The sequence below is a fragment of the Marmota flaviventris genome, chromosome 19, assembly GCF_047511675.1.
Source record: "Marmota flaviventris isolate mMarFla1 chromosome 19, mMarFla1.hap1, whole genome shotgun sequence".
NCBI classification, from domain to species: domain Eukaryota; kingdom Metazoa; phylum Chordata; class Mammalia; order Rodentia; family Sciuridae; genus Marmota; species Marmota flaviventris.
Window position 1 is genome coordinate 5,736,525 of NC_092516.1, and position 113,902 is coordinate 5,850,426.

At 43.8% G+C, this 113,902-nt stretch overlaps 1 protein-coding gene across 2 annotated transcripts; it reads left to right on the forward strand.

Annotated features, from left to right (window-relative positions):
- Nucleotides 1–1,833: 1,833 nt before the first annotated feature.
- On the forward strand, nt 1,834–110,907 carry Adcy9 (adenylate cyclase 9). Of its 2 annotated transcripts, XM_071605642.1 has the most exons (12): nt 1,844–2,532; nt 2,732–3,123; nt 3,594–3,682; nt 72,418–72,608; nt 82,907–83,011; nt 84,085–84,302; nt 88,687–88,789; nt 92,241–92,449; nt 96,145–96,304; nt 97,448–97,596; nt 100,677–100,718; nt 106,614–110,907. In XM_071605642.1, the coding sequence occupies exons 2-12, from the start codon at nt 2,774–2,776 to the stop codon at nt 107,803–107,805; spliced, it is 2,808 nt and encodes a 935-aa protein (XP_071461743.1). In that variant the 5' UTR covers nt 1,844–2,532; nt 2,732–2,773; the 3' UTR covers nt 107,806–110,907. The 2 variants fall into 2 exon arrangements, with proteins under 2 accessions (XP_027796329.1, XP_071461743.1); XM_027940528.2 differs by having other exon boundaries at nt 1,834–2,532; nt 2,732–4,466.
- The last annotated feature ends 2,995 nt before the right edge of the window (nt 110,908–113,902 follow it).

Consider the following 113,902-nt stretch of genomic DNA (forward strand, 5'->3'; position numbering starts at 1 on the left):
CCCCGGTTTCACATCTCCTAATGAGGGACAATAATATCTATTTTGGAGGGTTGTGGTAAGGACCAAATCTGTCACAGGTGAAAGCATCCAGTAATTTCTGGCACTTGGGACATGTTTGGTCAACATTAGTTTACCATTATTATTTCATTTAACAGCTTCTCCTGAGCCTCAGATACAGGAGAGTGCCTGGCATATAGTTGTTGCTCAGTAAGAGTTTGTTTTTATTTTTAACTTTTTATTTTGAACTATTTTTAGACTTAAAGAAAAGTTGCAAAAATACTGGGGAGTTTCCCTTACCCTGCATCTAGTTTCTGCTATTGTTAACATGGTCTTACATAACTGTAGGACAAAGATCCAAACCAGAAAGTTGGCAGCTGCAGGGTGCCCAAACTGCAGACCTGTAGGGGCTCCACCCTCTCCCCTTACTACTCTCTTCTGTTCCCATGTTCCACTTAGTTGTTGTATCTCCTTAGTAACAGTTCCTCAGTTTCTGTGTCTCATGACCTTGACAATTTTGATGAGTACGGGTTAATTCCTTGTAGAATATTTCTTAATTTGGGACTGTCTGATGTTTTCTCATGATTAGATTGAAAAGTAGACACTTTTAGCAGGACTACCACAACAATGATGAGTTACTTGTAGTGCCCCCCCCCCCATATTGTGGTAAAATACACATAAGATTTACCATTTAAATCATTTTAAAGTGTATAATTCAAGGTATTAAATATATTCATAATGTTGTCCAACATTCAAGTACTTCACAATGTTGTGTTACTTCTACTTCCACATTTTTCATCACCCCAAAGAGAATAGCAGTCCCATTAGTAGTCACTCCCCAATTCCTCCTCCAACCCTGGCATCTACCAATCTGTGTTCTATCTCTATGGATTTACTTGTTCTGGTCATTTCTATGAATAAAATCAACATGCGGCCTTTTGTTTCTGGCTTCTTTCACTTAGCATGCTTTCAAAGTTCATCCTCCTTGTAGCATGGGTCACAGCTTCATTCCTTTTTATGGCCAAATAATATTCCATTGTATGGATAGTTCACATTTTACTTTTATATCCTCTAATTTTTAGTGAGACTTGGCGTGGGCCCTTGGGATGGCCTGGGGGTTGGGGGAGGGCAAGAAGAGATCCCTGTGACTGGCAGGAAGTGCTGTATTATATGTGGAAGAAAGGGTCAGGATAGTTCTGGGGAGTACAGGATTGTATTCACACGTGGCAGACAGTGTTTACCTTTGAAAATTTCATTTGTGTAAAGGGAAAAACAGTTCTTCAGGAGGAGCGAGAAAGGCGCCCAACGATGGGAGGCAAGCTCTCTTTGGGACAGTTCTCAGTGGCGGTCACGCGGTGAGCACCAGGTTCAGGGAGGACCTATTGCCACCCGGGGCACGCATTCGTCTCTTGTAGAAGGGGAGCCTCCCTTTAGGCAAATTTAGTGAAAACTTCGGTGTATCAGAAGGTGACTTCCCATACGTGGCACCCCAGCAGCTCTCGTCCTCTCCCGGGCAGGTGGTCTCCAGGCATTCTGGGCAGCCGGAGAAGGGTGGCCGGGCCGCAACGCCCGCAGCTGGCGGCCTGGGGGCGGTGAGGCCCCGGGCGGGGGGCGGAGCCGAGCGTGCCCCGCCCCGCAGCCCCGAGCCCCGCGCGCGCTCCAAGGCGGGGCGGCGCGCGGCCCGTGCGCGTGCCCGGAGCGGAGGCGTGCGTGGGTCGCGCGTGCGCGCTGCGGCGGGGCGAGGGGCGGCGCGGGCGCGCGTCTGTCAGTGACAGCGGGAGGGGGAGGGGGCCGGAGATGGTGGCGGCGGCGGCAGCGGCCGCTCTTCCGACATGAGGCAGCGGCCGCGGGAGGGCTGGAGGCGGGTGCGGCCGCGGCGGCATCTCTAGCTCGGGCAGGGGCCCCCGGGGCGTAGGCGCGGCGGACGGGCGGGCGGGCGTCCTGGCCGGCGTCGCGGGAGCTGGGCTCTGCGGCAGCCGCACCGCTGCCCGCTGAGGGGCCCGTGCGGCGCCCTGTGCTCAGCCGGGCGGCTTCGCCCGGGTCGTTGTCGGCCCCCAGGTGGGGGCCAGGCGCTCTCGGCTGCGGGCAGCAGGCCCCGCTAGACCGGCCGCTCCGACGGGGGCAGCCTGCCCGCCTCCGGCTCCGCAAATTCGCGGGCCGGGACTCGTCCCCTGCCGCGGGCAGAGCCCGGAGGAGCGCGGGGGTGGCCACCAGGGGCACGAGACGGGGTCGCCCGCTCGGGCTCGGCCGCTCCGGGAGGGGACGCGGTCGGCGCCGCAGGTCCGGCCCGCGCGCCTTTGACGCACCGGGCGCCGCTGCTGCAGGATGAAGCGCTGTTCGCCCCCGGCGGAGTTGTTTTTGCGAAAGCCGGTCGCCGTGCCGAGAGCGCTCAAGGTCTGAACTTCCCTCCGGAGCCGCAGTTGGAGGCGTGCGGCGCGGAGGCCACCAGCGGGCGAGGGCGCCCGAGGGGAGCGCACTGTGTCCGGGACCCGGGACCCAGGGCGGCCGCGGTGCCGGGACCCTCGGGAGCACCAGGTCCGTCCCGGGCAGTTCTTGCTTCCCGAAGGTGGGGCGGGGGGCATTGACTGTCCGATAAATCGGCAGTTTTTTGTGAGCATATGGTGGCTTCCCCGAGTCGCTTGTTGGAGGCCGCACCCAGGACACGCACAGGTCGCGTGGCCCTCCGGACGTTTGTGTAGTAGGGTCACTCTAACTCTCGTCGTTTTGCCCGCAGGTACCCCTGACCCGGCCGGGGAGGTTCTGAGAGCTCGGCAACATGGCTTCCCCGCCCCACCAGCAGCTGCTGCATCACCACAGCACCGAGGTGAGCTGCGACTCGAGCGGAGACAGCAATAGCGTGAGGGTCAAGATCAATCCCAAGCAGCTGTCCTCCAACAGCCACCCCAAGCACTGCAAGTACAGCATTTCATCCAGCTGCAGCAGCTCCGGGGACTCCGGGGGCCTTCCCCGGCGAGTGGGTGGCGGGGGCCGCCTGCGCAGGCAGAAGAAGCTGCCCCAGCTGTTCGAGAGGGCCTCCAGCCGGTGGTGGAACCCCAAGTTCGACTCGGTGAACCTGGAGGAGGCCTGCCTGGAGCGCTGCTTCCCACAGACCCAGCGCCGCTTCCGGTACGCGCTCTTCTATGTTGGCTTCGCCTGCCTTCTCTGGAGCATCTATTTCGCTGTCCACATGAGATCCAAACTGTTCGTCATGGTGGCCCCCACTCTGTGCTTCTTGGTGGTGTGCGTGGGCTTTTTTCTGTTTACCTTCACCAAACTGTACACCCAACATTATGCGTGGACCTCGCTGGCTCTCACCCTGCTGGTATTTGCCCTGACCCTGGCTGCCCAGTTTCAGGTTTTGACACCCCTCTCAGGACGCGTAGACAGCTACAATCATACTCCTGCAACCAAGCCCACAGACACCTGCCTATCCCAAGTGGGGAGCTTTTCAATGTGCGTGGAAGTGCTCCTTTTACTCTACACCGTCATGCACTTACCTTTGTACTTGAGCTTGTTTTTGGGGGTGGCCTATTCAGTCCTTTTTGAGACATTTGGCTATCACTTCCGAGATGAAGACTGCTTCCCCTCCCCCGCAGCCCAGGCCCTGCACTGGGAGCTACTGAGCCGAGCTCTGCTCCACGTCTGCATCCATGCCATTGGGATCCACCTGTTTGTCATGTCTCAGGTGAGGTCTAGGAGCACCTTCCTCAAGGTAGGACAATCCATCATGCACGGAAAAGATCTGGAAGTAGAAAAGGCCCTCAAAGAGAGGATGATTCATTCTGTGATGCCAAGAATCATAGCCGATGACTTAATGAAACAGGGGGATGAGGAAAGTGAGAATTCCATCAAGAGGCATGCTACCTCTAGCCCCAAGAACAGGAAGAAAAAGTTCTCCATACAGAAAGCTCCTATAGCATTCCGCCCTTTTAAAATGCAGCAGATTGAAGAAGTTAGTATTTTATTTGCAGATATTGTAGGCTTCACTAAGATGAGTGCCAACAAGTCGGCTCATGCCTTGGTGGGGCTCCTCAATGACCTGTTTGGTCGCTTTGACCGACTGTGTGAGGAGACCAAGTGTGAGAAGATCAGTACTCTGGGAGACTGTTACTATTGTGTGGCAGGGTGTCCAGAGCCTCGGGCAGACCATGCCTACTGTTGTATTGAAATGGGCCTAGGCATGATAAAAGCTATTGAGCAGTTCTGCCAGGAGAAGAAGGAAATGGTGAACATGCGCGTTGGGGTTCACACAGGGACTGTCTTGTGTGGTATCTTGGGCATGAGAAGGTTCAAGTTTGATGTGTGGTCCAATGATGTGAACTTGGCCAATCTCATGGAGCAGCTGGGAGTGGCTGGCAAAGTTCACATTTCTGAGGCCACTGCAAAATACTTAGATGACCGGTACGAAATGGAAGATGGGAAAGTTATTGAACGCCTTGGCCAGAGTGTGGTTGCTGACCAGTTGAAAGGTATGTGCATTTCTTTACTCTGTCATCTTCTTCCCCATCCTGTTTGTATTAAATAATTTTAAAAAATCTCTTTGCAGCATCAGTGTCTGGAGGCAGCTCAACTGTCTCAGGATACCAACCATGGGGGAATCTCAGGATCAGTGTGACTTTTTCTCCAGTGAGTCAAATATCACAGACCTAGTCATGCTGTGGACATGGACACTGAGATAGTGCTGACCTAGATGAGACCTTTAGAAGGAGGGAGGACCTTGAAAGTGCCTTTACTGCCAGTCAGCTGTTGACATTTCTAAAATTCCAGGGGCCTGTCCCAAGAATATAAGGATTTGGGAGCCCTTTAGCAGTCAGAACTTTTTAGCACTTCTAGAGATTGCCTTTGCAATCTCTAGTCACCTTAATGTCCCATGTCCATCTATACGTTCCTCTATCCCTTTTGACAAAACTATGAAGACTAAAACCTCTCTCCCCTTGAGGCCTTACTTTGCTTATTGTCAAAATAGAGATGGGAAGTCAGCTGTGCCCTGCAGGGCCTTCAAGAATTAGGTGGAATCGCACACCTCTCAGTGCACACTGCTTTTGCCCGCATCTCTTAAAACATGTTTTCATTTTCAGCTTTCAACTTTTGTTTGTTGAACAATGCTTTGTTATTATGGTCCTTGTCTTATCACATAGACCCCAGCATTTTAGACTATTGAACTTTACCAGCCATCAGATGATTTGAAAGTGAAAAAGGTAACAAGAAGCTCCAGTGCCCCCTCCCTCAGCCCTCAGATTTGTATCTGGCCCCTGTCCCTGGTCCCTGGTCTTATGTTCCTAACTGCTGTTCTTATTGTTTTTACTGGGCTGCTTATTTTATTATTTTTTAAAATTTTCTCTGAGGTCTGGGAAGTGGCATATAAATAAGTGGGACCAAAAACAAGAATTCTAAGTCATCTGCTGTGTTTCTCACCCTTTCTTGCTCTTTGAAATAGTTCTTATGTTTTACTAAAAGTCTTCTGGATTGAAGGGAACTTCTGTTTTACAAGTATGTAGAGAAAATAACATTGATTTCTAAAAGCCTACGTCTGTGAAGCTGTATTGTACTTTGTGGTGCCCACATGCTGCATAATTACACAGCTAAAAGCCCCGGGAGAGGGAATCCTCAGAAGGAGAAGGAATATTTCTCAACCATGGGAGAAGCGAGAGTTTAAACCAGAGGCTGCGAAGTGGCTGGGTTGGTCTTGTATAGGTTGTGGGCCTTGCAACACTGCCGTATGCTGGATGAGCATTTTCCTTCTCTGGTTTGTGATCTGAGCGCCACATTTATTTGTTATCTGGAAAGGTGCTTTATCTTTCTCCTGAATTTTTTTATTGCATTTGTTTTGTTGTTGAAGAATTTATGGGTATAGTAGCAAAATATTTTCAACTGAGAATTGCCTTTGACCTGAAGAGCTTTAATTGTTGGGTTGCTGAGGTCAGAAATGACACTTTCAGTTCACTTGAATGCTTCTGCCATGACAAGTGTCTTTCTGATTATGAGGGTGGCATCTGCTCTTGAGCCCAAAAGTGTCAGTGGAGTTGGGTGTGGATGTAATCCCTCCTTGACATTTTGGCATCTGTAGGACCTGAGAGTTATAGGCTCTGTCGTCAGGGATTATGAGACAGATTCTGCAGGGGTGCTGGACTGTACTACATTGTGGTAATAATCAGATATGTTGGGCCAAAGGACAACAATATCGGTTTTGTAAGTTGTACTTTGTATGGTCTATTTCTGGAATTTCAGAAATAAAAAACAGGTGCAATTATCAAGTGTCAAGCTTGGAAAATTGCCAAGTCCTCAAACCTTTGGTAATATCTACTTTTCTTAATTTATTGGTAATTTTTATTTTCAATATGTAGGCCAAAGACACTGACCAAAAAGTAAAAAAAATTAAAAAGTCTGGAAGGGTTTGCTGATTTAAAAAAAATATCTCAATTAGGGTAAATTAGCTTTTTCTTTAAATTTGTGTACATTGTATATTTATAAAGGAAAAGTTTTAGTACTGTATGGAGGTAGGAAAACATAGAAGGCTTAGCTAACCCACTGATTTTTTAAATTTAGTATTCCTCCTTTAACTGTTTCCTTGAGACTGTGATTTTTGCGTTCTTCAGCTCATTTTGAAACCTTTGTGGACAGGCCTCCAGTAATAGAATATGTCTACACAACTTCCTGACCCTGATGACTGTCCCGATGTACAAATCTGCTTTAACCTGTAGAAGCCCTTTCATGTACATGGCTAAGCTTAGTGTGTAAGATTTTTCTCAGCATTCCATCTTTGAACTTGTGGCAGGTTTCTTTGTGTAATGTTGGGTGTTACTTTTTATCTCTTATCCCTTTCCCGATAAAAGTCCCGGTAGAGAACTCTAGAAATGAGCACCAGTGGGCTGTGCAGGGATTCTAGAATTGGTCTGGCAGCATGAAGGGAAGCTGCTCCATGCCCTTGATGTGAGAAGGCTGTGTGGAAGGTTATTGCATTACTTCTGTGTGCTCTCTCTCTCTCTCTAAAATCCATGCAGTGCTTCTGCCATATGTGCCTGGCACTGAGGATGTGGAGATGGACCTATGACAGCTCTTGACCTTGGGGAGCTCCTGATTACCAGTCTTATTGTAGACTAGGTCCTTGAGTCAGGGACACTTTAGAGAGTGTCCTGAGATCAAGGTGTGGCTCTCCAGGAGGACAAAGAAGAACCTTAAGTGTGGAATGGACAGTCCCGGGCAATGGCTTGGATGGTGGTGTTTCTTGATGGCACAGGGCATTTGTCCATATTCATCAGAACAAAGAAGTGTATAGCTTGAGGGGGTTTGGATTTGATTCTGTAGTTGAGGGAAGTCACTGGTCATCACTGAAGCACAAAACAGGTTTAGAAAGCTTGCTCTTTCATTTCTAAGGACTGTAGCATGGAAAGGTATGAGATTGAGGATTAATGAGCTGTTTGAGCAAATCCCAGATGGGGTGATGGTCTGAATGAAGGTAACTGAGGTGGCATTGGAGATGATGGGGCAGGTGTGAGCAGTGTGAAGATCAACTGGATGGGACTCTATGCCAGACTTAAACTGGCTGGCGGGAGGAGGGGAGGGGCCTGATGGTCTCAATGGGAGACAGTCTTTTCAGTTTCTGGAGTTGACCTGGAGGTGGTCTGGAGTCAGGAAGGATTGAGATGCCTTTGGCCATGCCCATGGTGTGAATGGAGCCTGCAGGATAGATTTGCAGAAGGTGAAACAGGCTTGGAACCTCTGTCTTGTTCATTTATTCATTCAACAAATTATTCCATGCTAGGTACAGTGCTAAGTTCTAGGGTACAGCGGTGAACAAAACTGATAAAAATTCCAATAGCAATAAGGAACAGGAATTTTGAATTAATTGGTCTTCTATAGAGAATTTCTAATAGTGGAGTTGTTAGGGGAGTTCAACAATGAATAACAAAAATATAGCATTTGTCTTATGATCATTTCTAAGGAGAAAACATAAAGCAGGAAGGGAGCTGTGGAATGCGTGTGTGAAATCCAAGGCAGGGAGGCCAGTCACCGAGAGAGAAAGCTGAAGGAATTTTTTGACACAGAGATAGGGTTTTGGAAATGACCTACAAAGCGAGGAGATAAGGAGGAGCAGGCTGATCTGAGTGATGGAATAAGGGCCCTTTTGCAGCATTTGGGATGAACCCTGAGGCCTGTGGGGGACCTGGCCATTCTTTTCTGCTGTGGGCAGAGACAAGAAAGATGAGTAGTATTATCCAGAGCTGTTGGCTTTTCCTGTTGATGTAGAGTCACAGGGACAGAAAGTGAAACTTAGGAAGCTTCTCTAGCCTTCTTCTCCCTGCATGGATATGAGGGAGCTGGAGCCAGGTTGCTCAGTTCCTCCGAGTCCACACCACTGATTACATCCTTGTAGAAAGGAGTGTCTGGCAAATTGCATTGTTAGATGTAGAGATTAGAAAAGACAAGACTACCCAGGCCAAATTCTGGGCTATTGGATCCCTTAGGGGAGAGATTTGTACGTATCGTCACCTTTTGCCACCTCAGTGACTAAGGCCTTCGCCTTTTCTGAAGGGGGTACTTAGAAGACTTCCTGCTTAGTTGCTGCCTGGGTGGATTGAAGCACTCTGCTTCATCTCTGCTGGTACCTGTCCCATACTGGGAGTCTGGGCTCCTTGTTGTTTCTTTTTCTTTTTATTTTTTAGTTGTTGGTGGACCTTTATTTAATTTACTTATTTATATGTGGTGCTGAGAATTGAACCCAGTGCCTCTCACATGAGAGGCAAATGCTCTACCACTGAGCTACAACCCCAGCCCATCCTTGTTTCTGACAGCTAAGAGCCCTACCAAGGTCCCAGTTTTGGGTGCCCTTGCATGCGCAGGGCTTTCCTTCCTCCCTCCGATGTGGGTGTCTTGTCTCCTCCTAAGCATATAAGCCTTGTAGCTGTGGTGCGGGCTCCTTAGCTGATGGCTCCACCTCCCCTCTTGGAAATTCTGTGCTTACCCACATTCTTGATCTGGGTCTCCTGTGCATGTTGAAACACAGTCTCTTAGGCAGCAAGTGGCAGAGATAAGATGAAGCAGAAAATGTAACTCAGTGACTGGGGAGGGGGAGATGACAACCACCTGTAGAGTCTATGCTCAAGCAGTACCCATGACAGCTTTTTCCGGGTCTTTGGGACCAAGTTATATGGCTTCCAGTAAGTTGCACACAGCTTTTGATTCTGAAGGCAAGATTTTAAATAGACTGAACGTTTGACAAAGTTAAGGATAAGATTTGCCAAACCGCTGGTGTAATGCAAAAGGAAGGAAGGTCATTTTTTCAAGTAGAGTTATTAAGAAAGGGAAAAGTGTAAAAGGAGAAAATAGAGTAAGTAAAGAAGTTTCAGGGTTCTCATCTACTAGTTAGCCTGTTTCAAATAGTAATTGTTTCTACATACTGGACAGTGTCACCTCTCTACTTCGTTGAGGGGAATAATAATCTTGGAAAAAAATCCCATCATATTGAATTTTCCCTGTATGAGTGTGATTAAGCTGTACCTGAATTCTCTTTCTGTGAGTTAATGGTCTCAGTATTGATGTTTCTTTGGGATTTGATGTAGTAATATGATTAAAATTCTGCAGATCCTCTCTCTTGGTGGTGGTAGGAATCTGCTGACCACTGGAAGACCTGGACTAAGTGACATTTCACTCATGTGGCTCTGGCTGCTATTTGTGCTTGGTACATGAGACTCCTAAAGACCCATTCCAACAGGCTCTAGCATCATGGAGGGACCTTTATAAGGGGATGTACATTTTTTGAACAGGAAGGGATCTGACATGTGACTTCTAGACTCAGGTGTTGCTCAGAATGGAGGGAAGGAACTGAGTGGCATCAGAGGGAGCATTCACTTCAGCAGTGGTCAGGCCTACACAGATAGGGAGACAGGCTTTAGGAAGACGGGTGAAGTCAATGACATTACAGCCAGTTTGCTGATGAATCCAAAGAACTGAGCCATGTGCTAGCCATGCCAACCCAGTGCATGGCTAAGCAGGTCGTTTTTTTAAAAAATGTTTATTTAGTTGTAGATGAACACACAGTATCTTTATTTATTTTTTATGTGGTGCTGAGGATGGAACCCAGGGCCGCACACGTGAGGCAAGCACTCTACCGCTGAGCCACAACCCCAGCCCATAAGCGGGTCATTTTTTTGGTGAATAAAGCCATACTTTCTAAAACTTGCTTGCTTTTGGAGATCAGTTTTTTGTTTTTGTTTTTTTAGTTTCTCTAGCATTCTCCAGCCTCCTCTCCACAGTTGAGCTCAGTCCCTTAGAACTGGTGGGAACATCAGTTCTGACCCTGAGCCTGGAGCTGGCAGTAAGGCAGAAGCAGTCCAGGTAGCAGTAGTGATGGCAGCAGCTATGGCCTAGAGGGGGGGTGCTGGAGAGTGGGAAGGGATTTGAAGATCGGGGTCCTAGGCTTATAAGCCTCTCTGTAAGCCAGTGGTTCTCAAACTTTTTGATCTCAGTACTCTTTCGTACTCCTAAAAATTACTAGGGACATGAAAGAAATTTTGTTTGTATAACTTTTCTCTTGATATTTATTATATTAGAAACTGAAACAATCTGAGAAGTTTAAATAAATATTTCTTTAATTCTTTTCAAAATAATAATAAGTGTGTTATATCCATTGCATGTTAATATAAATAACATTTTGATAAAAATGAATATATATTTCAAAAAGTAACTTATTTCCAAAAACAAATTGGCAAGAAGGGGAAACCACTTTATATTTTTGCATATTGGTTTAATGTCTGTTTGGGTTAATAAAAAACTGAATTTAAAAAAATGTAAAATATACATAACAAAAATATCATTTAAACCATTTTTCAGTGGGTAAGCTGGATTTCTTAGCTGCTTTGACATTCAGTCTGTACCTAGATGTTGAAGGATGTGAGGAAAATCTGGCTTCATATAGGTGTGTAGCTGGAAAGTGGAGGTGCATTTTCATAGCATTTTAGATAATTGTGGGTATATATAATTTTGATACTGCCCCGATACTCAACAAGAGGTAGTTTCCTAAAAGATGAGCTGCAACCTGGAACCTGAGCACCCGACCATGAGTTTTGGGTCAGCTGAGTTTTGAACAACTCTTCTTCCCAGGTGTGATTTTGTACCATTACGCACTGGTCATTTGGAAATGCTGGTTTCTTGAGTTATGCAGATGTTCCAAGTGCTGATATTCAGGAAAGGCTTTAGAATACTGGGTGGGTGCCAACTTTAAAGTAGCTGGTATGTTTTCCAAATTCTAGTTTTCATCGACGGTTTGAATTTTATCACTAGCAACAAATACTGTCAGTACTTTACTTGAAGCGATAGACTTGTTTCATTCATTTCTCAGGCACAGTCTGCCAGGACTTCAGTCTGAAAGACCACCTAGGTCAAGTATAGATGATGTCCCATGACAGTGATGCTAGTTCAGCTTGTAGCCCCAGCTGGTTTTCCTGACAGCCATGAGGCTTTGCTGTGCAACACAAGTGCTATGGCCTGTTTGCTGTGCAACACAAGTGCTATGGACTGTTAGAAAGGCACATGCTCAAGGATGAGATATAGCATAGTCATGAATTTATACTGCTTCACTGGGGACATACTTTCTTCCTGCAAGCCTACAGTGGTCAAGAACACAGGGCTGGTACAGTTTGGTGCCTCTTTTTTGACTGGCATTCAGGCATTAGCAGTCTCTTCCCGTCCCCTTACACACACACACACACACACACACACGTAGCTTTCCTGCCATCATTATGAAAGTCAACCCTGAAAAAAGGAAAATAAGGCCTTAATGTTATTGTGAAAATAGTTTAGACCTCACAGATGCCCTGCAAAGGTGTTAGGGACCCCTAAGGGTCCAGGGATGCCCCTTTGAGAACTGCCTCCCTAAGCTGTGAGATAGGAAGATGGAACACACTGTATGTGCCCCATAGATATGCTGCCTTGGATATGAATCAGATGAAATTGGGAGTTATGACAGGCATTTTCCATTTATTGTGAAAGTAACAAGTGACTCTAGTTAAAAAATTTACTTTTTCTTACCTGGTTCCTAAAACTCCTTTGTGAGCCTGCCATACTTTTGTTGCTGGTGTTCAGGGTTTGTGATAAAAAATGTTGAACCTCAACTTTGTTTTGTAAAGTTTTTTGGACGGCTCACCCCTTGGCAGTATAACTTGGTGATTAGATACATGGGGCTTTTTTTCTGACACATTTGGACTAAAATCTCAGTTCTTCAGTTTCTGAGCTGTGGACCTTAGGCTGCCTGGTGGAGGCTCCATGGTTTTACGAGTGACAGAACCTCTGGCAGAGGATTGTGGGGAGAATAAAATGAGGTGATTCAAGCAGGGCTCTTGCAGCCACTGCAGTTAGTAAGAACTGACCCAGCCCAGGCAAGCTGCAGTCTGTGCTGCAGGGTGCTTCTTTTCTCCTACCCTCTGTGTGGTGCACCTGTTGTACAATGTAGTGTGAAACCCAGAGCACACCAGGGACTGTGATTATGTCAGTTTCTCAGATTAAGAAGGGCAAGTGTCCAAAATCTGAAACACTGATAGGTTGCCCTGGTTAAACTCTCGCTACTGAGTTTGGCAGCTTCTTTATTGAAACCCTGGGGAGCCCAGGCAGTATTGTTCTTGGGTTGCTTCAGGTCCCCAGAGCTTTGAGGTACTTATGATGATGAGGCCTTTAATAGTTGAGGGATTATGGGAAAATCCCCAGCTTTGTGACCCTGGAGGTATTGGCTGCGGTTTGAACTAGAGCAGTTATTACAATACATACTCACTTATTTATTCATTAAATACTGAAAGAGTTCCTATACTTGGGAGGCCTGGACAAGGTGCTAGAGACACAGCCATGGCCCTTCCCCTTGGAATGTATTGCCTGGGAATACAAAATCAAACAATCTTCTAAATGAATATGCACCCACTTTGCTGTATTATGGATACAGCTGGCAGGGAGGCACTCTTATCACCTCCAGTTTATAGGTGAGGAAACTCAGGCACAAAGAGAATCGGTAACTTATGATGGTCTCACAGCCAGAAAAAGCTATTAAAGGTGGAACCAGTATTTAAACCCAAAGGACTATATTAGAAAACACTGGTACCCACCTCAAGGAATTTTTGTAGGGATTAAATATTAAGTACATGTTAAGTACTTGGCACATAGAAACTCTCAACAGAGAATAGATTTACTAGCTAGTGTTATTGAAAATGGGGTGATTTTCTTTGCAGCAGTAGCAGCCAAAAACAACCACACCTTTTTCCAATTCACATGGCACACTCCTGCGCACATCATCATCTCAGCCACTGGGAGATCTTAGGATAGGGACATGTGTGTGCTCAGAGGTTTATATTTCATTGGCTTCTTTGCTTTATAAAAGATCAGTTTTCAGACTGGGTTGGTTTCTTAATACCCTCAAACTGACCAGAGCCTTTCTTCAACAGTTAATGTAGACTCTTTGAATCTTAGCTTTTTAAGTGCCTTTCCTCCCATGACAGATATTTTACTTTTGATACCAAAATTGCCCTATTTTGGGCCCCTGCAGGCCCCTGCAGGTTGCCCCCTGAGTTCATTTCATATGACCCCAGTGGTCTTCAATAGCTTTTGTACTCAGTAGCATTTTTAAGGAGCAGATAAATTATAGGTATTAAAATCTCATTAATTCTGTTTTTCTGATATGTTTATTCAGAGACCAAGCTAAAGTTTACCCTCTCCTGTTTTGAAAAGAAAATTAATAGGATATGCATGTTTATGTGAAAAAAATAAGACATAGAAGCGAGGCTGTGTGCATCTTCAAGCTCTCTAGAGGCTTTAATTTTGCATTCTTACAGCTTGCAATTATAGAGCAATGTGGTGTTTTTTTCTGTGGTATCTTCCCACTAATCCTGTTGAGTAACAGGTGCCTGTGACTAGGTAAATAGTGATAAAGAATAATAAAGAGAAAGAAACCCTAAACCAAAATATAGACGACCTGTGTGCAGACTGAGGAGTGCCCCCAGCCCAGCAAGCTCCATCTCCAGGACAGCTGTGGAAGGTATCAGAGGCCCAACTCCAGGATTCTCTTCTGGTAGTCTTGCTTTGGAAAGATCCTTCTGGAAGGAAGGGCTGGCCACTCTCCCCTCAGGTACTATGTGTGTTTGACTGACTGGTTTTTTTCATGTTTTTTCTCCACTCCATTGCAGTGTGTTTTGGGTAGTAATTTCCATGTTTTATGTATGGCTGTATTCCTAGTGCCAGGAATATAAGCTGGCATGTAGTAGATGCTCAGTAATACAATTAGCCCTCCATCTGTGATCTCCACATCTGCAGAATTCAGCCAAATGTAGAGGGAGACATTCAGGAAAAAAAAAAATTGTCTCTGTATAGTCTTACCCTTATTCCTTAAATAATATAGTTGAACAACTATTTATATAGCACTTTCATCGTATGCAATATTCAGGGTAACCTATGGATGATTTGAGATATACAGAAGGGTATGCTCAGGTCATATATAAACATGATGGCATTTTACACAAGGAATTGGAGTGTCCCTGGATGTTGGTGTCCATTGGGGCTCCTAAAGTCAGTCCCCGCTAAATACTGAGGGAGGTTGGAGTTGGTATGGAATGAATGAATGAGTGAATCTTCCTTCTCACACTCCATGTTGGGCACTCTGGGATGGGAAACCACACCCCAGACACTGGCACAGAGTAAACTGAAGGTAGAAGATGATGAAGCTTTGCCAGGAATGGTTGAGTGGTTGACTGAGTGGAGCCTGCGGGTCCTGAAAGGAGCTAGGGAAGGCTGTGGAGGAGAGCATTTGGGGACCTGAGGTGGGGCCTGAGCACAGCGAGTTTGCGCTGCAGGGCAAGAAAGCGCAGGCTGAAAACCCCAGCTCATTGAGGGCCCAGAGAGTGTGGGTTGAATGGCTTAGTTTAGGCAATTATTTTTAAGCTTTTTAAAATGGAGATTTAGAGAAGTGTATTTATCTTTAATAATACTGTAGCTCCTGGTAATTCTTATTTGATTATCATTTATGCACATTAAAAACCAGCATACCCTTTATGGGCAAAGCTCCAGGATGGTCTTTGTGCATAATTTCCAGGATTTTTATGTAATGCCATTAAATCCTGTTCAGTTTTTTTCCCTTCCAGAGAAAAATGTAGTACAGAAAGCACCTTTTGAATCATTTATTTTTGTGTTTGAATTGTTTGGAAAATTTTAATTTCATTTTTTAACAATATGGTGTGGAGAGAGGAAGAAAATCTACAGGCCTGTGATTCATTTTCTTGTGTGTGGATGTTAAAATACAGCATTCCAATCTGCAGTTTTAAATAAAAGGGGCTTTTGCATATTGATTCAGTTAGTTTTGCCCCAGTAAGTGTTGCTATTTAAAGTGTGGATCGCCTTTGTTTTGTAACTTCCAAACTGAATTCTTTTCCCCATGAGAAAATGCTGCTGCTGCTTATGGCCATTAATGTTAATTTTTGTCTTGTAAATGAGCTGTCTAAAAATTGAGGGGAGGGGAGGTTTCTAAAATTTCTGTTGTTCTCATAGACTAGCATTCTCTCCTAAGATGTTTTCTTCACTGACAAGTTTAGCACACTTGGGCAAAAATCTCTCTGGTTCTGCTAGATCTTGCTGGTTCCCAGTTTCCTCATATTTGTAGAATGTGAACTTTGAATTGAATGTGCCTTAAGACCCTACCATTCTCTAAGAAGAGCTGAGATTCTGTCACTACTGAGAAGTAGTACTTTCCTTAAGATGAAGAAGTGGTTTCTCCTGTGTCCATTTGTTTAAACTACAAACCCTCATTTAGACAAATTTAGCATAGAGAAACTTGGATTTACAGAACCACTAAATTGCAGGGTATGTGTGAGATTCTTTATAAAGGGTTCTTTACTTCCTTTGAATATAAATAAGATTGAATTCTAGAAGTATAATTCTAGAAGTGTGGTTTTTCAGGATCACTGTGTTGTACAAAGTATGGTATTGCTAGAGGAACCCCACTTGGTTTTGAAAGTTTGAGAAACACTATTGTAATGGAGAAAATGTGAAGCAAGTTAATTTGTTTAACAAGTGTACTTCAGTTCCTACCTGAACATTACATTGCAGAGAGCAGATAAGGTTAGTTTTCAATACGGTGGGTTTTACTAGTGGGCCTGAACAGGTACTGGACTACTGACATTCTTCCCAATTACTCTATCAATGGAGGACCTACTCGCTCTGGTGGCTGGGGAGCTTTGGGGTCTGCTCACTGTCTGTAGAGCTGGGAGAGGGAACTCAGTGCCCTCTGGTGTCATAAAGGCTTGGTATGGCTTTCTTTGTTTTTCTTTATTAAGATCTCTGATGCAGAACATTTGATTCCCTGTCATTTTCTTCTTCATTGTCGTCGTCTTCTTTTTTTTTTTTTTTTTTTTGGTACTAGATTGCACCTAGGAGTGCAATGGCTATGCCCCTGCCCGTTTTTGTTTTTCATTTTGAGTCAGTGTCTCACTAAGTTGCGCAGGCTGGCCTTGAACTTGGGATCCTCCTGCCTCAGCTTGCCAAGTTTGCTAGGATTACAAGCATGTGCCACCATGCCCAGGTAGCTTTTTTTTTTTTTAGTAGCACTGGGGACAGACTCCAAGGCCTGCATGCTGCCCTCATTTCCATTTCCTTTGAGTTTCTCTGTGAGTTCTGTCCATTCTGCTCAAATGATGAACACACAAAAGTGTTTCTTCCTTGAGCCGTTTGTGGCCTGGGCGAGAAGGTATCTGGGCATTGTCTGGCTATTGGATTAGATATCTGTCTCCCCATTTTATTTTCTGGCTTGGGTACATATTCCTTCTTCCTTCTCCTCCTTCCTCCTCCTCCTCCTCCTTCTTCTTCTTTTTTTTTTTTAAATATGGAGTCTTGCTCAATGGTAGGCTGGCCTCAAACTCATGTAATTCTTCTTTGTGAGCCTCCCAAGCAGCTGGGATCACAGACATATATCACTGAGCTGAATTTTCCTCTTTATGATAATTTGAGCATGATCTTTTTTCCTCAGTGGATTCCTTATCTTTTTCTAAAGGAACAATAAAGAGGCTCATGGCAAGTGATGGAACATTTGCTGTGGTCTGCAGGGCTGGCAAAATGAAATAGAAAGGGGAGAAGCTCTACTTGGTCCTGAAAGATGGTGTTGTCATTGGGTATCTGTGTCAACTGACCTGTGTAACTTTCACCTCCACAAAGGCCTAGATCACGAAATGGTAGCTCCCTGGAGAGAATCTGTTACCCAGAGTCTGCTTGCCTGAGCCATGTTTTCCAAGACTAAAGTGACTGACTTGGGGCACACTTAATTGTGGAAGGTTAAAAGCTTTTAGGATGACCATGCAAACAACAACAACAATAGAAAACATTTCAAGGGGCTGGGGTTGTGGCTAAGTGGTAGAGTGCTCGCCTAGCATGTGTGAGGCACTGGGTTCCATTCTCAGCACTGCATATAAATAAATGAATAAAATTGAGGTCCATCAACATTTAAAAGTATATTTTTTAAAATTTCAAGACTTTCCTTGTCTCTCCTACACATACCACAGGGAATTTCTTAGCCTGAATGACTTAACATGGTGTTCTCTCTGGTTCCTGAAAGAAAACTGATCATGAGCACTCAAAGAGCTGATGGTTCTAGGATGTCAATTTTGTCCCTCTGCCACTGGAACTTCAAGTGGAAATGTTGGCTTTACCAGCTCTGGTCATGCTGCTACTTTATTTAGTAGCTATTAAATTTCCAGTTTGTATACCCCCCTTGGAGGTGCTCCAGCTTGCACTGGGGTTTCTGTTTCTTCCAACAGCTCTGTCTGTGGTGTGCAGCGCTTTCTTGAGCAAGAAATAAATATCAGCAAGGTTCTTAGCCTAGGTGATATTTTTAAGCTATTTTTTGGTTTATTTTATTTCTAGAGCAATGCACTCACTTAAGGTATACAGTTCAGTGGCTTGAAATAGAATGATAGACCTGTGTAAGCATCCTGATGTCAGTTTAGAGCATTTTAATCGCCCTTGAAGAGACCCTGTACCCATCAGCAGTCTCCATTTCCTCCAAAACATCTAGCTCCTGGCAGCCACTGACGGCCCTGTTTCTGTGGTTGCCTGTTCTGGGTAATCCACACTGTGGACCTGTGCACTAGGCCTGGCTTCTTTCACTTGCACTGTGTTGCTGTGGTTCCTCCGTGTTGTAGCGTGCGATAGCGCTTCATTCCTCTCTGTGGCCATCTGTTGTGTGGATGGACCACGTTTTATGAATCCATTCATTGGTTAATGGAAAAGGAACTCTCTTATTGAAACCAAGAATCAAGCAGATTGAAAAGAAGTTGTAATGATATAAAATCCAATTATTTAATAATGTACATTATTTAATAATGTACAATATTGTAACAATTTAATAATATACATTAACTAAAATTTAGCCTAGTGTTTATGAGTTTTCCTGAAAGAACTAATGAAATGAGATTTAGTACTGAATTATAATTTGATGTAAAATGTTTCAAGAAACCAGTATAGTTTTCTTTCTTTTTTTTTTTAAATAAAGTATGATTTTTTAAAATATTTATTTTCCACCCATGCTAGGGGAGCGCTCTACCGCTGAGCCATAATCCCAGCCCCTCTTTTCTTTCTTTTTTAAAGAGCTAGGCTCTTTTCTAGGCTTGTTCCAGGTTGATTAAATATTAAATTACCTGATTTTTCCACTTTTCCTAGCCAGTTCCATACTAGAGGGCTTTAGGGGAAGCACATTATTGAATAGGAAACTATGCTCAATAATATGCTGTTAGCTATGAACACCAATTCAGTCCTTCTGGATGGCCTAGGGTTCGAAGACCTGGGTCCGCTCTAGTAATTAAAGCTGTCCTGTCGTAACTAGTTTCACATATTTGGGTTCACATTTCTGCAATTTATGAAATACTTTTGTACTTTCGTAAAAATGAAATACAACAGATAAAATGTAATTTTCTTGATGACTCAGTTACTTTCACTACTGTTATTTGGCTTTTACTAATATAGTAATATCCCTGTAAAAATAGATTTTTTTTACTTTGCTTTAAGTAAACCTTGATTGCTCTGTTTTTCCAGTTCTTTTTTAAAATTTTTTTTCAAATTTTTATTCTAATTTGTTATATATGACAGCAGAATGCATCACAATTCATATTACATACATAGAGCACAATTTTTCATATCTCTGCTTATATACAAAGTATATTCACACAATTCATGTCTTCTTCATACATGTACTTAGGGTAGTGATGTCCATGTCATTCCACCATCTTTTTTTTTTTTTTAACCCCCTTGCCCCCTCCCTCCCACTCCCTCTTCTTTGCCCTATCTAGAGTTTGTCTAATCTTCCCATGCTCCCCCTTCCAACCCCACTAAGAGAAAACATTCAGCGTTTGTTTTTTTGGGATTGGCTAACTTCACTTAGCATTATATTCTCCAACTCCATCTACTTACCTGCAAAACTATGATTTTATTCTCTTTTTAAAAAAATATTTATTTTTTAGTTGTATACAATACCTTTATTTTGTTTATTTATTTTTATGCGGTGCTAAGAATCGAACCCAAGGCCTCGCACATGCTAGGCAAGCACTCTACCGCTGAGCCACAACCCCAGCCCATTTTATTCTCTTTTATTGCTGAGTAATAATCCTTTGTGTATATATACCACATTTTCTTTATCCATTCATCTACTGAAGGGTATCTATGTTGGTTCCACAGTTTAGCTATTGTGAATTGTGCTGCAATAAGCATTGATGTGGCTGTGACCCTGTAGTATTCTGTCCTTTGGGTATAGACCAAAGAGTGGGATAGCTGGGTCAAAAGGTGGTTCCATTCCCAGTTTTCCAAGGAATCTCCACACTGCTTTCCATATTGGCTACACCATTTTGCAGTCCTACCAGCAATGTATGAGTGTTTTTCCAGTTCTTACATTGAAAAAATTAAATATTCTGCTTGTCGTCTTGCTATTAGCTTATGTAGCTACAAATAGCTACATAAGCTAATCCTAGAATGGATTTGCCTTTGGTTTTTACTTTGTTCCATAAAAACACAACAAAAACAAATAATCAAGAGCATTAACCCTGCAGATACAGTTTGATTGAAAGGACTAAGAATTCAGTCTTTATGAAATATTTTTTGGTTGTTAGCTATGTTCTGAATAAATGAGGTAAATGCTAGGTACATGAGTTCAGGATGAGTAAGATGTTATTACAGTTATTTTTTTAACATGTTTGTAAAGGAGAGAAGGATAAAGAAAAATTTGAATCAAATTTGTGTCTTAGCAAATAGAGTATGTTTTCCACAAGACCAAAATGTTGATTTCTTTTGTGTATATAGAAATAGAAAATGGGACTTGTAGGTTGGATTCCATAATTGGTAATTAATTAGAATTAATCAATTTCACAATTAGTTATAAAGCTAAGATGTGAATGTTAAATTAGAGAAGTATTGATTTTTATTAAAGTATACCAGAATTTTGGGAAAGTACTTTGTGGAGTTTTTCAAGAATCATCTGGAGAACTCTAAAACTCTTCCAGGTCTAGAAATTCTGTGTATTTTTCAATACACTGCAAAGGAAGGACTTGTTATCTTTTTTTCCTCTTTGGTTTAAACTGAAAAGATGAATGTGGATTTTCATCTCAGAAATGTGGTAATCTTTTTTTATTTAAAAAAATTTTTTGTAGTTGTATATGGACAGAATCCCTTTATTTTATTTATTTTATGTGGTGCTGAGGAGCAAACCCAGTTCCTCACACATGCTAGGCAAGCGCGTGGTTACTGAGCTGCATCCCCAGCCCAGAAATTTGGTAATCTGACCTTCAGTAGTGCTAAAACAGTGCTAGTGTGTTGTCAGTGTTTTAGGAAGGCTTGTTCTGCCTTGTGCGGTTGTCAGTGTCTTGATTTTCAAAGTAATCAATATGCAGTTACTTGAAAATGCCATGTAATTTATTTTAAAAATGGCAACTGGAGTCTTTTCTCTTTGGAGAAGTGTCACCCAGTCTGCAGGGTGTGGGTGGGGCGAAACGAGATGTACACACAAGGGTACCAGGTAGGTGGGCAGTGGTGTTGGTATTGCTCTGTGGCCCTCCCTCAAGCCTCTTTTCATCAGCACTGAAACCCACATATTTGAGGTCACCCATGAGCAGCACTCCATGGAGATGGGGCTTAGACATGTGCTGGCAAAAGGCAGTGTGGAGGCCCCCAGTCTGGCGCTCCGGGGAATGGGAGGGAGGCAGCCCCAACTCGAGTGGAGCTGGCCTCTGTGTCTTTGGTACTCACCTTGCCCTTTGCAGGTGCTTCCTCCAGCCGTGGTCTCAGTGTGTTGGTGTCCAGGACCTCCCTCAGGCTGTGACCCCCAGGCACAGGGCTGTTTGCTCTGACTAGCTCAGAGCAAGCACTAAACAGGCGCCACTGGGTTCAGCCTTTTGTTTACAGAATGCACACCAGGTCACATTCTCAGTCCTGGGACAGATGGTGACAAAAGCCCCTGCTCTAGGGAACTTGCCCTGCAGTAAGGGAGGCAGATAAAAAACAGATACACGAGAAGCTGGACACAGTGTCCCTTGGTGATGCCAGCTGTGTAGAAAAATAAAGCAGGATGAGGACTTGGATCCTGCAGTTAATGACTTTGTATCTGGTGGGCAAAAGCTGAGCTAGTCTCTCTCCATAGATGCTGGCTAATGTTATGCAGCACCAGCCCTTGCTTCTCTGCTTTGACACACAGAGATGCCTCCTCAGGTGCCAAGTGATCAGCGCCTTCTTTTCCATGGAGAATCCCTGCTGTTGGGTCAGTCCCCATCCAAGAGGTGGACGCTTCTCAAGCCAGTCTCTGTAGTGCTGTTGGGAAGGCCTGGGCCAGAGCTCCCAGGGCGTCTCGCGCCTTGCCAGCCTGCAGGTGTTCCTTTTGGCTTCCTTAATCTTCCTCTGTTGCTGGACGTCTGAAGTCAGGATTTCTGGTGCTATATATAGGTAGAAACTTTTTCAGGGATCATATTCTGCTGCTCCCCCCCCCCCCCCCCCCCCGCCTATTGATATCCTACAGATTCCTGGTACTTTGTTGCCTTTTTAAAACAAAGAAGGGAAACTCAAATAACATAAATCTAGCTGTATAGAAGCAAACACTTCAGTGACATTAAGTACGTTCACAGTATTGTGCAACCATCACTTCTCTCTGGTTCCAAAACATTTTCATCATCCCCAAAGAAAAACCCCATCCCATTCCTCATTCTCCAGAGCTCTGTACCTGGCAACCCTAATCTGCTTTCTGTCTCTAGGATTCCCCTGTTCTGGACATCACACAATAGATGTCCTCTAGTGCCTGGCTACTTTAACTTAGCACAATGTTTGAAGATTTTTCTCTGTTGTAGCATCTATCAGTGCTTCCTTCCTTTTTTTAAAAAAAACTTATTTTTTAGTTTTAGGTCAACACAATATCTTTATTTATTTATTTTTTTATGTGGTCCGGAAGATCGAACCAGTGCCTCATGCATGCTAGACGAGCACTCTACCACTGAGCCACACCTCAGCCTGCTTCCTTCCTTTTTATGGGTGTATAATACTCCATAATTGCTTTGTTCACTTATGTTGGAATGATGTTGTGATTAGGTTAAAATTTTAACGTAGATCTAACAGCTTAGAGACTTTTTGGGTCAACATGGGTTCTGATTGTGTCCTTCAACTTGGCATTGGATTTGACCACTTTGGAATTGTGTATTAGATAAACAGTTTGTATCTAGGACAAACTTTTTAAAAAATACTATTAAAATATTGACAGAAAACATCCCAAGCAACTCTAGGAACTTTCTCAGACTGTCTAAATAAGTGTGGTAACACTGGGCTTCCCTTCTGGGGAGGCAGGTCAAGCAGCCCATGAGCCTCTAATGCCCAGCTGGGCGGTCCTCCACTTGCCAGCTGTCTTGGGAGCTGGGATGTGGGATGCTTTCCATGCGGCAGTGTTCCCACACCCTTCCTTAATATAGAATGTTTTCAAAAGAAACATTGGCTAGTGAGACAGCTTCACTCCCAAACATGGTCATTGGTTCATAGTTCATTTTTATTTTGTTTTCATGTAGCTAAAACAAGGAATAATATGTAAACTTGTCAGTGTAACCAAGTGTCAGTATGGTTTAGGGTAGAAGAGGAGAAAATGGATGTTCTGATCAGCAGAGGGCTGCAGAGCAAGAGGTGTGCCAGACTCCCCTCCTAGCCAGGGGCTTGGCTGCCCACTGGTGTGTCTTGGTCCACCTGCAGATGCGCTCTGGTGGGGCTCTTCAGAGTGGCCAGTAGGGCAACTTGGAGCACGGCTGAAGCTGAAGCCCTTAGGTGGCCCTAGGCCTGTAGTGGCCCAGCGAAGGCTGGTTAGGATAGTCGAGCCTGAAGGCAGATAAAGGTGTTCTCGGTAAATGGGAGGAACATGTCCAGGAGAGAGAGGAGTGCGTGATGGACATCAGGCAGAGAATTGTTCTGGAAGGTGACCTGTGACTTTGTGGTTAGGCCTCATTTTGCTGCTTCTTTTAAAGCCACTTTCTCACGCATCCATCAACTGAGCAGAGTTTCTGAGTACATATTAAAGATGAGAACATGAGGATGGACAAACCACAGAACTTGTGTCAAAACCTCCCAGACTCCCCAGCACTGCTGATGGGTGCGAGATGGCACAGCTGCTGTGGAAGAGGAGGTCAAGCACAGTTACCTTTGACTCAGCAGTTTCCCTCCCAGGTGCTTATCCAAGAACACTGAAGACACGTTTACACAGTGACAGAAACGTGGAAACCTCCTAAAGGTCCATCGACGGATGAATGGATAAAAATTATGGTGTATCCACGTAATAGGACGTGATCCAGCCACAGAAGGGAGGGGAGCACTGACCTGTGCTGGGACACGATGGACTTCCAGAACCTTGTGCTGAGTAAAGCAGGCAGACACAGGCTGACAGAGAGCAGATTATGGTGGGTGGGTGTGGGGTTTGGGGAGAATGGATATGACTGCTTACTGGGGACGGGGTTTTCTTTTGGGGTGGTGAAAAAGTTCTGAAATTAGTTTTGGTGATGGTTGCACAATTCTGAATATACAAAAACCCCACTGAATATATACTTTAAATGAGTGATTGCATGGTTTATGAATTATATTTCAATGGAGTCATAAAAAAACAAACCTACCATTCTAATGGTAACCATTGATTAGAATTTATTGTAGGACAAGGCAATTATAAAGTTTTTTTTTTTTAATTTTTTTTTTGTAGCAGTGAACTCATGGGCATTTGACCACTGAGCCACATCCTCAGAAATTATAAAATTTAAAATAAGACTAGAAATAGAGATTCTGAAGATTGTGGTGTGGAGAGGGTTGAAGTGCATGGTGCAATTGCAGCTTCCTGGGAGACAGACATCCTTCAGGGATCAGGCTCACAATTTTGGAGATTCAGACTCTTCATTTCTGTCAGAGTTCAGAGTTGTACAGTTTAGGAGGACTGATTCATGCCAACCAGAAGACTAGGTACCAGTGTATTAGGTTACCTTAAGGAATAGGATGTACTTTTCCAGTGGCAAAAAATATTCCTATCTGCTGCAGGGCAGTTTCTCCATGATGTCAAGGCATCTGGGAGGCCTAATTAATATCAGCATGATTGTTAAGAAGTGTCTTAGGGTCTTAATATATTCAGACATGGGGATGTCACAGTGAGCATGTCTCATCAGGGACTGAGAACTGATGCCCACCATGTTGAGTGTCCTCCTGAACTATGCAGAGAAGCCCTGCCCAGCTCTTACCTGTTTTTCTCCTTAAAGAAGAGATGTTACAGAACAAACAAATCCACATAAAAAACAAAACGTCACCATAAAAGACAAAACTCCCTCCTTCGTATGGCACATAAATATATGTGGAAATTTTCACAAATAAAGCCAAGGTGGTTTCAAACCAACAGTGTGCAAGTGAAGGTGGTCCCATAATGGAATGTAAGGCAGACAGACCAGACTAGAATGGGGCTGAGCCATCCAGTTCTGAGGCCTTGAAAGGGGAGAGGCAAGTGGATTGGGGGAGGATGATGAAGCATGGAGAGGAACCCCTGCAGAGATGGTGGAGCAGGTGGTGGGTAACTGTTGCATCCTGTAGATCTGATCTCCTATTCATGTGGCCCAGACATACAGCCATCTGGGTGTAGAGACCGGAGGTGGTCTCAACATGGAATCAGCGTGGAAGTGCTCAGCAGGTGGCTGGCAGTGTTATCTGTCATAGGTACAGAAAAATGATAAGGACGAGTCTTCAAGTTTGGTCAGTCACCCCTAGAGAGAAAGTTTTGGCTGAGTGATCAGGTGATCAGGTAGATGACAGTGGACAGATAAACAGGACAGGCCCTGGTGGTTACTATGACCTGGTTGAGAAAGGCAGGACCTCGTGAGGGATGAGCTGTGTAGACAGGAGCATGTCTCCTGGTGCCCCTTTTAAGAATGAACTAGTCTCTTCACTGAGCTTTGGAGAAGGAGACTCCAAGGAGCCCTCTAAGCTCTTCATCCTACCAGGCAGGATCTCTCTCCCGGATTCTCCCTGTCGCTTCCTGGCTATATTTCTAAACATGGTGCATCACCAGAACCTAACAGATTGATGATATTAAAGAATTATTGCTTATTTACTTTTGATGTAATAAATGGTATTGGCCTATTTTTTAGATATATGTATGGAAATATCAGTGAATAAAATCTGCATCTTGCCCTGGTGCTAAGAATGAGACCTTCTCCCCGGGCATGGTGGCACATGCCTATAATCCCAGTGGCATGGGTGTGGCTAGGGCGCCCTTTGGATCTGAGTTTGGGAGGCTGAGGCAGGAGGATCACGCACTCAAAGCCAGCCTTAGAAACTCAGTGAGATCCTGTATCTAAAAGAAATACAAAAAGGAGTAGGGATGTGGCTCCTGGCTTCAACCCTTGGTGCCAAAAACAAAACAAACAAACACACACACACACAAACACACATACAACAAAACAAAACAAAACGAGACCTTCTCTTAACTAGATTGAATGTTGTCATTCTACTGAAACTCCCCCTCTCCGATGATGGGCTTTCTGTGGACACTAATGTGTCTTCACATACCTTTCTGGGTGTGTCATTCTCAGATGTTGTCTGAGGCAAGCCTTCTTGTTCTCATTAAAATCCTGGCAGTGTGTGAACTCTCAGCCCTGGGGTCTTGACACAGCCTTGGTGTGAGTCATCTTCTGTAGGTTCTTTGACCTCAAGGTTTGCTTCTCTCTCACTCACCTGCCCCTTCCTTGCCCTGAAGCACACAGGGTGCCACTGGCTGATCCTCTGGAAAACACTCCCCTCCCCCAATGTCTGCAGCCTGTAGAATGGAGTGGCTGTTCCCCATGCCTCCTGGTGCCTCTTTCAGCTCTTACCCCACATGCTGAGTCCCTTGTCCTCCCCACTCAGCCCTGGATTCCCAGAAGGTGCTGTGACAGTGAGCACGTGGGTGTGGATGAAAGGAAGGGGAGACCTTTGCACTTGATGTGGCGGGGGGGGGGGGGGGGGGGGGGGGGGGGGGCAGGGCAGAGTCCCTTGAAGGGTTCCGGTGGAGCTGGCAATGCGGAGATGAATGCAGGTTTTAGCACTGGAGAGACCTGTTCCTTGGATAGCCACCTGTACAGTGTCTTTGGTCTCACTGGTGTGTCCTGTGCAGACATATTTCTTAAGCTTTCACCTGGAGCACTGAGAAGCACCCACCCTTCTGCAGGAATGGGCGTGGCCAGGGCCCCCTCTGGATCTGAGGAGGCCTGGCTTCAGGGTGGGGTGAGCAGTACACAGCTTTTTCTTTTCTTTTCTTTCTTCTTCTTCTTCTTTTTTTAAAGAGAGAGAATGAGAATTTTAATATTTATTTTTCAGTTTTCGGTGGACATAACATCTTTGTCTGTATGTGGTGCTGAGATCGAACCCGGGCCGCACGCATGCCAGGCGAGCGCTGCCGCTTGAGCCACCTCCCCAGCCCCACAGCTTTTTCTTTAATGAGCAGTAGAGGGTTTTTTCAGGTGCTCTAGTTCTAATGTGTGTCCCACGCGAGGTGACATTGGAGGTGCCCATGGTTTGGGGCAGTGGGGGGCTCTCCACTGTTCGGCCCTCCCCAGCCATGCCACCTGCATATGTTCCTTGGCACCCCTGCCTGCCTTCTGCATAAAGAACAGGCCTGCAAATGTTCCTCAGTTTAAAAATAACATTTTCCCTACCAAGAGCAAGACTCCATTCTTGTCCATCTAATTTTAGTCCCTTGTTTTTATGAACTTGGAAATGTTTTCTTTAAGCAAAAAACAGAAGAGAGCACACAGATGCAGGAGACTCCTGGCCGTGTTGCTCAGGAGCTCAGGCGTTTCTGTGTGAGATTTTCTTTCTTGTTGAACAGGTTGCTAAAAAACAAAATTGTGAATCAAGACAGTATAAAAGACACAAAGAGGAAAGCATGACCTTGCCTGGTTTGTTGCCCTGTGGAATGTTTTCTGAGGGCAAAATTGAAACATAAGACAACAAGAGTTCATGACAGAGGCCAGTGGGGCTCTGATGATTCTGCCTCTGTTCAAACCAGCTTCCCATGAAAAGCTAATGAGAAGGTCGAAATACAGGGTTCTGTGAATCCTCTTGCCATAAGTAACCTCTGGCTATAAGACCTTTTACATTCTTCATATTCTGAGTACAGACATTATTTTTTTCTTGGTTAAAATTGATGTCAACCTCTTTGTCTCTAAATTTTTTATTACTATTTTATGTAGATATTTCTATTTTTATTACTATTTTATGTAGATATTTCTGTGCGTCTACAGAACTCACAAGTTTTTATTTTTAATGGTTAAACCAAAGTTTAACCATTTCCTTTGTGAGACTTTAGATTGTTTCAAGGACTTAACATTTCCCCTTGTAAATAGAGTAGCTTTGGGGAATGTAAGACTTTTGAAGCTTCGTATTTAGGAAGGGGTAAGGGAGTGAACACCTAATTTTTACTTACTTATGGTCTAACATTTAGAAAAGACAAGATAAATAAAAACATTTTTAAACAATGTTTACTACTCAGGCCCGGTGCAGTGGCACACGCCTGTAATCCCAGCATCTCGGGAGGCTGAAGTAGGAGGATGGTGAGTTCTAAACCAGCCTCAGCAATTCAGCAAGGGCTTAAGCAACTTAGACATATTCTCTCTATAAAATATAAAAATGGTCTGGGTATGTGGCTCAGTGTTAAGTGCCCCTGGGTTCAATCCCCAGTATCCAAAAAAAAAAAAAAAAAGTTTACTTGCTGGGTGCAGTGGTGCCCTGCAATCCCAGAACCTCGGGAGGCTGAGGCAGGAGGATCGCGAGTTCAAAAGTGAGGTGCTAAGCAACTCAGTGAGAACCTGTCTCTAAATAAAATACAAAATAGGGCTGGGGATGTGGCTTAGTGCGTGAGTGCTAAGTACCAAAAAAAAAAAAAAACCCAAAACAAAAAAAGTTCACCACTCAGATAGTCATTATGAATTTTTTTTAAATGTACATATATATCAATAATTATCTTTTGACAATAGTGTTGTATTAAAGGCACTGTTTTATAATCCTATTTTAACCTAAATAGATCATAATTTTCTTTTACTGTACATGTATGTATATTTCTATGTCAGCATTTATAGAGTCTCCTATTTTTTATAGGGAAATACTACAGTTTATTCAGGAAAGATGCCTTGTAGAAGTTTAGATCATTTCCAAATTGTATTTCTATACGTCATCATATATGTTGTCAGATTTCTCCATTTTGCAATTTGCCTTTCAGCCATGAAATTTTTTGATATATGGATATGTAAGAATTTTATATTAGGTTTATCTGTCATTGTTTTCTTTTATGGTTTCTACCCTTTGGTAACCTGATTAGAAAAGCCTTCCCGATTCCAGTATTATGTAAAATATTAACTTGTTTTTCTAATACTTCTGGGGTTTTTTTTTCTGTATTTTGGTATTTTTAATTTTAAACCCATCTAACATTACATTAGTGTGGGGTATGGGTGGTCCAAGAGACTATGCCAATATTATGTACCATTTATTGATAGACTTTGACGTATGCTGCTTATGAATATATAGAATTCTGATTTATGTGAGTCTTTTTGTGGGCCTTTTTTTCTGTTTGTATATATTTATTCCTCTGGATTAAAGTCAGGCTTCTTATTTCTTTACCAGCTCCCATTGGCATTTTGATTCAAGTCTGTCTGGTCATGTAGGTTAATGTGACATCTTGACAATCTGGAATCCTCACGTTCAGCAAGCTGGCATACCTCTCCATTTGTGCAAATCTCTCAACATTACTCAGTAAAGATTTGTAGTTTTTATCCTGAGCTTTCACATTTTCTTAAACTTAGGTTTTACTATTTTTCATTGGTGAATATGATCCTTTTTCTATTTTATTTTATATTGTTGATGTTTAGGAACTTTACCAGTTTCCATCAATTGTAGATAATATAATTCACACATAAGTACACAGTTCTATGAGTTTTAACAAAAGTATGCAATTGTGTAACCACTAACACATGGGAGATATGCAGCAAGAGGTCCCTTGTGACTGCTGCCATCAGTCCCTCCCCTCCCCTCAGCTCTTAATGACAAAGGTGTGTTTTCTGTTGCTGTAGTTTTGCCTTTTGCAAAATGTCATGGAACTGGAATCATAGTAAATCATCTTTTGTGACTAGTTACTTTCACTGGGAATGATTCTTTTGAATCTCATCCTCATTGTTGCTTGTACCAATAGTTTATTCCTTTTATTGCTAAATACTATTCCTTTGTTTAGATATACCACAATTTAGAAAGTCCATTTATCAGTGATGGACATTGGTTGTTCCCAGTTCTTGGCTATTAGGAATAAAGCTGCTGTGAATATCCACAAATCTTTGGTTGACATGTGTTTTCATTTCTTTTGGTTAAATACAGAGGAGTGGTGTGGGTGGGTGTGTTATATGGTGAGCGTATTTTACTTTATAAGAAGTCGTAGGCCAAAAATGGTATTTTTCTTTGTGATTGGCCACTTAATGGAATGCTTATTGGGTCTGATTTTTTAAAAATCGGGTAGTCTAGATTTTCTTGATAGAAAAATCTTAAAAATTTAAAATGCCTTCCTATTTCAATCTTTATATTTCATTAAAAAACAACAACAACTGAGCTGAAGTGTAAAGGCCCCCAAATACCTTTTCTCTTTAGAGTTATGGTGATATTAGACGTGTATGCGTGTTTTTTTTTTTTTTCCTTCCAGATGGCTCGCCATTGAATTTGGGGGAAGAGTGTTTGATTTCTCTACAGCTAAAAACGTTACACAGAAATGGGCCTGTGCACCAGTTCTCTCTGTACCCTGTGGCCCAAGGAACTATTTCAGGATGGAATGAGACCATGCTATTCCACTCAGCCTCTTGATCTTGAGCCATTCCCCATGTGACTTTCTTTTTCTCTTTTCTTTTTAAAAACAAAACAGTAACTTCCCTGAATTAGGCTCAGATTTTGGCCTCATTTCATGCCCCTTCATCCAGTCTTTGGAATGGCTTGTTTGCCCACCAGCCATGGAAAACATGTGCAACAGGAGGCTATGCAGGCTCATTGTCAATGGAATTTGTGTCTCTTTGAAATTTTACTAGTGAACATCTAATTTGTTAATGCAGCTTCTGTCAGTCAAGTGGATGGCAGGCCTCTTGGAGATGGCAGCTGCCAGTTGGGTGCTTGTCTCATTTTCTGGTAACCAATTCAGGTATGCACAAGCTCCCCAGTGCCTCGCCTCCTGTCCATCATCACCAGAGGCACTTAGACCCCAGGGCTTGAAAACACTTCATCTGCAAGGGGAGTCATCCATCCCTCTGTGTAAAAAAGAATTAGAAGATATAAACAGAAAGGGAGATTAAAAATGAGTGTTTGTTTTTGAACACAAGAGATACAAAACCTAACTTTTGTTTTGTTCATTTTTAAAGGTAAGGATATATAGACTACCACCTTGAATCCTGGATCTGACTTGGATTTTTCTTTTGAGCTCTACCTAGTTTTTCTGGGAGAGATGCTACAGATTAGCAGCCAAACACAAACCTGAGGCACTGGCTTTGATTCTGTTTTGCATTCAATTTGTCATCTGCTGGTGCTTTTGTGCCTTCCTTTTCTCCTCATTAATTGTCCCTTACGAGATGGCATCAATGCATTTTGCAATGATAGGACCCCAGCCAATGGTTCTAGACTTGGAATTCATCACTTCTTCTCAGATCCCTCCTTGCAATTCTTCCTAGGAGACTGGGCCCTTCTGGGATGCAGCGTCTAGTGCCCCACTCTCTGTTGCTCTCCTCCGCCCCAGTGATTTCACCGTCCCTGACTCTCTTTGCTTCCTGTTGCTTTGATGGGTCTCTGGCATTGCCTCTTCCCTGAGCTGGAGTGTGAGCTCATAAGGACACATTTTATGGCCTTTTGTATCCTTGTTATATAGTGTGTAGCACCTGCTCTGTACTCACATGTCCACAGGTTGCATGTGGCCAGGTAAATACATCCAGTTTTCCCTCATCACTTTTGCCATAAACCAATGTTCTTCTAGAGTTCAAAAAATTTAGGGATTAAAATGAAGTATTAACAATAGCAAAATATTATAATATTTGCTTTCTTTGAACTATATGAATAATAAAACAGGTGACAGTATTGCATACCTCTCATGTCTCAATGTGGGCTACTTCCTCACCATTCTGCATAAAATGGCCCTTAAAAGTGTAACAGTGCTACTTGAGTCCTTGTTAGTTTCAAAATAACCTTTTGAATTTTCTTTTTTTTTTTTTTAATTTTTTATTGTTGGCTGTTCAAAACATTACATAGTTCTTGATATATCATATTTCACAATTTGATTCAAGTGGGTTATGAGCTCCCATTTTTACCCCATATACAGATTGCAGAATCACATCAGTTACACATCCATTGATTTACATATTGCCATACTAGTGTCTGTTGTATTCTGCTGCCTTTCCTATCCTCTACTATCACCCCTCCCCTCCCCTCCCCTCCCCTCTTCTCTCTCTGCCCCCTCTACTGACATTCGTTTGTCCCCCTTGTATTATTTTTCCCCTTCCCCTCACTTCCTCTTGTATGTACTTTTGTATAACTCTGATATAAAGAAATACCGAATGGGTTTTTTTCCCTCTGTCACTTTTTAATTTTCTTCTTTGCAGTTTGCTGCCGGGTCTTCGCGTGTCCTTGGGCAGGCCAGGGTGGTGGTGCACAAGGCAGGGGATCAGCGCCACTCCTTCGTAGGGAGGGGCACCTTCCTTTGTGTCTGGGATTCTGGAGTTGTCCATCTGGCAGGAATCACCCACATGTGCCTGTGTTGACTGTTCCTAATTTCATGTCTTGTTTGTTAAGCTGATAGCAGGGCACCCATTAGGAGGACCAATGCACCCAAAATGTTGCATTTGGCAAAGTACTCATCGTACCAGCATTTCCAGTACCAAAAATGGGGCAAAGAATTGTACGAGACCTCTGCCCTATTTTATCAAGAACTGGATCTTAAAGTACACCTGTGACTCAATTCATAAACTTAAATTCAGCATTGTATTTGGATTTAGTATAGTGATGGAAGGGTGGACTCTGGGATAGACACATCAAGGCTTAAACTGCATCTTTATCTCACTGTGCATGAGCCATGTGAGCACTAGCCTTGTGGGACTTGCTATCAATAAGGTAGCCAGTGGCCAGCATTGCTCAGGTCTACAGTGCTCATACAGATTGCAAGAAGAAGCTTCAAGTCCTATATGCCTGCTTTGGGCCTGAATTTAACTAGCAGGGTGAATACTCCTTACTTTTTTTCTGTTATTAAAAATGATGTCAGGGCTGGGGTTGTGGGTCAGTGGTAGAGCACTCACCTAGCATGTGTGAGGCCTGGGTTCGATTCTCAGCATCACATAAAGATAAATAAAGTTATTTAAAAAATGATGTCAGGTTGTGTGAGGCATGATTGACATACACTAAGATTCAGCCTTGGACTGGGTTGTGGCTCAGTGGTAGAGTGCTTGCCTAGCATGTGTAAGACATGGGTTGCATTCTCAGCACCTCATGTAAATAAGCAAAATAAAGGCCCATTGACAACTAAAACAATATTTTAAAAAAAGTTTTCAGCGTTTTCAGGTGTATATTCTGTGGGGGAACAGGTGTTTTTTTCTGAACTTTCTGTTCTTTGTTCCTTCTCCTTCCTTTTGGATTTTTAAATTTTCTACCTTTATCTCCTCCTCTAATTATACCATTTTCTAACCTATTCTATCTAGTGATTGACCAAATTTGCGGTGTATGTTTGGCTTTCACAGTCTGCTTCCAATACTGTATCACTCGTTCCATTGTGTAAGAATCTTATAGGAATTCTTTGGGCTACTGTCCTAATGCTGCATTTTATATATGTTACAAACCTCATAATACATTATTTTCACATTAATTTACCTCTGAGAGCAGTGTGGTCCTCTTAAACTCCTGAAAGGATGGAAATAGATCTGCACTGTAAAATATGGTAGCCACCAGCCACCTATGGCCACGGAGTACTTGAAGGGGGATATACTGGGGACTGAAGTGGAGCAAAGTATATCCCATCCTGATATGGTTATGTCAAAATGAACCTCAATATTATGTATTACTATAATGCACTAATAAAAACATAAACAAAGAGAAGTGGCTAGTTATGACTGGATAGTTGAGTTTTATATTTTGTGATACTAGACGTTGAATGCAGGAGTGCGCTACCACTGAACTACATCCCCAGCCCTTATAATTTTTTTTTTTTTTTTTTTAAGCAGGTTCTTGCTAAGTTGTCTGGGCTGGCCTTGAATTTGTGATCCTCCTGTCTCGGCCTCTTGAGTTGCTGGGATAACAGGTGTGCGCCACCATGCCTGGCTTGAATAGCTGAATTTTATATAATTTAAATAGTTACATGTGAATATTTAGACCAGTGTAATTTTAGAACGATTAAAGATTTTAGAAAACAGTTTTGTACATACCTTCTTTTCAAACTATTTCAGGAACTCTTAGTTCCGTTATGAAGAGTTTGCTCTGTCTCATCACCTTCTGACTAATGAGCATCCTTTAACATCTGGGAGTGAATGATCTCAGATGTTGCCAGTCTGAAAAAGTCTTACTTGCCAAAGGTATTTTTTCAGGTACATGTAGAATTCTGTGTGGAAACATTTCCATTCCATACTTTGAAGCTGTCATACTACTGCCTCTGGCTTGTGTTATAATGATAAATCTGCCAGGATCCTACCCTTTGTTACCCTGACTGTTTTGTGTCCTCCCATCATACCTCCACCCTGGCAGCTCTTTAAGATTTTTCTTTATTTTAGTTTTCAGCAATTTGAACTGGGTGTGATTTTGGTCTCTCTTGTCTGGAGTCTTCTACACTTCTTGGATCTGTGGTTTTATGTCTTTAATCATGTCTGAAATATTTGTGGTTTTTATCTCTTCAAATGGTTCCCACTATTTCATTCTTTCTTTCTCCTGGGATTATATTGATCCATCTATTTACAACTTCACTGATTATTACTTTGGCTGTGGCAAGTCTATTGTTAAATCTGTTGGATACCATGTTTATTATTTCTGTCATTTCCATTTGATTTTTTCCTTGTATTTTCTATCACCATGCTATAATTTTCAATCTGTGCATGCATGTTGTCCACCTTTGTCCCATCTGTGTGGTGGCCATGTCTTGCCCCTGGGCTTTGCCCCAACTGGGATGGTCAGCGGTTCCTCTTCTCCTGATATGACAGGAATCTAGAACTTCAGGTTGCTTGGTTGCCTTGGAACCCCAGCTCTCTGTTGATTCAAAAAAGGTTTATAATATTATAAATCTCATATACTGTTTAAGCTCGACCAAGTTTTTAGAAAAAGTTATTTTTAGAAAGTTATTTTTAGAAAGCTGGAGAATCACCTGCCTCATATAAATTAACAACAAGATAGCCGTAGAATAACCTTTTTATGTTTTATTTATTTCCTGTTCTTTACTGGTGAAGAAGAGTCACTTAGAAGAAATATATGTGTCCTTATTCTCTTCTAAACATATGTTACCTAGTTTTTTAGTTTCTATCAACAACATTTTTTTTCAGGTCATAATTTGGTGAAAAATATATATGCAAAATACACTGATATAGCTTATTATTTCCCAAAGTTTACAAATAGTGATGATATTGAAAATGAATATTCTTGCTAGAAGCTTAAAAAGAACAAATGCAAATGCTTTAAAAGACCACTGTAGCCTTCACACTTGGCCATGTTTTCACATTAGTGCGTCTTCTCAGTTGTTCTGTCAGATACGCGCCCTTTTTCTTTCCTGCTTGAAAGCTTTGGCTTTCCGTTCAAGGAACTTTTTGGGATCCTCCTCCAGTGATGCCCATTTGCAGGGGCCACCCCTACATGGATGGTTGAGCCATTAGCCTCTTCCTGCGGCACCCATTCCGTGTGCATGACGCAGCTCTTCCTGTAAGCCAGGACGGCTTTGCCAGCTGCTGACCTTTGCAATGTCCTCATGCCACCTGAACTGCATCATCCCCTTGGATGGGCATGAATCAAGCCTTGTGCTTCTGCCCTTTTGAAAGAGGGGAGGACATACCTTCCTGTGAATGCGAGAAAGTGCATTGAAATGACTTTTATGGTTCCATCGAAAGTCACGAAGGTATTCAACTTCATTTTGGCCACTGCTGCTTCAGTGATGTCTGCAAAAGGGAAGAGCTGTATTTTTTAAAACCAGAAAAAGAACTGTAAAATTTGATGGATGGCAGGTTGCTGGATCATTTAAAAAAAAAAACAGAGGAGGAAGAACTATAACATGATTCAGACACTGGGAGAAAAGCCTCGGGATATGACCCTGTGGATAGGGATGTGCTTGATAACACTAATTGAACAGCATCCAAAGTCCCATCAGCAGGTGATGAGGTAACAAGAAAGTCACCCTGATGGGGTATTATGTACATTCCTGTTCACAAACCTTTGTTGCATACCTACTGTGTGTCATCCACAATGTACTAGGTGTCCCAGATGCCTTATCTCATCTTACAGTTCCCTCAGGTGGTACCGGATACCCTTGTCCCATTTCACAAAGGAGGGAAGCAAGACACAGAAGATCAAATAACCCCCCTAGGCCATACAGCTACTAAATAGAGAGCTAAAAGGACAGTTATACAATAATAATGATTCTGATAACACAGGTTGAAATAAGAATGAAGAAAATCTTAAACATCTTTGATTTACAAAGATGAAAAAGATGGATTACAGGCAGGCGCAGGGATCCAGGAACTCTGAAACACAATTGGTAGGAATACAAATTGAGAAAGGTTTCTTGGAGGTCCTGAGGCCATCTCTTTCAGAATTTAGCATTTGACCAAGCCATTTTGCTTTTAGGAATTTACCAATGGTAAGGCTTCATAGCGTGCAAAAATGTACTCATAAAGGTCTTCGTTACTATTTTACTTTTAATGGCAGCAAATTGGAAAGCATTTGAATAACTGAGTAAATGATGGTCTATCCAGAAAGTAGAATTGTAAACATTTGTAAGAGTGGGGTAGGTCCTTTTGTGCTGACATGGGCAAAACTGCCACCATGAATCATTAATGAAAAAACTGTACCACGTGTAAAACAACCTCATTTCCATGAAAAGACACATTTGAAGAGTGTGCATACAGAGATGATAATGCATGTGTTGGGAGGAGTACATAGATCTGTATACAGTGCTTGTCCTTGAAAGTAGGATTGGAGGAACATTTACTTTGTATTTTCTACTTTTTATTGTTTCAGGTTTTTTTTTTTTTTTTTCCTAATTTTTTTCTCACCTCCCCTGCCCTGTCTCATTACTCTAATGGTTTTTAAAACTATCATTTCAGTTCTTAAAACTCTCTCATAAGAGCATGGCATTAGCAGAAATTTTCTCTAAATCTGTCTCAGATGATGGCTTGTGTTTTAATTATGTAAAAGGTAAGGAAATTGAATATGAAATTACATTTGCTTTGATGTAAGGGGTAGTGAGTGTTCCCTTCATCTAGGAAAAAAACTGAAACAACATGTGTGTACTACTTTTATTAGTAGAAAAGCAGCTGTGTTCTTTGAAAAAAACATTATAGGAGCTAACCTAATTGATGGAAATGTGTGATTGAAAACTGGTGCAAAGTGTGGGCTTTGGGTTGTAGCTCAGTGGTAGAGTGCTTGACTGGCAGGTGTGAGGCACTGGGTTTGATCCTCAGCACCACATATAAAAAATAAATAAATAAATAAATAAAATAAAGGTATTATGTCCATCCACAACTAAATATATTAACAACAACCAAAAAAAAAAAAAAAAAAAACGGTGTAAAATAAATTCAGGATTATACTGGGGGCAGATCAGGTGTGAACCTGTCTTGGTTCACATAATATTCTATGTATTTGTAATTTCCTAATCTGCTTACATTTTACATCATAACATTAGGGCTGGGGATGTGGCTCAAGCGGTAACGCGCTCGCCTGGCATGCACGGGGCGCTGGGTTCGATCCTCAGCACCACATAAAAATAAAGATGTGTGTCCACCAAAAACTGAAAAATAAATACTAAAAAAAATTCTCTCTCTCTCTACCTCCTCTCTCTCTCTTCAAAAAAAAACCCAAAAAATAAAGATATTGTGTCAAAGAAAACAGACCCAAAAAATTAAAAAATAAAAATAAATAAATTATAACATTAAAAGACTCTGTTTTCCCCATAGAAAAATTCTTCTTAAAGACCTTCAAATCCAGAAGCAAAAGTTGAAAGAAAAGGTTTCTGCTAGTTTTTTTCCCCCCTAGCCTGTTAAACTAACAAAGGAATTACTTTTCACCAAATTAAACTATGGAGTTAGTTAAACTGTGGATTTAGTTCAGTCACCAAAAAGAGGTTCAGAGATTTGCTTCTGGTGACTTGGTAAAGACACACAAATTCATGAAGCAAATATTTGCATACCTGGCTCACAGTAGAAGGTGTGCTGGAGGGGGGCGTGCCACTGCCTTTTGGTGAGGGTTCTGGGTCCCCTTGGGTGTGAAAGCCCTGAACTAACCTGCTGCAAGGGTCACCTGGAGGCTGTGCTGGTTTTAGGACTTATCTGTTCAGGACAAACTCTAAAATACAGCCATCTGGATTGTGCAGGGTTACCCCTGAGCAGGCCTTCATTTTTGAAGTTAACTCAGCTGCCTGTGTAGAGTGATTCCATTGAGCTAGAACTATCTTAATTTGATAAGTATCCTAATTGAACAGGGAGTTTTGGGTTTGACCCAGAACCATCCTGGTCTGCTGTGGAGCTGTGGGTGTGTAATGCTGTCAGATCATGTTCATTGTTAAAAGCCCAGTAAAAGGAAGCCACTCACTTGGCCAACACAAAATAGCCATAGTATAAGAGGAAGGAGTCCAAGAATTAGTATTTTACTGTGCTTATGAAGTGAAGTTGGTTATAAATATTATTTCAATCTGTTCCACAAATCCATTTTTAAAAAACCTTACACTTTGGGCAGGAGTTCATATTTATAAATTGGTATGAATTTTTTGTCACCTCTCCTGCCCTGTCTCATTACTCTAATGGTTTTTAAAACTATCATTTCAGTTCTTAAAACTCTCTCATAAGAGCATGGCATTAGCAGAAATTTTCTCTAAATCTGTCTCAGATGATGACTTGTGGTTTAATTGTATAAAAGGTAAGGAAATTGAATATGAAACTGCATTTGCTTTGATGTAAGGGGTAATGTTCCCTTCATCTAAAGAACATCTGACATTTATGAAACAGTAAACCCTTTTAAAAAAAATTCTGTGTAAATGAGAAGGTGGGGATGGGCAAGGTTATATTTCACTGGGCATCTTTTAAATCCCAGTAGCTCCTACCAGTAAGAATCTCTTAAAGCTAAGCTTTTGGTATGAATTACTCATTATTATAAATAATTATATTCATTTTTCATAGAGCTCATGGAACTCTAATCAGGTCTTCTGGCCTGTGACATTAAAAAGTAACATTGTTGTTCTGTAGCAGGAGAAAAAAGTAAAGAGAGCCAAGGAGTGGAAGGAAGCTTGAAGAGTAGATCAGAAGGAGAAGACCTAGTGTGTGTGTGTTGTTTTTTTTAATATTTATTTTTTAGTTATAGTTGGACACAATACCTTTATTTTATTTATTTATTTTTATGTGGTGCTAAGGATCGAACCCAGGGCCTTGCATGTACTAGGCAAGCGCTCTGAGTCACAACCCCAGCTTCCAAGTGTATTTTTTTTTAAATGGAATTCTTTTTTTATATACCTTTATTTATTTATTTATTATTTTTTATTTATTTATTTTTATGTGGTACTGAGGATCAAACCCAGCACCTTGCACATGCTAGGTGAGCGCTCTACCGCTGAGCCACAACCCGAGCCCCTCCAAGTGTATTTTTTTTTAATATTTTGTATTTGTAGATGGACAGAATGCCTTTATTTTATTTGTTTATTTTTATGTGGTGCTAAGGATCAAACCCAGTGCCTCATGCATGCTAGACAAGCTCTCTGCCACAGAGCTACAGCCCTAGCCCTCTCTCCAAGTATATTTTTAACAAAGATTTACCGGGAAATATACCTTTTTAAAAAAATACTTAGTTTTTAGTTTTAGGTGGACACAATAGCTTTATTTTATTTCTAAGTGGTGCTGAGAATCCAACCCAGTGCCTCATGCATGCTAGGCAAGAACTCTACTGCTAAGCCACAACCCCAGCCCCAGGAAATATATCTTAGGACTATTTAACACTTCTTAAAATTTCAGGACTATATGGTTTTGTAAGGGGCTTTTGGGGGGAATATTTCATAATGAGATATAGATGGAATTTCCTAATTGCCCATCATAGACAAAATAATTTGTACTAATTTGCATTTTATACCCATTCCTAGAATAGGGTCCCCTTTTCTGGTACCAGAAAGTACCCCTTGTCTTAAGAGGCAGCAGCAAGAAGTGGGAAACACTCCACTTATTAATGAAGTCATGGGCCTGAGGAGTAGGTTGGATGCTGCCATGTGACATTATTTCAGATTTAACACCTGTCCTAGCTACATCAAGGTGTTGCAACGTAAAGTCTAATTCCACTAGAGAAGAAAAAGTAAAATTGGAAAGTACCAAATATTTAGCAGGAAACAAAAACAGGGCTTCCTTTCCCTCTCAACCTAAGTTGGGAATTGTGCACTTGGGAATTGAAAGTGAAAGGAACGTGCATGCAGGTGTTTGGGACAGGATGGGCAGGGAGTGCTAGGGAGTAAAGATGGCAAATTTAAAGACGTGGGTGCTTTGATCTTAGAACACCACTAAAGTGTTCTCAGCCCAGATCTCAAAAAATTACTGTACAGATGACATAACAATAAGGGCATTTTCTTAATTCTTTGGCAGTTTCCAGTCTGGCACGTGGTCTGAGATTGACATGTGTAATATGGAGTTGCTGTGTGATGCTATATTAGAGGAACAGCTGTGTCTGGTACCTGAGACCATTTATTCTTCTCCACTTATCTCTGGGTCTCTGCTCTCTTTTTGGGGGAGTACTGGGAGATTGAACTCAGGTACACTCAACCACTGAGCCACATCCCCAGCCCTATTTTGTATTTTATTTAGAGACAGGGTCTCACTGAATTGCTTAGCACCTTGCTTTTGCTGAGGCTGGCTTTGAACTCAAGATCCTCCTGCTTCAGCCTCCCAAGCTGCTGGGATTACAGGTGTGCCACCACACCTGGCTCTGCTCTCTTAATTTCCCCTTCCCACCCATTCACTAGCTGTATGTGCTAATGAATTCATGAAGTGGGTTTGGAGTAAGGATCAGCTGGGTGTAAGTTATGTAGGCTGAGGATAAAGAGTGAGGAATAAATATCAGCCCTTAAATTGGCTTTTTATTTCCCCTATACTTTCTAAAACAAACAAACAATAAAAACCCATTTTATTATGGGAAATTTCAAACATATATGAAAGTATAGATGCTGGTAACTGCCCAAGCTTCCAACAGTTACCTCCTCATGGCTTTTCTTGTTATTTCTTTAAAAAGCTTGCTGGATTGTGTTGAATCTGCAGATCAATTTAAGGAGCAATGCCATCTTAACAATATTGGGTCCTTTACACCAAGAACAAAGTATCTCCTTCCATTTATTTAGATGGTATTCAATATCTCAACAGTGTTTTATAATTTTTAGTGTATATCTTTGCATTTCTTTTATTAAATCTGCTCCTAAGTGATTATTCATTTTGATGATTATTACAGATGGAATTATTACTTAATTTCACTTTTGGATTGTTCATTGCTGTATTAAAAATGTTGAAAAAATACAATTGATAAAAAAATTAAAGAAAAAATACAATGGGTTTTTCTTGTCTTGGTCTTGCATCTTATGAATATGCTAAACATACTTATTAATTCTAATAGTTTTTTGCAGACTCCTCAGGATTTTCTATATGTCAGTCGTATCATCTGTGCAAATGAGCAGTTCTTCCTTTCCAATTCGTTTATTTTTATGCCTTTTCCTGTTTTATTGCACTGGCTAGAACTTCCTGTATAATAAAATGGTAAGAGTGGCCATCCTTGCCTTATTCCTGATCAAAGAACCAAGTTTTTGATTTTCTGATTTTCTCTATTCATTGATTTCTATTCTAGATTTTATTATTGCCTTTCCTTCTGCTTGTTTTGGGTTTGGCTTATTTTACTCTCCTATTTAAATTTTCTTTTTTTTAAGTATTTATTTTTTTTAGTTGTAGTTGGAGACAATACCTTTGTTTTATTTATTTATTTTTATGTGGTGCTGAGGATCAAACCTAGGGCCTTGCACATGCTAGGCAAGCACTCTGCCACTGAGCCACAACCCCAGCCCATTTAAATTTTCTTAAGGTAGAAAATAGGTTTTTTAGATCATTGACTTGAGACTTCTCTTTTTATCCTAGTTGAGACACTTAAGGTTAGACACTTAAATTTCTCTCTAAACACTTCCCATAGCTATATCCATAAACTTTGATCTGCTATGTTTTTATATTTGTTTGTGATGTTGGGAATTGATCCCCGGGGGGGATGGAGCATGCTAAACATGTGCTCTACCACTGAGTTACACCCACAGTCCCTGCTGTGTTTTTTATTTTCATCTGGTTTGAAATATTTTCTAACTTCCTTTGTGATTTCTTCTTTGATCTTTGAATTATTTAGATACATTTTCTAATTTCCAGATATTTGGGGATTCTACAAATTTCTTTCTCTTCTTGATTTCCAGTTTTAATTTTTATAGAGAATATGCCTTATTGATTTCAATCCCTTTAAATGTATTGATTCTTGTTTTATGGCCTAGCCTATCATTTATTCTGGAGTATGTTGCATGGGTACTTGAATATATATTTTATTGTTGTTTGAAATGGTCTGTAGATGATTGTTATATCAAGTTAGTTAACAGTGCTGTTGAAATCTTGTATATTCTTGCTGATTTTGTTTAGCTGGTATATTAATTATAGAGTGAGATATTAAAATCTCCAAATGTTATTTTGAATCGTCTATTTATCTCTTCAGTTCCATCAATTTTTGTTTCATTGTATTTTGGAGCTCTGTTGTAAAGTTCATGTCTTTATTCTATTTATGTCTTCCTGTTGAATTAACCCTATTTTATCACTGTAAAAATTTCCTCTTTTTTTTTCCTAAAAATATTTTTTGTCCTGAAGTTTATTTTTGTCTGATATTAGTATAGCCACTTCAGTTTTCTTATGGTTTTGTTTGCATTGTATATCTTTCTTCATTCTTTTGCTTTCAACCTACTTATGTCTCTTCTAGACAGCAGTTAGTTGGATCTTGTTTTTGATTTTTGTCTAGTGTGATAGTCCTTGACTTTTATTAGAGTGTTTAATCCATTTATATTTAATGTAATTATGGTATGATCGGATTATATCCGTCATTGTGCTTTGTTTTTCTATGTCTCTTCTCTTTTTTTTTTGAGAATAGACATTTTCTAGTGTTCAATTTTCATTCATTGGATAAGTTGTTTTTGTTTTCTAGTACTGGGGATCAAACCCAAGGCCTTACTCATGCTAGGCAGGAACTTTAATACCCACCCATTTGATTTTTTTTTTAAACTGTTTCTCTTGAGTTATGTTTTTTAGTGGTTACTCTAGGGATTGCAATATGTGTCTCATCACAGTCTACTTTAGATTAATAACAAGTCATTTCAAATAAAATGTAGTAACTTTGCCAAATTAAATTTCTATATCTTCTTCCTTCCTTTGTGGTATGAAATAATATATATTTCCATCTTTATCAATTATTATGGTCTTTATATTATTAATATTATTATTAGGCCATTATTTTATGTACATGTCTTTTAAATGAATTTAGTATAAAAAAGAGAAGAAAATATTTATAACTTTTGTTTTACCTATGGAATTACTGTTACTAGTAATAGTTATACCACCTGGTGTCCCTTCCTTTCAGCCTGAAGGACTTTCTTTAGTATTTCTAATAAGGCAACAAATTATCTCTTTTTTTCATCTAGGATATCTTTCTTTCCATTTCATTTTTAAAGCATACTTTTGTTGAATATAGAATATGTCATAGTTCTTTCAATATGTCATTTCCTGCTTTTTAGTCTCCATTTTTTCTAATGTGAAATCAGCTGGTAGTCTTATTGTTCTCTGTTACATTTTCTCTTCTACATTTTTTTGTTTTTGTTTTTCAGCAGTTAAGCTATGATGTATCTTGGTGAATCTCTTTGTGTTTATCTTACATACGGATTTTTTTAGCTTAATTTTAGCTTATTGAATGTGAATATTAATTTTTTGAAATTAAATATTTTGACCATTAATTTTTCAAAGTTTTTTTCTACTCACTTTTCTTCTTCCTCCTTTTGGGACTTCTTTTACATGTGCACGGGGTGCTTGATAATTATTTGAGGTTCAGTTCATTTTTCTTCACTGGATAATTAGTTGTACATAAGCTATTGGATAATTAATTGTATATAAACTATAAAATTGTATATAAATTAATTGTATATAAATTTGCTAACTCAAATTTCCTGGTAAACCCATCTAGTAAATTTTCCATTACAGTTACTATACTTTTGAACTCTAGAATTTCTATTTGGTTTCTTTTATTTATTATTTTTCTTATTATTTATTTTGTTTTTAGTTGTAGATGGATACAATACCTTTGTTTTGTTTATTTATTTTTATGTGGTGCTGAGGATCGAACCGCCTCGCAAGTGCTAGGCAAGCACTTTACCGCTGAGCTACAATCCCAGCCCTATTTGGTTTCTTTCATAATTTCTCTTTATTAGTATTCTCTATTTGATAAGTCACTACCATGATATCTTCCTTTAGTTCTTTAAACACAAATTCCTTCAGTTATTTGAAAATATTTGTCATAAGCTACTTGGAAATTTTCGTTATATGCAATACATGGACCCCCTCGGTTTCTAGTGATGGCTCATTTTCCTCAGAATACATTGTTTGTTTGTCTTTTTAAAAAATTTTTAAGTTTTTAGATAAACACAATGCCTTTATTTTGTTTATTTATTTTTATGTGGTGTTGAGAATTGAATTCAGTGCCTCACACATGCTAGCCAAGTTCTTTACCACTGAACTACAATCCCAGCCTTCTTTGTCCTTCCTTCCTTCCTTCCTTCCTTCCTTCCCTCCCTCCCTCCCTCCCTCCTTCCTTCCTTCCTTTCTTCCTTCCTTCCTTCCTTCCTTCCTTCCCAGGGATTGAACACAGAAGTGCTTAACCACTGAGGCACATTCCCAGCCCTTTTTTCATTTTTTTTTTTTTTTAAATTTGAAATAGGTTCTCTATAAGTTGCTGAGGCTGGCCTTAAACTTGAAATCCTTCTGTCTCAGCCTTCCAAATTGCTGAGATTACAGGCATGTACCACCATGTCTGGTTAGATTGCTTTTTATTTTTTCTTGTACCAGGGATTGAACCCAGGGGTGCTGAATCACGGAGCCACATCCCCAGCCCTTTTTTATATTTTATTAGAGACAGGGTCTCACTTAGTTGCTTAGGGACTTGCTAAGTTGCTGAGGCTAGCTTTGAACTCCCAGTCCTCTTGCCTCAGCCTCTCCAGTTGCTGGGATTACAAGTGTACCACCATGCCTGGCCACATTTTTTTTTAATATTTGTTTTTTAGTTGTAGGTGGACACAATAACCTTTATTTTATTTTTATGTGGTGCCGAGGATCAAACCCAGTGCCTCACGTGTGCTAGGCGAGTGCTCTACTGCTGAGCCACAACCCCAGCCCCGCCACCCCCATATTTCATTTTTTACTGTAGAAATTTTAGTTAATATATTGTAGCAACTCTGGATTAAAAATTGACAAAATTCAATTTTATTGATTGTTTTTATATGTTTCTTGCCTGGATTAATTCTGTTGAGAATTAATACCTCAAGGTATTAATTAATTCTCAAAATACCTTGAGGTACTAAGGCTTCTCATGGTTCATGGAAGCTCTGTGTGCAGTCAAGGGACACATTCAGAGCTCAGGCATCTAGACATTAGCCTTGGCTTTTATTTTCTGCCAGGCCTTCTCTTGCCTCTGTGCGTACAGTAGGTTTCTCTAAACTAGGATGAGGAAGTAGCAAGGGCCTGCTGTAGTCTCCCCTGCAAGTGTGCAGCCTCCTAGAACACTAGGGACACGTGGGACTATACTGTTGGCTACTATAGGTCTCTTGTTTTCTGAAGCTACCTGTCAGGTTTTTGGCTAGTGTGCTGACCTGTCTCTTGTCAGCATTGCAGATTCGGGCTGGTTAAGATGTTGACCTTCTATAATTTTCCATGATCACTATTGTTGACGACAGTGCCCTTGAGCCTGTACTGTGTCCCAAATCAAGTCAGCCTCTCCAACAGCAGACTGTCAGTTATCCAGCTCCATCTGCCTGGTAGATCTACTACCCGCTGAACCCACAGACTGCACTGTTCCAGTACTTTTTCCTGAATAAACGCTTCTCAATTCATTTTGTGCCTTTGGTAGATTCCCTGCCCTGAAATTATTATTATTATTTTACAAATCTGTCCAGTTTTATAATTACTTTTTGAAGAGGTGTTTTGCCCGATTTTTTATTCTGTCATTCTAGAAATTTTGTCCCTACCCGCTTGCCTTCTGTTTACATCATTGGATTTTCCCCCAGTCTTTTGAGTATTATAAATACATTGTAAAAATTCAGCAGTATAAAAATATATAAAGTAAAAATGAAAAATCTTTACTAATCCCTTAAAGTCAGGGATGGTACCAAGTCAGTGACTACTTCTCAGTTGTCCTCTAGTCATTGTGGTTTGGGTTGTGTCCCCTTACCACAAAGCTGTCTAATTCAGAGATTTCTCTTAGCTCCCTCCATTCAAGGAGATAAACCTAATTAGAAATCATTAATTTGAGCTAAAAATTGGTAGTCCTTTCTTTGTAAGGTAGAATACTATATAGACTATGTTCCATGTTAACTGTGTTCTGAAGAAGTCAAAAGTGATTGATCTCTCTGGATGATATTACTGATCATACTTATTTTTTCATAATACCATATTTGTGGCTCTTTTAGATAGTTTCTAGCAAAAAATATTTGCTGCCTTTATAATAAGAAAACAAACAGGCTTTTTTTGAAGATAATAATTTTTTCTCTACCAAGCCCACAATCACCATAACAGAAGAGTGGGACAGAGGTGAGTTTCCTCAGTGCAGATGACCTGGGAGAACCCAGTTCCCAGCCAGACCTCTGCTGGGCCGAGCCAGGTGTCAGCAACACATGGGATTGGTGCCTGAGAGATCCCAGGGCTGGAAGCCAGTGGTGGTTGCTGTCTTAAGGCCCCTTCAGAGATTACAGCAATTGGGGACTGCAAGCTGGGTGTGGTATCTCATCACTGGTAAAACTGCACATCTCTGGCCAGCAGTTGTCATGTTCAACTACGGCAATAATGTGTGTTTATCAAAGTCCGGTGCTGCGTGCTACTGATGCAGAGGTGAATCTGACTCTCAGCCATTCTGCCCCACAGAACAATGCTGCTTCCCAGAGTTTATTCCCAGGAGACCAGTTGTGGGATCAGGATTCTGCTTTTTACAGTGAGGGCTAATTCTGACTCCTGGGAGGATAACACCCCTTTAGACTTCACTTTGAAGCCACAGCACTTTCGTATAGGTAGGAAAACTGCTAGGCATGTAGCAGATGTTCTGTAAATGTTTTAAAACTTGATTTTGAGAAATAATTCAAGAATCTGGGTGTCGCAGATTTCTCTGAAGACAACCTCTAAAGGAGGAAGGGTTGGTAAGTGAGTTCCACCTGTGCACTTGGTTGTAGGCTTTTGTATCTTCCTGCCCCACGGGCTGAAAGCTCCCTGCTCTGTTTTAGACATTGTTTAGGGGGTCAAGGAAGTGGTTTCAAAACCATCTGCCAGAGATGTTCAGTGAACCAGTTATGGCATGTCACACATGGAGCTTCATCACTCTCTCAGTTGTCCTTGATGAGGAGTCCCCATGTGTAGGAAAACACACTTCCATTCTGCTGGTGAATTGCCCCCGGAATCATCCCAAAGGCTTCTTCCCTTGTGAATCATGTTACAGAGAATAGCATTTGGCTGGATTTGGCTGTCCCATCCAGGTGTGAGAGAACGGCTCTAGGAGTGGGCTTCAACAGCCCAGCCCCGTGCTTACTGCTGTCCTGCCTTTCTGCTTCATGTCCTTCTCCTGCCTTTGCAACCTGTTTTCTGCTTCTTTCTGCCCTTCGAGGTTTTAAGTTGTGTGGATATCATTGAATTTTATGTTCTGAAAATAATTTGTTAGGGTTGCCTGGTACACTGATGTAAAACCCTGAAAAAAAAAAAATAAACCTCAAGTATTGTATGAAGTACAGGGTTCTTTTGCAAAACTTGATGAGTTTTAAAGCTTCAGTTTAATGAGGACTGTACTTTTCATTAGCAGGGATGCTTCCTGTGTCAAATATCTCCAGCAAGAAGATTTGTCAGGGGACAGAGGACAATCTTGAGAGTTGTAGAGACACAATTTGATTGAACATTATTTCAGAATTAAGCTGAAAGAGATCTTAAGTTTTCACATTCTACCACATTTTGAGAAAATCAGGCTTTTTAAAAAAAACTGTTTCCATATTTGTATTCTGTAAATATGTAAACAAAACTGGAATCTTTGTTGGGGGTGGAGGAAGACTGCTACAGAATTCTGGAATCTAGTACTGATCATCAGTATTTCCATGTGTTTCCTGATAACATTGTCTCTGGCTACTTAAATTAATTAATTCCACAAATATGCGCACAGTAAATCTCATGTGGCGGGCACTCTTCTTGGCTTTTTAGGTATGTCAGTGAACAAAACAGACAAAAAGTCCTGCTCTTGAGGGCCATACATAATAGCATAGGGGAGTGAAAAATCGACACAGGCCAGAAGAGCATGTCGGAAGGCAGTGGCAAGTACCTAGGGAAAATAAAGCAGGGAAGGACAAAGCACTGTGGAATGGGTGGGCAAGGGCCACAAAAAGTCCAATGGCAGTGGCTACAGTTGTGACTGGAGTAGCCAGTGAAATCCTTGTTCCTTTGGGCATCCCCTGTCAGGGAGGCCCTTGCAAATTTATAAAACACTGCTTTATTCCTGGGCAAGAGCTGTTTGTAAGAGCTCTGAAGCAAAGAACTTTTGAAGTTGGCATCGGCAGGATATTGTGCAATTGGGCTCTCTGCCTGTGCCCCAGCCCTCTGCATCTGATGTGAACGACGGCTTGGCAATCATTCCCTGTGCCATCCAAAAATATTTTGTGACCTTGTTGGTTGGCAGTTTTTTAAATGTTATTTTAAATCTCCAAAAAAGGGAAACATCAAAGTGCAGGCTGTCCATTCCTGCCCTTCTTGATACACACACACAGCTGCACAATACAATCAACTATTGTAGTGACATGTGCCCCACTGTTATAAATAGACGGAAGGCCTGCACACGGACTGCTCCAGATGAAGGGCGAGTGCGCTGGGGTGATGCCAACTGCTGTTCCAGTCTAAAGCCCTTCTCAAAGATCAATATTTTTTTATGTTCAGTGCCTGAGTTGAAAAAACAACTTGAAAGTACTGCCTGGCCTAACTGTTCCCACCATTCTAATCCCAGTGTATGTTCTCTCTTTACTATCCATCATGGAGACATCTTGTGCTTACTTAGTAATGGTTGCCTGTGGCCCAGTTCATTGCATTTAAAAAGTTTGTATCACCCACCTTTATACCAGTAAAGTGCTTCGCATACGATATGGTTCATGGCTGGAAATGCATGCCTCCTAAATGCCATGTTCATCCCCTATCTCAACCCCCATTCCTAGAAATATTTATTGTACTTTATGTGTGACATAAACTACATATGGTCCCTTCAACAAATCAGTTTCTCAAGAAAAAAAAAAATAACAGCATACAACTCTTGTTGTCCTCTAACAAGATCTCCCTTATTCCCTGTGCAATTAAAGAACAGTATCCTATCAAAGAGAAGTGGATTATGTAGTGTGACTTCAGATGCTAAGCATGATCCATTCAACTGAAGGAGGAATATATTAAGAGATTTTTATCTCATTAACATGTTAAGGGAGATTTTAGTGTAGCAAAAAAGGCCATGTTAAATATTTTTGATGTATTAGTTTTTGTGACTACTGTGACAATGTACCTGATTCTGGGTGGCTTAAAACAGAAATGTCTCCCTTATAGTTCAGGAGGCCAGAAGAAGGAAGTGAAGGAGCTTGGAGGGTTGGTTCCTTCTGGAGCCTCCAAGGGAGACCCTGTCCCAGGCCTCTGTCCTGGCCCCATGAGTTTGCTGGCCATCCTTGGCTTCCCTTCATTGGCCTGTAGTTGTACCACTCCCGTCTCTGTCTGTCTGCACAACCTTCTGCTTTGTGTCTGGGTCCTTTTCTGTCTCTTTTAGGACCTGCTCCTATCCAGTAGCATCTTATCTCTGTCCTTAATTACATTTGCAAAGACCCTATTTCTAAACAAGGCCTTATTCTGAGGGCCAGGGTAGCCATGAATTTGGGGGAATTCAAGCTGTTTCACATTGCTTATATTGAACACATTTGTTGAGCACCTCTGTTTGAACATTAATAGACACCAACAGTATTCTAGAATTGGGGTGGGGATTCCAAGAAAGTAGCGTAGCTTTTTCCGAGAGGTTTTCATTTCCTATATCCTATTCTTTCCTCATGTTGGTGAGCAAATACCATATAGTATTTAAAATAAGGGAGGAATCACTAACACACATCTTTGTCTAGTTGTCTTGCCTAAGAAGATTGTGTAAAGAATTGTCACTTGGTGGATGTGACTTGCACTGTGTGAGTGGGGTGTTTGGAGGACCAGGAAGTCCTATGTTGGCAGTGGGGGATTGGGCAGGAGTATGTTGAATCCCGGCTAATTTTTACACATTCCAAATTATGGAAAAGTTTCAAAATAGCACAAGGAATGCCCAAATACCCTTCACTTGGAATCCCTAAATGAATGCTTTCTCATATTTATCTGTTTGTGTTTCTATAAGCAAGTACTCAGATGCACACACCACACATGAGGGCACATCCTTTTTCCTCTGGATCATTTGGGAATAGATTGCAAACAGTGCCTCTAAACACTTGTCTGTGTATTTACTAAAAACAAGGACGCTTCCCTGTATGGTCCACTCATATCAGGACATACCACCTAATCCACAGACGCCTATATGTTTTGCCAGTTGTCCCTGCAACATCCTTCAGAGGCCAACATCCAGGAACACATGCCCCACTCATCGTCATCCTTAGTCTCCTTCAATCTGTGACACTTCCTTAGTTGTTGTCTTTCATGACCTTGACATTTTTAAAGAGAACATTTCAGTTACTTTGTAGAATGTCCTTGGGTTTGGATTTGTCTCGTATTCCCTCTTGACTAGATTCAGGTTGTATGTTTGTGGCAGAAATACTTCAGGAGGCGGCCTTCCAGGTGCATCATTACAGAGAGGCATACAATTTTGATTTCCAGAGTTGTTAACTTTTATCATTTGTAGTAGTGTTTACTAGGTTTCCTCACTGTAAAATTATTAGTCGATATTGTGTAAATATTGATTAAAGAGTAATAAGGAGGGCTGTGGTGGTGACTCAGTGGTGGAGCATTTGCCTGGCACATGTGGGGTTTGACCCAGCACCACATGAAAATAAATTAATTAATTAATTAAATAAAGGTATTGTGTCCATCTATAAATTTTTAAAAAGTAGTAAGTATTTAGTGGGAGATATTTTAGACTATGTAAATATCCTGTTTCTCAGTAAACTTTTGCCCACAAGTTTCAGTATTCTTTGATGATTCTTGCCTGAATCAGTTAGTATGATGGTTGACAAATGGTGATTTTCTTTTTTAATATTTATTTCTTTTAATTATACACAATACCTTTGTTTTTATTTATTTTTATGTGGTGCTGAGATCGAACCCAGGGCCTCGAACGCGCTAGGTGAGCGCTCTACCACTGAGCCACAACCCCAGCCCATGATTTTCTAATTGTATCTTTTACATTTATCCGTTGGTGTCCCACTATAAGAAAGGTAGCTGACCTTCCTGCCTGCCTTCCTCTCTTCTGTTCATCAGTTGACTCGCAGGTGCCTGTTTTATGCTGTGAGCTGTAATCCATTACTGTTATCATTTGCTTTGATGTTCAGATTGCCCCACATTTAGTCAATGGGAGCCCCTTCAGGCTGGCTTTACTGTGTCTAGATTTTTCCTTTACTTTGTGACACAAACTGGGAATAAGGTTTTCCTGATCAGCATTTCTAAGTCAAGCTGGAAGACTTTGATGCTGAAGAACTGGCTGGCTTTGTGGGTGAAGGGACCATAGAGATGAGAGATGTATAGAAAAACTGGATTGGAAGTATGTGGAGAGTTCATTAGAGTATCTCTTACTGAAAGGGTCACTTTTGTTGCTCTGCTTTGTAGCCAGAAGAAAAATCCAGTTTTACTCAGCTTTGACAACACAAGTAGCACAGAGAGATTTAAGTCAACACTGCTTTTGAGCATAATCTGGCAGAAGATGTCCAATATTTGCTTAGCCAGGATCCTTGGTTTGGGTCTGAGCTGGTCAAGGATGTGCTAGCAACTGTGTTCAGTCCCATGAGGGCACCTGTGCCTGGTGACCTGTGACCAGCCAGGGACCGACACTGGCCCCTTCAGACTTTCTTCTTTACGGCGGGGGTGGGGTGGGTGGGGTGGGGGAAGCCTGCAGCTGGGGCTCTTGTGGTCCCCGGTTAGTTTCTGCAGAGCTCCCCCAGGTAGGGGAGGCTCCCTCATTGTCTATGGCTCTTTGAAGCTGGTTTTCCCACAGCTTCTGGGTGAACTTTGTGGCACTTCTTGAAATTCCCTTTTGTAACACCTGAGTGAGCTTCTGTGAGTCACTAGCTGCAGAGGGTGACCTTGCTCTCCCAGCCCTCTGCTTCTCTGTATTTAAGATCTTCCTGGTCAGGCTAGGCATGGTGGCACAGACCTATAATGTCAGTGATTCAGGAGCCTGAGGCAGGAGGATCATAAGTTCAAGGCCAACCTCAGCAACTTACTGAGGCCCTATCTCAAAATAAAAAATTAAAAATCTGGAGGTATAGCTCAGTGGTAAAGTACCCCTGGGTTCAACCCCTAGAACCAGAAACAAACAAAAAACCAATTTCCTGGTAAAGAATTTTTATTTCTTCTCTGAAGTCATGACTGGCCCTTAGTCTTTTCAAGTCCTACTGGATCCAGAAACTCTGCTCACTTGCTTGGGTTTGGACACCAGGGGTTTCTTTTGACCAGGACATTTTTGGATCTTCTTCAATGTGTGACCAGAGGCCCTGGCCAGGTGGCTCCTGAGGCTCTCTGGAGTAGAAGCAGTTAGGAGCAGCCTGCTAAAGTATCCTCAGAGGGAACAGTCAGCATCTTCCATGTTGACCCCCACTGCACATGCCCTCATGTGAGACACCACATAGCTCTGAGGAAGGAGCGAGAGTCCAGCATGTCAGAAACAGGCCCCTCCTAGAAAGCGAGTCCTGCTGTGCTCTCTGTTGTTTGCCGCCTGGGCCTCTGTCTGGAGGCGGGGTGAATGCATGATTACTGCAGGTATGTCAGCTCTCCGTTTCACCTCCCCAGACCCCTCTCAAGGACAGGAGCTGTGGGTTGTGTGTTCTCATGTCTTCCTAATGAAATCCACCTTGACATGGACTGCCATCTGTGGAACAAAGAGAAGTTGTATAAACTACTGAAGGGGAAAATGAGACAAAGGGTAAATCATGTTTCACAGTCAGCGGATGGCACAAGTTTAAGATAGGTCCTCACTGCTGAACAAAGAGCTAATTGAAATTTGAACCATACATAGCCACTTTCATTTAATGTTGTAATGTTTTCTAATTTTAAAATGGCAGTTTCAATATAACTTTAAAATAGTACCAAGGATTGATTTGATTTCTTTGATATCTTTCTGACAATTTCTGATTATTGGGTATTTCCATTTGCCCACAAAATGATAGGGACAAGGAATCAATGTAAAGCTCTCCCTCATGTCTCCTTCCCAAACTCTGACCAGTTCTGGAGAACTGGTGCCTGGTATCAGGCTGAAGTGTGGTGGCATTGTTTCCCCGTGGTGGGGGGCAGCACCCTGGCAGGGAGGACAGCTTCAGAGCCACCGTTTCTGAGAGGCCTCATTGCTGCTGGAAAGAGGTGTAGGGTCAAGTAGGGGAATGTCTGCCATTGAAACAGCAGCAGCAAACCCTGAAGTGGGTGTGAGTTCACCCAGAAACCAGTAGCTTTCCTCTTGCCCTGTCCTCAGAACTCAGCCCGCAGTTTTCAGGCTGTCAGCACAACCTGTAAGTAACCTTGGGGCTCTGGCCTCGTGGAGCCCTGAGCGCTGTCTGCAGGTGTCCGTGTTGTTCTGCTTACCCTATGGGGTGAATGCCACCGTTCATCAGAGGACCTGCACGCAAGCCACCTGATTTACAGGAATCTTTGTCAATCCACTTGCCCCCCACAGAGAACTGAGAGGTTTTTTTACTTAGTGACTTTGGCAAACTCTTGGCTGTCCATGAAAGAGAAATGTTGTCTTGAAAAGTGAAGTGTGTGAGAAGTCCTGGTTTGATGTTATCCACATTGACTAGCAGCCGAAGATTTTTAAAGAATCTTCAGAACCCTAAAGAGTTGTAATTACTAGGTTTAAATTAAAACAGCCTTGATATTTTTTCATGAAGTATGCACCTTTTTTTTTTTTTTTTTGGTACCAGGGCTTGAACTCAGGGGTGCTCAAACATTGAGCCACATCCCCAGCACCCACCCCACTTTTAAAAAAATATTTTTTGAGACAGGATTTTGCTGAGTTGCTTAGGGCCTTACTAAGTTGCTGAGACTGGCTTTGAACTTGCAATCTTCCTGTCAGCCTCCTGAGCTCTGGGAGCTCAGTAAAGTATGCACATTTAGCCCTCCTTTGGAAATAGTCACTAGCTTGCTGGTTGAATGGATATATTAGTTTCCCCATTTAAGTTGTTAGTGCTTAGAACACATGCACAGGTAGCACCATTTGCTGGCTGATATGATTTTCCCTTTATATAAAAGCTAATGTGAGGATTGTAGCTGCACTCACGCACAGACTGGCATCATATGAATCCGTGGATATACACTGGGCTGTGGTGCTGAGGATCAAACCCAGTACCTCAAGCATGCTAGGTGAGCACTCTATCTGAGCCACAACCTTAGCACCCCCTAGCAAATTTTTAAGGGGTCTAAAATTGGTGTAAGCCACTTTCATTCAGGCCTGCACCAAAGAATTAGTTGTGATGTTTTTGTAATTTGTATTTATATCCTCTGGAGTCATATTCTAACTTGCTTCTCATGCTCTAGCAGGCAACTCTACTTGCTCAGTCTGTGCTTTTGTGAAACCTCTTTTTAAAAATAGTGAAATGTGTTGTAGATATGGAAGACCGCATGAAATAATGTATAGTTTGATTATTGAAAAGGGACCATTCTGTGTCTACTCTTGTCCCCACCTTGTCAAAGGTGGCCTGGTCTTGCCTTGTTGTTAGAGGTGGTCATTCCCTTGCTCTTCTTTCTGGTTTTCTTGCCCAAGTGTGCAACTCTGAGCACGTGGCTCAGGTGGCTCAGTGTGGGGTTACTTTTCAATTTGCTTTTGCTTCTCCCCTAGCTTATTTGACCTACAGAAAAGTTGAGAGAATAATATAATGAACACTAGTATGCCACTTTACCTAGATTTACTAATTGTCAGCATTTTGTTGAATTTGTGCACTTTCTCTAAATGTACAGTTATGCACATATATGCATATATCCATACTTCTTTCATATATGTGTGTTTGTGTATTTAAACATATGTACATGTGTATCTGTATAATCAATCTCTCTCTCTCTCTCTCTCTCTCTCTCTTTTGAGATGGGTCTGGCTGTGCTGCCCAAGTATCCTGGAACTCCTGGGCTCAAGTGGCCCCCTGCCTCAGGGCTTTAGACGTGGCCATCATGCCTGGCTTTCTCTGTCCTCTTTGTACTTTGCTGAGCCATTCAACCATTACAGAGTAAGCTGTAGATGTTGTGGCCCTGCGCCCTTAAATTCCTCAGATTCTATCTTCTTAGAACAAGGACATCGTCCTGTATAGACTAAACAAATTGTCACATTTGAGATAATTAACATTAACAAAATACTCTTCAAATACATGGTTCATGTTCAGATTCTCCATTGTCCAGTGGTGCCTTTTCTATTACTTTCACCCAGGATCCAGTCAGGGTTAATCAATTGCATCTAATCACCATGATCTATTTTGTCTCCTTTGATCTAAAACAGTGCTCCAGCCTCTTATTTTTTTATTTTTCTTTAATGATGTTGGCAATTTTTTAAGTGTTTGGATGCCTGTTTTTTAAAATAATTTTTGTACTGAAGTGTGATATGCATACATAACAAGTAATGAGCTATAAGTGTACAGTTTGAAGAATTATCAGAACATCAACATCACATCCACAACCATCACCGAGATAAAATAGAACATCCCAGAAGGGCCCCATGTGTGCCTACCAGTGCCCCCTCCTTCCTCCTCCTCAAGGGAACTGCTGTCTTGACTTCTAGAACCATAAATGGCTTTTGCCTCTGTTTGAATTCATGTACCATGTATTCTTCTGTGGCTTCTCCTGCCATTTGATATTCTGTTGGGGAGAGTTGTTCCTGTTGCTTGTGGTTGTAGATCATTCACTTTTCACTGTGGTGATATGTTCTTTGTATCACAGTATGACTACCCCTCCTACTTGGACTGTTTCCATCTTTGGTTTTTGCAGAGTTCCTGTGAATATTGATGCATTAGCCTGGTGCACACATGCTGGGATTGCCATTGGCTAAACAAATAGCTAGAAAAACAGTCCTTGGCCATGGAGTACAAGTGTCTTCAGTTCTGATAGTTCCAGGTTGTTCTCCCAATACTACCTATTTTTATTTGCTCACCCTGAGGCTTGAAAGCCCCAGATGCTGTGCACCCTCTCATCAGCTCTCCTCAGAAAACCTTGGCCACTCTGGTGGGCAGGGGTAGCTTGTTTTACAAGTTCTGATTTGTAGTGCCCGGTTTGGCCTGCATTTCTGTTGTCCAATTCCTTTCACACATCCATTGGCTGTCTGGTTTTCTCTTTTGTGGAGTACCTATTCGAGTTTCTTGTGCATTTTTCCACCAAAAGCCTTGTTTGTTTCTCTCTCTCTCTCTCTCTCTCCCCCCCTCCCTCTCTCCCCCTCTCGTTTCTCTACTGATTTTAAGGAGTTCTTTATATTTGGACTACCAGCCCTTTATCACTTATATGTGAGGCAATACTTTCTCCCATGTTGGACTGGCCTTTTTACTATGAAACTCTTTTTTTTTTTTGATCAAAGTGGCCAAATGTTGGCAATGGCATGTGGCGCAACCTACTAAGAGGTTTGTTAGTCTTTTCCTTTGTTAGGCTGGTATAGTTTGGGTTCTATTTCTGTCTCTAAGGTCAAAAACTCTTACATTATTTCCTAAATATTCTGTTGTTTAATATTGCAGATTTCTGTCTGTAATCCACATGAAATTGATTTTTTATGTGTGTGCACTATAAGGCAGGGGTCAAGTTTTTGCCATCACCCACCAGATGTCCAGCTCTTTGTTAGGTGGTACCTGCTCCCAGCCCAATCCATGAGCTTACTTTTTGATTCTATAGATTTTCCTTTTCTAGACATTGGTGATAACTGGAGTAATATAATGTGTGGTCTTTTGCATCTGACTTCTTACAATTAGCATATTTTGCTTGAGGTTCATCTCTACTGTAGAATGGATCAAGCATTTGGTTCCTTCTTATAGAGTCAATTCCAGGACATGGATATACCACAATTTGTTTATCCGTTCACCAGCTGCTGTACGTTTGGGTCATTTCCACATCTTGACTGAAACAAAGCTGCTCTGAACATTGTGTTCAAGTCTTCATTTGGAAAGACGTTTTAATTTCTCATGAGTAGAGACTTGGGTTGGAATTGCAAAATTGTTTGGCAATGATTGTATAATTTTGTGAATTATCTTTTGTAAAATGGCTTTTTTCTCATGGTGTTCAGTCTCACAGATTTTACCACATGTATAGATTGTGTAGCCATCAGTACAACTAGGATACCAAACAGTTCCATCACCCCCTGAAAGGCTTTTCCCTTTGTTTTGACCCACCTCTGGGGCCCACCCTAGCCCTGGCAGCAGCAATCCAGAACTCTGTAGACCCTCTCATTAGGACAGGACCATTTGGCCTTCTGGACTGACTTCCTCACTTAGTGAGGTCCTTGGCTGTGCATCCCAGGTGCTGTGTCTGTAGCTCATTCCTTGCAGGGTGAGTGCATGGACCACAGTGTGTTCCACTGAAGGACTCTGAGGTTTGTTGCCAGGTTTTAGAAGTTCTGAATGGAGTTGCTGTCAACATGCATGTGTAGTGCTCTGTGTGAAGACCAGGTTTCCTTCTGCCCCCCTGAATGTCTAGGATTGGGATTTCCGGGCAAGCGGTTATTTAGTGTGCGTCTAAGTAACTGCTGGAAGTTTTCCACACAAGTCCTTCCATTCGAAAGTACTTTCACCAGCGGTGTATGATGAGTTCCTGCTGCTCTTCACCCTCATCAGCCTTGATATTGCCCATTTCCAACATACTGAAAGTTGTATAGTGTTATGTCTGTGGTTTTACTTTGCATTTCCTAAAGGACTGATGTAGGACATTTTTTCATGCATATATTGGAGTTGGCAACAAAGGGAAGAACAGATATCTACCCTGAGCTTAATGCTACTTTTTAATATTTTATTAGTTCTTTGTAGTTATACAAATGGAGTTCATTGTGATATATTAAAAAATGCATATAACATAATTTGCTCCATTTTAGTCCTCAATGTTTCCTCTTTTCCTCCCCTCCTTCCTCCCTCTGATCCCCTTCCTCTACTCAACGGGTCTGTTTATGTATTTATATTTAACTAGTACATTATAATTATACATGAAAGTGGGATTGATTGTGATATATTCATATAGTATAATGTACTCATTGGCCATTTTTTATATCTTCTTTGGAGAAATGTCAATTCAGATCCTTTTTGCCTTTTTTTAGTTGTCAATGGACCTTATTTTATGTACTTATATGTGGCACTGAGGAACGAACTCAGAGCCTCACATGTGCAAGGCAAGTGCTCTACCACTGAGCTACAGCCCGGCCCCTTGCCTTTTTTAAAAAAACGAGTTTTCTTTTTATCAGTGCATTACAAGAGTTTTTTTTTTATACACTTATAGCATTTTACTCTCCTCTCCTCTCTTCTCTCCCCTTGACCTTCAAAATAGGCTTAGTTCTTGAATTTTTTCTCCATGCTTCGGCTTACCCATCTGTCCATTTGTATAGTCACTCAGTAAATATTTAAGTGCCTTCCCTCTGTCATTGCTGTCCACCTTCTGTGTACTCTTTTGAAAGAGCTAGCTTCCATTGTCACCTGTCCAGCTGGTAGTATGACCATCTGGGAGAGTCTTCAGTCTCTCTCTTGAGAGCAGCTCTAGCATTCTGAACCTCATGTCACCAGTGCCACAGCCATGCCTCAGTGGTACTGCTTTCAATCCCTACTCCTCCAAACCAAATGCACTTCTTCTCCCTGAAGCCTGAAAATGGATGCATCTGTCTATATTTTCTTTCTTCTTCCCTTTTTTTAGTTTTAGGTGGACACAATATCTTTATTTTCTATTTTTATGTGGTGTTGAGGATCAAACCCAGCACCCCGCGCATGCCAGGTGAGCGCGTTACCACTTGAGCCACATCCCCAGCCCCATCTTCTTCCATTTTTGATAGGAGGACGGTGACGTCTAGTCCCTTCACTTGTGTAACAGATTATCTTTTCTCTCCCCTTTCCAGTAACCTTGCCTGCTGGATGCCTCCTCCTTCCTGCATCTTTAATCTCTCCCCTCCACTGGACCTGCCATCAGCACCCAACACTCACTAGCTCTCCAGCCATACGCAGATTCTCCCGGGCTGCCACACCACCGGCCCCACTGCTGCACTTCACAGCTGCACTCTCTGAAGGGCCCCCTCACACCTGTTTTCCCCACTTACCCTCACACTGCAGTCCACTCTGTCTGGCCTTCACACTGCAGTCCACTCTGTCTGGCCTTCCTGAGGTCTAATAGTACTTCCAAGGCTACCTAGTACTTTCTCATCAGCATTCCATGCAATGATCAGTTTCCTTCTTGACATTTTCCCTTCTCCTGGCTGCCTTTGAATCCTGTCCCCTGACCTCTGCTTCTGCCTATCCTCTGACCTCTCTTGACCCTCCTCAGGCCCACTGCAGCATCTACCTCCCTTGCCACTTCTGAACATTATACTTCCTTAGGCCTCATATTCTCTGTGAGGGTAGGATGGACATCCCACCTCTTACCTAGATCTCCCCTGTGGTCTTGATGAAGTGGCCACCTCCTAGATACCTTCACTGGAGGGGGTAATTGGTATCTGCAACTCAAGGCACCCAGAATTAAGTTTCTGATTTTTGCCCCCAAATCATTTACTTCCCCGGTTTGACTCATCTCAATAAATATATCATCCTCCATCCTGAAGACAAAACCTCGGAAGTGTCCCTGTTTCTGTTCCCCACATTCTGTCCATTTTGCCTTGACTTTAAGGAAGAGATGTGGAGACCTGCCTGCTGTGTCCCGCAGATGCTGGGCCAGGCCCTTCCACCCTGGCCTTGCTGCCTCGGGGGCTACAGTCTCGTCGTGAACTCCCACTCCTGCACTCCCCGAAAGCCATTTGCCATCTTTAGCTTGAGGAGCTTGTAAAAAGAGCAAGCTACCAGGCATAGGAGCCTTAATCCCAGCTACTGAGGAGGCAAAGACAGGAGGATGGCAAGTTCAAGGCCAGCCTGGGCAACTCACCAAGACCTGTCTCAAAATAGTAAACACAAAGGGCTGGGGGTGTAGCTCAGTGGTAGAGCTCCCTGGGTTCAATCTCTAGTACTGCAAACAAGAGCGACAACAAGACCAAAACTATCGGGATTGTGGGGTCCTGGATAGAGGCTGGGACAGAAAGTTAGTAAAGTTCAAATACAGTCTATAGTTAATAAACTCTTTCCACTGTTAATTTCCTGCTTTTTATAGTACAGTAAGACATTCACACAGGAGAAATGGGGTGAGGAATAAGGAGACTCCTTGTGCTACATTTACAGCTGATTTCTATGTCTAAAATTAGTTCAAATGAAAAATTTAAAACAAATTGCAATGGGAAAAACAAATTGGATTGTGTCCTCTTAATCTCTGCAAGGCCTACACAGGCCTAGTGCATGACTCAGGTGCCCCTTGATGGCTCCCAGGGACCTGCCCACCTCTCGTTCCTCCCATAGCCCTTCCTCCCCTCCCTCTGCCTCGAGGACAAGGGCTTTCAGCTTTCTTTCAAGCTCTGACCATCCCCTGATCTTTTCCACACTGATCTCTCCAACCAGCAACCAGCGTGTCTTCCCCAGGCCTCCAGGGATGGGCTCCTGTCCACTCACTCTCCACCTCATAATCTTTTCCTGAGCAGCTCCTCTGAGCAGTCCCAGCAGTGTTCCACACACTTGCTGTTTCCTATCTCAGAGAGCTTTTGTTTACTTGGTGCCTCTGATTCTGGTGACTTGTGGACTTGTTTATGGTCCTCCCTCCTACTGGTTCCATGGAGATGGGGATAACACATATAATGCTCTCAGTTTTATTACTGGAGTCTGGCCTGGTCCTTAGTGGGCACTCAGAAGCAATAAGCAACTTCCTTTTCCCGACTACGGGAAGAAAGTTGATCTGTTTCCAGAGAAATAATGGACTGTCGGTACTGTTTTATTTGTCCTTTGTTTTCAAGCTACTTGCAGATGCATGGTGGTAGAGATGTGCTTTCGATTCTTTACATATCTGAACATCCTTTGTCTAGGCCTTCAGCTTGTTGTGTAGGGACTGAGATTAGAGAGCTGCAGTTGATGAGAGGCATTGCTATTGTCAGGACTTACAGCAGGCCGACCCCATTCTTGACGCCTTTCAGGAGCTTATAATTTACTGAAAGAATGAGCAGGATAAAAGTTAATATATACTCTCCTTTTTAAATTGCTGCAGAGATGCATGCACACAGATGTGTGCACATGCACAGATATCCTCATAAATGTGTGTTATATATTCTCATTTATACATATACAGAACTCTGTAATGCTTAGTCTTCAGAACATCCTGCAGTTCCTCCTGTCTTGGCAGGGAGAAGGGTGCAGAGAGCCATGGCCCCTTTTAGAGCCTGCAGCTCTTGTGCTACCTACCTTGGGTGAGTACCCATCATTGTGTCCAAAGACAGCTGATAAGATCTTCTCAGAGAGTGTTCTGGAAATTTCCTAGAGATGGTCTCAGTTACTAGAGATTGTGTTAACCGTGAATCTAGTTTTATTTCAAGGTGGAAATGAGGACATTGTAAATTAAGTATGAGGTAAATGTTTAAGAAATGAATGAAAGAGGATGTGGGGTCTGCTGGGGCTGAGAATAGTGGCTTGCCACCTGGTTCCCAGAAGGTGTCAGTATGAGTCCTTAAGGGAATTTGAAGTTTCCAGAGCACCTAACAGATGTTACGGTGAGCCCCAGACCAGCAGAGCCTTATGCTGAAACCTGCTGCTTCGGGGTGGAGGCACCTCTGAGAAGTGCCCTGCAGAGGCTGTGACTTGATATCAGTGATCTGGGGATTTCTGGCCTGTGCACTGGCATTGTCACCTACATTCGTGTCAGAAAGGCTTAATATGCCAGTCAGCCAGCCGCAGGGGGTGAATCCCTGGACCAGGTGGAGATGGCAGGCAGGAGTTTGGTCTCTGGTGCTCATGCAGATCTTTCAGAGCCATGGTATTGTGTGGTGTTTGCACAACCTTGGTCCTGGTGGACTCTGCTAGAGGATCACACAGTAGGTTGGAGGAGGGTAGGGGCACCCTGGAGGCAGTAGTTCCCTTGAGAGAGCAAGTAGACAGCAGAGGTTGGCTGAGGTGACCTGGATTGATTTCTGCCGGCTTGGTGAATTTGCCTGGGGCCAAGGCTCATGGGAACTGTAGAGCAAAGCCTTGCCTGAAACACCTGCTCCCAGCCTGGCTGCTTTTACGGAGTCCTGTTCGCATTGTGGCCATGAGCCTACTTAAGCATTCAGGCCTTATGGCACTAGAGAGCCCCCAGCATGGCCATTTGTGTAGTGGGTTTTTATAATACATGTGTCACTAGCAACGGGTGTGAAAGACCAGAGAGGTGGGGTATTTGATTTATGACCTGTTTTTAAGGATCATGTAGTAAAATTTAAAGTATATAAAAAGAGGAAAAGGTGGTATATATTATAAACATTCACATCAAAAACATTTTAGAGAATTATATGTCAAGCAAGATCAAACCACAAGACTCTGAATTAGATTTTTTTAATCCATTTCATCCTGTGTTAAGATTTTTTTAAAAATATTCAAATGTTTCCAAGCTCTTATTTCTTTATTCTTAAAGATGAACTGCCATTTTCTTTGATTGAGTGTCTGTGTTGTTCTTCTGTTTTTGAGTTGGCTCTTTGTGCTACTAGGGTACAGGGCAGTTTCCCTTAGCATCCATACTGAATGTTCTTGTAATAAGTTAGAATTGATATTTTTTGATTTCACACTCAGTTTGCCTTATTATCCTGCCCATTCTTCTTTGGATAGCTTTTTCAGACCATAGCTATTTAATGAAGATGAGAAAGAGCTTTCCATTCGCACTTTATCCCTTTCCACCAGTAAGGAGGGATGTGGGTCTTCATCATGTCGTTCAACGTGGTGTTGCCAGCAACATGTAGCTACTTAAATTTAAATTTCGATTCACAAACACAAATTCAAGCAGGGCATGGTGGTGCACGCTTGTAATCCTAGTGGCTTGGGAGGCTGAGGCAGGAGGATTGCGAGTTCAAAGCCAGCCTCAGCAAAAGCGAGGCCTTAAGGAACTCAGTGAGACCCTGTCTAAATAAAATACAAAATAGGGCTGGGGATGTGGCTCAGTGGTCGAGTGCCCCTGAGTTCAATCCCCGACAAAATGAAACACATATGCATTTCCTTGTTCATACTAGCCTCATTTCAAATGCCCAGTAGCCACACATACTAGAGGCTCCTGAGGTGCATGGCCATAGGGCATGTCTTTCACAGAAGATGCTTCATCCAGCCAGTAACCTGCTCTCACTCCACATGTGTAGGAGCTTCCAGGGCCTCGACCAGAAGCCTCCCCAGTCTCCTAGGCCCCTCTGACAGTTCTTCTGCTGGTCCCACCTCTCATGGTTCTCTAAGTCCAGTTCCATCTGGTTGAAATATCAGGGCTCTTTTTATCAGCTGTATTGCAGGCCCTGATCTGCCTGAGCAGAGTTGCCCCTGATCCATGGCCATGAGTTAGTCTGGCCTTGTTTTATTCCTGTGTATGACTCCATCTCCATTTCTTCCATATGGCAGGAGCAGGCACCTTGGTCTGCAGAGAGAGCAGTCTTAACAGTTGTTTATGCTGGGGTTAATGGAGTTGTCACCTCTCAGCCTAGTTCACTTAGGACTTAAAGAACTCTGTATTCCTTTTATTTATTTCCCTATTATGATCAGGGTTTTTTATACTTTAACATGATTTGTGGTACCTCATCTGGTCCTTGCATGTTCTCCAAGTTTGAGTTATTTAACTGTTTTTTTTTTTCCTTGCAGCTTTACTCTCATTCTTGCTTCTTTCCTGATTTTTTAAAAAACTTATCTCAAGTTGCATTTATTTCCTTAATTTGTACTTATGACATATCTTTGAATCAATGGTATTTTTGTGTTAAGTATATTTTACCCTATTTATCATATTTCTTATTTTTAATAGAAAAGACTTTATAGTAGGTGCTAATTTAATGCTTTCAGTTTTTTCTTTTTTAAATTATAGAATATTCAGTGGGAAACTTCTTAATATTGAAAATAAATGAACATGAATCACACATGTAAATATGGAGGGATCTCAAATATAATGCTAAATAACAAAGTCAACTTTCAGAATACTTGTAAAGTGCTGTCATTTAGAAATACCTTCCAGAACATTTTAGTGCTGCACATTAGTTGGCATTACATATGTGCACAGTAGAAACCCAAAGAGTCTTGGGGCTTGAACCATGTGGTGGCATTCTATTTCCCAGATCAGTGGGACCAGTTGTCTTAAGTCTATTTTTCCTGACATATTTCTGTGTTTAAAAATATTTTGTAATAAGTTCAAATTTTTATAAGCAAAAAAATATTTCACAATATAGAAAATGAATCTTTTCCATAATCCAATTATCCTGGTCTATGTTGTATCTGTGTTTTTAATACACTCTAGAGTTGTTCAGAATACCATGATGCTAGCTGGTTGTCATGTCCCTTCTCTGAGTACTCAACTGTCTTGTGGCCAGCACTTCTCCTGGTGCTTCTGGAACCTTCCTTCCTGGACTTTGGCCCACTTCTATCTCTGCTCTAATATTAGCAGTTCTTTCAGGTTCTAGAGCTGAGCTTAACTTTCTACCATGTTATCAGTGAACCTTGAGGATTCCTCCAGCCCCTTTTTGTGAGTGAGTGCCATAGATGGCAGCTCCAGGTCACTGTTTTTTGTAAGCAAAGTCTCTGCGTGTCACTGGCAGTGGGACCCATCCCCAGACCTTGACTCTCGTACCAGGCCACCCACCACTTGCCACCTTGCTTTCTATTTTTGTTTTGATCATGGCTGAGTCTGTAGCATAGTTGTGATGTCCTTGAGGCTTACATGCAGATCCCATGCTGTGCATTGTGGGAGCGTGTCCCCCAGCTCTGACCTCCCAAGTAGTGGAGTGGGCCCTGCTCATAACCTCTCGCCCAACATGGAGCAACTTTGGAGGTTATTGGAATTACACCTCACAAACACTGCTTTGATTCTCTTAAAAAGGGCTAAAAAAAGAAAAACTACCACTGACAGTGAGATGAAATTAGACCTTGGAGGTATCTACGAAGAAAAAAGTTTTGTGTTTTTCCATTAGGGAGCTAAAGCAAATCTGCCACGTGCCCCTTGAACAAGAAAATGCAGTCTGAGAAACTGCTTCAGTCGCCTTCAGCCAATGTGCAAAACACTCGCCAGGGGAAAGAAAACCTGAATGCAAGTTGAAAAGGGTGATTTGAGAAGTTCAAAATTCACAGCAAGCAGGTGCCTGTGCGGGGCATGTGGCCTGGGAAGTAACCGGAAGCTGTGGTAAACGTTTCCATGCAGCGGTAGTTGAGGCCTGGTGTAGCTGCTCCTGTGGAGGTTAACCAAGAACCTTCAGTCACTTGTCTTTCCCTCTGCATAATCTGAAGCCTACTGGAGAGGTGGTTGGGTGGCTTGAGGTCTGCACTGCTGTCCCTCCCAGCCCACGTGCTCTTTGGGGCCGTGATTTCAGGCAGGTCAGCAGAAAGTGTCTTTGTGCGACCACACTCCCAGAGGCGCTCTCACCATGAGGACAGCCTGCCTTCCGGCTTGTGTGGCCAAGTGTCCAGAAGGCAGTGAGGCCAGCAGTGCACACATGCTGTGTGGTGACATGTGGGAAGGTGAGATGCCAGCTGGGGTGAAGGCCCCACCATTCTGGACTATGCTGCAAAAGCAAGAGCTACAGACTTGGTGATACTTGGAGCTATCTTGTGAAGGTCAAATTTTGTTTTGTTTAATTTCTCCAAGACTTCTGAACTCTTGCCATGTACAGTTTTCAGTTTTTCAAGGTAATTTAGCCTTATTTCGTATTTATATGGTTTTCCATTCTAGCTCTACCACATTATTTCTAAGCCCTTATTTTTAAATATTTTTCTTTTGCCCTACCCCTGTCCACTCCTTTACATTGAATTCTTGGGAGTATGTATTTCTTCCTGGCTTTATTTTATTTCTTCTTGGGGGGAAAAAAAAAGAAATCTTAAAACTGTTGCATCTTGTTGAAGTTCACATAACTTTATTTTTTTTTTCTTTAAATTTTTTTTTCAATTCCCAGTACCACAAAAAAAAAAATTAAAAAATCGTTTTATTGAGGAATAATTCACATGCCATGCAATTAACTCCTCTAAAGTGTGCAATTTAATGATTTTGAGCATTTTCAAGCTGTGAAAACATCATCACAATTTGATTTTATGTGTTCATCACCCCATAAAGTAACCCTGTACTCATCGGCAGTAGCCGCTCCTTCCCCTGCCAGACCTTAGGCAAACGCCAGTTTGCTTTCTGTCTCCACAGATCTCCCTGTTCTGGACATTTCACACAAATGGAATTGCACAGTATGTGGTCCTTTGTGACTGGCTTCTTTCAGTGAGCAACATACCATTTTATTTCTATTTTCAGTGTATTGTCTTATTTTGATTTTTCCAATTATTTAGCTGCCATCTATGCTTAGATTTTTTTTAAAGAGAGAGAGAATTTTTTTTAATATTTATTTTTTAGTTTTCAGCAGACACAACATCTTCGTTTGTATGTGGTGCTGAGGATCGAACCCGGGCTGCATGCATGCCAGGCGAGCGCACTACACATCCCCAGCCCCTATGCTTAGATTTTAAATGTAGTTTTCCATTTCTTTTCTTTCTACAATCTGTTTTCTATTATGTCTGTTCTGTACTTAAATTTGCACCTCTTTTTTTAATATTTATTTTTTAGCTTTTTATGTGGACACAATATCTTTATTTTATTTTTTTATGTGGTGTTGAGGATCGAACCCAGCAGCCTGCGCATGCCAGGCGAGTGCGCTACCACCGCTTGAGCCACATCCCCAGCCCAAATTTGCACCTCTTAACCCTCAAATTAACTGTCATTTCTTAGTTCTCTGGAAAGAGAACGTGGCCTCTGAAGCCGTGGTGCACACTGTGCAGGTGGTCTGGCCCCTCTTCTGCATTCAGTGTCACCACGTGGTGTGTGCCTGTCCCCTGGCTAGCTGTCTGTCTCTCTCAGCTCCTGTGCCTCCCTCCTCGCAGCCTCCTCTGGTCACTCTCATACTGATACACCCAGCACCCCAGAGCCGTCCTGGACCTTCATTTCCCTTTCGTTGTCTGCAGTTCATTGTAAAAGTACTTCAGTCCTTCTGAAGAGGCTGTCCGTACGTGACTGGGACTGTGACGTTTTCTCTTCCTGCCATCCTCCCCTTCACTTGCGTCCCTCACTCAGTTAACTGACTTGCTCCAAAGCATTGCTAGAGACTTTCTCAGGAGAAGCCTGTCTTCACCTTACCTTTCCCTCTGTATATGTATCAACCCACTCAAGGCTCCGCAGCCCTGTGAAGTGGATCAGGACCATGTTATGGTGTTTCTTTTTCAAAGAACATTGAAGTAAAAGTTTTTGTCTGATTCAGTTTCTACAGCTAGAGCACTCTTTTTCCCTGTTCATGTCCAAACCTCAGTAAGGACTAAATACAGATTTAATTTGTTGGGTAAATGAATGAGCAAACAAACAGAAGAGTAGCTGACAGGCAGTTTTCACTGTGCCACATGTGATCCCAGAGCAGTGGGTCCTGGGCCTCGAGAAGGCACATGGTATTAAAGGGCAGTTCAGGGTTCAGAAGTGGGAGGCATGGCCTGTGAACTCTGGCAGCAGTGTGACACCAAGTGTAGGCCTCAGGAGGGGGCGGCACAGCATGGTCACTAAGTGGCTATCTATCTAGTCATCTGCCTTTAGCCATGATGGCTATGTGCTTATGAATGACCAGAAGAGCAGGGGAAACTGGACGTAGAAAGTACCTGTTCAGGAAAGAGAGAGAGACTTCTAAAAGCTTCATTAGACTGAAGTCTTAATCAAGTCAGGTTAAACAGGTCTGGTGTCCACCCTTTGTTTTTTTACCTTCTTGAGTAAAATCTGCCTCCTATTTTATTCTTTGGGATGTCATTTTTTAAAAGAGGTTAAATTTTACCAGTAGCCATTTGCTGTCCAAACCTGTGACTTATCATCAAATGTTGTACCAGCCAGGACAAACTGGTCTTTGTGATTATCTGTGCCACAGAAGTGGGAGGGCTTTTACCCATTCAGAATATTTTAATGTGAACAGATATTTTTTTCCACCAAAACTTTTGCTTTTCGCCAGTAGAAACAACAGATAATTATAAAATATAATACCTAACACTTCGTAGGCCCTGGGTATTTGGTAGGTTAAAAGAACTTTTAATATTTAATTGTCCTTGTTGACTGATTGCATTTAGTTTAAATAATTTTCATGCTACTTGGCCCTTTTACACCTAGTTGTAAGGAAATATATGACGTGAAATGAAAAGATATTTGTAGAATATTTACAAACCAGCCCAAACTGATTGGCTCTCTTATGTTGATTGTAAGTCCTTAGTGATGACAGCTTCTAGATACTAGTTGTGTTATGCTTTTAACTCACATTATTCCTTAAGACGGTTTTTGCTTGCTAGTTCCTCCTCTTTTCCTTTTGCCTTGACAGGCCCTTGATTCTTAGTGATTGAGGATTTCTCACTCAAACCAAGAGTCCCACAGAAAAAAGACCAGGACAAAGAGGCCAGAATCATTTTTATTTTCCAAAATGGACTTTGGTACTCTCAAAAATTCACTTAGCTCACAAAAGTTAATCACCAGTATGCACAGGGCAAAATTTTTGTCCTTAAAGAATTGGTGCAACACAGCTGTCCCTCAGTATCAATGAGCGATTATTTCTAGGACCTCCTGAGGACATCAAAATCTGAGGATACTCAAGTCCCTTAAGCAAAAAAAGTATATTTCAGCCAGGTATAGTGGCACACACCTGTAATCACAGAGACTCATGAGGCTGAGACAGGAGGATCACATGAAGTGCTAAGCAACTCAGTGAGACCCTGTCTCTAATAAAATACAAAATAGGGCTGGGGATGTGGCTCAGTGGTCGAGTGCCCCTGAGTTCAATCCCTGGTGCATATAATCTGTGCAATTCTCTGGTATAGTTTAAAGCATGTCTAGGTTACTTATAATACCTAATTTAATGTAAATGCTATGTACATGTTTGTTATTGTTGGAGACATACAGACAAGGGAAAAGTCTGTGCATGTTCATTACAGATGGAGGGTTGTTTTTTTTTTTTTTCCAAATGTTTCTGATCCACAGTTGATTGAAGCCATGAGTGTGGATAAGGCGGGCTGATTGTATGTAAGAAAGTCAAGGATGTGGTCATGTCTGTCTCAACATGCTGCTGTAGATACATCCCTCCCCAGACAGGAACACTAAAGGAAGCACCATCCCTCTCTGCAACCTGTGTAAAATTAAGCTAATAAAAGGTATAAATGTTAGGTTGAAAATAAATTACCAGGAAAAGATATGAAATTTTTTATTTATTATTCTCCTACATATGCTGCATTTAACAAAATAAATCACTTCCCTGCCTTATTTTGACCTTCTCTTCAGAAAAATCATTCTTGTGAACTTGGACCCTGGGGTCCATGTGTGTGCTTACTCATTAAATCATTAACTTTCATGACTTAAGGCGTTGGCTAGGCTTGAGCTCAGGAACCGAGTCCTGACACATTTCTTAAGTTGTGTCCCAGTAGCAGCTGAGCCCTGCCTTACTGCATCATGCTGCTGTCCCTCCAGTGTGGGCACAGGCTTCACTTTAAATTTAGCTTTCCTTATTGAAGCATAAATAGAAAGATATTTAATTTACTCACCAAACTTTCTAACTGTGAACACCTACGCTTGACCTTTGTAACACTAGCAGTATTATGTTGCCGCTACAAGTTGGTCATTTAGAACTCCCTAAAGAAAGATAATCCAAGTTAGAAACGAATTTGATTTAACAGTTCTGCATGTGATTTTGTACATAGAAGGAGCATGAGAAAGATTCCTGGTGACAAAAGGTAAAACGCCATGTTGAGCCAGGCATGATGGCTCACGCCTATAATCCTAGCAGCTCGAGAGGCTGAGGAAGAAGGATCACGAATTCAAAGGCAGCCTCAGCAAAAGTGAGGTGCTAAGCAATTCAATGAGACCCTGTCTCTAAACAAAATACAAAATAGGGATGGGGTATGGTTCAGTGGTCAAGTGCCCCGGAGCCCAATCCCCGGTACCCGTGCCCCACCCCCCCGCCAAAAAAAAAAAAAAAACCCCACCAGGTTGTTAGTAACAGCTAAAGCTATTGAGTGTGTGCCATGTGCCAGGCCCTGCTGGAGAGGCTCTGTGTGTGTGTGTGTGTGTGTGAACCATCTGAGCCTCACATGAGCTCTGAGGGGGAATCCTGCTCTTAGCTGGCGTTAGGGATGAGAAACCCAGTTGCAGAGGAATGAAGTGCCTTACTTAGGCCCCACGGAGGATGTGATGGAGCCTGAGAGCCTGAGCCCAACTCTTGGGCTCCTCTCTAGAAGCCAGGCCCTTGTCCATTGCAGCAGCTGCTTAGAACAGAAGTGTTGCCTGACTTTACAGACTTGGGAGTAGGTTCCACTATCACTTCCTGACTTCCATGTCTCTCACTCCCTTCCTACCCCCATGGCTGGCATTTTCACCAGCTCCCTGGCTTGTCCTCAGTCTTACTCCTGTTCATTATTCTCTTCATTGCCCTCCTGCTGCCCCCAGGATGCAGACTCCTGGGAATGTCCCACAGGCATGCTCCACAGATAGTGTGGGCTGCTCTCACACACACTATGTTCCCAGCCACACTGAGGTCAGCACCATCCCTCAGCAGTGCCTGCCACAACTCCTTTGTTGGGGGGACCTCTGTGGACTCTTCTGGTAACACCTGCTACCTGGTGGTGCTGCCTGGCCCTGAGCTAACCGTGTAGAGGATGCTTCATCAGGAGGCCTTCTGTCTTGGTCTGGGCTGCCATAACAGAATGCCACAGATTGAGTAATCTGTAAAGAACAGAGGTTTATGTCTCACAGTCCTGGAAGGCTGGGAAGCCTGAGGTCGAGGCGCTGTCATACAGCCAGTAGTCTGTTGAGGGCTGCATCCTCCAGGGGGGAGGAACTCTGTGTCTTTGAGGGTGAAAGACAGAAGAGTGAGCTGGCCAAGTGTAGCTGATGGGCCTTAGTCCCATCCATGAGGGAGTGCCCTGGTCGCCTCACTCCTCTTACAGACCCCCACCTCTTAATACTATCACATTGGCCACCCCCAAATTTTAGAGGGGACACATTTAAGCCACAGCATCTTCTGTGCAGAGTGCTACTCTTTCATACTTCCCAGAGGATCCCATGTCTCCCAGTGTTCTCAGCCTGTGCCTCAGCCACCCAACCACACTCACACCTACTTGTTTTCCTTGCCCCCCTTCAAGTGATGGGCTCTACACAGGGCACAACGGTGGCTGCCATGTCCATTCCTGTCTTCCTCACACCCTTTACAGTGTGTGGTAAACAGGAAGTGCTTAATAAATGTTTGGTGAATGAGTGCAACTTGGTATCTCAATTACCAAGTGACGACAAGCCTCAGGAATGTGTGCAATGAGGCTGGTGTGGGCTCACAGTGACAGACAGGCAGCTGCTGCTCCCTGCCGAGGTGCACTCCACCTGGTGGACAGACGCTTTGCTGTGCTCAGGCTCAGGGCTCCTCACTCAGCCTCCTCTGCCCTAGGTGCCACCCGTCTCTGGGCATATCTGTCTGTGCTTTCTCTTGCAGTGCTGGAGCTGCACAGGGAGCAGACAAGCAGTTGTCTGGATAAAGGACCCTCCCTGTGTTTGAGGTCGCCCTGGGCTGGGGACAGTCCTTTACAGATGGCAAGAATGGGTGTTTATCAACCCAAGTGGTATGCAGAGCCACCAATCCAAGAGAGTACATGCCACCTTCACAAAGAGGTCATGTGACCCCTCCATAGAGGAATTCGTCCTGCTCACTCCAGCCCCCCAAGGTGGAAGCGTGCAGCCATTATTCCAAGAACATGTAGCATGAGTAAACGGTTCGTCTATCATGGAGGCTGATGGACTCCCTGAGGCTACATCTGTCTGAGAAGAGCTTGCAATGCACTCATAATAAATGACCCACTCACATTTTCACTTTACTTCCACCTTTCAGGAGCACGTTCTCTACAGAGAGCAAGATCAAGCTGCGTTTCAGTCAACCGTGGTTTCAACCTGTGCTGATTGTAATTTTTATCCATCATAGGTTTGAAGACATACCTGATATCGGGTCAGAGAGCCAAGGAGTCTCACTGCAGCTGTGCAGAGGCCTTGCTTTCTGGCTTTGAGGTCCTTGACGGCTCACGGGTGTCCTCAGGCCCTAGGGGACAGGGGACAGCATCGTCAGGGAGTGTCAGTGACTTGGCGCAGACTGTCAAAACCTTTGATAACCTTAAGGTTAGTTTTTTTTTTTTTCCTTCTTCTAAATCTTTATATTAATTCTGCAGTAGAACACGTGAAATAATGAACGGCCTTTGGCAAAGGACTCAGAATGCCTTTCGATTTGATTTTCACGATTTTTAAACAGTATAAATAGTTAGCAGCATTTTGCATTTTTAATATCCTTTCTTTTTGACATTTTATGCACCTCCATTTCCTTTCTGCATTGCATAAAGATGTTTTTTCACCTGAGTTATTAGTTATTTTCTTTTTCTGCGACTATGTTGTCTTTGGGGATTTCTAAAAACTATTGATAAATGACAGTACAGGTAATTTCCTTGCATTTTGCTCAGAGAGCTGGTTTCTATTTTATTTCAGAGACTGCTTTATCAGATATTCCTGTGACTCTTAAAATTCTGTGATTATCTTAAATTTTGTTGGTGTAGGTGAATCTTGCATGTGGCTCACTGAAGAGAGTACATGCTGCTGAGAACATTATGGTATTTCAATGTAAGAAGAGAGGCCTCCGGGTGGCAGTCTAGAAGTGCCTACTTCTGGACTGATGTTCTGTCATAATGAACTACCAGGAACTGATACACTTGACCTTGGGCCTATGAAGTCATTCTTATTTATGAGCTATTCCTCAGTTTTCACTTTGGATTTAGTTCCCCTGCTGGTACATTCTGTTTATCTTTATAGTTTAAATATTTGCTGTTTCCATTTTTTAAAAGAGAATGAGACAGTTATGACAGTTCTTCTTCACTATTTGGGCTCTCAGATAACAAAACGATGTTAGTTAGGATGATAGCCTGTTGTACCTGCTTTGAACCAGTATGTTTCTACTTATGCACATGATTAGCAGACTTGAAAGCTAGCTATTGGTCTTTGAGCTTAATGGTCTTCATAATATAGCCATCCACTGCAGTGTCTGGGTTATCCTACTATGTTGGAAGCTGTCGTCCTATCATCCAGTTACTTCTGGTAATTATTGTGTTCAGGACTATTGACAGTGCTTTTATATTTTTCTCCTTGTGTGCTTCATTAATTTAATGCACTTTCTTGGTCCTAGCACTGTTGACATTTTGGACCTGATAATCCCATGTCATGGAGCTCTCCTGTCGCTGTCAGATGACTAACACCATCTATGGCCTCTGGCTACTGGATGCCAGTAACACCTTCTTCCTCCAGTTATACTAACCAAAAATGTCTCCAGACATTGCCCAGGTTCCCTGGGGAGGCAGAGCCAGCCCCGGGTGAGAACCGTGGGGATGGCGGTATTAGACACCCTCTCTCCATGCTCTTTCTGCAAATGTAGAGCAGTGTGTCTGAGCTTTCCCACATGCCTGTCCACTCTAGAGACGCCCCCTCTCTTGGGCCAGTGCTTTGCAGTGTCAGACAGAGGAGCTTTCAGCTCACAGACTTACTGAGCCTGCAAGGGAGGAACATGAAAACATGACTTTCCAGATGTGGTCTTATTGTGTGGTGAGAAATGGTTTCCTCCAGGCTTCAAACTGAGCTGCATTTAAGTAGAGAAATAGGGCTCAAAGCCCCAAATAAACAATGTGTTGAATTCTTCTGTCATCTTGGATTATGTGTATTGTGTTTCTCTCCACCAGAGAATGCAGTGGCTGAGTTCACCGTGTCACACACTTCCAGTTTTAATGACAGCAAATTCTAAAATAAATTGCCTTATGAGGGATTTTTCTCACCCTGAAAGAATATTTCTTGTTCTAGTTTTAGACGTTTGAACCGGATGGGCAAAAACTATTCAGTATGTTCTGTTGCTATGCCTACATCTTGCAAATAATATAAATGTTATCTGACAATCTTGTGATCTATTAAGTTGACTGTAATACCAAAAGGAATTTGAGAAAAAAAAATAAAAGATTTTTGTGTCCCTTCCAGGAGGGAAAGATGAATTGGATCACAAAGTATAATTTCTGGGATATTTTAATGGTTTGGGCAGGATGATAGGATATCTGAGATGAGGGCTGTCCCAGAACATCGAAATAATTTGAATTCCAAGTTAGAGTGGAAAGAACAGGAAGAGATGAAATACCAAGTTCCCTGCAGCATGGCCACCCTGGGAAGTTCTACTCAGCATCCTATCTCCTATGGCTCTGGGAGAGCAGGTATCCAAGCAAGTCATGAATCTCAGGTGCTGGGTAACTGAGTGAATTTTATGTGCAACGTGATCCTAAACTCTAGGGGGAAAAATTGAGTTCTGCTTCAGAAACAGTGGATTACAATCTGACCTCTAAGACCTTTCCTCATGCGAGGGGTATGGCACAGCAGAGATGGCAAATACCCATTGCTTGCTCCTTCGCTTTTTGGGTGGATTCATCCTGTGATCTGGTCAGTGCCTTGTGTGTGGTGCTGGTCTGCTGCCTTAGTGAGATGGCCTGCACTCAGGTCACCTCTGCCTAACCCTGCCTCCTCCCTCCAAATCCTTCCCAGTATCTGTTGCTCCTCTTGTCAACAGGTTGCTTCTTTGCCTCTGCGGCTTCCTCATTTGAGAGTGGACTCCGTGTGAACTTCTGTCCCGGCCCCTGGTCAAGCTGCACTTGACTTCTGCACTAAACTGGGCAGAAAGGATTTCCACGTGGGGCTTTCTTTCTTTCGAGAGAGAGAACTTTTTTTAATATTTGTTATTTTTTTTTCTTTTTAGTATTCGGTGGACACAACATCTTTTATTTTTATGTGGTGCTGAGGATCAAACCCAGCGCCTCACGCTTGCCAGGCGAGCTTGTTACCGCTTGAGCCACATCCCCAGCCCTCCACATGGGGCTTTCTAATGCGCCTGTGGGCGGTGCAGTCTTGAGGGCTGTCTGAGCACAGGTGTCAGTTTTCAAGTTGTACCTTGCAGGGTAAATGCTGTGGGTGACACTGTTTGAGGGAACATTGGTTTATGTAGTGGAAGGAGTTTTCTGCCAGGGATCAAGAAGTTAGAGCAAGGTGTTGCGTGGATGGTCTCTCAAGGAGTCCACACCTGGCCTCTTATGTGTCCCTCTCCCTTGCCTGTGCCTCTGTACACCTCTCTGATTTCACACTCTGCTTCCTGCATTTTCCATTGCCTCCCTGGCTTGTAGCACCGCCTCCTCCTCTTTGAGTTCTTAGTTCCTTTAGCCTGTTATCTTGGCTCTGACTGTCGTAGTCTTAACCTTTGTCCTCTTTGTGCCTTCCTGTGTGCTTTATGAATGCAGGGACCATGAGTTAAATGACTTAGACCATGAGTTAAATGACTTAGACATTTCCTGAATGGCCAGCTGCAGCAGTCGGTTATTACGACTTCACTCTTAGCCATAAGGACAAAGATTCAACTTTGCAGAGCCAATCGCAGGACAGAACTCAAAAGGCCCTGAGGAACTATTTAGAGCCATGGTAGCATCCAGAAAGGGTCTGTTTTCTACTCCCAGCGTGTGTCTTTAAGTTAAGACATTTAACTTAAATGTCTTTAAGTTCTCTTCCAGTTCATCACTGGAAAATTGCTATCTAATGTCTCCTAAAATGCTCTGAATACTGTACAACCTCCTAGGAAATGATGGAGATGTCATAAGCCAAGGGCTTTGGTTCTAAGGTCATAGTCAAAGGGATCCCTTCCCACACCCCAGCAGTGAGAGTTCACCAGAAGGACCCTGGGGCTGCGTAATGGGTGGAGAGAGACTGCTAGAAGCAGCACAGCTCCAGTGTGCCTGAGACCCCCTGTGGCTTGGGGTGGGGAGGAGGGTGAAGGGAGCTGTGATGAGCAGGCAGAGATGAGGACTCCACATCAGCCTCAGGGGGCATCATGGGCATCCTGGAAAGGGCCACGACTTCGGGCTGGTGATCTTTTTGTTTTTGGAGGGGAATTCTGGGGATTGAATCCAGAGCTGCTTGACCACTGAGCCACATCCCCAGCCCTTTATCCTTTTTATTTTGAGACAGAGTCTCACTACATTGCTGAAGTTCTTGCTAAGTTGCTGAGGCCAATCTCGAATTTGAGATCCTCCTGCCATAGCCTCCGAGTCACTGGGATTATAGGCATGTGCTTGTGCCTGGCTGCTGATCCTTTTCAAAGCTTTGGCTTGGGGACTGTGAAGAAATCACAGGATTCCTCTAAGCAGTAGTGTTCCTTATTGACAAGAGGGTGTGGTGAAAAAACCTCTTCCAGTGTCTAAGATGTACTGAAGCCGTGACGATAAGTATGGAATTTGGATTGAAAGCTCAGCAGCACTGGGACATGCACACTCTTGTCTATAGGTCAGAGAGTGGCCATGGCAGGAGGAGAAAAGCCAGGGAGGAGGCAGAGGTGCTCTTGGGTTTGCCCACAGAAGTCGCAGGATCCCCTGGGAAGGGGCTCTCTGGTACTCTGGTTTGAGGGAGATTCTTATAGTAATTGCAGTTGCTTCATTGCTTCGAGGATGGACGCTCTTGTGAAGCCACATCACAGACAGTAGATGGGAACTGGGCACCTTGGCCTGGGGAGTGTGGTGTTATCTTTGCCAGGGGTGTGCCCATTTTATCTTGATGGATGGATCAAGACTATACATGTCAATGAAAACTGACATTTTGTGAAGAAAAGGAAAATGAAGACCAAAATTGAATGGTTCACATTAGAATGAATAGTTTGAGCTGTGAGGCATCTTCAGTTTATCTCTGGAAGGCCTGAGAAGCTCCTGCTTGGCTCATCTTTTTGAGATGCCTTCGTCTGTTATTCAGAACCCCAGGACCCAATGCTCACTCACATTTCTACACATTTATACTCATTAATGAAGCCAATGATGTGGATGATCCAGAAAGGATTTGTCCTGTTTTCAGAAGGTTCATACTTGCCCTTTGAGGCCATTAGCCTGGGAACCATTGTTTTGTGATAGGCCCTGTAACTTTTTTTAATAATATGAAGTGAATGATGACATCTTTTCCCTCCTTATTATCTGTATGTAAGCCGTCTTGAACAGGCTCAGTTGGCTCAGTTTGAGGAAGTGGGGAGCCTCTTATGTCATTATAGAAATTAAAAAGATAATAGGCTTCATTTTATATAATACACATATACCAAGTTTATACATAGTCTGAGTTAATAATGGTGATGGTTCCCAACCCTGTGAGTATACCAGAAGTCTTTGAAGTGTACATTTCAAATGGGTGAGTTGTATGGCAGATAAATTTTGTCTAATTTTTTTTTTAAATCATTAGTGGCTGGGGTTGTGGCTCAGTGGTTGAGCACTTGCCTAGCATGTGTGAGGCACTGGGTTCAATCCTAAGCATCACATTAAAAAATTAAAAACAAAAATTTTTAAATAAATGAATAAATAGTAATCTACCTGCTGGCTTTGAAATATAATGGAAAGTAGTTGTTGTTGTTTTGGTACTGAGGATTGAACCCAGGGGTGCTTAACCACTGAGCCACATCCCAGCCCTTTTTAGTTTTTATTTTGAGATAGGGTCTCAGTAAGTTGCTTTGGGTCTTGATAAATTGCTAAGGCTGGCCTCCAGCTTGCGATTCTCTTGCCTCAGTCTCCTGAGTCTGTGGAATTACAGGTGTTTACCTCCATGCCCGCTGAAAAGTAAGTTTTTAAAAAAGAATCTCCAGGGGCTGGGGATGTGGCTCAAGTGGTAACGCGCTCTCCTGGCATGCGCGGGGCGCTGAGTTTGATCCTCAGCACCACATACAAATAAAATAAAGATGTTGGGTCCACCAAAAACTAAAAATAATTAATATTAAAAAATTCTCTCTCTCTCTCTCTCTTTTTTTTTTTTTTTAAAAAAAGAATCTCCAGGTTTTATCTATAGCTTTAGTCATGTGTGTTCTACTCAGCAAGGAGAAATCATATAAAATATAAATTGACAATACTTGCTCATAGAAGAATTACAGGTCATGGAGGTAGAAGAAATGAAAGTGATAGAAAGTCACCCTTCAGACACCACAGGAGAAACTGCTGCATCCAGAAACTCTGAAATAAGTGGGCAGAAGTTTAAGGAGGAAAGGAGATTTGCTTAGCCTCCAGGCATGTTCCCCTGAAGAAAAGACTCCTGCCTTTACCAAGGACAGGCCTACGGAGCCCCTATACTGGCAGCAAGGGGAGCTGCACTTGATGAGACTTACTGAAACCATACTTGCCTGACACAGTGTGCTGGGAAGACCACTTCCCCTCTTGCAGGCCTGCTTGAAGCCCCAAACCTCAGCTGCTGGTGAGAAAGCATCAGGCAGGTCCAAATCCAAGGACGTTCTGCAGAACACAACCAAAATGCTACAGAAGTATCAAGATCACAGGAGACAGGAACAGGTGGAGGGACTGCACGTGCTGGAGGAGACTCAGGAGGCATTAGAACTAAATGTGTCTTAGGACCATGGGCAGCCTCCAAGGACAGAAATGTGCATTAGAGGGAAACTGGGACACTTGGAAAGAAGTCAGTAGCTCAGTTAATAGCATTGTGCAGTGTTTCTGCGTCTTAGTTTTGATAACTCTACCGTGGTTCTATGCAGTGAAGGGCATTCCCAAGTAATTCTCTTGGAAGTCAAGAATTACTTTTTAAAGGGACCATGTTTGTGAATTGAATGGAAAGGTCTGTGCAGTGCCATCTAATGGCATCATCCAGTAGTGCAGGCTACACACAAGTGAAATCTCCCAAAATACCAAATATTTTTATTTTGGCTTTCTGATGGAATAATATTGCCACAGCACAGTAATAATCTTCTTGGTTTACAGTCTGCTGAATCTAACCTGTTATTGACTTACATTTTTGTTACCAGCCTCAGTTATTGAGCCCAGTGGTCATGTAGGGCTGAGGAGTGGGATGAGAAGTTCAGGGTTCTCGATTCTGTGCAACATGGCTTGGAGATCCTGGGTTAAGTTTTACAGATGTGTGTCTATTTTGCCTCCAGCATTCACAGGCTGCCATTTTCTTTTCTTACAGCTTCGAGGCTTCTGGGATGCCTTTTTTTCTGAGATAATTACTATTTCTGTTTTTTTTTTTTCCTCTAGTATTTTGTTAGCAGAAATCATTGGTTTTGAAGCGTTCGCACCTGTACTTAATCCGTTTGCTGAAATGACAGTGCCCTGGCCCACCAGTGGCATAGTTAGGCATGGCATGGGTGGTGGTTGTGACCGAGAGCTCTGCTGCCTCGGCTCTCACTCCCTGCTCTTTTTCTAGTGGTGCGACTCTGGGTGGCCCTGTCTTCTTAGCCTTAACTGCCTCCTGTGTAAAATGGGATTGATCATAGTGCCCGCCTCATGGGTACTTTTGAGGAGTAAGTAAACTGTTATGAAAAGCTTCGAGTGGCACTCAGGGACTTGTATTTGTTGTTACTGTTGTCACAATGCTGCTATTATTCTGCCCACCACGTCCAACTTGAGTTTGGATACAAAGGGGGCTTTTTCTAGTACCCGAACTTCTTGTAGCCCATCTTGCTTCGCAGCCTGAATAGATGAAGGGAGGACTTCACTGATGATTCCTTCGGCAAAGAGGCTTCCCTGCTCCATCCTTGACAGTTATGAAAAGGGAAAGCTGTTAGCTTCAAAATTATTTACCTCACCACATGAAATAGCCTTGAAGAGAACACTTTTATAGCTTGATGCTATACATTCTGGGATGCAGGGTACATGTATTAAAATGTGTTAAAAACAAATAGAACTGAAAATGAGCCATGCCAGGTATTTGACCAATTGACTGCTGCTGAATAAAGAAGAGCTTGCTGATGGGGGTGGGAGGGATGCAAATGTGTCCCCACATGTTGGAGAAATCATTATAGTCATCCCCTCAGAGCCCAAGCCATGAAGGAGATGAGAGCCCCTGATCTAGGATAACCAGTGTACTCTCTCTGATCTTTCCAAGGACTCCCAGGTTTCCCAGGCAGCAACCAGCAAGCTCTGTGGACTGTAGAAGACCCTGTTTGGGGGACCTTAGAAGCTTCTCTTGTTGTCCTTGTGCCTATACAACCACTTAGAAGAATAAGGAAGACAGTCAAGGCAGCTTGGCTCATTTCAGGGATCAAGGTCCAGGAGGTGGAAGTGCCAGGATTATTCCTGGGCCCTCCTTCTGCCATGAAGGGAAGCTAGAGGGAAGCCTCCTGGTGGTCAGGGGCCAGGAGCCCTAGAGTGTGTTGAGGTGCCCTTGTGTCTCAGAAGGCCTGTTTTTGCTCACCCTGGGCTGATCACAAACGAGTCTCAGCCATAGCAGCTGGGGTTAGAACAGCAGTGGCTGTCATCTAGCTCCCCTGCCCATGTGCTCTCCTGGAGCCATCCCCCCCGAGGTGGCTGTGCCATGTGGTTCACTGGTGCAGGAATCCTCTTGCCAGTGAGTGCTTCTGGGCAGGGATGGGATGCTGGCAGCAACAAGGGAGATGGAAAGACTTTCAATGGGTTGGGAAGTTTCACAGGAGGATCAGTGCTTGGCAAAAAAACAGGTTGTAAGATGTTTTAATCCAGATCAAAATTAAACTGGAAAATAGTTAAAAGGGAAATTGCTAAGGTGGGGACCATGGGGAAGGAAACAAACCCAACCCACTAAATTGCTGAGGCCCCCATTGTGTGGCAGGACCCTCCTGGTGCAAAAGGGGCCTCTTGCTTCCAACCAGGAGAGACTGTGTCTCCACCAGGGATGGTGGATTTCTATTTTTTTGTTTTGTTTTAAAGTTTGAAGAAAGAATCACACTCACACTGGACATTGTGGTGCGTGCCTATAATCCCAGTGGCTCAGGAGGCTGAGGCAGGAGGATTGCTGGTTCAAAGCCAGCCTCAGCAATTTAGTGACACCCTAAGCAACTCAATGAAGACCCTGTCTCTAAGTAAAATACAAAAGAGATCTGTAGATGTAGCTCAGTGGGTAAGTGCCCCTGGGTTCAATACCCAGTACAAAAAAAAAAAGAATTGTACCCTCCCTCCCTCCCTACTATGCCCCTGCCAGGATAGGAGCTAAGAAAGAAAGAGAACAGCAAAGAGCCACATTTTTCAAGTGTAATGAGATGATCTGCTGGTTCCCGCCTGGGGCAGCCCTGCCAAGAGGGCCTCTAGTCTGCATCTGCAGCTGGTTCTCCTGCTACCACCCATGTCCTCTCTTGTCCAACCCTTGCCCACAGCACACAGTACCATGAGTCAGTTCTCCCTACTGGGCCAGGATGTAGCCTCATAATCCTTCTTGACTCAGCATTCTGTGAAGTCCGTACCGTGTGAGTAGAGCTGGGGTACAAAATGAAGCTGCTTTTGAAACACCTCTGACTTGCTTTACATGTAATTCCTTGTTTTTTTTTCTCACTTAAAATAATTCCTTGAGGTAGATGTACCCCAATTTACAGATGAGGAAACTGAGGTTCAGAGAAGTCCCATATCTATAAGGTGGTATGAAGAAGGTTCAGTCTGTGGCAGTGTAACTCCAGAGCCAGTGCCTTCAACCACTGGCTGATGTCTGCATGTGTCAAAGTGGTCAGAGAAATAGCTGTTTACTGGTTTGCTGTCTTGAGGAGATTGGTTGAAGTCTCTGAATCCAGAGGGTTTGGTTCAGACTAGGTTCTCAAACCCTAACAAAAAAATTTAGCTGCTATAACAAAAAAATCAACCAGGTGACATTAAAAAAAGAAAAGAAAAAAAAAAACAACAGTGATTTGTTTCCTATAGTTTTAGAGGCTGGAAATCCAAGATCAAGGTGCCAGCAAATTCAGGGTCCAGTGAGGGCCTGCTTCCTGGCTCACAGATAAGCTTCCATCCAGTAGAAGTGATCAGGGAGTTTATAAGGACACTAATTCCATCGGTGAGAGCTCTCCCCTCAGGGCCCAGTCACCTCCAGAGGGCCCTGCCTCCTCTTGGGGATCAGGATTTCAGCATGTGAATCCTGGCTGAGGGCACCGGAGCATTCAGGCTCAGCAGAGTCTGTGTCAGCAGTCCTCTCCTGGCCTCTCCCCTACCCCTGGCGGCCATGGTCCGCTCTCGGTCTCTGTAGATCCTCCTTTCTGGGCTTCTCATAGGACGGGATGGCCTCTTTGGTCGGGCTTTCTCAACAAGCGCATTGTCTTCCGGGGTCTTCCTGCTGTCGTCATGTCAGTGCCTCCTTCTTTTCTATGGCAGAACAATATCCTTGTTTGTAGAACTCAATTTGCTGGTCCATTCGCCATCAGCAGGTGTCTGAGTTTCCGCTCTTTGGCTGCCACGGGCATCATGCTCAGGTTTCCTGTTTCCGTTTTTACCTGGTCAATTTGTTTCCAGCTCCTCCGGTGTGGCGCAGGAAGCCTCTCATTTGGATACAGCCATCTGTGTGATAGCAGATTACAGCAGTGGACTTGTTTGAGTCTCACATCATGATCATGCTTTCTGGATATGTTCCCATGCCTTGTGTTTTTCTTGTAGACCTGTCCGTCATGTGGAATTACATTTGTTCCCAAATCTGAAGCTGGTGCGGAAGGAGCAGCTGTGCAAAATGGCTGTCAAGACGAGCCTAAGACCAGCACCAAGGTAACAAGCTCATGCCTGTTGTTCCTGTCAGTTCCTCCCCAGTACCTCTCCTAAGGTGATATTCCTGTCTTGTCGACTTCTCAATTCTGAGAATAATTCCTCTTGGGTAATAGCGTTCCAGACCTTCTGGTTTTGAGGGTTTTGAGTAACATAAAGAACAGGATAACGGGGCTGGGATGTTCTCAGTGGTGGAGCGAGTGCTTCGTGTGCACAAGTCCCGGGTTCTACCCCAAGCAATATAAAGAACAGAATAGAGCAGAGCTAACCATGTGAAGTAGAGTAACTCCGTGCTGAACCAGATGGGACTCCCTTCAGGGCAGCGAGAGTGTGGGAACACGCAGGCCAGTGTGGCGGGAGGTTGGTGGCTTGGAAGGCCTACTCAACTTCTGGTAGAATACAGATGTGCAAAGGGAAGAAGGGCCTGTGCCAGATGAAGAGCCCACCCAAGAGAAGCGCAGAGGCAGGGTGAGCAGCAGGGGGCTGTGGAAGAACCTTGTCAGGACTGGAGTAGAAAATAAGTAAATCCCAAAGCCCAGAGGTTTGGGAAGCCTTCTGAAGGCCACTCCCCTAGGAGGCCCTGTCTGTCATCCTGCACGCTCCATCATTTACCAAAGGACTTGTGAGCACGTCAATTGCCTCTCTCAGCCACAGAAGCTCCCAAATATAAGTCTTGTTTGTCCAGCTTCTCCTAAGCCCCAGCCCCACAATCCTGGGACTCCTTTCCCTGTACCCATCCTTCATCTCCTCGGAGGCCCCCCAGTCCTTCCACCCAGCCTCCTGGGGCCCCAGTTCTTGGTGAGCAGAATCCCTGAATCTTGGTTCTTGCCTTGGCTTTACAGCTATCCTCACAGTCTTAGCCTCTGCTGCCTGAACACCTGGACATGCCCTTTGACAGAGTGTGTGTGTGTGTGGGGGGGAAGCAGGGTGGCAGAACGTTGTGTGGGGTGGCAGCAGATTTGCCAGGCACCCAGTGAGGTGCAGGGCTACAGCTAGCCAAGGGCCAGGTGGGGTGAACATGCGCCCTGGCGCCACTTCACCAAGTGCACTCGCTTGTTCCCTCTGTCTTGAGGCAGGCTGCCGGAGGACCGAATTCCAAAGCCCAGAATGGACTTCTGAGCCCTCCCCAAGAAGAGAAGCTCACCAACAGCCAGACCTCCCTGTGCGAGATCCTTCAGGAGAAGGGCAGGTGGGCGGGCGTGAGCCTCGACCAGTCAGCCCTCCTCCCACTGAGGTTCAAGAACATCCGTGAGAAGACAGACGCGCATTTTGTGGACGTTATCAAAGAAGACAGGTGAGAAAGCGTGGCCACCACCCAGTGGGTAGGGTTTTACAGGAGAGGTGGCTCCCTTGTTCTGAGTTGCCCCGTCTGTGAATTTCTCTTCCTTCATCAGTATATTGCTTTGTTTTTATCCTGAAGTAATTTGAAACATAAAAAGTTATACAAATGCCATTTAGAATTCCGTATGCTCTGCCTTAGCATTTTGTGTTAGTTTTGCGGTCCTCCCTTTCCCCACTCTGAAATGTACTCTTCTCCAAAGCATTTGACAGTACGCTGGATGCATTGTGTCCTTTACTCTTTTAGACTGCCTCTCCCAGAATGAGGATGCTGTAGTACACAGCCGAGTTGACAAGGGCAGGGAATTCAGCATGGTGTGACATTCCATCTAGCCTGAGGCCCCGGTTCCAGTTCGTCTTTGGCAGCCCTGTTGCCTCCAGTCCAGGATCATGTGTGTGTCACTTAGTTGTCAGGCCTCTTTGCTCCTAAAATCTGGGGTGCTTCCTTAGCCATGCCTTGTTTTTCATGATGTGACAGTTTTAAAAATAAAACATTCCTGAAGTTGAGCTCGTGAGGTATTTCCTTATGGTAAGGTTCATGTTCTGTGTGCCTGGCCAGAGAGCACAGAGGTGGCACCATCCTTCCAAGGCTCGCATGCAGAGGCCCATGCGGCCCACTGGTTCCTCATTGGTGATGTTCTTTTGTGTGTGAGTGGTACTGGAGGTTGAATCCAGGGGGGTGTTAACCACTGAGTCACATCCCCAGCCCTTACTTAAAATATTTTTATTAGTTATTGATGGACCTTTGTTTATTTATATGTGATGCTGAGAATCAAACCCAGTGCCTCACACATGCTAGGTAAGCGCTCTACCACTGAGCCACAACCCCAGCCCTCCCCAGCCCTTTTTGTTTTTTATTTAGAGACAGGGTCTCGCTGAGTTGCTTAGGGCCTCACTAAGTTGCTGAGGCTGACTTTGAACTTGTGATCCTCCTACCTCAGCCTCCCATGCTGCTGGATTATAGGCATGTCCCACCACTCCTGGCATAATATTCCTTTTGATCAATCCCACAAGATGTAGCCAGTTTCTCCAATTTGTGGTTATCATTTTCTCCCTATGATTAATAAGCAATCTGTGGAAAGATACTTTAGTGTCTATTATTCCTATTCCTTATCAGACTTCCCTAGATTTAACATCCATTGAGTCTTGACTGAAACTGCTTCACTGTGATGTTTCAGTATGGTGGTTTCCAACCTCAGCACTTCCAGCACATTTACCATTTGGTGCTCAGCATCTGCTATAAAGAATGGCCCTCCATTTGCTACCCATCCATCTATTTTTTACTTTTTATTTTTTGCAGTACTAGGAAATGAACCCAGGGGCTACATCCCTAATCAGCTACATCCCCAGCTCTTTTTGTGTTTTATTTTGGAGATATTATCTTGCTAAGACTGGCCTCAAACTTGCTATCTTCCTGCCTCAGCTTCCTAAATCACTGGGAGAACAGGCATGCACCACCATACCACTCTCCATCCATCCGTTGTTAGCCTGAACTCATGCACTCCTGTTTTATTTCATGGACTATAATCCATCTTGGTACTTTTTATGTTGGGATGCCCGATCTGACCAATCAGAGCTCCCTTTGGACCGGTGCCTGGGTCCTTTTGACTCCACCCCTTCATTTGTATGGGGCAGTCACTTTCTCGCAGAGCAGGGTGTTCCAGGCTCATTTTCTGCCTCCCCGGCCCCAGCTCAGGAGCACTGGCTCCTTTGAATGAGGAATAGTTCTTATATATATTAGCTATTAGTGTCTAATTTATGTTATAGTCCAAGGACATACTCTGTGATTTCAGTCCTTTTACATTGGTCAGGACATGTTTTATGTCCCCACATGTGATCTGATGGGTGAACTTATCATTGCACTCAAAAAGAATGTGAGCTCTGTACTCATGGGATGCCGTGACCCAGGATGTCAGTTAAGTCCTGGTAGTCAGTACAGTGGTTTAGATCATCTGTTTCTTTATTCATTTTCTGTCTATTATTCTGTTTTTTTTTTCTTTTATTGGTGCATTATGGTTGTACATAGTACTCAGGTTCATTTTGGCATAATCATACATGCCTGGAATTTAGTTTATTCCATTTCAGTCCCTGGTGCCGGCCCCCTTACGTTCTATCAGTTGTTTAGAGAAATCTATTAAAATTCTAACTGTGGTCTGGGGTTGTAGCTCAGTGGTAGCCACACCCCAGACCACAGTTTAGTGGTTATTCTAGGAATTACAGATATACTTCCTTAAGTGTCTGTGTGATCTTTGTGGAATTACTATTGTATCACTTCATTTTAAATGAAGAAATCTCACAGTGTTATAGGTTCCCATTCTCTCCTTCCTCTCGCTGTAATTGTCACAGGTATCAGTCACACCTGCATTCATCATAACCCTCACCTTGACCCAGCCTCGTGCCCTCAAGGTGCTTTCTCCTGACTGCTTTCCTCTTGAGTGCACCCATGTTTTCCTGTCTTTTTCTATGCCTAAAATTTTGGATTGTGTTGTAGACTTTGTGTGTAAAACTTAAGAAACCTGATTTTTGTTAATATTACTCTGAAGATGATCTATTTTTTGTTTCAGCAGTCAGTTAACTTATCTGAATTCAAACTTTAACTACCATCTCCCTGTTCTTTTAGCTGTAAGTGGGCTGCTTGTAGTCTGCCATGCCTCTGCATGACCTACAAGGATCAGCCAGAGATTTGAGCACTTTACATGCCAAATTTGGGGATCTCTTTCCCTAATTCTCTCCCTTCTGATATTAATAACCTCATCTTTCAACTATGGTCACCCCAAAATTCATTTTCCTTTTTTTTTTAAGCGAGTAAGACTGGTGACTTTTCTGAATTTACGCTACCCTACATATGGTGCTGACTAATGTCTGTCTTCAGGCCACACACACACACACACACACACACAACACACACACACACACACACACACACACACACACACACACGAGACATTTACCTGGTATTGTTCCTTTGTTCCAGGAATAACACCCCTCTATTCTGGACCTGCCCTGGTCCCTCTCTTGTGCTTATCAGCAGTTGTTTTTTGGTGTTGTTGTTGTTGCTGTTTTGTTTTGTTTTTGTCACAGACACAATGCCTTTATTTGTTTTTATGTGGTGCTTAGGATCGAACTCAATGCCTCACACATGCAAGGCAAGTGCTCTACCACTGAGCCCCAGCCCCAGCCCCTGTTTTTGTATTTTTTTCCCAGAGCTGTAGTTGTTGTCTGTGAGAGGATTGGTCCAAAATGAGTTACACCCATCCCCAGAGGTGGAGCTTCCCGAACTGATTTATAAGGAGCTGTACAGCTTACCGCAGGGTCACTTCTGCCCCTCAGGGGTCAAAATGTGGCCACCACACACTCTCCTTACAGCTGCTCTGCTGTCCCTGTCTGTGCTTCCTGACTGGAAGGAAGGAAAGAGAAGCCCACATCAGGGGACAGAGACTCTCTTCTGAGTCTAAGAAAGGCCCAGGTCATTAAACACTCACAGAAGAGAGGTCCCCTCTGCATCAGGGGAAGGGAGGCTTGCACGGCAGGGCCTCCCAGGTGCCAGGCACATGCCAGGCACTCCTGTGTCCCGCCTGATGTCATCCTAGTGGTTATTGTTACGAGGCAGGCTGCTCTCCACAGCTATATTTGCCTTCTGATATCATGTTAACGTTCCCTTTAATTTGTAGTAATTTCTGCAGTTTAAAAAGGATCTTACTATTTGCTAGCAATTCATAAAAAAAAATGAAAGAGTCATGTAAAGCATATTTGATTTCTCTGCTATTAAAATCATTGAGCTTTATCATCTTTCAGGTTTCAGACAAAATCTGCATATGTGACAATAGCACCAAAATTACACTAACTATCAACACCATTTTGTGCTAACAACCTGTTAGCTCTCATAGTCATAATTACTGTCAGTACTCTGGATGACAGGACAGCTGGTTCTGAATTACATTTTCATTTGAAGCCTCCAAATCAATACAAGTACTCTCAGTACAGGGATCTGCTGGCTCTTCAGAAAAGATCTTTTCACAAGACAAAGAAAGCTGTCTTTGTATCTTGTAATCCGGGATATTAGGAATATGTGTTCAAAAACAAGGTACTAATGATGTGTATTATGATTGTGGCCATGGTCACTCTTTAATGGACGTGAAATGGAACATGTGGTTATACGTAGGAACACAAAGGACTTCCCAGAGATAAGTTTTAAAGGGGAGAGGAGCAACACCTATTGCATAGTGGCTCTCAGATGCAGGTTTGTGATGTGCTCTATGAGTGGTGTTTTCATAGCTGATTGTGATCTGATAGGATGATTGTGCCAGGTGTTGATCAATTCCATTTGTTATGTCTTCTAGCCTGATGAAGGATTATTTTTTCAAGCCACCCATTAACCAGTTCAGCCTCAACTTCCTGGATGCGGAGCTGGAGCGCTGCTACAGGACCAGCTATCAGGAGGAGGTGCGCTCTTCATCTCTCCACAGAGCCTGTTGTTCTTGTGGGCAGCTCACCATCCATTCTGTGCTTTAGTGAGTGGCAGGAAAATGAAGGCTGGTGTTAATTTCCTGCAGTCTATAAGCCCTAAATTGCAGATGTGTGTTAATTTATCTTTGCAAGGGAGAAAAACTTCAACCTTTCTGTGGTCCTGTATCTTAAAGACCAAGCTTCATGGTCGCTAGACCCTCTCCTTTGCAGTTTGTACCTCATGGTGCCTGCCCTGGGCATGCCTGCTCTGGGGTCATGAGCCACACTCCTCTCCCCAGAACTCTGTTTCTTTCTTCCCTGGAGGTGGGCCCAGGAGCTCACAAAGCCTTTTCCTCTTGACACAAAACATGCTCACATCCCTCCTACCCTGGCACTGCCTTAGCCTCTGTTGTCCTCGAACGCTCAGCTCACATGTCATTTCTTTCAAAAAAACCTTCCCTCACCTTAAACTGGATTTTACTTCCCCTTTATTTTTTTCTTTATGTGTATTCCATGTTGGAATTATGCTCAGATGCCTCCTCCCTGACAATTCCCTCATTACCCACACTCAGCACAACCCGCCCCACCTCCCCACACACACCTGATTGCTAATAGGGTCCTTGAATAAATGCAAGAATCTGGAGCCTGGTTGGGGTTCTGACAGCATGTCCTTGAATTTTTTCTTTTGGGCCAGAACCTGACCTCCCCCAGCATTCAAGTTAAAAGTGCACACTGGCCCAATCCTAGGACCAAAAGGGCTTTTCATTCAAATTCCATACACTCATTCTGCAAATCTTTATGTCCAGGCACTGGCCCAGACTCCTGAGAAACCATGGGAGCCAGAGAGAGCCAGTTTGTGCCTCATGGGTTTGGAGGCAATACCTTCTATCAGCCTCCAAGGGACAGTGGCTATCAGTTAACATCCCATGCACAGGGTCTGCAGGGCACCCATGAGCTGGTCACTTGGTAGCCTGTGAGGCAAAACAGGATCCAATTTACTCTTCACAAATAGCCCTGTGTGGAAACTTGTGAATATTCCTATTTTACCGAAGAGACAGCTAAGGCTGAGAAAGCCTAAGCAGAGGCCCACAATCCCACAGGGAGGGTGGACACCTCAAAGCCAGCATCTCAGCCACACCCCATTCTGTGCTGTGGTGACCCCAGATGGAAGGCACATTTATCAGCCATTTCTCTAGGCACTAAACATTTATTGAGCATCCGCTCTGCCTGGTTTGGTTCATGGTGCTAGAGCATACTGATGAAGATACCCTGGTAAGAGAGCAGTAATTAGAAATAACAATGCAGAGCCATGGGCCTAGTCGTGCCCTGCAAGGAGACGGTGAGGCAGCCGCCCCAGAGGGAGGCCCAGAGGGAGGAGACTCCGAAGCCCACTCCAGTAGGAAGACCAGGAACTAGCCAGATGAAGGAGGAGGGAATATTCCAGAGGGAGGGACCAGCCCCTACAAACCTTAGATAGGAAAGAGCCTGGTGTAGCCAAGGAGTTTCAGGTACCTCCAAAGGGAGGGCACCTGATGGGCAGGGTCCAGATGATGACTGCCCATGCAATGAGCGTTATGCTGAAGGCCAAAGTGGTCGCTTGGCCCCATCAGATTGTGTGTCATGAAGATCCTGGGTCATGGAAGGTGATGGAGCTGGGCAAGATGGGTGGGAAGCTGTCACTGAACACAAGGCCTGTCTGAGACCTGCCTTGAGACAGGGTAGAGAGGAGAGAGACACAGGAATGACTGTCTTCCAAGCCACAATGGTGTTGGGGAGCTGGCTGTACCCAGTACTCCACATGGATGTTCTCTGTAAGCATCCCCACCACCCATGAGGTGTAGGCACCCATTGTATCCCTGCTTTCAGAAAAGAGACCTGGGCATAAGCAGGTTGGGTAACAGGGACAAGTTGTCACAGCAAATAGTGGTGAAGGGCTGTGAATACCTAAAACAAGGAGAGTGGGGCCTTTACCCCCAGTCCCCACATATGGGGAAGTCAGAAACCTCAGCACTGAGGTGGGAAGAAAGATCCCCCACACTGTGACTATCCTGCAAGAGCCTCGCAGCAGACCCTGAGCCCCTACTGCCCAACCTGGGCCAACTGCAGCAAGCCGTGGCCATTCCCTAGAGCTAGGTAGAGCCCCAGAGAGAACAAAGTCAGGGTAGGCAGCCTCACCCCAGAGACTCTGGGGGTCTTTTGAGGGCACTTCAGAAATCAAGACCTACTCGCAGAGCCTCTGAGTTTCTTGGAGGGACTTTAGAACCTAGCCCTGCCCTCAGGTTGCTCTTCCCATTCCAAGCCTGGTATCACAGCCAGCCCACAGCCTCAGCCCCAAGCGCTGAACTCCCCTTCTCCAGGCTTGCCCATCTTGGGGTCCTGGGCTGAGGCTGAGGCTCTAGAGCCAGTTTGTCCTAAAGTAACACACAACAGACCTCTGCCTTCCATGGGCTCCAGCCCCTTCTGCCTGGCGCCCTGCTCAGAGTTGCAGCACCCAGTAGAAAGCAACTTTGGTGGTTGGCTGCTCCCTTTCTTCCTACTGTAGCCCCGGCCTTTAGGTTCATGTGGAGAGGGTTACAGGTACACTGGGGAGTCAGCTTGCCTGGTTGAAGCCTGGTTCCTTGTTTTCTGTGTGTCCTTGGAGAGGCAGCCTAGCTCCGCTCCCCATCTGCACAGAGATCAGTAGTATTTCATTCTCTGCGGCTGTTGTGAGCACTGATCAAGATCAGGCCCCTACAGGGCCCACAGTGGGGCTGGAGTAGTCCTCCCTTGGACGGTTAGTACCATTGCTGTTCCTGCCTTCTTAACGTCCTCACAGCACATGCATGTCTCTGTTTTACTTCACACACACTCCTGCACTTCTTGTCCCCGTCCTTTCCCACCACCAGGCTGAGTTACTCGCAGGGATCATTTCATGGCTACAACTGCACCCAGTGCCCAGCCGGGCAGTGCAGGCTCCCAGGGAAGAAGAGGTGCTGCTGGCAGGCACCCCTGTTAAATAGGCAGGAGCTTTCTTCAGCTGCCGCCTAAATCCCCGCCTGTTTTCTGTCATAGAGCCACCCTTCCCACCCTTAAACCTGAGGCCCAGCCATTTGCTGGCAGCTTCCAACTCTTGCTTTCATCCAACTGTCCTTACACATGTGGACTCATTAACTCTGCCAGGCAGCAACTCATCTTTCAGACTCAATGTGTAATATGTCTGTGAGAGCATATGGCTTGTTATCAGTCACTGTGTGACCTTAGGAAAGTTCTTAACTTCTCTGTGCCTTAGTTTTCTTATCATTAAGTGGGTCAGTAGCAAAGAGATGGCCCACTTAAAGCTCTTGCCACCTCGTGCCTGGTCTGCACTAGGCAGGCTCTCAGTAAACATGAGTGTTTTCCCCTTTGAGTTAGACTCTGTGGCCATCTGTGGCCACATGGACTCACCCCAGTCCCCTCCTGCTCTAAACAGGTCATAAAGAATTCTCCTGTGAAGACTTTTGCCAGTGCTACCTTCAGCTCCCTCCTGGATGTGTTTCTGTCCACAACAGTGTTCCTGATCCTCTCGGTCACCTGCTTCCTCAAGTATGGGGCTGCTGCCACGCCTCCTCCACCTGCTGCTCTGGCCGTCTTCAGTGGGGCCCTGCTGCTGGAGGTGCTGTCCCTTGTGGTCTCCGTCAGGTAACCACTGCAGGGCAGCTCTCTAGCCTTTAGCTCCCTCTTCTGGCTCCATGGTTTATGGCAGAACAGGATGACTGCAGCACAGTGGGTCGGGGTCCTAAGCCAGCTGACCCTCCAGACTTGCTTCTGGGGACAGCCGTTGTTCCCTCCTCTCCCTGTGCCCCCACCCCACTGCACAGCCACCTCCTCGCAGGCGCTGGTGCTCCACACGTGTGGGAGCTGCTTAGTTGAGAGGGCTGGTGCCTTCTGCAGCCTCAGCTGCCACCAGCTCATCCCTGGATCTCCTAAATCAGAGAAGTGGGAAGATAGGAGATGGGGCAGGGTCATCAAAGATGACATAGTATGCAATGTGCAGTCCTATTATATGAAATGTCCAGAATAGGGAAACCAGTGGAGACAGAAAGGTTCCCAAATCTCTACTCAGTGGATCGGAAGCAAATGATAGGTGACAGCTGATGGGCAAGTGCCTCTTCTAAACAGGAAAGCCAGAGTGTGAACCCTCTGAAATCACAGACGTCAGTCTGCACAAGCTTGGATTTGATATGACACCAAAAGCACATGCAACAAGAAAAAATAGATAAATTGGACCTTATCAAAATTTAAAACTTTCATTCTACAAAGAACACCATGGAGGAAGTGAAAGAACTCAGGGAGAGGGAGAAATATTTGCAGGTCACCTGTGTGACTCATGTCTAATACCTAGAACCTGTAGTATGTGTTCATACGGCTCAGTAATGAAAAGGTGCGTTTCCAAAAGACAAAGGGTTTGAGTAGAGAGCGGTGCCTTTCCAGGAAGCTGGCCCAGAGGACCGGCCCAGAGTTTGGGTAGCTCCGCCATTCTGACCAGGTGCAATGCACAGGGCATCCCGCTTAGGCACACGCCGATGGCACCACAGGCCTGCCTGCTGGGCACCTTGACAGCAGGTCCTTGCCCCGCACCCCCGTACCCAGCCCCATCACACTCAACAGCACAGCCTCTTGGCAGGGGCAAGCCCACTAGGAGCTAGGGGTAAAATGGATACGGGAGAAAGCCTGACCGTGGTTTTCTGCTAGTCTTAGCAATATCCCAATGTGGAAAAAAATAGTTCAGATTTGGTCCTGAGACTTCTACATACTAATCTTTCCTCTTTCAAGTGGGCAGGCTGGGTTCCTTGCCTCCTTCTGTCTGGCTACCCCCACCCCAAGCTCTTTGCTAGGACTGCAGAGGCCACACCCTCCTCCCTAGAGTGTCTCCACTGTCTCCAAAATTCCCTTCCAAGAACAAGCCCATGGTGCACAGCAAGGACCCTTCCTGACTATACCCCCACCCCCCACCCCCAGCCTCTGCTGCCATCTCTGCCCCTCCTCTCACTCCCAGAGAAGCTGCTTGCAGTCAAACTCTGCCCAGGGTCTGCTTCTGCCAAACCCAGACCAAGTCAGTTTTTGGCCCCTAGTTTGTTTGTTTTTCCTTTAAAAAAATCAATTTTATTGTGATAATTCACATATAATAAACTCATTCATTCAGGTGTAGAATTTGGTGGTTTTTAGTAAATTTACAGTTGTACAAACATGTAATTTTAGAACATTTCCATCACCCCAAAAGAAACTCTATAGCAGTCACTCACTCCCCCACACCCCAAAGCTTCTCTCTAACAGGGTTCTGTGGCTCTTGGCCTCTCTGAATTTACCATTGTCCCCATGACTTAACTGTATTTAACCATGAAGCCATTGCTCCCTGTCCTGTAGGCCCTGCTCCTCTGAGACACAAAGGGCTGCAGGTGACTGGGCCATCCCTGAGCGACTAGAGAGTAAGGCGCTGATCTGCCCCTACAAGAGCTTTGAATTGCTAGAATTCAGTGTGCTAGCAGCTGTCAAAGCCCAAGAGAGGGTGGACCTTAAATGGCTTCCCCTGGCCCCTCTAAGGGCCATTTTTAGGATCCTAGATCCCAAAGAACCTGTACTGTAGAGTATGTAGGCACCCCAGGGAGCCAGTTCTGCAGCTTCCTCAGTGACTGGGCTGGGTTGTTACCTGCCTCACCCAAAAGCCTTCCCATATCTCTACTCAGGGTCTCCTTCCTCCAGTTCAGCACCAGGCGAGGGTGATACCAGCTGATCTTGTCCTTGGAACTCTGTGGTTTCAAAGACCATCAGGAAGGGCCTCCAGTGTCATCTCCTAGGAACAACTCAGCTCCCTCTGTCCCCCTTCAGGACCTCTGGGTTCTACCTGTGAGCATATTTATTTGTGGTATTCTTGGAGATAATCCAGGACCTCTGTTATCGTTTAGCTATCAGGAAGCCAGAGCTTCCAAGACATGAAAAGGTCCAGAGTATGCCTGAGTCCATGCGGGAGATGGCTGGAGAGTCACTAGTTCCTGGCCATGGCTGAGCTCAGCCAAAGCAGCTGACACACTATAGGAGTTCAGGGCCGAAGGCTCCAACCACAGGCATGTGGAAAGGCACATATTATTGTCCAGCGGTGGCTCCTGACCTCTCCAGAGCCAAAGGCAGTGGCCTGTCCTCAGCTCTCTGGAAGCAGGCTTAAAAGGAGGTCTGGTCTCCCCAGAATGTCTATGAGTCTCTGTCCCAATTGGACCCCTGTACCCTTCCTTTCCTCTGCCTCTCACCCACCCCTACCCAGAGAGCCCATCACTCAGCCAAGGCCAGTTTATCTCCTCACCTGACATTCTAGCCCACACTCCACTTCTGCCCTGTATAGAAAGTATTTTGTTAATATCACACTCCTGAGATGTACCACACTCAGAAACACAATTGCACAAGGAAGCAGTGGAACGCCTTCACTGCAGTGTGAAGGAGGAACAGAAAGGAAGTCACTTGAGATGGAGCCCTCAGTGCTTTCCCTCAGGCATGCCAGGGTGCTGCTAACTGGGGATTAACGGAGCAGTCTACCATTTGCCCTCATGCCCATAATCACTGCTGCACGTGTGACAATTGGAAACAGATTGTGGGTGTGGAGTTGGGGCCACGCACCAGGAGCTGAGGTAGGGGTGTGGAGTTGGGGGCCACACACTATGAGCTGGGTTTGGTCTGAAATGCTGAGTGACCTTTGATGTCCCAAACAAAATGAAGGACAATTTTCACTTATTTTGCAGAGGAATTGCATTCTCAGAGATTTGCAGGTTAATATCACCCAGAACTTCCTATTTGTGCATGGAATACAACCAGGTCCCAGGCTGCAACATTTTCACCACTGAGGGTATCTGAGGGCATGTGGCAGTTGTACAACAGGCAAGGCAGAACCTCCTCTATGGTTCTCTCCCATGGGTGGCAGGGCATCTCCATCCCTGGCTGCACTCACTGGAGGCCAGTATCAGCCCTCCACCATTGTGGCAACCAGGAAGGCCCCCAGAATGCCCCCAGGACCACCCCCATTCTGGATCTTCTGCCCATAGGTGGGCCAGGTGGCAGTGACGGTGCCCACTATAGCCCTCCTTAGGCCTGTAGCTATTCTTACATGCTTCCTTGGGCCCACAGAGGTGCAAGCTTGGCTTCTGACAAGCACATTTTACCCAAATGCAACAGTTGACCTTAAAGTCTGGGATGATGAGCTAAGCAAGGCCAGTTCACTTGCCTTTTACCAAGCGTGAGGGAGGTGGGCAGCAGTAGCATAGGACAGTAAAGGGCAGTGCGGGCTGGGCCCCTGCCAGGCTGACCCACTGGGCCCTCTGATCCTGCTTCCTCACCCCTCCCTGTCCCAGGATGGTGTTCTTCCTGGAGGATGTCATGGCATGCACAAAGCACCTGCTGGAGTGGATTGCTGGCTGGCTCCCTCGCCACTGCATTGGGGCTGTCCTGGTGTCCCTGCCTGCCCTTGCTGTCTACTCGCACATCACCTCTGAATTTGAGACAAATATACACGTAAGTAATGGCTAGTAATGTGATCCCCATACCCTGCAAGCTCTCTGACCTTCCGTGATCCCTCAACCTGATTACTTGGGACAGTCACTTAAATATCGGCCCTTAAAGAGGTGTGTTCTGCCACTGCCTGAGTGCCTTTTGAAACAGAGCATGCTGGAGAGATTCCCCAGTGGGCTCACATCCTCTCCAACTTTACTCGTGTCAAATTAGTTACAAATAGTCCCCACTTACCATAGTTCAGCTCATGATTTTTGATTTCGGAATGGTGTGAAGGCATACCCATACTATCATTCTGATTTTTACTTGCAGCGCAATAGTCAGTAAATCAATGGAAGTTGGTCAGCACTTGCTTATCAAACAGGCTTGGAGTTGGCTGACTTTGCCTGGCTGAAGGTTCATGGGGCAGTCTGAGCTGTGACATCTTGTAGGTTAGGTGGACTGAATGCATTTTGACTTAACAGTAATTTCCACATGTGAGTCTCATTGGGACTTAGCCCTATTGGAGGTTGAGGAGCATTTGTATTTTTATTGTGCTTTACAAAGAAGCGTCTGTCCCACCTTCCAAACGAGGTAAGATAATGTGTCAATCTGTAGAACCGGCACAAGTAACTTATGTGTGTCTGGATCAGCTGTCCCTGATCAAAAAAGGAGCTTTTGGGTTAAACTCCAAGGGCAAGCTAATATTGTTGGGGAAGATTATGTTTTTGGTTCACGTCAGAGTAACGTGAGCTTCCAGGGCAGGCTGATTGCATTTGGTGCTTTAACACCAAATGACACTTCACTAGGCTTTCAGCAGGGGCCTGAGGAAGTGTTTGGAAGGTAACTGACCCCATAGTGCTGCCCAGCAGGAGCACTTTCCTTTCTACCATAAAGATGTGTGCCATTTCCACACACCTGGAGGAGAGTCTCTGTGCCAACAAAAACTTGGAACCTAAGCACTGGGTCATAGGTCCAAAGAGGTGTGATCTGTCCTTTAAACCACTGGCTCACCAAATGTAAGCGCACCTGCACACAGATAGGCCATAAGCAGTATCAGGGATGCATTGTTGAACAGCTGTGGGCCGGTGGCAGGCTGGCTGGGTTGTATGGCCTGGGTGGGACATGAGCGCAACATGGCTGTCCTAACGCTGGCTTCTCTTACAGTTCACTGTGTCCACCAGCTCGGCAGTGCTGGTGGCCGTTGTGCACTACTGTAACTTCTGCCAGCTCAGCTCCTGGATGAGGTCCTCCCTTGCTACCATCGTGGGGGCTGGGCCACTGCTCCTGCTCTACATCTCCCTGTGTCCAGACAGGTATGCAATGGTGTCCTCAGCTGTGACCACCTGCCTGATGTCTCTTAGGCTGTGCTTTCACGGTAGTGCTGATGCCCCTCTGCATGATGGATGTTTTCCACCAAGACCCAGAGTAGCTTCCAACACATATAGTATCCAAAGGTGCCCTAAGGTAATGTGTGAAAGAGAAAGAACAGTTTATAACAGCGTGCTGCCGATTGAGCATCAAGATCCAAAGTACAAAATTCTGAAAAAATCTCAAAACTTTTGAGCACCAACTTCATGCCAGAAGTCTGGTAGTTTGATGCACACCAACTATTCATGCACAAAATTATTTAAGATGTTATATGAAATTACCCTCAGTCTATGTATACAACATGTATGTGCAACATGAACAGATTTCCTGTTTAGACTTGGTTCCCATCGTAAAGACACCTCACTACATGTGTGCAAATATTCTGAAATCTGAAATTCTTCTGGCCCCGAGCATTTTGGTAAGGGATACTCAATCAGTGTGTGTTTGGATGTAGATGTTCTTGGGTGACTGCCCCATGTAGATAGAATGCAGTGGTAGTGTCTGAACGTACTTGCGGTGAATAAGTTGGAATCTAAGAAAGTCAGACCCAAAGCCATCTCAAAGGAGATGATCAGGACAGTGAAAAAGCAGAGGTCTAGGTGGTGCAGAAAGGAAGAGGAAGCAGAATTAACCTGCTCTGAAGTAGGGTACACATTCCAAGATAGGTGACAGACTTTGAAGCCTGAGAAATGAAGATGTAGGGTGATTAGAAGGTCACCATGGTTCCCTGTTATAATGTGAGACACAGGAACAACCTCCAGTCACTGCATATGTCTTTGGTCTTGAAGTCCAGCCATGGGCTGAGGAGGATATTAAGTTTCTGCACTCAAGATGGCCTTCACTGCTGGGTGCTGAGGAGTAGGGAGCATGGTGTGGACAGAGGCAGGAGTCCTGTGGTGACCTCTGCAGACAGAACCAGTTCTGATGTGCCGGGTTTCTGTTTTCACGACTAAAAGACTCAGGGTCACTCCAGTTGAACTAGGCTGACTGGACTGCACAAAATAACCACACAAGAGACACAAATACCTTTTTCTTTGGGGTCACTGTGACGGCTTCTCTGACCTTAAGGGTCCGCAGGAAGAGAGAGAGTGAGAGCACGCGCTGACCCCTTTTATTGAGGAGAAGCTATTCAAATGAGGCAAGGAGTCAGGTTTCAGGGGACTGAGTCTATCTTCATGATGTCCACTGTCAGCAGGTTGACTGACACCTGGGTAGGCCACACCCAAGGGCACAGTAAGAGGAGGGGACACACACAAGGCACTTCCATGGAAGATTCTATCCTAAACAGGGCAAGGGGTTATATTACAAAGGAACAGCTGAGCATAGCTCCACCCATGGGGCTGTAGCAAGACACACCCATGCAGGAGACACCAACCCTCGAACCCAAGAAGGGTGGGGAAAGCTCTGCCACATTTCTGTGACTGAGCACCTCAGCACCCAGCCGGGGAGTGTGACTCAGTCACGTGGGTTGGTCTCCCACACTGATGGGGCTGCAAAAATTGAGAAGTATATCCAAGGGCCACCAGAGGGACATTTAAATTACACTGTGCAAGCAGGGGCCAGTGAGGCCCCTCTCTTTGGTGGGTTCTACTAGTTGAATGATGTTTGGGTCTCAGTTTGTGAAAACAAGTCTCAAATTGCCTGTTGCACATCTGCAACTGGTTTTGTGGCTTTTACCTTTTGTCAACTAAATATGTACTTTGAAACAATGATACCTCAGTGGGATGCACACAGTGAAGTATTTTATTTTAAAAAATCAATGATCTCTTAAACTAATAAGCTTATTTATATAACAAACCTCTGCTAAATATTAGACTTCTTCTGTAACTTCTCATAAAAATGTTTCACTATTAGCATGTATCAAAGAACTATCTGGACATAATCTCAGAGGGTTTAAGAAGCAGGTTATTTAGAAGTGCATGAGCCACTTCATTGTGTTTGGCAAGATATCTAAACATCCCAGTTCCCCAGTTTCTTAAACTATTATATCCACCACCAGAGAGACCCCACATTTCAAGGTGCCCATCTAGGAGTGGCATATCTGTCACTGAGGACCACTTCTTTAGTCAGTATAAAAGCACACAGTAAGTGGATAGGAATATAGCTCAGTTGGTAGAATGCTTGCCTCATATGCACAAGGCCCTGGGTTTAATCCCCAGCATCACACACACACACACACACACACACACACACACACACACAAAGTGCACAGTGGGCCACTTCATCCCAATATTGTCAAATGTCATATTAGTAGCACATTTTTTGGTATTAAACAAGCAGTGGCCAAAAAATGCACAGATTAAATGTCTCTCCTCAATTTACTTAATAGTAATGTTATGAAAGATATTCAAAGTAAGATCAAATAGGGACTTTAAAGTTGAATTGCCTGTTGGTATTTGAAAGGAACTGTAATAAATAGTTAAATACTTAAAGCAAAGTAAAGCTCACTTTTACCTTCCTGAAGACATGGTCCATGACAGGCTCTGCACCAAAAGCTAGAAATTTGGCCACCAACTTTTAACCTAAGAGCTGTCACAGAGGCCTCATTGCCATTCATGGTAACATTTAGTCACAGCTGTGGGACTTTTCCCCATGGGTCCAGGAAGACAATGTGATAGGGATTACCACATTGCCTTCCTGCCCAGAATCCAGGTGGCAGGTCCTGGATAAGGCTTCGGGGGCTGGAAGGTGAAACACCCCCGACCCAGGATGCCTCTGCCCAGAAGATCCTCTGAGCCCTGAGCCCGCTCAGCCCCTTGTCATTGCCAGGCCTTGCCAGGATGGGGAGCAGGGGAGCAGGTGGGTAGGGAAACAAAAACATAAACTTTCACTGAAGAGGAGGGGCTTCAGAGAGCCAAAGCTCTCCAGCTTGGGGGGACATAGGAGTACAGGAAGGGGCGGTCCCTGGGAGGATAGCCATTCCTTTAGTCGATATCCACTGGAAAGTTGCTTCAACTCTTCTTAGGTGACTTTCTGTTATGCCTTTTTGCTTTCTTAACAGTATTTTTCTGCATTTTAATTACAGTTCCATAGTAATTTCACCCCTGGATGCAGCACAGAATTTCAGGTAAGCTTTTAACGTGATGTCTATACCTGGACAAATGAAAGTGACTGTCTCATTACTGCTGATTTCAGAGCTTCCTGAAAGCAGACATACCACAAATAAAATAAACAGCATATACATTCTTTAAAAGTAAAGTAAAAATAACTACTTGTTTAAATATTATATCATAGTTATATGTCTTATTGAAAAAATAGAATGACTTTTTTGAGACAGGGTCTCTTTATGTCGCCCCAACTGGCCTTGAATTCCTGGGCTCAAGTGATCCTCCTGCCTCAATCTCCAGAGTGCTAAAATAATTATTCAGACATGTATTAGAATTCGTTTAATTTTATGTAAGTCTTTACAGAGGAAATTTCACAAATCAAGGAAAAATAGTTATTTTTCCCCTAAAACAATGTTAGGCCTTGCTTGCTTTACTATAAACATCAAAATAAATTCTATATAAATTGAAAAGTCAAAAATAAAAAGCATATATAGGGCTGGGGTTGTGGCTCAGTGGTAGAGCGCTTGCCTTGTGTGTGCAAGGCCCTGGGTTCGATCCTCAGCACCGCATGAAAATAAATAAATAAAAGGTATTGTGTCCAACTACAATATATATATATGCCTATATAAAATCTAGAAAAAAACAAAATTAGTTTTCAAGCCTCTAAGACAGAGATAATTTTCTAGACTTATTAATAATAAATAGGATCACATGGGCTAGGGTTGTGGCTCAGTGGTAGTGTGTTTGCCTAGCACATTTGAGGCCCTGGGTTCAATCCCCAGCACCACATAAAAATAAACAAAATAAAACTATTGTGTCCAACTAAAAAATAAATATTTTTTAAAAATTAAAAATAAATACATAAATAGGATCACAAAGACCAAATGACAAACAAGAAAGAGAAAGAAAAAGTAAACAGAAAAATATTTGTGGGACTATTATATAAAGAGCTAATTAAGGCCTACACAGATAAAAGACAGAACAACAGAAAGTTCATTAAAGAGGAAATGTGAGCAGAAGATAAATACGGATACATTGTCAGTATTGTCAATACTGAAGTCATCTCACATTTAAATACCTGAACAATTCTCTTTGGTCTTTTAAATTAGACTTTTGAAAAGTTGTAATATGAATATCCAGAGTAGGTGATGTTCACTTAATTGTCACCATAACCTGATATGTTAGGTGACTTTGTTTCTGTCCCTGAAGCTGAAGCTCAGAGAAGTTGAGGAACCTGCCCTGTCCACAGTCACACAGTTAGTCATAGGCTCCCTCATTCCTAGGGTATGGCCTTTCTACCATGCCTCATTACTTCTCAGAATGTTACAGCAGTTTCTGGAAGTAATTTGACAATTTTTTTTTTTTTAATATCCGGGATTGAATTCAGGGGCACTCGACCACTGAGCCACATTCCCAACCCTATTTTGTATTTTGTTAGAGACAGGGTCTCTCTGAGTTGCTTAGCACCTCACTTTTGCTAAGGCTGGCTTTGAACTCAGGATCCTCCTGCCTCAGCCTCCCAAACCACTGGGATTACAGGTGTGCGCCACTGTGCCCGGCAACAGTCTTTTTAAAAAGTCTTTAAGGGCTGGGGTTGTGACTCAGCGGTAGCGCGCTTGCCTAGCATGTGTGAGGCACTGGGTTCTATTCTCAGCACCACATACAAATAAATAAAAATAAAGGTCCGTCAACAACTAAAAAAATTTTTTTTAAAAAGTCTTTAAAATGTTTATAGGCCTTAACCTAGCAGTTCTTTCTTGCCTATTTTCTGAGGAAAGAATTCATCATAGGATAAAGGCTGTATGCCCCCAAATATTAATCACAATGATGATTAATATTGAAAATTATCAGCAACTTCAGTTCTCAGTACAAAGGAATTAAATTATGACACACCCAAATAGTACAACTGTTAAAATACAGCCAATATGGGAAATGTGTATGATATTTATTATGTGAAATTGTGTATGTACTATAACTATTGCTAGGTATTGTATTTTACTATATTTGTTAAAAAAAATTGTAAGTCATTTATTTATTTATTTTTAATATTTTTTGAGTTGTCAATAGATCTTTATTTTATTTATTTATTTATGTGTGGTGCTAAGAATTTGAACCCAGTATCTCATACATGCAAGGCAAGTGGTCTAGCACTGAGCCACAGACCAGCCCAAGACATAATATTTATGAAAAAATAATGAGTGATGATTTACAACTACAGTATTTAAAAACAAAACATCTAGCATCATTTTTAAGTTACTGTTTTAGTGACGAGTGACACAGGTACAGGAGAGTCCCCAGGTCCTAACAGTACAACATAGTGCATTTCCCCCAAGTGAACACAGACCAAGAAACAAAACATCACCAACACCCAGGTGCCTGTCCAACCCCTCCTGGTGACACCCCGTTCCTCCACCGGGTGCAGATTTTAAAGTGCTCCGAAACACCTTGAAATGTTAACAAATGCCACATTTAGCTGGTTAGGACAGCAAGTGATCCTGGTTTTCTATTTTTTTTTTTCTATTTTTAAATCCCACTTCCCCATGATAATGCATATACTATATTCTACATTAGCTTCCATGTGTTATTTAATGTTACACATGGAAGTATCCAGTCATGAGTTCTCTTGCATTGAATCTCCCCAAATTCCTCTTTTTGAAACCAACCTTTGCTGTTTGAAGTTAGGAGTGGGGTCATTACCCTGCTCCATCTACCTGGGGGAGAGAGTGAGGTCATAGCCTGGCAGTGCCTCTCTTACCTGCTTGTTTCAGGTGCCCTCTATAACACTGGTTCTAGAAGAGGGAAAAATCCAGCAGTGCAGAGTTAGTCCCCAGCTTGCAGCACCTAAACTTCACTGTTTCTGTGCTTTGAGATGGCAGGAAAGTAAACCCACGCAACCATTCTTATTTTCACTTCCAGCACAATATAAGATAAGTTACATGAGGTGTTCAGCCCTGTGTTATAACACAGCCTTTGAGTTAGATGAGTTTGCCCCACTATAGGCCCATGTAAGTGTTCTGAGCACGATGCAGGTACGTGAGGCCAAGCTCCGGTTTCAGGAAGCTCAGGGGTATAAAATGTATTTTTGACTTATAGTATTTATGATGATTTGTCAGGACACAGTCCCACTGGAAGTTGAGTATCATCTGTAGTTCATTTGCCTGTCCTACCTGCCCTGCCCCTGCTCTCCCCCTCTTCTGCCCACAGGGTATTGGCCACACCAATCTCCAGGGTCAGCGACAGCTGGCTTTTCTTGCAACAAAGCAGGAAAAGTTTAGAGAGCAGTACACAAACTCAGGCGAGGAAACCCATCTTCTCCATGGAGATTTTAAATGTCTCCTTGTACATTCAGGTGATGTTTAACTTCAGTGGCACCTAAACAGGGCCATTCCTCGCTGTCACCACTGTGGAGAACCAAAAGGAAACCCGACTCCGAACCATAAGGACAGGAGGCATGTTTCTTCTGATCTCAGATCTTGGGCTACTCTGCTTAAAAGCCAGCCAGAGGGTGTCAGGAGCTGGTCCAGTCCACGTTTTACTCACCTAAAATAAGTAGTTGCTTTGCTGAGCACTTCAGATTCATAGTATATAGTGTCATTTGTGTCAATGACAGTGAGGAGAATGAATAAGTATGCGATATCTTACTATAGAGGACCTATGGGCCCCAGTTCATAGGTGTTCAGCCAAAGCCTATGTCAGGAGCCCCCAAGAGCAGCTCACAGGACTGAGCACATCCTCATGCTCATGGTTAGAGGCCATTGCAGTGAAAGGACGCAGAGCAAAATCAGCCAGGGGAAAACTGGTTCCGGGAGCCCTCTCCTAGTGTCATCACAGGGAATGTGCTCATTCTCCACCACGACTGTGGCTACACTTGGGAAACCCAGGGAGACTTGCCACCAAGGGTTAGTAGGGGTGGTGACATGGGCAGCCTGTGCCCAGCACATACCTAAGGTTCAGGCTTCCACAAGGAGTGCAGGAGTCACCATACCTGCCTATCTGTTCACGCACTTACATGGCACTGCAGCCCAGGAGTGGTGGGACCCCAGATCCAAGCGCCCTGAGCCCAGCCTGGGCCACCTTGCAAACAGGCCCTCCTAAGGATTGCAACCTTGCGCCCACTGATCTCTTTTCTGCACAGAACCTCAGGTCAGAAGGGACTTGGCCATACTCCAGCCCACCTTCCCAGTTTCCACACAAAGAAATTGGGACCTGGCAAGGTGGCATGGCTTGCCCAAGGTCCCAGAACTCTCTGAATAGCCCAGGGGTTCCAGTCCAAGGTCAGGGCTTTTGAGAGACAGTGCTTTGAGGAGGACCTTCATGGCCATGCCAAAGACACTGTTTTAAATAACCTTACGTCACAAGTAGCGGTAAGACTTACTAAAAACTTTGACCAAAAAAATGAGATTTCTGTGTCAAAGAGCTATTGAAACTTCAGATGCTTCAGTAACAGATACAGTTATGTTTATATAGTGACCAAGCCCATTATTACCTAAAATCTAGTAGTCTACCTTGGGCACTTTACAAATACTTCAAGGTGTAACATTTATTGAACAGAACAATCACAGCATTGTTAATGAAAGGGAGGGAAGGAGGGAAGAGGACATAAGGAAGAACGCTGGGGTTACAGGCATATGCTACCACATCTAGTTTGTATATGAGTATACTCAATATTAAAGTATATTCATATATTCTATCTATCTATGTATTTATCTATTTATTTTTATTTTTCAGTATGAGGGATTGAACCAGAGGCCCCCTACCACTGAGCCACACCCCCAACTAAAAATTTTGAGACAGGTTCTCACTAAGTTACCCAGGCTGGCCTTGAACTTGTGATCCTCCTGCCTCAGCCTCCTGAGTAGCTGGGATAACAAGCTGCCATGCCTACCTGTATTCTTGTTTTTGTTTTTGTCTTTTTTGAACTTTTTTTTAGTTCTACATGGACACAATATCTTTGTTTTGTTTATTCATTTTTATGTGGTGCTGAAGGTTGAACCCAGTGCCCCACACATGCGAGGCAAGCACTCTGCCACTGAGCCACAACCCTGGCCCTATTCTTGTTTCTTTGATGTTGTCTTCAGTTACTTTGGCAAAACAGAATTAACCCAGAATAGGGGAAAATATATTTTGCAAAACTTTAATACAAGTAGATAGTAGAGAACTTAAAGAAATTCTTTGAAAATTAAAATTCTATTGGATCAGAAACCTAAGAAGCACATATATCAGATACTATTAAACTTCCTGGGCATGGTAATGATGTTGTGGTTACACAGGGAAATGCCCTCATCTTGGAAGGTGTTTACCAGAGTAGGACTGGAGTGTCACGTTAGCAGCAACTTACTTTCACAATGCTTAGCAAGGCTGATATTATAGCTCAGTGGTAGAGGATTTGCCTGGTATGATGAGGTCTGGGGATTGAACCCAGTGCTGCCAAAGAGAGAGAGAGAGAGCAAGGGAGAGAGAGAAGGGGAGAGAAGTTTAACAAAACGTGTGTGTATGTGTGTGCGTGCGTGTTGAGAGAGAAAGGCAAAGTGCCAAAATGCTCACAACTGTGGGATCCAGGTGAAGAATATAGGATTCTTTTACTAGATTTTTAACTTTTCTGTAAAGTTGAGATTTTTCAAAAGAAAAAGTTGAGAGAAAGGAAAAGGTGTCTAAACAAAGCTAAAGACTTGTGGGGCAAAAGTCATCACGCTGTACTGATTAAAGACTTAGTTGCTGAAGTCGCTGTCTATTGCTCCATCTCTGCGGCCTGCTGCAGAAGCAGAAGCAGGCTGTCTGTCGTACAGCAGCTTGAAGTTGTTGAGGGTTGAATTCCGCCCCTGCGGCGTAGGGTGCTGGTTAGCTGGGCAGCTTCAGAGCTCTCCCTTAACAGATGCACTTAGCAGGATGTCCTTTCTCATCTCTCTGCTCCCCAGTGCCAAGAGGAGCCCATGCAACAGCTCGCTGCCACAGGACAGCAGCGAGCCAGCCAGCCTCGTGGGCAAGGAGCTCATTCTTGCCTTCTTCCTCCTGCTCCTGCTGGTCTGGTTCCTGAACCGAGAGTTCGAGGTCAGCTACCGCCTGCACTACCATGGGGATGTGGAGGCAGATCTCCACCGCACCAAGATCCAGAGCATGAGGGACCAGGCCGACTGGCTGCTGAGGAACATCATCCCCTACCACGTGGCAGAGCAGCTGAAGGTTTCCCAGACCTACTCCAAGAACCACGACAGCGGAGGAGTGATCTTTGCCAGCATCGTCAACTTCAGCGAGTTCTATGAGGAGAACTACGAAGGGGGCAAGGAGTGCTACCGCGTCCTCAATGAGCTCATCGGGGACTTCGATGAGCTCCTGAGCAAGGCGGACTACAGCAGCATTGAGAAGATCAAGACCATTGGGGCCACATACATGGCTGCGTCGGGGCTGAACACTGCCCAGTGCCAGGAGGGCGGCCACCCACAGGAGCACTTGCGGATCCTTTTCGAGTTCGCCAAGGAGATGATGCGTGTGGTAGACGACTTCAACAATAACATGCTCTGGTTCAACTTCAAGCTCAGGGTCGGCTTTAACCATGGGCCCCTCACGGCGGGTGTCATCGGTACCACCAAGTTGCTATATGACATCTGGGGGGACACTGTCAACATTGCCAGCAGGATGGACACCACTGGGGTGGAGTGCCGCATCCAGGTGAGCGAAGAGAGTTACCGCGTGCTGAGCAAAATGGGCTACGACTTCGACTACCGGGGGACGGTGAATGTCAAGGGCAAAGGGCAGATGAAGACCTACCTTTACCCAAAGTGCACGGACAATGGGGTGGTACCCCAGCACCAGCTGTCCATTTCCCCGGACATCCGTGTCCAGGTGGATGGCAGCATCGGGCGATCTCCCACGGACGAGATCGCCAACCTGGTGCCTTCTGTCCAGTACTCAGACAAGACATCCTTGGGCTCTGATGACAACGCACAGGCTAAAGACCTGCACCTGTCTTCTAAAAGACCCTGGAAAGAGCCCATCAAGGCCGAAGAAAGGTGTCACTTTGGCAAAGCCATAGAGAAGGAGGACTGTGAAGATGTGGGAGCGGAAGAAGCCAACGAGCTCACCAAGCTCAACGTCTCCAAGAGTGTGTGAGGCAGCGCCCAGAGCTGCCCGAGGTGCTCTGTTCGTCGAAACACAATAATATTTGTATTTGGCTGTGGCACTTTCTAAGCGCCACAGTTCCTGTCCCGGATGTGGTGTTATGTGGTCATTTCAGCCCTAATTCTGTGTGGATCACAGTTATTCAGGGTTCGTTTCCATCCATTTCTTCTTTCCTTTGCTCCCTTCCTTGGAAATCGCCCCCCTTGGGGATGATCCGTTCAGCTGCTGAAGGAGAACAAGTGCCTTCAGGGTGGGCTCGCCTCCAGGCCAGGACGGCGGCCAGTGGGGTTGTGGTTCTGGGTACTGTTTGACTTTTGAAACAGAAGCTGTGGTTAGATCTCATTTTTATTGCCTTTTCTCACAAGACACTTTTTGTTGTTGTTGGCTCATACAGTGTTTCCAAGTTTATTTTTTTCTGTATACGTGATAGTGTTTCCCAGTCACCTGGCCTTTCTCAGTAAGCACACACACGCACACACATTTGCATCTATGAATCTGATATAAAGTGCCAGTTATTCGCTGGGATGGGGTAGAGAGGGGAGCATGGGCTGAAAAAGCCCAGAAGCCCCTCCTGCCTTGCTCTCCCAAGCACCTGGGCCCTCCCGCGCATGGGCCATGGGTGGACCGCTCCCCACATCAAGTGATTTCAGGGTTCACCCGCATGCAGGCCAAGATTTCAAATGCTCACCAGGCACAAAGCTTGTAAACCCAGGCCTCAGGTATCTCAAAGCCCTTCTTCACCCTGACCCTCCACCGAGGGGGTCTTCCAGTGGAAGTGAAGGTGTTTGTCTTAGAAGCTGACTCGTAAGAGGGGGAAGCTCAAAATAAATGTCTGAGGGTTGCAGTTATTTATTTATTTATTTATCAGGATGTGTGTCTGGGGAGGGGGTGCTCGTGTTTTGATGGAGGGAAATAGGCCATGGGAGGGCAGGGGGTTCCAAAAGGGCGCAGCAGACCATCAAGGACAAGATGTCCCTTGTGTTTCCACCACAGGGGGCCAAGCTGCAGCCCAGGGTGCTCCCCCTTGTGGAGATTCAGGCCAAAACTAGCTGGGCTTTAGGCAAGCCCATGCAGGTGGCGCAGGCGCTGTCTTGGCTTCACAAGTTCAGGAAGTTCCTCGATCTTTCCCACTCCACAGCTGCTCGGCCGACTTAGTCTGGACTTAATCACGGCAGGATGCAGTCTCCTGCATCCTCTCACACCAAGTACCTAGGGGCAGAGCCATCTGTCCAGCCAGCAGGAGGCAGAAAACCTAAGAAAAGTCGCATCTGTCCTCTTGGGTGCCATACCAGCTAGTAGTCATGTTTTGCCACATTGAGTCTGAAGTTGATGTTGAATGGAACTCAAGCCACAGTTGCCCTGTCCTGGTCATTTTGCCCAGTGACACTGGCATGTGGTTCATGATGCCACTGAAGACCAGCTTGGCACCTGTCAAGGTCCGCACACCGCGCTCTGTGTTCTCTCGCTGGTGAACCTCACTGTTAATTCTCACATCACTCCCCCCCAGAGACAGAATCTGCTGCTTCTGGCCTGGTGACATCTCTGTTCTGGTCAGTCACCTTGAGGCGACACCTGGGACGGCCACCCAGCAGTGCCCCAGTCCTGGGACTGTGACTGTGAGAGTTTCCTTCAGGTTTGACTGTCAGTTTGTCTGTCTTCCAATTCTAAAGAAAGGATGGTTGTGACAATACCTCTTAATTCTGAAGAATGTATTCTTATAAAACACCGCAGATTTTTTTTTCTTAAGAAACACTACCTGATGCTTTCCTTGCACTAGGGGTGGAAGACACGTCAGCCTTTCTCCTATCAGTATTAGGTGTATATCCGAGGGTCATTCTCTCTGCCTTCCACTTATAAGCTGTATAGCTTTGAGGGACTGGCTGGTTGCCAATATCATCTCTCTCAAAATGTGCCCTACCAGCCATGTGTGGTGGCACATGCCTATAATCCCAGCTATTTGGAAGGCTGAGATAGAAAGAATGAAAGTTGAGATCAGCCTCAGCAGCTTAGTGAGACCCTGTCTCAAAATAAAATAGGAGGCTGGGGATGTCTCTCAGTGCTAGAGCAGCCCTGGGTTCACTCCCTAGTACCACCAAATAAAAATATAAACGCTCTACCAGGTTCATCTCTACACACACTTCTTTTCTTCCCTGTCCAACTGTTTCCCTCCCCTGCTACAAAGGTGTTTGTGACTCCTCATCTCCCCTTAACCTCCAAGCTGCAGACCCAGGGGAGAGAATCATTAGCCTCTGGTTCAGCACTGGGCAAATACAGCCTCTGAGGACAGGCCGCTTACACAGAGAATGAGTGGTCTTTAAAGCACCAGGGCTTCCTAAACCACCCTGCAGACAATCTCTCCTCTCTGGCATCCCTGATGCCCTGCTCCAAAGCATACCTCAATGCAGAGCCACAGAATCTCTGTGCACACTTGCCATCCACTGGCACTGAACTAGTGGCTGTCTCTGGAGGTGGTGGAGCTTCTGACTGTGGGCTTGGGTGCCGGGGAGGTGTCCTGCAGGTGGCAGTACTTCTTAAGAACTTAGGGTAGGAAGCAATATGTCAGAATTGAATGTGTGTAAATAGTTGCTTTGAATTGCAAATGCTATTTTCTTCGTGGCCCCAGATCAGATCAAATTTTATATATCTATATGATCAACAAGCACATATGATTTTACCCAGTGCAGACAATGTAGAGCACCAGTTGTGAGCCCTTAAAAAGCTTGAGAGTCCCTCAGATTGCACCACACCTGCACACAGCTCCCTCAACACTGACTTGACTTCACTTGCGGGGACTGCACCTGCACATTTGCACGTGACATGGAGAGCCAAAGGCAGTGTGCCACCCCTCACCTGGGCTGTGATCACTTGCACTTTCCAAAGATACTTCTGCATTTACATTTCAAAGTTTTCAAGGTAAGCATTTTTGGTTGTTTCAAAAATCACATCATGCCTAGAATCTGAAATGAAATCAGCGAGAACCCACTGTTTGCATTTTCCGTATTTCCTTTGCTCTGCTCTTTTTAAATTGTTAATTCCAAAAATTTCAAAATGCATCCACTGAAGAAATGGACATTAAAATATTCTAAAATCTAACTTTGGTGCCTGGCATTTCCTCATTGAAAAGATGAGCACCTCTTAGAGACTGGGCAATCCTCCTTAAACTCATCGTGTTTTCTGCGGTTTATGGCTGAAATGGAAAGATTTGCTTTTCCTTTACAATGTAATTTCAAAAATCAGGCAACTAAAAAAGGTGTGTGTGTGTGTGTGTGTGTGTGAGAGAGAGAGAGAGAGAGAGAGAGAGAGATGTCTCTCTCTGTGTGTGATATGTTCCTTTTTACATGGGATTTAAAAATTAGAATCAAGTTGTAGGACACACTGTGCTTGTGATAATTCCCCACTTCACTGGGACTTTACTTAAAATAGTTGTCCTGCAGCATCTTAAGAAACCAACTGAGAAAAACAAGTAGGTTTTCTGAGATTGCCCCAGCATTCGCCCTCATGGTGATCATAGATACCTGCACCATGGTGGGCCTGATGTTTGGGGGAAGCCCCTAACCCATCCAAAATCTGTTTAAAAGCAGAATCTCTTCCTAGAAAAAGGCACCTCCATCTTGCACAGATCTTAGGGGCTCCCAGCACCTCCAATCCATGTATCAATAGGCCCAACTATGTATGTTTTAGGGGTTAGAGCCTCTTACTCTAAAAGGGCTTCACTGGTGAGTAAAATATTTATGAACAACTCTGGGGGCACAAAGATTCTCTTGTGGACTCAGAAGGGAGATGAGGACTCAGCCTCCAGCACTGCTCAGTGGCTCTGGCTCCCAGGGTCCATCTGCTCTGCTAGGGCAGTGCCAAAGAGTGTGGTAAAGTGTGCTCTCCTCAGACTGTGCAACGGGCAACCCAGGCTGAGGAATAAGGATCTCTGCTGCGTGGAATATCTTGTGGGAAGGTGCTTCCCAGGAACTTGGAGGATTTTTCAGTTAAGCAACTTCCAGTCTTTGCAGTTAACCCCAGAACTTACGGTTTGTGGTTTCTCTTTTGTCAGAGACCTTTTTTGCATGCAGTTTCCTTTCCCTGCTGTGGGACTCTACCATTATGGCCATCTGGAATAAATCCCAGGAACCAGGAAAAGGAAGCTAGCAGGAGGGAGAGGCAGGTGAGAGGAAGTGATTCAGAAAGAGCATTACATGTGTACATTCTAAATCTTCCCAAGTATCTTTTTTTTTTCATACAATTCTTTTGTAAAAATGTTTGTTGTTAAAATAAAATGACTCCAAAGAGTTGTTACTGAATGTTAGAGTGATACGCTTGGGGAATTCTCATCTTCCTCCAGGCCTGAAAGTCTGCAGGAGAGGTGAATTAAGTGATCCAAGAGCCTGTTGAAATCTCATTCATCAACAGTAGCGATTCTTAACCTTTTTGGGGGGACAAGGGAACTTTCAGAGCCTTTGATAATTTAATGAAAGTTGTGGTTTTTTCCTCCAGAAAAAAAAAAAAAATGCTTGCTCATAAATCAACCCTCTTGAAGTTTCATATGATTTCAAGAATTATTCATGGATCCCAATAAAGTCCCCTTGACCTGCAATAACCAGAGGAGTGAGGAGTTTTCATCTTTAGATGAAGTGTCCAACCATTTTTGGAAACCATTGGAAACTCCATTCAACATGGTGATGTTGCTCAATTATTTCTTTTTTGTTTCTTTTCTTTCTCACTCATTCTTTTTTTTTTTTTCTTGGTACCAGGGATTGAACCCAGGAGTGCTTTAACACTGACTTATATCCCCACCCTTTTTATTTTTTGAGGCTGGATCTCATTAAATTGTGAAGGACCTTACTAAGCTCCTGAGGCTAGCCTTGAACTGGCAATCCTCCTGCCTCAGCCTACTAAGTTGCTGGGATTACAGACATGTGCCATCACATCCAGCTATAGATACATTTCTTATAAAATTACATGTTTTTATCAAATTATATTGCAGAATTTTATTTCTGCGTTGTCTAAGTATATTTAAGGAGCCACTCAAATATCTTTTCAACATATAAATACTAAGTCAAATTACTTTCAACAGTAAAATTCAGCCAGTATTTATGGAGTGTCTACTGTGTGCCATATAAATCTTCCAAACTCCCTTTATTTAGGGTGTTAGACTTGCTGTGACTTGAGCACATTTGAGAAGCAGCTGTGAATAGAAATGCTTTTCATGATTGCTGTCCCACAATGAATTCCAACAGTAAGCTGAAGGGGGCTTTCAGATACCTGGAGTCCCATCGTGACATTCGTATAATTGGCATTTTTAAACCGTGGTTCCTAGGTCATCTGTGACCCTCAGATTTCTGTCTTGGTGGTGATTTTGTGGAGCACTGGATCTCTATAGAGAGCAACAGATGGAAGACAGTGGAGCCTATCCCACATACGTTTTACCTTTAAAACAAATGCTTCCCGGGGAGACTGGGGTGCCAGGATGAGAGTCTCCAAACTGGGCCAACAAGTCCTGGCTCAGCCTGGCTTGTCCAGAGCGAGTCTTTCAGGAACAACAGCCTACCCTGTGCGGACTCCCCCTCACCCTAAGACGAGCTCTGAAGATCAAAGACCAGATGTCAATGCTGGCTGGCTCAACTCTGCACAGAGGAGGCAGAGCCTCTGACGGGATCTACCTCCTCGCCTAGCCAGAGTTTTGCCCTCTAGGTTGGTTGGGGAGGGTTTGGAGTTGGTGATTCTGGGAAATAGTCGCACGGGGGAGGGAATGAGACGGACCCCGATGCTCTGCTTGCAACTTCAGGGCCTCAAGCATCCTTGTGCCTGATGGGCTGCGTAGGCTTTGACCTGCAGACTGGCCTGCGGGGCACTTCAGGCCTTGGGCCAGCCCGGCTCATATTCTGGTCCTCTGCGTCAAGAATGATTGTTCTTCTCCAAGGACACAGTGTGCTGCGTTGAGCCCTGGGATATGTCCTGCTCCCCAGGCTGCCTGTCCCCTTGACACCCCCTGCCATTCTCGTGTTCTGACTTCAGGATCTGGATAAATCTCAGCAACGCAATGAGCAGACACCATGCTGAGGTTAGACACTACTGATTTAAAGAAAATTATTTTTTT

Excerpts from the sequence above, each read along its gene's own strand:
- Adcy9 (XM_027940528.2), top strand. The coding sequence starts at position 2,774 with ATGGCTTCCCCGCCCCACCAGCAGCTGCTGCATCACCACAGCACCGAG. Across the intron at positions 88,790-92,240 it reads GGACCAGCTATCAGGAGGAG|GTCATAAAGAATTCTCCTGT; the intron begins GTGCGCTCTTCA and ends TGCTCTAAACAG. Across the intron at positions 92,450-96,144 it reads TCCCTTGTGGTCTCCGTCAG|GATGGTGTTCTTCCTGGAGG; the intron begins GTAACCACTGCA and ends TCCCTGTCCCAG.